This window comes from Esox lucius, chromosome 10 (assembly GCF_011004845.1).
Source record: "Esox lucius isolate fEsoLuc1 chromosome 10, fEsoLuc1.pri, whole genome shotgun sequence".
In the NCBI taxonomy this organism is placed as follows: domain Eukaryota; kingdom Metazoa; phylum Chordata; class Actinopteri; order Esociformes; family Esocidae; genus Esox; species Esox lucius.
The window spans coordinates 11,907,948-12,052,126 of record NC_047578.1 but is presented as its reverse complement, the minus strand read 5'-3'; the positions used below and the strand labels follow the sequence as shown (position 1 = coordinate 12,052,126).

General features: G+C 40.0%; 11 protein-coding genes across 13 annotated transcripts; 10 read left to right on the top strand and 1 right to left on the bottom strand.

Annotated features, from left to right (window-relative positions):
- Positions 1–13,387: 13,387 nt before the first annotated feature.
- evx1 (even-skipped homeobox 1) lies at positions 13,388–17,822 on the bottom strand. The gene is made up of 3 exons (XM_010893026.3): positions 16,934–17,822; positions 15,629–15,864; positions 13,388–15,222 (listed from the first exon to the last, which is right to left on the bottom strand). Exons 1-3 carry the CDS (start codon positions 17,301–17,303, stop codon positions 14,698–14,700), a joined length of 1,131 nt encoding a protein of 376 aa, XP_010891328.1. The 5' UTR covers positions 17,304–17,822; the 3' UTR covers positions 13,388–14,697.
- Positions 17,823–33,646: 15,824 nt separating this feature from the next.
- On the top strand, positions 33,647–35,807 carry hoxa13a (homeobox A13a). Its single transcript, XM_010893027.4, has 2 exons — positions 33,647–34,343; positions 34,529–35,807. Exons 1-2 carry the CDS (start codon positions 33,671–33,673, stop codon positions 34,774–34,776), a joined length of 921 nt encoding a protein of 306 aa, XP_010891329.1. The 5' UTR covers positions 33,647–33,670; the 3' UTR covers positions 34,777–35,807.
- Positions 35,808–46,255: 10,448 nt separating this feature from the next.
- On the top strand, positions 46,256–49,107 carry hoxa11a (homeobox A11a). The gene is made up of 2 exons (XM_010893028.3): positions 46,256–47,009; positions 47,775–49,107. Exons 1-2 carry the CDS (start codon positions 46,370–46,372, stop codon positions 48,005–48,007), a joined length of 873 nt encoding a protein of 290 aa, XP_010891330.1. The 5' UTR covers positions 46,256–46,369; the 3' UTR covers positions 48,008–49,107.
- An 854-nt stretch (positions 49,108–49,961) lies between these two features.
- Positions 49,962–56,064, top strand: LOC105023653 (homeobox protein Hox-A10). The gene is made up of 3 exons (XM_010893029.2): positions 49,962–50,286; positions 53,388–54,421; positions 55,135–56,064. Exons 2-3 carry the CDS (start codon positions 53,533–53,535, stop codon positions 55,407–55,409), a joined length of 1,164 nt encoding a protein of 387 aa, XP_010891331.1. The 5' UTR covers positions 49,962–50,286; positions 53,388–53,532; the 3' UTR covers positions 55,410–56,064.
- A 2,935-nt stretch (positions 56,065–58,999) lies between these two features.
- Positions 59,000–77,554, top strand: hoxa9a (homeobox A9a). 3 transcript variants are annotated; one of them, XM_010893046.3, is made up of 3 exons: positions 59,000–60,356; positions 60,717–60,961; positions 77,524–77,554. In XM_010893046.3, the coding sequence occupies exons 1-2, from the start codon at positions 59,798–59,800 to the stop codon at positions 60,959–60,961; spliced, it is 804 nt and encodes a 267-aa protein (XP_010891348.1). In that variant the 5' UTR covers positions 59,000–59,797; the 3' UTR covers positions 77,524–77,554. The 3 variants fall into 3 exon arrangements, with proteins under 3 accessions (XP_010891348.1, XP_019905789.1, XP_019905790.1); XM_020050230.2 differs by lacking the exon at positions 77,524–77,554 and adding an exon at positions 69,853–69,919; XM_020050231.2 differs by lacking the exon at positions 77,524–77,554 and adding an exon at positions 66,191–66,209.
- LOC105023660 (homeobox protein Hox-A7) lies at positions 66,005–69,239 on the top strand. Its single transcript, XM_010893044.3, has 2 exons — positions 66,005–66,487; positions 67,453–69,239. Exons 1-2 carry the CDS (start codon positions 66,121–66,123, stop codon positions 67,842–67,844), a joined length of 759 nt encoding a protein of 252 aa, XP_010891346.1. The 5' UTR covers positions 66,005–66,120; the 3' UTR covers positions 67,845–69,239.
- hoxa5a (homeobox A5a) lies at positions 73,725–76,873 on the top strand. The gene is made up of 2 exons (XM_010893043.5): positions 73,725–75,114; positions 75,773–76,873. The coding sequence occupies exons 1-2, from the start codon at positions 74,517–74,519 to the stop codon at positions 76,027–76,029; spliced, it is 855 nt and encodes a 284-aa protein (XP_010891345.2). The 5' UTR covers positions 73,725–74,516; the 3' UTR covers positions 76,030–76,873.
- A 5,658-nt stretch (positions 77,555–83,212) lies between the features above and the next one.
- Positions 83,213–86,815, top strand: hoxa4a (homeobox A4a). Its single transcript, XM_010893042.4, has 2 exons — positions 83,213–85,092; positions 85,635–86,815. Exons 1-2 carry the CDS (start codon positions 84,675–84,677, stop codon positions 85,970–85,972), a joined length of 756 nt encoding a protein of 251 aa, XP_010891344.1. The 5' UTR covers positions 83,213–84,674; the 3' UTR covers positions 85,973–86,815.
- An 11,103-nt stretch (positions 86,816–97,918) lies between these two features.
- Positions 97,919–102,074, top strand: hoxa3a (homeobox A3a). The gene is made up of 2 exons (XM_020050229.3): positions 97,919–98,401; positions 100,387–102,074. Exons 1-2 carry the CDS (start codon positions 97,936–97,938, stop codon positions 101,181–101,183), a joined length of 1,263 nt encoding a protein of 420 aa, XP_019905788.1. The 5' UTR covers positions 97,919–97,935; the 3' UTR covers positions 101,184–102,074.
- Positions 102,075–104,747: 2,673 nt separating this feature from the next.
- On the top strand, positions 104,748–107,964 carry LOC105023655 (homeobox protein Hox-A2a). The gene is made up of 2 exons (XM_010893032.5): positions 104,748–106,277; positions 106,889–107,964. The coding sequence occupies exons 1-2, from the start codon at positions 105,914–105,916 to the stop codon at positions 107,653–107,655; spliced, it is 1,131 nt and encodes a 376-aa protein (XP_010891334.1). The 5' UTR covers positions 104,748–105,913; the 3' UTR covers positions 107,656–107,964.
- Positions 107,965–115,459: 7,495 nt separating this feature from the next.
- hoxa1a (homeobox A1a) lies at positions 115,460–118,441 on the top strand. Its single transcript, XM_010893030.3, has 2 exons — positions 115,460–116,151; positions 116,919–118,441. Exons 1-2 carry the CDS (start codon positions 115,539–115,541, stop codon positions 117,293–117,295), a joined length of 990 nt encoding a protein of 329 aa, XP_010891332.1. The 5' UTR covers positions 115,460–115,538; the 3' UTR covers positions 117,296–118,441.
- The last annotated feature ends 25,738 nt before the right edge of the window (positions 118,442–144,179 follow it).

The window sequence follows — 144,179 nt, the reverse complement described above, 5'->3', positions numbered from 1 at the left end:
TTCTCTCCTAGTCATCCTTCCTCGTCTTTGACCCCCCCCCCCCCCACCGTCACCACCACCCTGGTCTGATGTCTCTCCCTGGTTCAGAGTTCCTGGTCTGTGAGTCAGGCACTGGAGACGCCAGAGGTCTGCTTGTCTGCGTCAGAATGTCTGCCCTGTGAAGGCTAGGACTTTTCATAGGCTGAGTCCCAACAGGACCCCTTATTACCCACAAGGCTCTGATCAGAAGTAGGGCACTCTGTAGGCAAAAGGGTGCAGTTATTTGGTCCACTTCATGTCATGGTCAGCTTTTCTGTTGAAGTATTTATACAGTACACTTACTCAGTACACTTCTATTCAAACACACTGCAAGACATAAAGGACTAATATGCACACTTTGTCAGGCCAGTAAATTCAGGTAAACACATACACTCAGTTGAACAACTAACCTGTCATCATACCAACATAAACACACCCATTAGCGCTTTCCTAGCACACACACACTCTTCCGTATTTCCTTCCCTCCCTCTCCCTCTATAAGTTTATAGTTTTGGGGAGGTCTGTAAAGACAAACAGTGTGAGTGGCTTTTCAAAGCCTCCATTAAAATTACTAAGCACTGGCTCTTAGTTGTACACTGATGTATCTGCCGCAGCTATCTCTTCTGGGCCTCTTCCCACGGTCTAACCTTACCTCGCCCACTCAACACACACGCAACCACCAGTCTGCAGAAGCAAAGGCCATTGGCACAAACAGAACGCACCATTCCAAGCACACACACGCAACGCACTAGAATGCACATGTAAGCATACGCATAAACGGTGCGCACACAAAGGTGAAAGGGCGACGGTCAACCCTTTTTCATACTTGATTTGGGACAAATACCTTTTTGCTCTCGCCGTTTGGTCAGTAAGGACCGTTAGTGTCACAAAACTCTACATGTGGTCAGCATTCAGCGGTCAGAGCGACTCAGCGTTTTGGGCTGTGGGGGCGAGTGGAATAAGGGGCAATGAGATAGACGGGGAGACCCGGACATCCCTTTCCCCCTAGAGGGGTGCTGCAGGCGGGGTGTGACGGTCACAGGACGAGGAAATAATGAGAACACATCACTATGGCACTGAGGTCCTCTATCACACACACCAACAAACATACACATACAATTGTGTACACACAAACAAACATATAGGATACAAACACACAGAAACAGATACACAACCCAAAGTTTACGCACAAATGAACTTATAGTATAAAAAAATACAAGCAGACGTAGACATACTTTGTGAGATTGTGTGGGTATACACACACACACACAATCAAACAAAGTTCTACAGTGGATATAGAAATGTGTCACTCTCTTTTTTTATAATATAAATATGAAAGAATGAAATGTATTACATTTGAAAATGTAAAATACCCTACCCTTCCATCACGTGATTGACACATTTACATTCTTTTTAATCACTTAGGTACATTTTTAGGTACAGTAATTAGCAGTATTTCACAACTGTAAGAACAGAAAAATCAACCAATCATCAAAAAACACATTGAATGAGTTCAACACAAAACATGGAATAGTCAGTGTTTCATCTAAGAAGAAATGTTCCATATTGAAATACATGATGTTTATATAAAATATTTGCATACATTTTGATAGGATTGTCTTCTCTGTTACATTTTACTATCACTAATATGATGTTCTGAATTGATCATCAATTAACCAATTGGTTAATATAATGTATATTGCTTTGCCTAATATATTCAGATTGAAAAGTTCAGAATCACCCCCTAGGTTACATTTGTATGTAACCTAAGTGTGATTCCATCCCACATCCTTGGTGTTGGTAGAGTAGTGCTCTAACACACTGAGCCACAAAAGATACAATACAAGATTGGAAAATACAGTATATGATATCCATCCATTTCTCATTTATTCCAGATGGTAGTAACCACAATTGGGAACCAAATAGGAGGGGTGTGAACACTGGTCATTTTTGTCAATATGGAACAGGACAGACAGTAAAGCAGAGGAGGATATCAGAGAGCCTCTGGACATGGTCTGGGTCAAAATTTCACATTGATCTGCTCTGAACCATCACAAGTACATCTTTGTTGATGAAGATGTCACAATATCATCCCTGTACAAGTAACTGTCAAAGTACTTGGAAAATGGGTGGAAGCAAATCAGTGTGTGTGGCAATTCCAGAAAGATGGGGTGGAAGGTTGCTGCATTATGTCATGCCGGCCTCCCGGGGTGTGGCAGTGCCAACCTCTTTGACTGTGCTCCTCACCAGTGTACTAACCACGGTGTACTAACCACGGTGTACTAACCACGTTGTACTAACCACGGTGTACTAACCACGGTGTACTAACCACCGGCAAGGGAATGATGGCAGCAACATCACCGCACCAGTGTCTTGTTGTGGGTTATTGAGCTGTGTGCTTTTTGTTTTGGCCACATATTTTGCTTATCCTGTACATATAAGATAAACGGTCTTGTTTGGTTACCTCATTCTGCGCCTGGTGCTTTTACCTCCTGTGTTACGCGCACATTACACATTCATTGTATTTAATTACATTTCTTCATTTGTTTCTTGCAGTATTTGTTATTTTTGATTAGACAGAAAATGTAATACATTTTGAAATACAGTACATTTTAATTGTTGTAGAAGATGTCTTCACTGATCTCAATTTTGATTATTTTCAAATTTTGTGTTGGGCTGTGGACATTGTGGACATTTTTATGTGCAACTATGCTGTAGCAGATTACCTTCAGGACTCAAAAGTGCAATTTTAAATGCGTGTCTTACATTTGCTGCTCTTGGATTAACTGGTTGTTACAATGTCAAAATGGTCAGGATTACATAAAGTTTTGTTTTAATTACTTGTTTAGTGATCCTTTAAAGAAAGGTGTTTACAAAATAAATAAAGCTCAGTAATTTGGTTTGAATGTAAAACTAGCTGTGTTACAAGTGTGATCAGTTTGGAGTCCTAAAAGAGTTTTGAAAACCTCAACATGTGATACTAGTACCAAAGTGATAAAAAAAACGAATTATTGATATTCACTATCATAACACAATGACCCTTTCTCACTGAGGTTATCAAGGCTGGTCAGGCTTACAGAAACAAATGTGTCAAAGACATGGGACTAACCACTGTCCACAACCACATTTCTATGCCATGTGGCTTTGCACAATATAACTGTGGGAATATAACTGTTTACATTTTCTCTTTGTTTGTGCGTCTGTGTGTGTGTTTGTCTACTTTCTCCGTTATGGATTTAGTTTGACGATTCTCTGGGAACGAGGACTAAAATTTCTGTTGCCATCGGCAAAGCCACTGCCGAGCAGAAAAACAGCCAACGTGCCGTAAAAATAAAATGAGGTGTTGAGAAAGCGGGACTGATCTGCAAAGCCATTGGCCGCCCAGAAAGCCATAAAACAATAACTCTCCGCCATAAAACAAAGTGCTTATTAAATTATTTTAAACAATATTGCATGATCTGGGTGAGTTCCATATGCTGTGTTCCATTCCACAAACTGGATGTGTGATGGCACAAACTGGAGATGGATGAGGTCAGGCTTACTATTACATCTTTAACACACGCCATTGTAAGCATGCTGACTACGCCACTTTCAGGCCCAGATGCAGTCAGTTAAGTTGTCTGCATATGGCAACTACTAGATACACCCAGCCTAGTTACACCAAGGTGGTCATCTAGGTGGTCGTTCTGCTCTCTCTTCAACACGTACACACACACACACACACCGGCCAGCCTGTGAAAGAAAAATGTCCCCCTATCGATTAGCAGTCATCTGATTTCTAAAGCTATCAGTGGATGGCCGATAAAAGACTGGGTCTTATGAGCATTATCAGTCAGCGTGGAGAGATCACAAATTGATTTCTGCCTCAGCTAGGCTTGTGGGAAGGAGGGAGGGGACGGAGGAAGTAGTTGAAAGGAGAGGATAGAGGGACAGGAGATGGGGAAATATAATGTGTGACTAGGTTAGTGTAGAGCTGTCTATAGACCATGTACACGCAGTGCCTTCGTATTCAGACCCCACTCCTTTCTCTGCATTTATTTGTGGACTTACAACCCTGTCTCCAAAAAAGTTGGGACGTTGCATAAAATGCAAATAAAGACAGAATGTGTCAACAAAATTGGGACAAGAGCATCTTTACCACAGTGTTGCATCACCTCTTCTTTTAACAACATTCTAAGTGTTCGGGAACTGAGGAGACCAAGTGGAATGTTGTCCCATTCTTGTTTGATATAGGATTGCAGCGGCTTAAGAGTTCGGGGTCTCCTTAGCTGTATTTGTTGCTCCAAACCTGTTTATATTGTTCAGCATTTATGGTGCCTCCACAGAAGTGCAAGTCACCCATGCCATATGCACTAATGCAGCCCCATACCATCATGGATGCTGGCTTTTGCACTGTGCGCTGATAACAAGCCGGAGGCCCCTCTCCTCTTTAGCCCCAGCATCCATGATTCTCAAAAATTATCTCAAATTTTGATTTGTCAGACCCCAGTACAGTTTTCCACTTCGCCTTAGTGCATTTAAAATTAGCTCTGGCCCGGCGAAGTTGCTGGCATTTCTGGATGTTGTTTATGTATGGTTTCTTATTGCTTTATCTTCTTGCTATATTTTTGCTGTGTATAAATTTTTCTTCTTAAATTCTCATGAAGTAGTTGTTGTGTGCTATGCCACCATTCATAAGCTTATTACACTCATATGTATCTATAATATTCAATAATTATTCCAATTGATGCTGATCAGCCATAACATTATAACCACTGACAGGTGAAGTTAATAACACTGATTATCTCGTTATCATGGCACCTGTCAATGGGTGGGATATATTAGGCAGCAAGTGAACATTCTGTCCTCAAAGTTGATGTGTTAGAAGCAGGAGAAATGGGCAAGCGTATGGATCTGAGCAACATTGACATGGGCCAAATTATGATGGCTAGACAACTTGGTCAGAGTATTGGTATTGGGTCTCCAATACTGCAGCTCTTGTGGGGTGTTCCCTGTCTGCAGTGATCAGTACCTATCAAAAGTGGTCCAAGGAAGGAAAAGAACCAACGACAGGGTCAAGGGCGGCCAAGGCTCTGTGATGCACGTGGGGAGCGAAGGCTGGCCCGTGTGGTCAAATCCAACAGACGAGCTACTGTAGCTCAAATTGCTGAAAAGGTTAATGCTGGTACTGATGGAAAAGTGTCAAAATAAACAGTGCATTGCAGTTTGTTGTATATGGGGCTGCGTAGCTGCAGATCGGTCAGGGTGCCCATGCTGACCCCTGTCCACTGCTGAAAGTGCCTACAATGGGCACGTGAGCATCAGAACTGGACCATGGAGCAATGGAAGACGGTGGCCTTGTCTGATGAATCACGTTTCCTTTTACATCACGTGGATTCTTGAATTGTGGCACAATTGGCCAGTGCAGTCTTTCACAGAGTGGTGAACCCCTCCCCATCCTCACTTCTGACAGACCCATCCTCTTTGGAAAGATCTTTTAATACCCAATCATGTTACTGACCTGTTGCCAATTGACCTAATTAGCTGTGTGACCAATGTAATCCGTATAGTCTCACAGATATTGAGAGGATCATCTATGAAGAATGGGAGAAATGCCCACATTTAGGTGTGCAACGCTGTTAGAGACATACCCAAGAACACTCACTTTGCTCTGAAAAGCCCTGGGAAGAATGGGATATTATATAGATGTCTGTGCCTTTGTATATCATGTCCAATAGTATTGGTTTTGTTTGACATAGGATAATGTCTGTTTACTGATGGCAATCTAAATAAACTTTATATCAATAATACCTTTAGTTTATAACAAACAAATGTGGAGAAAGTGAAGGGGTCTAAAAACCTTCCAAAGCCGCTGCATGTATTTGCTTTTTTTAAATTAATGACAAATTGATAGGTTAAATTCTATTTCTTCGTTTACAACTCCATAATGAACATTATATACATTTTTTTTAATTTATTTTAACAGGGAAGTAAATTGAGAACAAATCCTTATTTGCAAAGTTTGTTATATGTTAGATAAGAATATAAATGTTATATACAATGAGGTGAACAAGTATTTGATACACTGCTGATTTTGCAGGTTTTCCTACTTACAAAGCATGTAGAGGTCTATTTTTATCATAGGTAGACTTCAACTGTGAGAAATGGAATCTAAAACAAAAATCCCAAAAATCACATTGTATGATTTTTTTAATAATTAATTAGCATTTTATTGCATGACATTTTTATATATTTTATCACCTACCAACCAGTAACACCTACCAACAGACCTGTTAGTTTTTCTTTAAGAAGCCCTCCTGTTCTCCACTCATTACCTGTATTAACTGCACCTGTTTGAACTCGTTACCTGTACAAAAGACACCTGTCCACACACTCAATCAAACAGACTCCAACTTCTCCACAATGGCCAAGACCAGAGACATGTGTAAGGACATCAGGGATACAATTGTAGACCTGCACAAGGCTGGGATGGGCTACAGGACAATAGGCAAGCAGCTTGGTGAGAAGGTAACAACTGTTGGCGCAATTATTTGAAAATGGAAGAAGTTCAAAATGACGGTCAATCTTCCTCGGTCTGGGGTTCCATGCAAGATCTCACCTCGTGGGGCATCAATGATCATAAGGAAGGTGAGAGATCAGCCCAGAACTAGTCAATGACCTGAAGAGAGCTGGGACCACAGTTTCAAAGAAAACTATTAGTAACACACTACGCCATCATGGATTAAAATGAGAAATGGGAGAAGGTCATGTGGTCTGATGAGACAAAAATAGAGCTTTTTGGTCTAAACTCCATTCTCCGTGTTTGGAGGAAGAAGAAGGATGAGTACAACCCCAAGAACACCATCCCAACCGTGAAGCATGGAGGTGGAAACGTCATTCTTTGGGGATGCTTTTCTGCAAAGGAGACAGGACGACTGGCACCGTATTGAGGGGAGGATGGATGGGGCCATGTATCGCGAGATCTTGGCCAACAACCTCCTTCCCTCAGTAAGAGCATTGAAGATGGGTTGTGGCTGGGTCTTCCAGCATGACAATGACCCGAAACACACAGCCAGGGCAACTAAGGAGTGGCTCCGTAAGAAGCATCTCAAGGTCCTGGAGTGGCCTAGCCAGTCTACAAACCTGAACCCAATAGAAAATCTTTGGAGGGATCTGAAAATCCGTATTGCCCAGCGACAGCCCCGAAACCTGAAGGATCTGGAGAAGGTCTGTATGGAGGAGTGGGCCAAAATCCCTGCTGCAGTGTATGCAAAACTGTTCAAGAACTACAGGAAATGTATGATCTCTGTAATTGCGAACAAAGGTTTCTGTACCAAATATTAAGTTCTGCTTTTCTGGTGTATCAAATACTTATGTCATGCAATAAAATGCAAATTCATTACTTAAAAATCATTCAATGTGATTTTCTGGATTTTTGTTTTAGATTCCATCACTCACAGTTGAAGAGTACCTATGATAAAAATGACAGACTTCTACATGCTTTGTAAGTGGGAAAACCTGCAAAGTCGGCAGTGTATCAAATACTTGTTCTCCTCACTGTATGTCTGAAAGGAATTCTGAATGGATAGACAATTAGTATAATGTTAAATTGCATCCTACATACTTATTACTGAACATCACACAACATCTATTTTGGTGTGTAAACTTGTTAAAATATTATCTTTGTTACAAGTTCTTAAATGTTATCTGCAATATAATGTATCTTAATGATCGGGTTTAAATTGGATTAGGCCAGGGTAAGACATATAATGTATCTTAATGATCGGGTTTAAGTTGGATTAGGCCAGGGTAAGACATATAATGTATCTTAATGATCGGGTTTAAGTTGGATTAGGCCAGGGTAAGACATATAATGTATCTTAATGATCGGGTTTAAGTTGGATTAGGCCAGGGTAAGACATATAATGTATCTTAATGATTGGGTTTAAGTTGGATTAGGCCAGGGTAAGACATATAATGTATTTTAATGATCGGGTTTAAGTTGGATTAGGCCAAGGTAAGACATATAATGTATCTTAATGATCGGGTTTAAATTGGATTAGGCCAGGGTAAGACATATAATATATCTTAATGATCGGGTTTAAATTGGATTAGGCCAGGGTAAGACATATAATGTATCTTAATGATCGGGTTTAAGTTGGATTAGGCCAGGGTAAGACATATAATGTATCTTAATGATCGGGTTTAAGTTGGATTAGGCCAGGGTAAGACATATAATGTATCTTAATGATCGGGTTTAAGTTGGATTAGGCCAGGGTAAGACATATAATGTATTTTAATGATCGGGTTTAAGTTGGATTAGGCCAAGGTAAGACATATAATGTATCTTAATGATCGGGTTTAAATTGGATTAGGCCAGGGTAAGACATATAATGTATCTTAATGATCGGGTTTAAATTGGATTAGGCCAGGGTAAGACATATAATGTATCTTAATGATCGGGTTTAAGTTGGATTAGGCCAGGGTAGGACATATAATGTATCTTAATGATCGGGTTTAAGTTGGATTAGGCCAGGGTAAGACATATAATGTATCTTAATGATCGGGTTTAAATTGGATTAGGCCAGGGTAAGACATATAATGTATCTTAATGATCGGGTTTAAATTGGATTAGGCCAGGGTAAGACATATAATGTATCTTAATGATCGGGTTTAAGTTGGATTAGGCCAGGGTAGGACATATAATGTATCTTAATGATCGGGTTTAAGTTGGATTAGGCCAGGGTAGGACATATAATGTATCTTAATGATCGGGTTTAAGTTGGATTAGGCCAGGGTAGGACATATAATGTATCTTAATGATCGGGTTTAAATTGGATTAGGCCAGGGTAGGACATATAATGTATCTTAATGATTGGGTTTAAATTGGATTAGGCCAGGGTAGGGTACATTTTTTGGCTTGGGGGTCAATTAAGGATTTGGAAATTGAATGGAGGGACATATTTGTTTTGTAATTTGTTAATCATGAATGAATGAGTGCCAGAATGATTTGTGTGCATGTAATTAAAACATGTATTCAGTAGGTCCATTTTAATATCTAAATAATTTTAATCCAGATTCAGGAGTAAAATAGTAGGCTGGTAAGTCATTTCTACTTACCCTCAAAACTATTTTATTACCTATTGCGGGCCGGGTGGAATTGCCTATGCCCCGGGCCTTAGTCTGCCCCCCCCCCCTGGGCTAAGCTATAGCTACATAGATACACAATTCATCATTAGACAAATGATTTACTTCCTTGTATCAATCTTCATACTTGGTCGTCTGTGTAGGAAACAACATAGCCTGCTCACTGATAACTGAAAAAATTGAAAGATTTATTCATTTATGATGCCGGCTACATTTGGGTAAAAAGCCCTAACTATAATATTTTATATAAAATGGGGGTTAAATGTTTGCTCCTTCTATGGCAAAACCCAAGTCTGTGCCATAAATGACAGCACAGTTTAAGACTTTGAATGGATGTATATTTATGTTTTCGAAATTAAATGGATTAATATTTACTTAGCCTCCTTTGAACCTGGCTGAGCAGCCATTACATGCAGGACCACTTTTGACTGTGCTGCCTCAATTGAATTTGGCCTCTTTCCCACCTAGGCTTCATTGAAAATGAATGGGCTGCTGCTCTCTGTGGGCGGCTTGAATCCGTTCTATTTCTCTCTGGGGTTGTCCAATCACAGTAGAAATGTAGCCTGATTAGTTATTTGGCATTATGTTGTCCACAACAACACGACCAGGTTGCTAGGAAATTCATTTTTCTGCTTGGATTATTCTACAGCAAATTGTGAACGATAAATTCCACCCCCATTCATTTTCATGAGAGTGGTTGAAAAAGTTCAGCTGCTTTATGCAAATTTGAAGCAGTAATCGCTAGGCGACTCCGTGATCCAATGCAGAAGGGAGTACTTTAATTTAACAAAGATATTTAACTGTTAGGGAACTCCGAAATTCTTAACTGTCTGTCTGAAAATTCCTAGGCAAAAGGACAGAAATGATCGATGTAATCTATGTAGGTCTGCCAACCCGAAAATATTTTTCATTTCACTCACCTCATGGCATCTAGACCTAAGCATTATTGTGATGACCATTGTGACAAGGATCCTGGTTTCTCAGCAACAACCACGTCAGGTTTCGTAACAATAGTTTTGACAGCATGACATTAGGTTGGTGTTTACGGCTTGCACAACAAATGTTCGTTTAATTTCACACAGCAAACGTATGATAATCTTAAGGTAAGATTTTTTTTAAGTTAATTTTGATTGACCTATTTGTTGGCGAACTTCGTTATCATATTCGAGTAGCCCTAGGTCATTGATTAGGCCTAGTCCATGACAAGTTCGCGGTCTTTCCCCGAAGTGCTCGTGGAGAAGCTAGGTGAATGTATTTTTTAAAGAACCCTTCGGAATAAACAATCACTCCGTTATCACGCCATTCACCTCGACGTTGTGTTTAAACATTGACCACATGGAACGGGGCCGTCAGGACGTGAAAAGTCCGTTTTAATACCCATACAGCTTTATCAAGTGAGGCAAGGTGCTCTGTGACTGCCTGAATTGACTCGCAAACTAACACTATAGCTGCAACCTGTGAAGTATCACTTGAATAAAATAACTGGTGGCAATTGAAGGGGACCCCCACAACACTACCTCATGTCACCAGTTCTGAGCAGCCGGGGCCTTATCCCCCTCCCGAACCCGGTCGGGTATAAAAGCCGCCTCCCGTGCGCCGTAAATAATGTTGATAAAGACGCCATCGAAAACGACTTTCACGCGTCGCCCGATTGATTTAACGTGACCTCCGTTTCCAAATGATATTGGAATCCTATTTAAACAGATGAAGGCTTAAATTGTCTTGCTTGTATGTGCATTAATTCCCCATTTATCATCATTACTCAGTGATTGGTCCATCCACGCCTCCTCGCCAGACCCGCACGATACGACAAGAGCCTGTAAATTAGAATGTAATACAATTTAACAGCGGCAGCAGCCTGGGATAGGATGGCTGTTTGTTCTCTCTCCAGTAGACAGCTGCACTGCACCTCCCCTATCTAGACGCTTTGTGCTAGTAAGGGATCTGACGAGACCTGAGCCAATTTTCACTAATAACATCATAGAAGGCCGAGATAATTGCTGCTATGTGCGCAATATTATTAGCAGCCACTCATGTCTTAGCTTCAGTTTGATGGTGTTCTATTCTCCTCCAGCGAATGCCATTGAAAATTCAAATATATATAATCCATAGTGTTGGGTAAATGTGGTTGTATTTTCACTCACTTTTAAAAATATGATAATTTAGCGGGTTATTTTTTTTCGTGACTCCCCCAGGCCTGCTTTGCCTGTGTGCTTTGAGAAGAGGATTTTTTTGACGGATTGTCCTCTGTGGCTCAGGATACTCCTATTGAAGTTCTTATTAGCTAGCTCGGCAAACTTTGTCAAAAATATTTCTAACTCAACAAAATACGTCATTACTAGCCTACTTCCAAAATAGCCCCCCCCCCCCCCAAAATACCATAACCTTAAGAGATACTGTGGGAAGTGCTCCTGGATCCACCGAACTGTGCTGGCAGTAATGAGCGATTACATTGGAGGTGCCAAAAGTGGCACATGCGCACTGGGTCAAAAACAAGAAAACATTTATATAGATTTTTTAATTCTTATTGTGGAAACCAGCAGTAATGACAGTGGCTCACATAAAATACAATGGGAACTTTGCAAATTGGAGGATGCTGAGCGTCGGTAGAGAATCCCTAACAAAAATCCTCCCCTCTGAGCTCGGGTAGGCAGGCCAACTGTGTAGGATAATCAGCTACAACCCCAGCTGTTATCCACAACATACTGGTCATTTTGAAATGCCTATGCATTTGAATATTTAGGCCTATTTCTTATACATTTTATTTGATGTTATTATTTTATTATGCACAAGCCAAAACGATTTTCCATTCCGTCTTGCAACCTCCGTATCAGGCTAAAATATGACGTGATAGCTTACATAAATCTGCGTTGTGGTTTCGCCCCGACGGACGGCTTAAACGCTGTATTATTCCAAACATATGCATTTTAATCAGCTCGGTCACACTTACAAGAACTCGAGTTAATAAGGCGATCAATCACACTGGGGCGCGGGGTGGAGGGTATCTTTTTTAGGAGTGTGTGTGTGAGGGGGGGCGTGGGGGGGGCTGATTAGGAACAACCTTTACCAAATGCACCCGGAATGAGAGCATGTAACGAATATTAAGCCATGGTCAACTGTTAGAAAAATGGGACATTTAAGTTTTTCAATGAAAATCTTGGCATGTGTCCCATTTTCCCATAATATTTTAGAACTCTCCCATTTACCGACTACTCAACCTAGCTCTAGGCTAATGTAGGCACATTATTAAAAGTTTTTTGGAATGGGAACGCTAACCAAATTTTCTCGGTCAAGTAAAACAGCGGTTGTCTAGTAATGTCTCATTTATTCGTTAGATATTGATTCGAAATTAAAATTAATGAAATGCATTGCGACCATCATTTGCCGTTAAACCTTATTCATAGTTTTCGATAAAATAGCTGCGTTTTACACGGGAACAAAGACAATTTGGATGCTTTTATCCGCCTTCTATTAAAATGTCACACTTTTTCACCTCACATTTGCTAAAATTACTTATAATCCAACCTCTCGACTATGTGAACACATTAGAAGTATAAAATTCTGGTGCTGCGGCTTGTGTCCCATTATACACAGAAAGCTGTCATTTACCTAGTGCGCGCCTCAATTACGCGTCGAATGTAACCAATTATGTAACCAATTTAATGCCCTGATTGGTCCGAACGGTTGGATTATCGATCTTTTTGCATTCCCATATCTCCTTGAGACAAGTAATTTTACGTTGTCTATTAACCGGTGGAAGAGAAAATATGACTGCGTTAACAGAGCCCGGGGACCACTAGCTGTCAGACACAATCTCGCGCACCCATCACAAGATGAGCTCCAGCAACTCTGTGTTGACAAGGACCACTTCAGCTAAATTAGTGCTCGTGTTAGGCGCTATAATAATAACAACAATGTCCTGCACTATACTGTTGTAGTTGTTATTTTGTTATGGTATTTGTGAAATACTTTCTGAAAATAATAGATTAGAAATTATATTGACATTATTTCAGGCCTAACGTGCAGCTAAATAGAATATTGGAAGGAATTTTGTTCTTTGATTTTAAGAGTAAGATTCTTAGAGTAAGATGTAGATCTTCCATTGATGCCCAATCTACAATTAAAACGACTGTCTATTCAATGTCATACAATAAAACATTCAATGGATTTTGTTGTTTGAAATGTTGTTTATTGCAAAATTTGAGGTCCAGAACAATCCAACAATATTCAGCAAAAAAATAGCATAGTTATTTTATTTAATGAATTTGCACTCTTCAGCATTTTTTTGTAGTAATAGGGCCTATCCCTAAAAAAATGACAGGTTATTTCGATGAAATAGTATTTCAGTAACAGCGTAAAGAGAAAAATAAAGAAAGATGTAATAATCAAGTTTCCCCAAACTATTTTAAAAATAAATATAAGGGTTATCGTATCAGATTCAGTCGTTATAAATGCATTTATTCAAGCATTATTTCTGAGGATGAACGTTGGCGGAGGGTTACGAGGATGGGGAAGAGTTGACTGGAAGTAGGGGAGGAGAGGTGGTGGCAAGTGTTCAGTCAAGGGTATATGAGATGGGCAGCTCGAGCGAACTCGGCCTAATTTGCTTGTCCAATGGCTTCTCTCTCTTCCCACGTTCCATCTCTATCCCCCTCTCTCTTCGTCCTCTTAGACTCCCGTCGCCTCTACTCCTCTTCCCCCGTCAAGACAGCGCGAGCTAATCCGTTCCCCTGGCGCCTTGTTACCGTTTGGCAGCAACAATCCCTTCCCGGCCTCTCCGCTCCGCCGGTATTAGGCCTATCATTAATTCAACACTCAAAATTCATCCACCAAGTACATATACATAACTTACTAATTTTACCAGCATCTGCACATTTCGGCCTCAGCCCGTCAAAAAGGGAGAGTCAAGCAGGAACTAAGACATAATGAGACGACGCAGTCTGTTAACAAATTCCCTTGTTAAAAGGTAGATGGAAAACATCATTCTTGTGTAACTAACAATACATGTCGCCTAGGTCAATTTGGACATGTGAAGAGCCTACAAATAATGATAAACCGTTATCGCCATCCATCATGGGGATAAACGTTTGTCTGTAAATCCCAGTCCGAACGGGCTCTCGCTTTCCTTGTACCAAATTAATCTTCGATGAATCAGATGGGGGTTTTGTCCACTCTTCTAAAATGTTATAGTCCGCATGGGGTTTTGCAACCGAAATGTATTTGTCAGTGGATAGACTATATTTGTGTGTGCGATCATCGCGTTGGTTCTTGAAAACATAGCTTACAAACTGGTTGTAGCCTAATTTGTGCAACCCGAGCTTGCTCATCTCCTTTTCAGAAATGTTGCAGGTGCGTAAAAGCGCGAGCTGCAGTACCTGCATTTATGCCGCTGCTTGTATGGAGGAGTCTGCTCCACGTGATCATTGTATTCATGCTGTTTGTGTCCTGTTCTTGTTTCTTATTTTTTATTTTAGTTTGATAAGCTCATGGCAAAAGCTTATGGCGCGTGTCTGACCTGCAGTTCAATTAACACATGGATGTGCGCTCTTCGTTTTATCTGGTTAGTGGCACCTCTTCTCTCTGGTCCAAAGTCACCTGCGAAGACTTACTCAGCACCGACGGTGTAAACGTGAGAAACGCGTCAGTTCTGCTCGTTGGGGAGCACGGGAAGTCTGATCCAGTGGGCCTCTGGGAAAGGCCGTTTGATTGAGCCGAGTGACAGGCGAGGCAGGAGCAGGGGCTCCCACTGGGACCAAGGCCGTGGGCCGGGCTTGGGTACAGGGATGGGTGCCGGAACGCACATAGAAGCTCCGGCCTCTGGTAGGGGTGAGACAACACACGGAAACTGTCGAGGGGCCTGAGTGGGTTAGAAAACGGGGTCGCGGCGGCCGAGCTGGCTCCGACTCCAAGGTGGGAGTAATACGGTAACGGCAGGTGAGAAGGAAAGGGGTAACCGAGGTTTCCGGTTGCAGCTGCGTGGCTCATCATATAGGTGTAGAAGGCGGGGTCCGCGGGGTGAGGCCAAGTCATTGCCAGACGCTGCCGCTTGTCCTTCATCCGACGGTTCTGGAACCACACCTATGAAATACAGACAGGCGTGGTGAAATATTAACCTTTATCTACTTGTGCCAGACAGAATAGATTTACTGTTGTTTTTGTTCTTTTACGCTTGGTTCCAAATGGCTTATGGAACAAACAGTTGGCGAGCAGTCTTAGGTCCTATAAGCATATGCAAAATAAACTCGCCTTTAAATGTACGTTTAATAGTTAACGAAATTAATCCTCGTTTTAATGTTTGGTAAAGGTTACCTGTGTTATTGCATGTCAACCTCAATATAGTCTGAATAGGCCTCAATCTGACACATTATTTCAGCCCCTTTCATTTTGCAAATTCTTTCTGCCAAGTATTACCCATAGGTTTGATTGGCAATAATAAAATAAAATTGGGTATTGCTCTTGTTGTTATTATTTCCCTTAACCTCACCTTGATAGTGGTTTCTGGTAAATTTAGTGAGGCCGCCAGCTCGCATCTCCTGGGTCTGGACACGTAATTCTCCCGGTAGAACTCCTTTTCCAGCCGGCCGATTTGCTCTCGTGTAAATGCTGTCCTGTACCGCCTCATCTGATCCGCTCCATAGGAAAGAGAGCCCTGGCCCGAACCCATCTTTCCGGGATCCATGCCGCTGTCACTCGGGTGGTTGGGGGAGTCACCGTTTCGGCCTGGAATGGGTTAAAACATGAATTCGCTTGTTTCTTAACGAATAGCCAAATTATACTGTATTCTACAATTGTGTGTAATGCAGTGGTTTGTTTAATTAACATTACAGACTCTATTTCCTTTGATTGATGGTGACAATATTTGAAACCACAGTATCCTAACTAGCCAAAATGCATCTCATCCTAAATTACATCTACAGTAGGCCTAACTGTATAGGCCTACTTTAAATTAAACAATATGTCATTGGAATTTATGCCTCCAAAAGAGACAATATATAATATAATATAAATTAATTCTGTGTGATAATTACTTTATAGAATATATATATATATATATATTTCTGTTGAAACCCATTTTACTTGAAATAGACAATACTCATTTATTCGTTTAAGGCCTTAATATAGGTTACAATTTCGGAACATCTGTCCTCAAAATGTATATGATAATTAGCAAAAAATATATAATGTGAGGCTTATTTTATATAATATGACACGTTTGATCCCAGTTCTCATGGACTTTCATACCCACATTATTTTAACTAGTCAACCATCGAATTAATGAGGTATAGTAAAATATTTTTTTTATTAACGGTTTGTTTACTTTAAATCTTGACAAATGGTATGTGCAGATGTGTTAATTTGCTAATTAGTCTGGCGCCGGGATGACTCCTTTTGGAAGTGACACTGTGGTTAAAACCCTAGTGAAGGGGGTGTAACACTACCACAAGCCGAAATCTCTGTTAACAGTCCCTAAAGCAAGTGGCATTAATTAATTAATTCATCCCATTATTAACTTTTTTATAAAACGCAATTATGTTATATAAGTTGTCAGTACATTTTTCATAATACAAGCATACGAAATATGCCTAAAGGCCTGTGTTTACTCCATAATTGACGTGTTTATCCTGGACGGGGCATGCACAGAAATACTAGCAATCGATTGAATACCATGTTTACAGAATTACATCGATTGCAATCATTTGTTTACATTTTTCACACTTTAAAATCACTTCCATGTAATGTGTTTAATAAAACGAAATGAAGTGTATCATGCCGTCATGCTTTAACCTACCTTTCCCGTTGGAGTAGTCCATGCTTTCTGGAGTGCAGCTTACATCAATTTCCTCATAGAAATCTGACTCAGTGTCTGAGCTGCTTGCTTCTTTGTTGGTGTGATCTTTCCCGTGTTTCTCCGTAGAAGAGGACATAACCGGCCTTATATCCAAGCGCAAGCTTCCCGGTGCGCCCTCCACTTCCTCTTCTGTTCTGTCTCGCGAGTAGGATGCGGAACCCGGACTCAGACAATTCCGGAGGACGGTCTTTCCTTGCGGTTCTCGCGCAGGACTTCCAACTGCGTCGGAGAAATTAGAACCGGTCTTGCCAACCGACGTGCCAAGTTGACCTCCCTCCACGAGCATCACTATCTTCTTTCTGTTGTCCATTACCGACGAACAAACGAACGCGCGTGGAAGGAACGAACGCCAAATCGATACTATGGAGAGAGAGCACGTTGTGTGTGACACTGCAGGCTACAAGTGATTATAGGATTCTGTCGTAGAATGAAGAAAACCGAGGAGGAATGGATTGAAATGCGAGGAAAGAAGAGATGGGATTGTACGTTCTGATCCTGCGAGGCAGCGCTCCGGAGTGCGGCACAAGCTCTGGGAGGGATCACCATTGCCCTCTCTTTCTCTCGAGCTGTCATTCTTAATAGGGCAGTCGTCATAATGGCACCCCTGATGACGCCACACATCGATTGGATGTGGATAAACTGAAAACGAGCAATCACTACGGCGGAATGAGGAACTTCTAGGGCGGGAGTAGCTCCAAGAACATTATCACATGGCATGAGCTAACGAGCAAATTATTATGTGTCAGTATCAAGGCTATAGGAATCTCACGGAACCTCAGTGTTTTCACTGCATATGTGAGATCGTAGTGTTAACACCCACAGTGACCCACCGAAGAAGTGCTAAATAGGGAATCAGCAGATGAGACTTCTTCTCGCCCTTGTCACAATAAAAAGCTTACGGGCTGTGGCTGGAGAAATGATATCACTTAGATTCAGCGCTATGGGCACTTGGACCAAAGATCCAAAATATCAACTTCTTAGTTTAAACCATATTTCAGGCTGCAGTGTTTGTTCACATATGATTACTTTTATTTCAGTTGGATTTAAAGAAGTTGCTATTTTGGGTTCTACTTAGTATAAGTTTGTGTGGGACCACTGGAACCCACCTAGGGAGGGCACATGCCCAGAAGAAAGCCTCTACTCTCATCATGACAAGAAAATTGAACTCGGTTCTAATCAAAGTTCCAAAGACTTTTAGCAAACTTCAGGTGCTGATGTCCATGTCTTGATGAGAGTAGAGGCTTTCTTCTGGCAAAGCCTCCAGTTTGATGATATCTAATTGTTGTTTTTAACACAAAGATTTACAGTAACTAAGTTCTGGAATTTCCCAATTAAAAAATATTACTTCTCAAACCATCTATTCAACTCTAAATGGGGTCAAAATGCATGTGTCCTCTTCCTGCCAAGTTATAATCACAGCAAAAAGTATTTATTGATCACTCTTTCTTGTTTGTGCAAGTACATTTGAAAGCATACTGGTATGTACAGTACCAGTCACGAGTAGTCATTGTGTTGAGAAAATCAGCTTGTTAATTAGCTAGCATGACGTTCTGATTTGATGTAATCCAACTAAAATAGCTTGTCTTACGTAATTTCAATAAGCTCCAATAAGGTTCATTTAAAGTGGAAACAAAAGTCATATTGTCATTCATCTGAAATCTCTTTTCATCTGAAATGTCTTAATTTTGCAAACAAATCTTTGCTGGCAACAGAAAAGGAGAGTGACAACTATTTCTATTCTATTGAAACCAAGAGACAGCGAATTCCCCTTCCTAACAATCTACTACACAACTGAATCATATTGACTAGAACTGTGATTAGTGATTGCTGATGTGTCTAAGACAGAGTAAGGTACCTTTCAATCAAAGTGAGATCACTTTTTAGGTATTTGGAGGAGCTTGGTCATTTGATTGGAATGATCGTGTGACCGTTGTTCCCCTTTATCCTTCATAGAAGGCACAAATATGTGACAGAAAGGAAAACATAACCTAGTTAATATTAAGCATACATAACCTTTGAATGTTGTTGACTAAAGACGTATTTGAGACATGGATTTTGCAGTTAAAAGAGTCTTTGCGGAAACAGGCTTGCTTTAAAGAATTAATGTGGTGAAACACTGGACATTAAAAGTGTTTTAAAGCATGCAAAAAAACAACTGCACCTCTCAGAAATTATGTTCATTAACAACTAATATATAAACCGCGATTACGTTCAGTATGAACAGAAATAGCCCACGTGGAATTTGCCCACCATACCCAGCCACAATACCCTAGCAAACAGTCGCTTTGTAAGTTATTATTTGATGGTTGTATAACTTCTTAATCTTCTATAAAAAAAAATATGTATGCAATCCAGGGATCGATTTTAATGGTTTTTAATACATGTTGTTAGGCTGAGGCCTGTTTGTACGTGCGATTCTATGAAGAAAGACATCCAATCAGTATCACAACACAGTGAAATGGCTAAATAGGCTGATATATACTATAAATGTCACATAACAAAGGATGTTGTGCATCTACATGAAAACACTGGAGCCACGAGGCAAAGGCATGCCAACTAGCATTCTGTAGCATGTAAAATGTAAAACTTAATGAAGACATGTCCTTGCAGTTGCACGCAAACACATAATGTTACAACTAATTAACAAAAATACACACACATACACACAAACAGCAATTTTTTATGGAATATCAAGATAGGCGTACAGAGGCCCATCATCAGCAACCATCATTCCTGTGTTTTCCGTTGGCACGTTGTGTTTGCTAATGCTAGTTTATAATTTTAAAAGGCTAATTGATCTTTAGAAAACTCTTGTTTAATTATGTTAGCACAGCTGAAAACTGTTGTTGATTATGGAAGCAATAAAACTGGCATTCTTTAGACTAGTATCTAGAGCATCAGCAATTATGGGTTCGATAACAGGCTCCAAATTTCCTGAAATAAATTATTTTCTTCTAGTTCTGAGAAATGAAGGCTATTCCATATGAGATGCCAAGAAACTGAAGATCTCATACAACGTTGTGTACCACAGAAACAGTGCAAACAGGCTCTAACCAGAATAAAATGAGTTTGAGGCCCTGGTGCACAACTAAGCAAAAGGACGACTGCACTAGTGTCTAGGCAGGCAGCTAACAGGCAGACAGCTTCATTAAATAGTACCCACAAAACACCAGTCTCAATATCAACATTGAAGAGGCGACTCCGGAATGCTGGCCTTTTTTTCCAGTCTTCCTCTGTCCAGTATCTGTGCTCTTTTGTCCATCTTAATCTTTTATTTATTTATTTTTCAACTCTACCTAGAAGGCCACTGTTGACGTTGAGACTGGTGTTTTGCAGCTATTATTTAATGAAGTTTCCAGGGGAGGACCTGTGAGGACCATTTTAACTGTAATAACTAACATACAGTAAGACAGGGGGCTTGTGTTCACACTCTGTTTAACTATTTATATGTTTATATAACTGCCCCTGGTGGCCAATTTCAGATGGTAGAAAAATGGCATTTCTCATATGTTGACACTGGACATAATCATGAGTCACTACGGACCAATAGCACAGGGATAAGTTAATAGTGAAGATGATTCAACAAATTTTTGCTCAAACTTAATGTAATCACAGTTTACAAATTAGTTGTGTATGAGTTTAATTCCTGTGATGCTGGGTTGAAAAAAACATATAACCATGTAATTTGTTAAGGTGGTTTTAATGTTTTAAAGGGGCACTATGTCGAATTTTAGCATTTTGCTGTAAAAAAAATTCCATAATAAATTTATAGTAATAAAATAATGATAGTGTTTCACAACTTTTATTCCCCATAAATGACTTTGTATGCATACAAAAGCACATTGTGTAAGCAGGTTGGCCAAAAGTGGAAATACAAATTGCACGAGTAGATGGGATATTGGTTAAATTGACTGTTGCCATAATTTAACTAACTTCGACAAAGTGCGTGTAAATTAGGGATATGCTATGTAACTTCGACAGTGACAGTGTAAAGCCTTATGTACGTATTCCCCAGCACGCCTTCAGATTTAATGTAAGAAATACTCATGCAGTATTTGCTGGCTCGTGCACAGGTATGGCTCAACCTGTGCAGAGCAAATGCCCCTTTGCTATATAGTACCCGTTCCAGTTCACAGGTGCCCGTCTGTCTCCATGATGTGTGTTGTCTGTCTTTGGTATCATGCACTTCGACATAGCGTTTGTCTGTGCCGACCACTCCACCCATTTGTTCAGTTTCAGCTCAAGACTGGAAAGTTCTTTGCACGGCCTTGTATTTGTGAGTGACAGAAACATTGTTGTTGCTTTCAATAACTTCTTGTCCTGAAGCCTTTGTCTAAAGCACGTTTAAACATTCATCACTACATGTTCATATGGCCTTTATTTATGGCTCTGCTGTATTCATCAATTTGTTAGGATAATTCTGGACCATCAGTCAAGTCAGACCTGCAAGTCAGAATATGGTGGTTTGGGAAATGAATTAGCTACAAAATCCATTCAACGAAAGGATACACTGTACAACGGTTTTCCTTCTTCATACACAACCTACATTCAGAATGACCGTTTAATTAGTTTTATGTTATTTATTTTTACTGTGTATAGTATGAGATATAAATAAATGTGTGCATGCAGGAAAATAGAAATGAAAGCCAATTTCTAAAATAAAAATACCTACTGGGAAATATGAGTCAGCTCGAGTCAGTGTTAAGGTCAGACTAAGTTTTAGTTATAAAGCAGCTGCTTCAGTTTGTTTTAAAATTATTGTTATGAAGCCATGACATAAATTCCTGAAATGTGTTCTCAGTGAGGTTATCTTTGAAATGTTGACCTTGTGACAACAGCTCCCTGTGAACCGTATCTTGCTCCAGGCAAGCTTTGGACACTTCTTTAATAACCCTAGCTACCTATCACAAAACGAGTTAGTGGCAAAACTACCCAGCTAGCTAACCCCGTTTCTCATACATATGCGGTGAAATCGCATGCTGTTCGCTGGTGACAACCCAAGGCAGCTGTAATCGTCCCGCCTTTGCTGTTTCGACCAATCAGTTACTTTATACTGAGGAGTGTAACCTACTCCATTCGAGGAAAAAAGGCAGGCCCAACATCAACAAAACAAGAGTAAACTCCGTTCACTAAACTGAAACTCAATAAAAGACAACGCATGGGATTTTAGGGGATTTATCTGCTATAGCCTACTGGCAGTTCAAGAGAAACGTGGCAGCCCCCACAGAAATGTTTCATTAACGAAAATAGGTGCATGCCATTTAAAATACAGCTAGCAAGTAGTTCTTAAAATGTACTGTTTGTCCGACGTGTTGGTAGAGCATGGACAATTCAGTACAAGCTTTCCTATTGGTTTTTCCCGCGATGTCCAGGAATAAAAATAGAACCTTTGTTTTCCTATCTTCACTGCAAGGCACGGGGCTAGCAATAGCTAGCAATGGAGCTCTTCTGCTTTCAACAATGGCATGCCGCTTATGTGTGAACGGGTTAACTACATATTCTGACATAAACAGCTTTTTTTACTTGTTTTATTTAGCCTAACATTTTAGGCAATACCTGTATGTGATCTGCATACTTTCAATTAATAGTTCAAGTTATTTCTTCAGGTAATCAGTTAAGAAAATGAATATGTATTTAGACGCACCTGTAACGTGATGCCATCTAAATATGAATGTTATGAAACCAACTTGACCATTACGTGGGTTAGACCCTGTGTTCAGGTTCATGTTGAGACACAAGCAGTATGTGCTCACATGGTGGAGTTAAAGGCAGAAAGAATTTACAATGTGCAATGTAAACATTTTTAGTAAAGGCTAAAATTGTCTGGAAATGTATAGGGACCCATCATACAGGATTTTGTCTGTAAATAACAGGGGGACCCAGAATGCGGGACCCTATCTGCTTTTCCCAAACTTCTCACAAGTCCTAATTTAACCACTCAGAAACAATGCCTAAAACATTTGATCCACTCCCAATTTCTTTATGTTCAGTTAACAATTATGACCTTGCATTTGCAAAAAAGTCATAACAGGTGCAGGAGACAGGAAAACTGAGACGTCCTTTGATGTTCATCAACCAAAGTTGTTCTGCTTCATATCAAGATATACACATACATATATATATATATATATATATATATATATATATATATATAAATATACATATACATACATACACATATATACATATATATATATATATATATATATACACATATATATATATATATATATGTATATATAAATACATACACACATATATATGTTTGCGTTGTGTTTTATGTGTACTTCTGTGTCTGTAACTTCATGTCTTGGCCAGGTCTCATTTGATTCTCAATCTGAATGTGATTTAAGCTGGGGAAAAAAATAATAATGAATATGCTGAAGGTGAAAGTTCTGGTAGAAAGCTTGCAGGCAGGGCCGGTTCCAGGCATAAGCAACATAAGCGGTTGTTCAGAGCCTCCAACCGCTAGGGGGGCCTCAGACTGCTAGGGAGCCCTTGACCAATAAGGGAGAGGGGGTCCCAAATCAAATTTTGCTTAGGGCCCCTAAAAAGCTAGAGCCGGCACTGTTTGCAGGTACTGACTTTATCAATTATGATAAAGGACAACGTTTTGTTTGGAGGTTTTTACAATAAAGTAATAAAGTGAGTGTTACCCAATGTCAATACTAAGAGGGAAGTGAAGGAAGACCCATTCTCATTAGTGCATATTGTGGGAGCATGCCAGTCAAATGATCACCCCAAAAAATAGGCAAGCTTGTTTAAAAACACATTGTTCCTAAAAAGGGATTTCACCTAGCCCTGTCCACATGTCCATACTATGATGAGGATTTCTAACATGCAATCTGAACACAGAACGCTCAATCTTTGTAACACTTGAGTGCTCCTCCCCCATTACCCAGTCACACTCTGTCCCTCTTTCTCTCCCTCTTCTAAAATGGCATCAGGTGTTTACAGGTCAAGTCCAGGTGGCCAGAGTTGGACATGTGATTACATTATACATTGACAATGTGGACGACCAAAAGTCAGGCTACCAGAAAGTTCTGCAAGGTTTTAGTGTTTATTTGAGGCCTATCATTTAGAAATCATGGTATTTTATTACTTTATAGGCATATTGTTTATTGGTGTATATTAGATTATGCCCCCTTAGAAAGCTTATACATCTCACAAATGGTTCTGCATCTTTGTTTTTATAATATCGTTTTGATCTGTTGGATTATTTTTCACAAAACAATGTCAGACTTTCCCTGCACACACGCTCGTGTTCAATGGGTGATTGCGCACGCGCAGACAAAGGCGACGCCTTTCATGTGTTAAGGGTTGGGGCTGTCTTCTAACTTCTTTGATCTAGCCCCGTAAAAGTCACTAAACACAGCGCTAAAGGACAATGCTTTTAAGGCTTTAGCCTTTGGGGGAGGTTGAACTTGATATCACCACTTTAAAGACTAAGCGTTTTTTAAGTTGATCCCTGGAATCGTTATGTGGCCCGTTACGACTCTGGCAGTTTTCTGCAAAGGCCCTTTTTTACGTGTTACGCATATAGCTATCATTTGTTATTTACCATTGAATGACACAGTATGCATTAACATCAAGCCGTTATTAGCTAATTTACCTAAAGGAAGTATGCGAGGATGCGCCCCTATTCTCTTACCTTAGCCGTGTGGTCTTGCACCCATTACTGACTTAAATATGACTTTTCAAAGTCCCCCACTTTGACAATCCCGTTCTTGGGTCATCTGATTATGGATAGGGCAGAATATGGTACAGGAGACTTGGATGACGTCGTTTTTGGGGGTGGGGGGGCTTGGATGAGATCGGGGTTCATCCGGAGGTGTGACGCAGAGATGCCACCAAGCTGTCTCACGCAGCCATCGCTGTCCTCGTGCGCCCTCATCTGTTGAAAATGAGGAAGACACTGGAGCTCTATCCCAAATTATCTGGGCGAGACGGCGACTAAGTAAAATTCCTGAGCACACCCTGTCTTGCAGCACACACAAGCCCACCTTCCCCTCCTCCTTAGTTTTTCTTCTCGGTCTCCCTTTCCCTCTATATTCTACGTACAATGGCAGTAGACAGTAAAGGGGTTGTGTTCAGTAACGATAACACGCTAGTTTAAAGGTGTACTGAAAAAACTGCAAATTTCGGATGAATTATACATTCTAAGAAATCTAATTATCCCCTACTACGCCATAGGCCCGATCAAATAATACTTTTAGTATTTGTCTCCCCATCTGTTAATACTCTTTGTAGTTACTATTACTAAATAGTTTCAACTATCTGGTGTCAGAGTGCACGCAACAGAAATATATTTTATTATATTTTCTTCTCCCTGTCCATTCACTTCGTTAAAAAGGTAGGCTATACGTGACTTTAAAGTCCTAACGGACTACTACACAATTCTTCCACTTGTGTTCATTTGAAGTCTCTGTTGAATTAAAAGTGAGAAAGTTGGGAAAAGTTGGTATTCGTAATAAGGTTAATACAAGCGCAAGATATGTCAAGGTTTACTATATGCATTAACCAGCAAATCGCAATCGGATCCATAATAGAATTTATCATTGCATCTGAATTAACATTTTACTTCAGCAGATAGGCTAAGCATGTCTAGAACTTATAGGTAGGTTTCTACGGTGCATTAATGCGGCAAATATTTGCCGGGAACTTTTTATAGTTTCACCTAGAAATAATACGTAGCCTACTTTGTTTGAAAAAAAAATGCGTAATTTTGTAATTTGGTATCACTTTAGCATACCATGCCATACCTTATACATTTCTGCATCACATAATAATAGTTTCAACATGATTATATAACAATTTAGACCATTGAAACTAATTTAGACTGTTGAAATGTAGCCCATTACCAGGTCAGCTCCATATGTCATAGGCCTGACGGTGTAGGCCCCACGAAATTGAGAACTGATTTAGGATATTCGGCCCTAGGATATGTAACCCTTTTCTATGTATAATAAATATATTTATAATTTGAAACTAATTTCATAGTGTAGGCTACACTAAAAATCCCCATGTTCATCCAACATCAAGTGGCAAGACAACATGCATCTGAATTCATGGAATATTCTGACTCGTTTTAACACAGATTATTGTGTTTTCATAGGACAACGCGATGTATTTATACAATTGAAACCCATCTAACACAGTCAGATATCGTCTCCCGGTTTTGGCAGAAAATGATAGGATCCGTCGGCCTGTATGTCTTAGTTGGTCGTGCATGTTTGTACCCTGTATCTTTGATCTGATGATGATGTGTGGCATAAAATTAAAGTGTCACACTAATAGCTATGTCTTTACCAACACGATTTGAAAACCACAATTATATCACTGGATATCTCTGAATGTTGCAAAATAGTTTGGCGTTTTGGAATGACATCACCGTACAAATGTTTGTTTAATTGTACCTTTAGTTTTGAATGAAGTAATAAATCCGATTACTGAAGTAGTAACTCCGATTTACAGAAATTGTTGTTGCACATACATACATTTCTTAATATTCATGTTTTTATAATGTGTAATACTTCGTCTACACTACATCACGTTTCCATTTTGTGTACATTTCGCTGCTGCAAGACGTATTGCTATGCATTTGTGGTTGGTCGAATTGGCATACAGAAAAATAAACGGTCGGAAATACATATGCTTAAATTGATTCCTTGTGTACTTAATGAAAATGCCTATATTTGAATGTAAGTGTTTCGCTAGGCTGTTATGGTTTAAGCCTACATATAACGATGCACGATAGAAACCCCTGTGTTATGCAACGACACAGTGAAGACACGTTTATCACATGATCTGTCCGCAGATAAGCTTACGACGCTATTTTGCGCAATTCAAAGATGACCTTGTTCGTTTACAGTAGGCCAAGTGGCACTTTATTGTGTGTGTTTTAGATATGGGACTGGACAGAAACACCGGCGGGGTTAGGATGGTTTGGTCATTATGGATATAGTCCTTTTTACTAATACTCAGAGTATATTTTCTAGTTTTGTTTGTTACGGGTTGACGCACAAATGTATGTTCACCATTTTTTGTGGGTATAAATAAATTGGAAGAATCGAGAAGAAAACGTGTTGTGGTTTTTCCCTAGTCTTGGCTCGTCTATAATACACCAGGCATCGAAAAGGGAAACGGCCCCCTCAGCAGACGTTACAGAATGCGCCCTCTGGGTTTTACTAGCCGGCCCAACTTGAACTTGACCATGGAGTCTGCGCAGTCCAATGCAACCGCCCCCGAACACCTCCCACCTCCTGTCTGTCGGCTTGGCTGATGTCTTACTATTTTCGATTTGAACGAGACTGGACGATTCCATTATTAACTACCCCTGGCATCAACAACAACCAAAAACATTTTGCTGAGTCAATAAAATAATTATTTCTCTGCTATCCTCGCCATTCCCCTCTGATTCAACTTGGCCTTGAAACTGGATGACGCAGCCGCCTGATTTTTAACTGCATTGACCTTGGAACGCTCAAGGGAATTTCTAGAAAATGCTAGGTGTTCAAGCTGCAGGTCTTTTCTCAGGTTAAGCCTTATTTAATATTTCCTTAGTTACTAGTAGCGAATCCCCTAACGAAGAGTTGATCAAGCCACTGACAATTAAAATTCACCACCCCATTTACAGGAAAACACAGGTCGTTAGCCCAGGGTATAGCTTATCACAATGTGAATGCTGTATTTGACAACTACAGACGCTCAACACTCACCGAGCCTACAACGCTTCATATCTGCTTACGTTTGAAAATATCTTAGCTCACCTTTTCATTTTGAAGGGACAGTATCTCTCGTTGAAGGTGAAACGTTCATTTTGTTTTTGGTATTTCCGTAGAGGGGGGTTTAAACACGCTCATTTTATGTATTCATATCTATTTCATTACACCCCTACGTTTGAAATATTCGTTCTGAGAATATTGTGAATTTAAGTAAAGGCATTATTTTGGAATAGACTGGACGAAGCTTGCGGATGTGAAAGGTAACGTTCCTTCCAACATCTTATAGTCCAGAATGTGCACATTTTGGATTTGGGTATCTAAAAGGGAAAATACGCATACCATGCCTTTTAATTCTTATGGATGTCAGTATGTGGAAAATATAATCTAATTTGAGTGCAATCAGTGGCTGGACTGAGTGCAATCAAAATATGATCTTGAAAGAATGGTATATCTGTTTGATATTTGTATATTGTATACTGAGGAAGACGAGAAGGTTGTGCGCTAGTTAGCTTATAGGCCTATGACTGCAACTGCAATGTAGCTTAATTGAAGATCAAATGGATGGTGTCCCTTTATGACACTGTTCATGAGATGAAATAGGTATCTATATTACGCTTTTAAATTAATTGAATGTAACATTTTTTAAAGTTTTTGTGTTGTTTTAGGCAATTATATATGGTAATTTCACATAAAATATCACTATAATGTGGAAGGCCTTGTATTTGATTTCACAGATTTTTCAATGAAATATTATATAATGTCAGAAAATGAAACCTGCTGCTGTTTTAAATCATCTATTATTTTGCTCATGAAGTGAAGTATAAAGTAATTAGCATAAGTCAAATCTGTATGTAGTATATTAATGTATACTGTACGTAGTACTAGCATTTTACTTTAAAACCAAAGTTGTGATCCGTGATATAATATGCATTTTAATTGTAATTGCAATTGATTTCTTTTGTAATTTTTATATTTTTATAGCACTGACTTTGCTGATAGCTACTTTATTCAGCAAGGGATACTTAATCTAAGGTGAGTGTTATGGAAATGGCACTCTAGAAAACAGTGCTAGTGAGGAATAAGTGATAGTAAACAGTGGTTCAGTTGTCAGGGGCGTTGGACTGGGGGGAAAAGGGGTACTAAGTATATAGGGCCCTAATGTGTAGAGGGGCCCTCAAAAATGTTTGAATCTTGAATAAAGTGGGGAGTGGCCCCTTGGAGACCGCCTATGTACAGGGCCCAGAATTTTGTGCTACATCCATGTCAGTTGTTATGGTGTCATCATTGTGAATGTGTAAACCATGTGTAAATTACAAGGACACAGCATTTGGAGTACATTTGTTATGATCATTATATATAAAACTAAGAATGAAACTTAGTGGTTTCAAAACAACATATTTTGCAATGGTTTGTAACTGTGAATTAAAATGAGTGTATATTTTTTGTTCCATCATCAATCACGTGATTACTTACCAGGTAAAAACTACAAAACTGAAATGTTAGGCCCTGCAGGACCTGAGTATAAGAGCCCTGTCCTATTGTCAAACTGCTCACAGAATAGTTAAATAAATTGTTGAGAGGTGAGAGGTCTTTAGTTCCATTCTGCGAAATGTCCACTAGAGTGAAGTGTTGAGAATGCTGAGCTGATATTCACACTGTAATAATTATAATAAAGTATGGTGAAGTTTCAAATTAAAATGACCTAAATACGTATTTTTATCAATAATGAAAAGTGTCCAATTTTGCCAACCAAGATGTCATATTTGTACAGTATACACCGAGAATACGTTTCCCCAGAACAATTTTATTTGAAAAGTTATCCATTCTGTCTTTAAAAAATGTTTATTTGTGAAGTAGATTATAGTTTTTAAAATGTTCAGAGTTGCATAATTTTGCGAGTTAAGATTAGGGTATATTTATTTAAAATGTTACATAAAGCACATTTTCTGTCCCAATTCTCATCATATATTTAGGCTAGTGAGTATAATTGTTGATCAGGCTGTTTTATTGGACCAGCCTATAATTTGGAAAGACGTAGGAAATTGTGTAAGGTAGGCATACACCTTTGTAATCATATTAATTTATTATTTGCTGTCAAGTTGTTTATTCTTAATGCTGAAGCTTTTTCTTTTAGCAAAAAAAAAACTAAAACAAAAAACAGAAGGCTATAATTAAAGGTCTAATAACATAGGGGGAAGTATTGGTTAAAGAAAACGTTAACCTAATTCCATTCTTATTCGATTTGAAATGTATAATAGTTTGAGTGACTTGATATAGCCTACTACCACAGTTTTGATTGATAGAAACATTTTCTTAGTGTTAACTGGAAAGGTCCTGGAAAGGATCCATGCCACCAGAGAAATCGCTCTGCGAGAAATACCTGGCGCAAGCTTGCCTATTCCGTCCATTTAATAAGACTGGTAACATTAGAAAATAGGCTACAACAGATGTGGAAATGGCTAGCGGCTGAGGTTTCACTGAAATGAACTAGTAGGCCTATATATTTACTGGGATTCCATTGTGCCAATAAATGATTTAACATGTAGCTTACATAGTCTATAGTTTTAGCAGCCCGTTAACAAAATATTTAAGACTTCTACTTTGTGACACTGTGAGTCCGAGGCAATGTATTACAGAACTGTCAGTCAAAAGAGCGATTCAGAACCACCCCTGTTGACTCTTATTTTCCAATTTCCTTTTTATTTCATCCTTTAGTGCCACATCACGTTACGGTCCGGAGAACACAGAAACGTTTCGTGAGTGCCAGGCCGCCCTGTGGTTCATAGGTTTGACCGCAAAACCATTTTTGTTTCACATCACACCATAACCACTGGATAAAGCACATATTTCAGGTTAGAGATTGAAAAAAGGAGAAGGTTTGGAAATATTTTCAACATATTCTGCATTACACCCGTTGTTATTTGGAAATGGTATGGTGATCGTTTATAGATAAGATATATATAGATATATAATATAGATAATATGCATTCGTTTTAAACTTAATTTTGCAGACGCTGTTAAGTCACATGATGAAAACATGGCCAAGCCATGACCAGATGAAGCTAAGCATTTCCTTAATGACTTCACAGACAGTAGAATGGCTGGACATTGTTACGCATGGCGGTGGTCTTGCTGCTGGCTAGGCTGTCTGGTCTGGTCAGACCGCTGGCTCAACACAGACCGCATCTGCGCGCGCCACGGTGTTGCTGACAGCTCCCCATTGGTTTTGATTTCAGGCCCCGCGCCGAGAACCCGGGGTTTTAACAGAACTTCGCTTATATTGACATATATTTAGCTAGTCCGTGTAAATATTGTATTTACCGCATTATAATGATTACGTAAACTATATAAAAGTATTTGGTAACACTGAGTCGTGTCATTTCACGATATGAATCCAGTAGTTTTCTCAAATCTGTGTATGACAAAGCTTAAAGATAAACACTGGATGTGAGAATTTTTTCACAAGATAAAATAAGAATGTATTTGCCCAAAATTATCTGAATATTAATTTGACTTAACATATAGGCTACGCTAGACGAATAAACCATGTCCTCTGCTAACGGAAATTGTCCCAGAACCTTTTATTTTTCTTACTTTGCTGACAACTACTTCATTGAGTAAAATGTACTTACTATTGGATTAGGTGATTGTCCCACCAGCTATCTTAACATTAAAGCATTTCAAGCTTTGCTGAATGACAACATTTTAATAAATGCATGTTAAAAAAAAAAGTACTATTTGCTTGTGGATTTTGTAACAAATATGGCCTTAGTTGTACCCTATAAAGAAAGAAAATGACCTGTAATTACAACATAAACAAAATCAGATTGGGCCATCTGTCAATATAGTATTTTGACTTTAACATTCAGTAAATGTTGTATTGCACATTTTGTTGAATAATAATCTTCAACGTGTGTCAGTTGCCTAAAATATCAATTGTAACTCGTTTTAGACAACTTCTGACATGTCTTAGAAATCACGTCCCTCATTATAAATATTTTAAAAAATAGGCCTTTAAATAACTGTTCTGACATAAGAATTATTATGCCTACGTTTGTTAATATCGAGTAATGGATCATCTGGAATCTGCACATCGATTTACTTTTATTATCATATAAGGTACAGAATAGTTAGGTTCAACTTGGCTCATGAATGGCTTTCGAACTTAGAATTATAGGATTTAAGCTGTGGTCAGTGCACTGTGCATTTGGCATTTATATTTATATTATTATGATGTAATAGCAGGGAATAATGACTACTTAAAACTACTTTCTGGGGTCTATAAATGTATTAATATAATACTATTATGATGGGTATGGTAAAAATGCCGATGGATAAGATTTCTGCAATATGTTACAGCGTTATGAGATAAGTTTAAAATAATTTTTGCGTACTTTTATTTTGATGCATTTGTATCTTAACACTTACATGTGACGGCTTTCATTTTTTTAGGCCTATTTGGCATAATTCACTATAATTTGTATCGCATTATAACCTACTGTAGCCGAGAAAAATGTCTATAGGCTGTTTTTCATGAATTATTCTTGTGTATTCCCCCGAAATAATTGGTTTATAATTGGAAGAAGAGCACCTTACTGTAAATAAGATGAAACAGACAAGACACAACAATTCGTATATTCTTCTGTTGAGATATCACATCATTTTCACACGTCTACGCTAAAGTCTGGCTACTGGTTACTTCTCCAGTGAGACACAGAGGTGTGCACCACACGTGAAGCCTCGTACTGATTCCTTTAGGACACATCTAGAATAAAACGCTAGTTAAAACAAAATTATAGTAAAGGTTAATGCCCACCAAAGCTTCCATTCGGACAGGAATTGACACCCCTCTTCCGCCCTTTTCAAGATTTCAGACGGGTTCTTCAAAGACTGAATAGCCCAATAGGCTCGTCGGCTAGACAGCAACTTTCAACTTGACCTTGGCCTCTAGCAGCGTCTACCACATATGTAAAAACTAAACGCGTTACCAAACCTTAAATCGGTTTTTGACTTAACATAATGTAAACATGTCGAATCCAGGGGTCTGGTGTTTGTTGTTTACACTGACGTTTTATCAGATTTCTTCAATATTCGACCATTAAAGAACCAGTATTATTTGAGTGATACGGACCTTTTCGCCCAAGGATTCGAGCTTTTGATGATAGACGATACGACCAATTCCAAGTCTGTATTTTTGTTTTGACATTAAAAGTCTTGTCATTCTTAACTGACTATTTTAGCTCTGCTATGAGTCATGCGTGTTCATGCATATTGGTTCGGCCTATTCAAACACTGTTATGGTTTGTAGTTCATCTCCATAGTCGTTTATGGAATACTGAGAAATGTGTCCATGGCAAACCATTCCTTTAAATTAGGCCTATAGTCGATTTATATGAAATATGTTGGGGTCTGTGACTTCGAATGGATTATAGTTTCTGAAATTAATATTTGCCCAGCAATGACAGAATATTGGCCCAGCAATCATGATTACATGGACTGCCTTTATGTGCGTAAAAGCCATGTATTGATGGAATTAAGTGGGTGAATAACAGAAGTCCTAGGAAACCGATTTACTATATGCTTTCAAATGGAAATAAAATAACATTTTCAAACAAATGTGTCCATTTTAAGTTGTGAAACCTTTTATAACAGTGATTATGATTTTTTTAAATGTATTATTGAAACACTTCTTTTGAGCGCAAAAGACCAGTCAAATACCAGGATATGTACAGTCATCTTCCAAAGCCGCATTTTTCTACATTTAATTATCTGCACTGGGAGATGTTTATGTCCTCTTTGCATATCACGTGGCCCCTACTTGGCCAATGGAGACGCGACCTTGGTGCACCCGGGTGCGTCAGAGTCGTTTACTCTCTCCGAATCAGTATCTCCTTTTTTCAGTCTCCGTGCTTTTTAAAAAAGAGCCAGAAGCCTCAATGTTGGATGTCGTGCTATGACAACGTCACTGCTCCTCCGTCCTCGCTGGGTCGACCCGTCGGTGATGTTCCTCTATGACAACGGCGGCGTTTCCGATGAAGTAAGCAAGAATATGGACGCTGGCGGTGGTGGTTTTGCGGGTGGCAACTTTGCTGCGAACCAATGTAGGAACCTGATGGCGCACCCCGCGTCCCTCGCACCAAGCACGGTATATTCGTCGAGCGAGGTGTCTACCTCGGGTATGGGAGAGCCAACCAAGCAGTGTAGCCCTTGCTCTGCTGCGCAAAGCTCATCTAGCGCGTCCCTGCCTTATGGATACTTCGGTAGCGGTTATTACCCGTGTAGAATGTCGCACCACGGCAGCGTGAAGTCGTGCGGCACCCAGCCCCCCTCTGCTTACGGGGACAAGTACATGGATACGTCCGCCACGGGGGATGACTTCACCTCCCGGGCCAAAGAGTTCGCATTCTATCCAAGCTATGCCACAGGGCCATACCAGCCTGTTCCCAGTTACCTGGACGTGCCCGTCGTACAATCTATGAGCGGGCCAGCTGAACCCAGACACGAGTCTCTGCTACCCATGGAAAGCTATCAGCCATGGGCTCTGTCTACTAACGGCTGGAGCGGACAGGTCTATTGCACCAAGGAGCAACCTCAGGCCGGACACATATGGAAATCCTCCATACCAGGTACAACACATTGCCAAAAGGTTTATACAGAAATCTGAACTGCCTTTTCATTGTTTTTTTGTTTTGTTTTGTGGTTTTGTGTGAAATGTAACAAACGCAACTTAACCGTACGGTTTTTAATACATGTTCAGACTATTATGAACTGCAAATACCACATGTATTTTATTTTTCGTTTTGTCCTCCAGATGCAGTGTCTCATGTAGGAGGGGACGGGAGCTCCTTTCGACGTGGAAGAAAGAAGCGCGTGCCATACACCAAGGTGCAACTGAAGGAACTTGAGCGCGAGTATGCGGCCAATAAATTCATAACGAAGGATAAACGAAGGAGGATATCGGCCCAGACAAACCTCTCGGAGCGACAGGTCACAATCTGGTTTCAGAACAGACGCGTGAAAGAGAAAAAGGTTGTCACTAAAGTGAAGAGCATTAGCTAGTTCTGACTGACCTAAAACGATGGAAAATTACCCCCCCCCCCCTACCCCCAGCACACACACAAACACACTTACACACACAATGCTCTTCACGCTTTTTGGTTGGAACAATAGACTCATTATTTACCTAACAAAATGCATTTTCGTTCCGGGACCTTTTTGGAGCCAAAGTGTATTAAAACTCTGGACCTTTCATCTTTCTTCCGTGGTGTAAAACACTGTTCGATGTGTAGCCAAAAGCAAGGAGGAAGGGGCGTATAATTTCTGCGACTGGCAAGCAGTAACTTCAGGAAAATGGACACCCTTGAGAGGTGTGTGTATTTCAGCTTTTTATTTTATCTGCAAACTTCTCCGTGTGGAGGAAAACACTTGGAAATCCACAGCAAGTAATGACATTTAGGATTATATCTCCCACAGTTAATTATTAATCCGTTTAATTTCTCCTTCAACACTCCACTCATCAAAAGCATCTTTATTTAAAATGTATGTTTTTCGGTTACCATGCTTTCATTCATACCGAATCCATGATGCAGTTCTGCTTGTAAAGCATTAATAATGGTTTGGGAAATGTGTGCCCATGTGAACCATAGCTTTTATATTGTGTGCATTCATATGGTTGTATATAAAAGTAAACTATACAGACAAATATAATATTTCAAGGCTACCCGTGTGTCTGTAAAATATGTCATTTTTTATAGGTTGACATGAAACTACGTCCCAATAAATTATGGACATTGTTGAATCATATGACCTCTGCTTTTAACATCAGTTCAACACATTACAGATACATTGTTTAATTTTTGGTGTGACATTTTTAATGTCATTTGGGCACTTCCAGATTATTAGAACAAGCAAAGATCAGTCATAATCTAGTTCTCAGATCCAGAAACAGTGTAACATGCTTAAATATTAATGTATGCTTGTTTACAGAAAAATGATGTGAGAAACTTGTATTTATATTTTTATTTAATGATTAAGATCTTCGCTGTACATACTATGTAAACTGGTCTGTTTCCATTTTTACGTTTTTACATTTTATGTCAGATGTTGCGTGGGAGTGATTACGAAGTGTCTGAATCTTTCTATTGAGTGAATCGAAAATGTCTCACGCGTGAAAGATCAAATAATAGAATTGTTGAGTGTGTGATGTATTATAAAGCCAATATCGCCATCTAGTGACTAGGTTTTCTCAAACACTACAGTGGTAGTGGACTTTAGTTAGCTGGCAGTTGAATGACTATACCCTAATACTTCAGCAATGCTTAATCACATGGTGATTGTTCTACTACCTTTTTTACTACTACTAATACTACTATTACTACTAATACTACTACCCCTTTTACTACTGTACTACTTCTTGAGCAGAAGACTGTAGACTAAATAACAAAATGTAAAACTCTCATTACTACCACTACTACTTCAGCTACTACTTATACATATGTATAAGGTATACATTTGTAAACAATTAGCAAATTTTTGCTCAAACATTTCTCTATTTCTTTGGCATAATGTTTACTGTTAAGAAACGCTCTGTTCAGTTAACTCCGATAATTCTGATTATTTGACATGCTGTTAATATATATTAAAATCTTTCTATAGGCAATCCATAGGCATAGTATAATGATTGTGTTGGAATCCTTTGGAATATAGGACGTTGTTTTTTGCCCCATAAGGATTCTATGTAATTATCACGTCATTATATTCTTAATAAGCGTACATTAGAGGAACTCAAAGGAATAGTAAGTTAGGAGAACGTTTAGAATGTTGAAAGTTCAAAGCATTCAGTTTTTTTGTTTACATTTGCTGCCCTGTGAGTCGGGAGCGAATATAACTGATAAGAATGTGAAGTGCTATCGCAGAATATTTGAGTTATTGCACGTTGTTTTAGTGTTTAATATTTCCTTTATTTTATATCATTTTGTCATCAAAACAACATTTCTTAATCCCATTTATGAAATATTTTGTTACACGAGATGAATAAGATATTATTATTGCAGGATTCAATCAGGATTGAGAATCAACGCCCTTATAAATATGTATAGTCTATGTTTTAAAACGTACATGGGTATCCTGCACTCCCATCATACAACATTTATCAGAGATAACACATCACACTGATAACAAGTGTATGTGTTTGTGTGTGTTTGTGTTTGTGTGTGTAGGGAATACAGTCCTAGATACAACACTGAAATGCATGCAATTAGTTAGTTTAAAAGGTAGCCCACACATCAATATTGTCCGATATTTCCAATAATATGTGTCTGCTACCTGTTACAGCATAATTACACGTACATCTGTATTGTTATATCGAGGACGATAGCCCGTGAATTTAGTTTTAAGAGAACATTGACCAGAGCCTTTTGATTCGATAAAGTCAGCCCATTAGCTTTAGTACAGCTATTGGCCCTTAACATCGGCATTCGGAAGTGGTTGAAACAGATCATTTATAATACATACATTTCTTAAATTAATTCACATTCCTTTATTCTGTTCTGTCTTTTCATAATTTTCTTTTATCAGATAGGGCAGTGAGGAAACGTAGGAGGTAATGGTAAAGATAAGTACATGTATGTGATGCGAAGACCGCACTTTAGAACACATCATTAGGCCTATATTCTGATTTCCACCGGCGTAGACTATTTAGATAACCAGAAAAGATCATATCTGTGTTTTTCCTTAATACTTATGGGTTTTTTTTAATCTAGCGCCGCATTAGTGACATCATTTCCGTTTAGTCTCAGTGAACTAGGCTTTGGACTATCATAAAGATTTACTGGGGCAGTGAACACTACGAATATAAGAAACGAAGCAAAACTAGCAAAGCACAGGAGTAAAAAGGTTTAGCAATTACGGAACCTGTAGCAAGGACTTGCAAAGTTGTATAACCTCTATATTATTATCTCCGTGAATGTTTGGCTATTTTATAATACAATAATATTATGCAAGTAGAAACGTATTATAATTGAAATTATTGCTAAAAGGAACCCTGCGGTCACTGAATTGTGCCAGAGAATATAAACACATACTTGACAGAAACAAGTAAAATAAATGCATTTTTTACGAGCTAAAAAATGTCTCCCACGAATCATTGGATATGATTGGCATAGTGTATGTTATCTTGTATTGCAAATGCAGTTTGTTTTATTGTCAAGTAGCAAAGTAAACTGATAACACATACAGTGAAAAATACCTAAATAATCTAAATGTGTTCTGTCCATATTTCACGAGAGAGTAGCTTTAATGTAATAGTAGGCTTTTGTATACAACATTATACGCGCCATTCCTCTTGATTTGGGGCACAGAAAAAAATTAAATCTATAGGCAACCTGACTTTATACTATTATGCTATTTATTCTGTATCAGTGAGCCCACACCTGCAGTAGTGAATGGCAGACCTATTGTCTACAATCACATCCGAAATCACACATTAATACATTTAGAACATTTATTATTATTCTATTTTTTTATGGTCTTAAAATTTTATTTTACGATACCAAAGAATAAACATCATATATTTTATTGTTATACTCTGTAAAGCTACAACATATATATTTAAATATAGTAAAGATAATACAAACGTGCTTTCAATTTCAAAACAAGTTATCCTAAGCTATTGCACTCTCAGATAAATGCTTCCAAGTGCTATATTTTGCTGTCCCTATAGAGAAAAACCTAATTACCACTTTTTGTGTTCTAACTATAACCCACTTAGTTATTGGTGAAAACCCTTTTGGTTCCAGTAGAACCTAATTGTTTCGAGGTGAAACTATTTTAGGTGTCCACAGACGGTTCTACATAGAATGCTGAAGAAGTTCTAAAATAATTTACAGATATAGTTTAGAAATTATGATAAATAATGATTTACAATGTTAATATACTTTTTATACAACTTAATATACTTTTTTCGTAACTGTGTATAGACGTGATAGGCTGTTCAAGCCGTTTAATGGGCCGACTGTCCTAAATTCATACATAAAAATATCCAAAGTACTTACGGATATTTAACTTTTTTAACATTACTTACTACATTACAATTTGTCTTTCAGAGAATTTGAAGTAATTTTACTAGTGTTCCTCAATTGAGAGTACTGCATCCTTGCTGCCTACATGGTTCTGACGCAAACATACGCGAACGCGCACGCAACCAGGGAAAGAGAGTTTTAAACCGTGGCTGGCAGAAAAACAGAGCAGGACAGAAATGAACTGGATTCCCAATTTGGCATAGTTCAGAAGGCTCACTGCAACATTGTTGGTGTTTTGCTGCCACCCAAAGGCAAAGCCATATATGACAGTTTTCAAATGATCAATTCCAGAGAACGTAATGCTAATTTAAATAAACATCCGCAAAGGGTCCTATCATCTCGTATTTTGCGTTGGAGAATACATATAGCATTTAACGGCAGTTGGATTAGATTCACAGCTGCTTCATCCCTTGGTAGACTTCTGAATGAAGGATATGAAACATACCCGTTTATTGTTGAAGAACATACTTGTCAAGCTTAGTTCAGTGCTGTACCCCATCAGAACCTCAAGTATAAATGTGATTCAATACAATGTGTGTAAACAATATTTGAGTTTCAAAATAACATACATAATAATAAAAAACACTAGTACCAAAACACGGTAGCACTATGAATGTTATATAATGGGTTGTCAGTCCTTGCAATCGTTTGTTTTTCACATTTCTTCAGCCCTATCCTTCAGCTTTTTACCATAACGAGAGTAAGGAAACACTATTCATTGCTAATTATTTGTTTCATATGAGGTCTATTGTACTAACCATTGTCCGGTGAGGTCTATTGTACTAACCATTGGCCACCTTCTGTATACTAAGACTGCGCCCCTCTTTCTGTCGGGCGGGGAACGGATGAGTAAAGGCCGGGGCAAATTCTGTGCTCTTTACTTTGACCTTCACTGTCTGCCAGGTAATGGACACTATGGCGAGAGCTGTAAACTTCAGCTGGCTAGTAGAGATAAACCAACTGTGTTTTCCATAGGCATATAACCCGAACAACACAATTGTGTTTTGTCATTTGTAATTTGTTTAAAGACCATACCCGGGCCAAAGTGGGGTAAGAGCGTTTTAACAGCGATCTAGCAAAGGGCCTTGACCCAGAGTAGTATATGCGTCTGTATAACACGCCTCCGTAAGCTCCACTTTCGTGCCTGGTCTGTCCGTGTTGTATCCGTATTTTCTCTGCCCTTAGAAATCTTAAGGTCTATTCTGAATTTCCAAGAATAATCTTTTGACACAAAATCTAACCGTTTCCAAAATTAACAATTGTGTATATATTGTAAGCTATTTGTTTTCAGTGATCAAATCCAGTTTTAGCTAGCTACACCTTTATTTGTTAATTATATGCTACTGTTTCAATTTGCGTCTAGGCCATTTTGCTTAATGGCCGAATGTCTTTAGATAGTAGCTTATATCATGAGCGGCGTAAAACAACATTATATACGAAAGAATTATCAGATTTTAATCTGAAATGTAATGCATGAAACTTGAAATACTAAACAAATGAACATAGTTTTAATCGATTTAATTATAACTTTTAAAATATTTTAACGCTATTTATAGGCTCATCATTTGGTAACAAAATGAATATAGGGCTGTATGGTTTGGTGTATCATGGTTTCACCCTTTACCATAAAACTCTGTATAGGGCGAAAACATGATAGACCATGATGGAGTCCATACCGGTTCCCTGTAGAATTTATTCCGGTATTTGTGTTTTTCGAACTTCAAAATATTACAGTAAAATTATAACTTTTACATTTTATATAACGATTTTCTTTTCATGTGTTTCATGTTTAGTGTCTTATTTACTTTTATCTACATGTTCCGTTAATATTTTCGAAATCCCGCAGAACTAACAAACATTTTTCTTCAACATTTTTGGTGATATTGTGAGCACAGAAAATACAACAGCTTTTGAAGGATGGTGGAATTAGGTTTCAACGTATTTATTAGGAACAGTGTTAAGACGTGGTCTTATTATTGTAAATAAATAAGTAATTTTCTTTACTATAGTGTGCTCCTCAATTAATGCACCAAATGTAGGAAAGAAGGTAACTCTCAAATACCAAGAACCGGAGAAAAAAAACTGTCCAATAAGCCGAATCAATCAAATACTATAAACATGTTATTGAGTTTGAGTGAATATCGGTAGTTTGAGAAAGATCTCCCAGCACATTGAACAATAATATTAGTATATATCGTTGTCTCATTTCAGTTGGCAAACATGGTAAATTCATCAGAGCAATAGACTCAATGTGAGTGACCGTACCAGAAAAATCAAGTTCAAACGCATGAGATGCTTGCGTCAACAAAACGTAAGCCTATGTTCATTGCTGTTTGTGTTGTTCTATGAGGCAGTACAGTTTGGCGCTTATATATTATCCAGTTGGGCATAAACGTTTGACACCTAAGGCTAATCAACGGGGGGAAATTCGCAATATTTGTTTACAGTTTAATATGCTATAGGACTATATCCACTGCAATATTATTTACATAAACCATGGTCAGTGGCGACAATTTGAAGAAGGTGTCTTTCCCTTTTGCTCGCCACCTTTGAGCGACGTGGACAACACGAGGCCTGTTTCTTTCTTTTGGTTGTCCACTCTCCATCGCCGAAGTCTTTTTACTCGTTTTGTGTCGCTAATGTCCTTCAGCCGAGACGCATATCAGTGGCAGCCGTCGAATGGATCCTAGATACGGTATATAGGTAAGGCTAAAGTCACGTCCACCCATTGACCGTGGGCTTGTATAGTGTTCCCACTAAAGGCACTGATTTTTCGTTGTGTGGTCCCTTCTCCGTCCTTCTGTAGTTGCCATCGCCCTCTCGCCACATTTCTGTCACCTGTGGATAAATCAACAGTTCTTTACAGATAAAAAAAATAGTTTTCGCCCGGCTGGTATGTCCGTGTTTGTTGAATCCTATGATATAGGCCATGGCGTTTTGCTCATATTTCATGTTACTATCTGTGTAGCAGTAATCGCCCCCATTGGCGCCCTCTTCGCTTTCAGTCACAGACTTGTTAACGGCTTACTACTCAACAGCCAATATTGGATATCTTTCAAATTCAAAACAATATTTTTTTGAAAACTGTGCATGAGATAGTCGTGAGATCCAGGCCTATTTTGGATTAATTAATTAACCAAATGCTTTGTATGGAAATGCATAGCAGTCTCAATATGACACTGTTTTAATGGTTGAGGCTGTGCGTATTTTAAGTCCTGTATGTATTTTTCTAGCAAAATACGCTTAAGTAAGATTAGAATAATGTAAAATATATATATATATATATTATCCCCCAAAATACTATATTTCATATTTAACTTTTTACTGCAGGCTTAATTATTTCTTATGGTCTGAGGTCTCAATGTATGTTATTTTAACGTGAAAAAGTGTTGATAAGGTATGTTATGTATAAGCATATTGATAGCATGTTAAACCGGAGTAGCGTGTTCAGGTTTACTTTGAACATGTACTCATTATAACGTTTTTCCCCTTTGGAAACAGTGACGATTTTATGTGCAAGGTCAGATTAAATAGAATGTCTTACGCCATTTTGTTTTTACTCTAGGCTCAACAAATAAACGCTACACAAAAGAAAATGGTACGCAGTGAGGGTCAACAGCTAACTTAGTATTATTGTGTACCAATATAATTTAGTCTACGGGTATTTTTTAAGAAAAAAATAGAAAAAGGTAGGGCAATTTAGTCACATATTCCAAGTACAGCAAACATTAGTTGCATCAGCATCTAAAAATAATTTTGCCATGTGTAACATACATTAGGCATATCGTGAATGACACCCAATTCTCCAAAATAGAATACCCATTGAGTTGGGTATTCTCATGAGTTTGTGTTTTCTCCTAAATTAACCTTATCTTTAGTGTCCTCACAGGGACTATATGTACTGTTTATCTCTTTATAGAGAACGGGACTAGTGAAGTGAACAGTTTACCGTACATAAAGGGCATGGTTTTATGTAACAAATGAAACATCTACAACCCATGGATTGTTGAGAATTACACTTCTCATTGTAAACTTACCTATAGGACTCAACTGAAAACTACACCAAAATACTGCTATTTCAAAGCCCTGGAAGCAGTCCATGAAGGTTACGTTTATTTTTAGACCTCACACATGCAGACATCGATCTGTCTTGTAACCTTAAGCCGCCTTCTCTTTTTTCCTAACCCACAGCGTTGCTGCCAGGAGCTGAAAATGAATTTGTAATCAGGGAAACTTCATCCGGGGCATACTGTGCCTTTAAATGGCGTCTGTGGTCCCTACTAGGGCCTACTAGGGCAGTGACCCTCTTCCTCCCCCGAACTTGAAGTCTACCGCACAGACAAAGCGTGGGGGGCTTTTACGCGGAGTCCGCCTTGGTTTTGGCCACAAGAAGAAAAACCCACACGAACTAAACAGAGATGTCGCTGGGTCAACATGAATCAAGTGTGTTATGAAGCGTCTTCCTCGAACATCAAAACAGTTTACATGATATCTTGGAATTGAAACGTTACGCTTGCTTGTTTCTAACTTCAGCTAATGATTTTGGGTTATTATAGACCCATTGTTTACGTGTAAAAGATGGGGTAGCAGCTCCTGCTTTTTTGATAAGAGTAAGCTAGAATCGTAGCCTACCTGTCTGTGTTTAGGTATAGAATTTCTAGGTTTTCTATGTCGCTGGACAGCTTTGCTCCTGATTCGGTGTAGGTGGTGACTTCCTATCACGCCTGGTCGGTATGATGGTGTCTGGCGGAGAAGGAAAAAAGACGCAGTAGACTAGTCTACTATGAGAGCTATAAAAACTCATTTCTGTGCAGAACTGCCTTTGGTTTTCCTGAGGACACTGTGCTCAATTACGGCTTAAAAGCTCCCACACAAATCGTAGAGTTTGTCTGGCTTGACGAAGAGGCGCTCCGCCTCCTGGTGTGGTCGCAAAGACACATGGTTTGTTTGTGTCCCCACAATTATTTAAATAGGACTATCAACGTGACCACGCACGAACGGATGACCCGGGATATTCTACACGTTTACCGCATACATTGTAGGATTTAGCTTATTCGTAGCCTATCGTTTCTTAGTATGTAATTTTTTCAAAGTCGTGTTGGGCGACATGTGTCATTTGGCGATTCATGAAGCTCTTTGTGAGTGGGTAGTAGGACGGGTGGGTTTAGGTAAAGCGTGGTAGGACCATGGGGGAGTCCCCACGGTCCTAATCCGTCCTCGGTTCGGTTGTTCACAGAACATTAGTCAGGTTCCACGGGCTGACAACGCACACAACACACCCGCTGTGGTCCGTTACATGGAGGTGCTTTAAAAAAATAAACGTAGGAGACCTTATTTCTGTTATAGCCAAGAGGGCAATATTATAATAGCCATATTATGATTGTAACGACAATCTCTCATCAAATGTAGTCCGTTGAAAATGTAAGCAGATTATGCATAAGCATTGCTTATTTCCATACAACAATTGCATGGTACAAAGAAAGGTTAATCAGTTGTTTATAACACATTGCTATACTTGGTTGTAATGCTATAGAGGGGAAATGGGTAGAGCATTTTGCGTAATTCAAGACATTGCTGTGGCCTTTTTCATGTTAAAACATTAACCCTTTTAATAGTGTTTTGCCTTTGGTTAGATTGTCTACACGTCACATGTGCTAATAAGGAAGTAGGTATTTACCCAACATAATCTTTAGAATGAATAACGGTTTTGAAATAAATATTGCCACCTATGAAACCCATACACGTTGTTTCAGCGTTTCTAGGGAAATTGTGTTAAAAGGACAACATATGGTGAAATCAAACAAACATCTAAAATGGTTTAACATCAATGTGTTTTTCCCCCCAAAATGTGTCAAGCTAGTAGTACTGGGTTGACGCTCAAATCAATGTGTCAATAATGTATGGCCTATTCTCTGGACTGCTTTCTGTAAAACAGATTATTATTTCAAAATGTATTGTAGATTAACATCTATATTTCCACTTTGCATCAGGAGATATATGTGCTGAAAATGTGACTTTTGTGCTTGCTTCGGAATCTAGGAATCTTACGTTTTTCACTTGCGAGCTATATTAGTATAGGCCTAGCTGTCATTCATAAGTAAGTTAATTCAAGTTTAAATCAGACTAATTGTGTAGAAGAGGTCTCTAATTGTGTGAAACTTTAATAGCAGCAAATTATACAATTTGTATATGATCTAAATGTCAATTTCCAATTATTGTTGCTGTAGCTCTGCGTGTTTCAAATATCCAGCCTCCTACCCATTATCAATGTATGCGCCTTTCTGACAATCTTTTTACGTACTTCCTGCGCTTCAGTATGCAGTATATTTAGTATTGATCCGTGGCTCCTCGGTTATTGTTGTCGTAAACAAAATTGTGCAATGTTGACACAAAGCGCGGTCTCTATTTACTTGGCAGTAGTTATTTGATCGATTAAGTATTCTAACAGTCAGGCCTGCACTTGGGTTAGGTATGTTAGTGTTGTCTGCATGTTTCTTTGCCTAAAATACATAGTTGCTTACAACTGACTGGAGATATGTCAACTGCGGTTTTGCGGACACTGATTAAACCTCATCCTTGAAAAAAAGGTATCAAACTCAGTGTAGTATCTCTGTTGAGCTGGATTTTTAGTCCAGAACTTGGCTTAGTCTGTCCGCAAAACCGGACCCAAAGGTTACTTGAACATGACCCTGATGGACAAATGTTACCGTGAAGCCAAACGGTCTTAATATAATATAATGTGTAAGCACACTCCTCACTGGGAAACGTCAAATATACCATGGAATAATATGCTTTTCGTTCCATTTGCAACTATTAAAAACATATTGACTAGTCTGTTGATTGAAATGCTGATTATTTGGTCAAGTGTTTGCACAAATCTGACTCGTAATGTTTCCCCGAACATAATCAACCCTTAGGAAAATCATAACGGTTATTCAAGCAGGGTTTAAACGAGTAGGCTATGTCTACCCCCAGATTAAATGTCAAAATGCGCATAGCATCTATGAAATTGATATTGAGTCAGATTAATCCTGATAGCAATATGTCACTTTCCTACATTTTAACAACCAACGCAATTATAGTTTTTCCTCTGACTTGCGGCATGTAAGGGAATTCATTTTAGACCGACATGGCGATAAACCACCAATGTCAAGCTTCAGGACAACTAGCAGTATGTCTCTCATTCATTCATTGAATAACTCCTCATGGTCGCGCACGCACACCAGCATATACATTCACATACACCCTGTCTCATAACACACACACACACACACACACACACACACACACATATATACATATATATATATATATATAAATAAATAATAAAAAAAAAAATATATATATATATATATACACACACGCACACACACATGGGAAATCTGTCAATTTCTGCCGCTGGTCACGTGACCCACGCCTCCATGGAATGGATGGAGATGGCTCTCCACGTCAGCCTACGTCTAAAAATTTCTGCCTCGCGGACCTGCTTCAAAGAAGCACGAGCTACGGCGCTCCAGAGCCATGTTAAGGGCGGCTATAGAAGCAAGACACAAATAGAGTGGTGGAGTGAAGGAATGATGGATTTTGACGAGCGGGTCCCCGTCGGTTCGAACATGTATTTGCCCAGTTGCACCTACTACGTCTCGGCGGGGGCAGACTTTTCTGGTCTACCCTCGTTTTTGTCCCAGACCCCGTCTACTCGCCCCATGACTTACTCGTACTCCTCTAACCTGCCGCAAGTCCAGCCCGTGAGAGAGGTGACGTTCAGGGACTATGCAATTGACGCGTCCGGTAAATGGTCACACCGAGGGAACCTGCCCCAGTGCTACCCAACCACGGAGGATATGGTGCATCGGGACTGTCTGTCCTCGCAGCCCACCATGGGGGAAATGTTTGCCAAGAACAACCCAGCCGCCGCTGCCGCATACCATCACCACTCCGGCGCGGCTTCTGCTGCGTCCAATTTATACGGAAATGTTAGCAGAAATGGGGTTCTGCCACAAGCGTTTGACCAGTTTTTCGAGACAGCTTACGGTAACGCCTTGGAAATTCCGTCGTCTAACGACTACTCAGGGGAAAAAGCGACAACCAAGCAGACCATCTCCGTGGCAGAGCACACGCCGCCGTGCGGGGACACAGAGGCTAAGGAGCCGCGCGAGGAGACCAGCAGTCCAGAGTCCTCTTCCGGCAACAATGAGGAAAAATCGAGCAGCAGTACGTATTAAGTCAGCACCCTGGTTATGAAAGAAAGTTTGCAATCTAGCGCGCTGCTGTTAACATTTTTATATGCTGTTTTATAAGCGTATAAGGTTTATAGAGGGCCTGTAGATTTCCCCAACAAAAACTTTCTTATAAACTCCAGGATCACGTGCTTGAAATTGAAATTGGCCGTGAAAAACATAACTACTGATTTTTCTTAACACCTATTTTTTTAACCATGTAGTTATGAAGCTAAAATGTAACATATGCCTAATATTCTATAGTCGTACATTCATATGTATAATCATAAATGTAGCCTCGTTTCACGGTTTCTTAGCGTTAAAAGAGCACTTGCGTGTAATGAGGGTAGTGCCTTTAGTTTAGGAGTTAGCACGTTGGAACTGGAGCGCTGAAGCCATCAAGCTGTTTTACACTGGTAGTATTTTCGTCATGTTCATGCTCTGAGAAATCATGAAGCTGATCAACTATTATCTATTTATGTGTTATTGTTGATATTATTGTATTGTGATTAATTGCCTTTGAGTGAAAACATTACTTTTAACATTGCATAAAGCTATTTAATTGTTTTCTGTGGTTATTTACATTTTAGCGTCATTTATGTAAATGAAAGAAAGCAATTAGAATATTTTTGTTTAGAATGATTTAAAAAGCATATTTACCTAAAACATGATTTTTTTTTACTAAAATGCTACAACATAGTAATTGATAATATTAGCACTTTCTGATTTTCTGTGACCTATATTCTCTTATCTCTTTCAGGTGGACAGAGGACTCGTAAAAAAAGATGTCCTTATACAAAATATCAAATCCGAGAACTAGAGAGGGAGTTCTTTTTCAGTGTTTATATCAACAAAGAGAAAAGGTTGCAGCTCTCTCGCATGCTGAACCTCACCGACCGCCAAGTAAAAATATGGTTTCAGAATCGACGAATGAAGGAAAAGAAATTAAACAGAGACAGATTACAGTATTACACCACGAACCCGCTGCTTTAGAAGTGACCTTTCATAATGCAGTTAACAGACTTATTGACTCTGTGTCATCTTTTCCCTCTGACGTTTGTGGCAGAAGCAACAAAACAACAACAACAACAACAACAATGGCTGCAGCTACAAAACAATGCTCAATGAAACGATGTTCATTTTAAGCTCAAGGACATGAAACAGAATATCGCTTGATTTTAAATGGTTGGAGAATGAGCATGACTTAACTGACAAACTGACAGCATCTTGGCCATCAGAATTTGTTTGAAAGATTAACGGTATTTCTGTGGATATTGTCCTCCTCTAGACTTTGTTCTCTTGTGCATTATAATATTGTTGTCACACAGTCGCCTTCATTTCTTCTCACAGCGACCAGCCTTATCAGTCTAACAATGACTGAAACGGGTGCATTTTGTAATCATAAAGCCTCTTGTACATTATTTTCTTTTTTCTTTTTTTTATCGCACGAGTGGTAACCTGGTATAGGTTTCGTGTTGCCAGGAATCTGTGATGTTGTGCATTTAATAAATGAGGCTAGAACTTTGATGTGACCAAATAATGAGACTGTTTGTAAGGTTATTTATTTAGCCACAGATTTTCTATTATACCTATCACAGCAAAATAATAGGGATTTCTAGTTTTGACACCAAACAGAGACTAGGCAATTACTGCCTTTGTAACTGCTTCAAAGCAAGCCTTGTATTTATGTAGCTGTTCATATTTTATCTCCTTGATTTCCACACTTAATTTGAACGTGATTTTAACGCTCGGACGAACAACAAATTAGGGAAATATTAACCCACAAGCAGACTAAACCGAAAATAAGACCTGTTCAACCTCATTGTAGACTAGTGGAATTGTTGCTATACCATACGCCTGGAGTTATACAGGTAATGTATTCAACAAGGCCGCAGTGTTTTGATACACAGATTCAGCTAATGGGTCTATATCATCCAGGTTTTAGTAAAATAGAATACATATTATTACATTTTTCACTGGTGTTCTTGTTTTGTATTTCTTTAAGTTAAACGTGAAATGCGTTTCGAAATGTAGGCCTAATTTCAGGGACATCATCTTGGATCAAATGCTTGGTATGCCCAAAATATTCTGTATTATCCTATATTTCGAAATTAAAAGTGTTATTTTTTTTGCAAGACTGCAAGTGTGTCTCGTTATTCGACTCAAACCCGTTATCCGCAAGCTTAGTCTTAAGTCTTACACGACTTAAAACGCAGGGAGATGAAAGACAAGATAACAACATTAATATAGTTACAACTTGTTTTATTAATTCATTCAAGTTGTAGACACGTTTACGTTTATTCCAAAAAATGCGGAACCTGTCGCATAAGCAATATTCATGAGATTGATTACAACGAAAATGTCACCAGCGCATGATGAACTATGCATGTGTGAGGTTGTAGGGTATATTATGTGACCTTTGCTCACTGCAATCATAGGTAAAGGGTGAGATGCACACGGAAGCACAACTTATGTTTTAAACTCTGAAGTGACGCGGGCTACCACGTTCTTACCATTTAATAGAGTGCATTCACTGACTTTGAACTTTGAGTATTCTTGCCAAAAATACCCTTAACGCTAGCCGCCTTGTTAATCTCATTTTCATTCACTTACTTGTGACCTGTCTCTTACGGATTGGATTAAATCCACCCCATTTTACACAACATAGACCTACTCCTAAGCATAGTCATATTTGCTGTTATTATCACTTTCTTTATGAGCGCCAGTCGCAGCGCAATGGCGTTCATATATGACAGTCAAATGGGCCATAAACGCGTGTAGAGAGAGGCTGAAGTTTATGGTTGCTTTTCTCCACCATAGTCCGGCCTTGCCTTGCCTGGCGCATCCTTTACGTCGCGCTGGAATTCCGTCCCTAATTACTGGACATCCTCCCGGTTGCCGCAGCAACGCCGCCATAAAACCTGTCTGAGAGTCTGGAGCATTTGTACAATTGGAGTGCAGCGCAATAAACTGTCTGAGAACCAAGGTTATTAACTCTGTTACCAAGGAGGCGAGAGCGACGACAGGGTAGAGGACGGATTGGAAAAGCCTCTGCACACTGGCCGCTCGGACTTCATTTGAGAGTGCATTTCCCCGGTCGCAGTTTGTCTGCCTTGAATTGGAGTGGTTACCACGCATAGGCTCAAACCGAGACGCTTCTTGTCGCCACCAGGCGGCGCTATTGAGATCAATGTCAATGCCGTGGATCTTATTGTCTGCAGGAAACCATCACAAGAAACCTTCAAGAATTTCGAGGCAAACTTGAAGTGCAGGTAAATTCTCCAACAAAGCGTTAACATGATATGTGAGAGAACGTGGTGTTTTTGATCATAGAAGTAGATATTTAAACCTCTATAATATTAGAAATACTGCGGTATTTCACAGTCTTTAACGGTGTAAATCTTTAGGTTGCACATTTCAATATGGAGGTGGTCAGTGCAGTATGATTGGCAGTATAAATATAGTGGGCCTAGCTGAAATGGGAAGTAGCCTAGTATAGTAACACCTCTATAAGATGCTTCCTTATTTTATGCTCGATTTATTTATTTTATATGTATGAAAAAGGCACAATATATCTCGTAAATAACTCCTCACAATTTCCAGTAGCATACAGGCCCATTTTATTTTTAAATTAATACTCCCGATAGGATGTTTTCATAATCATAGATACAGCCGAGTTAACCTTATCTAAAGTTAAACAATTGCATAATCACATATTCAGCCAGTAATGTTATGTATATATGTGTATATATATATATATATATATATATATATATATATATATATATATATAAAGTAATTAATTAATTATTCAATTCAATCTGAAGCTAATGTGAGCACTCCTAAATCACAACAAACACTTATGAAATCACTACTCTCACTCATAGCTTTGATTATTTTTGGAATCAATCGTAACTGCATTTGGTGACCTTCCAGAACGCATTACTTTCTTTGAACCGTGCCAAAAGTATAAATGATGCTATTGAAAAAGTGTTCCTTTACTTCCTGTTATAGAAAGCTGAAAGAGGGGGAGATATTTGGTGTCAGTTTATTGCGCGAGATGGGTTCTCCATGGCCTTTACATGCGCGTGGACTCAACTTTCCTAGTCCTTTGTCTCTCGTGAAAAATAAATGCTTCCGCTGGATGTAATAAAACGCCGCGTTATTGTTCATAACTGCACTCGCGACGAACATGATCCGTTCGAAACGGCCTTCCCGGCCGTCATTATATGAGATTGATCAAAGACACTGGTCAGAGTAAACTGTTTGGGGGGAATTATAGCTGGACAGCTGTGAAAATTAAGATTTAATAGCGTCAATTAATAACTGTAACACGGAGATATAACTGATAGGTCCAGGAGATATAACTGTTAGGTCTACAAGTCAATACAGGAGTGTGTGTGTGGGGGGAGGGGTGGGGGTGCTGTGCTGACCACAACTCTTTCGAAGCTGCATGTGCACAGCATTAATTAACGTCAACATCGAGTGTTGAATTTCCAATGGCTGATATTTATTAAGGTCACAGCATTTTTTTGCTTAAGATGTTTTTGCTGGTTTGTCTCGTACTTCCGTTGGCAAAGTTCACAATTCAGAACAAGCAAATCGTCGGCGTGCGGCCTAGTTTCCTGTTCAGTCAACTCAGAACCCTCCATATAAAAAATAATCTGTTTATACTTCGAACAATACTCGATTCTCTTATATATTTCTGCCTCTGTCATTAAATGTGACTGTGTTTTTTTCTAACAACGGAATTTAAAAGCAATGTTTTAACATTGAACTATTGTAAAAACAACGACATCTATACGCTATGTAGAAACGGCATCCTACAGCCATGCTGTTATAGTGTGTTCATTTAAAAATGTTGCCATGAGAAGGACACCACAGGGTGAAAACAAACAGAGCCGGAGGGCCAAAGCCACCTGGCCCTGGTTTATTGGTCCAAGCGGACCGAGATTAACTTCAACCTGGGTGGAGAGGGAGAGACGGCACATGGCCATGGATGTAACAAAATGGAGGGAGACTTGTTGTTGCCCTATAATACCTTCAAAGGGATAAAAATAGCTAGTACGATAAGTATGATTGAAAGCATAGGTGTTTTATTTTATGTAGAACTTCATTTGTGCACATTAATAATAATTGTAAGCTATTGATTCAGGCAGGACATGACACACATATATTTATATATCTATGTTTGTGTATTGTAATACGTTTATAACCCGCAATTGCACAACGGCAACCGCAATTCACAATCACGGAACTTTACTGAGTCCTGCATTGATGCAAAATGTAAAATGATTTAGAATTAATCTCGCAAAATAATTAAATTCTGATATTTGAGTCCAACATGCAGACTATTTTCAAAACCTCAAATTCAAACATTATTTCGATATCAAATTGATTTGGATGCAACGAATCCTTTTAATACCGTGATTCAATTTACCGTGTCTAATGCTTATAGTTTATTTGATGTTTATTATAATGCATTCATCAGTCTTTTATTTATCTACAATAAAATTAATTTGACCAGTGATCTATTTTATTAAAGCTCTACTACGACGGTTTTTATACAGCTGTAGGAACCAAGGAACCTTTATGATTACTTGTGATAATTATCATTTATACTTTGAGCAGTGTTGGTGCAGGCTATAGGGACGAATAACTTAACTTATTTGGATTGATATGAGCAAACGTAGCCTACTGGTATTGCTTTGCCATAGGATACACCAATAACTGAATGATGTTAAATGATATTTATCACTTGTAAATGTGTATTTTGTGTCACATTGATTACACTGCATCTGAGGGGCTGTTAAACATTGTAAACCACTCGTTTTAGTACAGGAAGTACCATCATCCTTATCTACAATTGTAGGATGTAGTAATTGAAGTCTATACTTTTGCAATGTCATCCACAAAGGTCACCAATCTACAGATGAAACCTGGAATTATTTTTTTAATTAATGATGATAACTAAGATATAAATAAGCCACAAACCGATGAGTTATATAGGTCTGCCTTATTTGTTCAAGTGGTTGCGTCTTTGTTATTGAAACGAAAAGGGTTTTTATTTTGTCTTTTTCTGTAAGAAGTATGCATATACGTATTGTATCAACTATAGAGCCACATCGAGACATGGGGCTGATAACCCTATAGTGATTTTATAGAAGAAAATAATGCTGCAAACCAAATTGATTATCGATAGGAATGCTGCAGAACAGTCCTTTTTCGCCTGCGCGGGTGCGCATATACTTTTTCATTTTCGAATGTATGCATTCTGTACATAGGGCCTCGCCCCTTCGGCGTTATGGTGGTGCATTAAAGCGAGGTGAGAGGAACTCACTGATTGCTGTGCTGTCTCCTTTCTCTGCCTCAGACCCATGATGGATTTGGCCCCGGCTGCTACGTAGCCATGGCTGGAAGGGGAGGCGCCCTGCGTATCTTAGCGTTCCTATTGGTTTAGAGACTGCATGGTGGAGAGGGGGTACCTCTAATCATGTCCAGCATGTTTTGCACAAGAAATGTCAGCCAGAAAGGGCTATCTTCTCCCCTCGCCAAAATATACTACAATAATGTCATGCTCGGACAGCCCCGCAGGAAACACATTTTTAGTGGATTCTCTGATCAGTGGTCGGACCGATGGTGGAGGGGGACACTACTACCCGGGCAGCGGCGTGTGTTTGCCCCATAATGCTTCCCCAGAGATGCCTTATGGACTACAGAACTGTGGATACTTCCAAGGTAGGCCTATAGTCAAGCGGGGCGAAGCAAGTCCCCAAAACATGATGACTGCTGCATCAAACGCTTATATGTCCGGCATGGAGATGTGGATGGACGCTCAGAGGTCGTGCCGAATGGACCAGCAGCAAACGGTGGGTCCTCAGGTCGCGCCCTGCTCATTCCCGCAGAGCATAAAGGAGGAGAGCGCGTACTGTCTATACGAGCCGCAAAAGTGCCCCAAACCCTCGACCGTGGACGAATTAACATACTCCAGGCTAACCACAACAGGCTCCGGTTCAGGCTCGTGCACAATCACCGACCGTGGTGGTGGTGGGGGTGCTGTACCCGTGCCTGGCTACTTCCGCTTGTCTCAGACACACGCTCACTCTCAAAAAGTTTACCACGGTGCACAATCGAACCCCTCTCATTCTCACTTTGGCCTGCACACTCCTGCACCGAATCGCTTCCACACCCAGACACCCCTGCTGTCCTCCGTATTAGCCTGCTCAGCCACGGCGGCGCACGAGAAGAGAGACACAGAGGAGGCTCTGTCCTCTGATAACGCACCACTGCAGACGCGCGTCCCACTAGGGGACGAGGAGGTGCGAGCGTCCTCCGACGCGGAACCTTCGTCTCCGGAGGAAACCCGGGACGATCTCGACAAGGAGAAGCCGGAAAAAACGTCTAAAGGTAAGCTCATTAAAAGGTGTGGTTCCCTAACTCTGCCACGGTTGGTTTTATTGAATGTTGAATGGACCTAACGAAACCGGTATAGCGATGCATAAAAATATTAGGCCTATAACACCTGCATTCTGAGGTAGGCTAACTTAGGCGTTTATCTTTATTCAAGGATTTTTTAACGCCTATGGTCTGTCTGTTGTCTTCTCACAACCCAAAATGGCTAAATGTGTTGTCATTAGCAATAGCTGAGACGCCATGCTTTGGTTGAATGGATTTCCGAGTATATGCGTAGAAATCAAGCCGCTGTGAATGATTTACAGAAATGTATAGAAATAAATTCAGTATAAATTCTACAGGGATAAAAAACGATTGTATTGTTTAAACAAGGGGTAATGCAATTATTGTATATGGTTAGGTTAATGTCATTTTAAATTGTAATTTATAACCCGATATTTTCCTTGCATTCGTATATAGGCCTTCGAATAATTTTTTCTCTATCCTTAAACAAGTAAGCTTGTTTTACTTCTGGGTGGTAAAATATGATTATTTGTTTAGTAGGTTAAGTTTGATGAAACATTTGATACATTATATATTTATTAATTTGGGTAATATTCAGTTAACCCCCAACACACACGCACACACACCCACACACACAGAAACACACACATATTTTTGCATACATAGCTGTCAGTCTAAAAGCATGTATCTACCATTTCCTTTAGGAGACACAAAAAGCGAAAGCTCGGCCAACTGGCTAACAGCAAAAAGCGGCAGGAAGAAACGTTGTCCATACACCAAGCACCAGACACTGGAGCTCGAGAAGGAGTTCCTCTTCAACATGTACCTGACTCGCGAGCGTCGCCTAGAGATCAGTAGGAGCGTGCACCTGACGGACAGGCAGGTCAAAATATGGTTCCAGAATCGCAGAATGAAGCTGAAGAAAATGACCCGGGAAAACAGGATTCGGGAGCTCACGTCAAACTTCGGATTTTCGTGATAGTAATGAATATTTTTATTAATAAGCTTTGTATTTCACGAGCTAAAATAGTAATGCAATTTGAAAAGGTCACATCTTTAATGGACCTACTAACAAACTTAATATTTGCATCGTCATATATAAGCTACTGTTAAAAGTGAATGTAATGAGTTGTTTCTTTTTCGTTACTTCGCTGTCATTTTTGGAATAGGTCTCGAGAAATTGCTGGAATTTTAGAATCGATCTCTGCTTTGGGTAGTAGGATTTTAATCTAGCAATACGTTTAAAAATTCAAGATGCAAATAATAATAATAATTGAGTATACAAATGTATTGCATATATTTCTAGATGCATATAATAATTTGGGGAGTTTGTTTTAATTATAGACTGCATGATAAAACATGATTTAGATCCACATGTGGCTGCATTATCAATGTGGATCACATCACTGAAACATAAAGCCTTTTAATCAATACTAAGGGAATAAGTCGCGGTACAAAAAAATATTATTCCGTTATAATGTAGCTATGTAGATATTATGATGAGCCACATCTGTATTGTAAGTGTACATAGAGCCAAATCTTCTATTCAGATTGAGGATAATATTGTTGTGTAGACTCTAACAAAGGTAAATGTAGTCTACATTGTAAAGTTGTTTTTATTGTGTAAATCATGATGTACATATGAATTTGTGATTGTGTAATAAATTATCATTTCACATATAGGCCTACCTGAGTAGTATGCTTTTTTAAGTCCGTATTTATAACCCGATATTTATTTATCTTTCTTTGTCTTTAAAATACTGAAGTCATTTTGGACACGTTGTTGACCTTCGTTGAGTTTCTAGGTGCTCCTTGTGTTGTGCATTGGCTTTTGTCTATCCCTTCTGAAACGCTCGGAAACGTTTTAGATATTACACCAGGCATAAAACGTATAGGCCGTGCAGGCATATAACGCTGCAAGCCTATACCGGCTTTTGTAGAGTTTTATGACTTGCTCGTATATGACGATTCTCTCTCTCTCTCTCTCCAAAGACTGGCTTCAGTCGACAGAGAGTCGTTAAGCCGGAGAGAAGGCTGGAGACACTAGTAGAATTTACACTGCATTTAGACATTTGTGGACTAAGGTATCTCCTTTTTTAATTGGAATAACTTCGATGAAGGGGTGAGTCAATTTGTTGTATTGTGTTTTCGGGACGCAAAAAAAGGTTCACATTGGAAGTATTTGATACTGAACATGAACAAATATTGTACTTTCATGCAGGTCGGATATAAACGGCATTGGTGTTTGAAATCGATATGAAACCATAAGAAGACGTCACTATACGCATTGGTTTGCTGTGTGTCTTGAGGCCTGGACCGAACTGTGGAGCGGTTTAGGTAGTTTCATGTTGTTGGGATCCATTTTATACCTCTACAACACGAAACTGTCTGAACTGCCTCAGTTTCATACATCGAAACGTCATTCAACGTTTTGTTAAACAGTTTTGGTAGGGGTAGTCCAGAAATATGAATAAAACATGCATCATTGTTTATTACCTTTGCCTGTTGAAAACAGCCGTGTTGTGTATTTCTCCTAACGTATCGTCAGTAATATTTATACACATTCTGTTATTTTTCGTCGTTAAATTAAGAATGCTTCATATATTTATATTGTTAAACGCTCAATTATAAGTGAATTGGATCTGAAATTAGCTTAAAGCTAAGCATGTTTTCTGTCAGTCGTGACAAGACGACGCCAGACAAGGCCTCGGTTACGACCACTGCATTGGAGTGGAAGGGGAAGTTGAGTGTGCAACAGCGACCTCAGCGGCGCGCCGGTGGGTAATAGAACCGGATGCTTCCGCTGCGAAATACAGCCCGAATACAAAAGAAGGGAAAAGCTTTATGGCGATATTTAGATCCTCAAGACAAGCTGTTATCTGCGGGTAAAATAAGTGAATAGCCCCTGCGGTAAACTGGGTCCGTGTTAAAATCACCCTGATTTAGTTTACTGCCTTAAAGTGCTATTGCATTCCCTTCTCCTTTTTTTCTTTTGAAGGTGCTTGTCTGTGCTTGTGTTTTAGTGTGCATAGCCCTTCCTTATCGACTTGCCCATTTATTTATTTTCTGCTATTGTCGTGAACACATTTTCCTTCAGCGTAGGCTATATTCTATATAGTGTATGTTATACATAAACTATTCCTATCTGTCAGGTTTGTGCGTCATTTAGATTTTTTTTTATTCGGTGAATATATATGCGGGGTGGATTTTTATCAGTACTGAATTGCCCGTGGGCATTTAGGGTGTTGGCCTAGTTTTCAGTTTTATTTGATGGTTATGAATTGAATACGTATTCTGTGTTGTTCTCTAAAGCTATGGCCAAGGTTTGACAGAATGTAAACTGTTACAATCGGTTACTCAGCCATTTTTCTCGCATGATTACAGACCAGACGATATCCTATTTCGTGTACTTGGTGACTCGGGATGCATGTTCATTAAGCTTATTCTCGGCTATTGTTAAATGACATGTATTAGTTTGTATGATATTGCTTGTCCGTGGTAAAGATGCATTTGAAATTTGACAACTATTTCCAGCGTTGTTGTTTTGGGTTATGAAAATGTATAATTTTTTTTGCTTTCAGAATTTATTTAAAAATGGTCTGTGTGTTTGAATAATGAAATAAAGATTCCAGTAAGTAAACGATTAAATATATCACTTTTTATTGCATGTTTTTCATAAGATGGACCTTATCTAAAGAACGGAACCTCCAAAAACATGCTTTTATAATTTATAACATTTTATAATGATTTTTTATCTTTAGCAATAGCCGATAGTGTTACTATTTTTAATAGGGATAATGTTTATTAAGATAGTGTCATTTTAGAAGGCAAAAGGATTACTACTAATAATAGGATAGTACTTATAATTAATTGTGGGATGGTATATAAAATTGCTAGTTCTAATGGGAAAATATGTGAAATTGAAAATGTACTTGAAAAAATAATCCTGGTAAACTTGCATGTAAATAATGACTAGGACTAAGTATACACTATTATATGACGCTTATTTTGGTAAAGGTAGATTTTTTAAATGCTTTAAGAAAATTGCGTACGCTATTAAACTGTTATATTTTCTGAAAATAAATGTTGTTTTATTCCGCATTTCTGTTTAATAACCGTATCCTGAAAGCACATTGTTTTCCATATAGGTTGTGCTAATGTAATATTATCCTATAAAGGTTTTTATTTAGGATAGGCCTATCAATAAATTAAGTAATAACATGGTAATACAGGCTATAATTAGATATTCTATTTTCTATATTAGTCTGTGTGACTCCATAATATGCTTTTTCAATATTTGTTGCTTTTACTGAGTAATATTATTTCTTTTTTCCCACCCATTTACCGGTATATTAACATAGAACTTAACAACAAATTAAACTAGTCAGACCTTAATCTTAGAAGGCTTTGAGATTTTAGACTTTAATCTCATACTACGTTATATTGTTATTGAATAATACCGAACTAAAATGATCTAAGGTTACAATTAATAACATGATATAGCCCTAAAACAACAGTATAAGCTTATCTTTAATGAGGTGTGTGCGTAAAAGCTTTTTACTTTTGGAATGTTCTAGGTTCTGCCGTAACTTAGTCTGTTTTGAAGAGAAAATTTCTGACAATGAAAATATGAAATATGTTTGAACTTTTTGACACAATATGAAAGATATTACATACTAGAATGGAAAGCTACCTAGAGCATTGGTTTTAAGGAGGAATATCTGAATAATTTACGTTCCTTGGCGCCATAGAAAGAATGCAGCTTATGACATTTGTTTTCGTTTATACGCCCCCTATCCGGAGAAGTAATTTTGGTTAAATTCAGCCCCTGTATGTTCTGTGGTGAGTATTATTGGTGGTGCTTATGACCCTATAACATAAGAGTACATATACTCATTAAATTCGTATTTTACCTCATTTGGGAGGATTGTTTTAGGAAATTTACTGAAGTAAGCTGTACTGCTAAGGACATAATTCCAAAGGTATTTTTTTCAACTATTATTTTTTATAACCGTGCATTTATATCACCAGTAGTCGTATGAAATAATAATAATTTGGTTTTAAAACTAGAAGATGTTAAGTTTTAAGACGAAGACCTGCGAGCACATTATAGCCAAAACGATTGATTTATCCTTTATTGTTCAGCCTTCCTGATCACGTGCGCGAATCACCCAATCGAATGGCAGCCTTGCATCCTAACTATTAGTCGAGTGTAGTTCTTTGTGGTGCCAAGTTGCTACTTGATTTCTTGAGATAATTTTGGGAGAGTGGGTTTTAGTGCGTGTGTATGTGTGTGTGGTGTGTGTGGCGCGACTGTTTCTGTATGTATCTGTGTATGTGTGCGTACACGTGAAAGTCTATTTTGCCATGTCTGCATCTGGAACGTTGGCTAGTTACTACGTCGACTCTCTCATCTTGCCGGAGAGTGAGGAACTCTCCGCGCCCAGATATCCATCTGGTCCGGGGGGGCTGCAGCACGCGAGGCAGCCCACCTCGATCAATGAACACACCGAGCTTGGCCCCTGTACCTTCCCGACAAAAGCTCCCGTATTTAGTCCGTCTTGGGGCCATGTACCGACCCAGTTTCCTGGCGCAGTTTCGTCGGTGTACCACCACCCGTATGGGCATCACCAAGGCTCGGGTCCAGGTGACGTGGAGGGTCGCTACATGCAGTCTTGGCTGCTGGAGCCCATGTCCGGTTCCTTGCCTTTGACGGGATTACCTACGAGTCATCACTACGGGATCAAACCGGAAAGCCTGGCTGCGCGAGGGGACAGTGCGCTGCCCGGATCCCACACTGCCCTTCTCCTGTCTGATTTCCCCAATGGGACGGTGACAACGGCGTCCCCGGTTGACAAAGACACACTACCCGGCCAGACCAGGGACATGAAAGGGGAGATCGAGGAAAAAATATGCCTTGATCCAAGTAAGTGCTATCTACGTTATATTCTATAAAACCTCTGGGATGCAGGTACATGTGTGAGTAGAGGAGGTAGAGCGTAATGGAAACGATGCTTTCTGAGCGTGCCATTCATTTAACGGTACTTGGTAATGTATCTCTAATTCGATACCAAGTTCTGATGCTATAGGTTTCAAAATTTAAATAAGAGAGGTAGCCAGGTATGGGAGTGCACTACGTTTTTGGAACGCATTTAGATTTGTAATATACATAATTCACAGACAGAGCTTTTGGTATCGGCCTCGACCCTTAGTCATGGGTCATATGTTTTTATCTGGGCCATGCACTGGGCTTACACCAGTCTTGTCTCGCACTCCCTCTCTCCAGATAACCCGGTATCCAACTGGCTCCACGCGAGTGCCACGAGAAAAAAGCGCTGTCCGTACACCAAGCACCAGATCCTCGAGTTGGAGAAAGAGTTCCTCTTTAACACATACCTCACGCGGGACCGTAGGTACGAAGTGGCGAGGCAGCTCAACCTTACGGAGAGACAGGTCAAAATCTGGTTTCAGAACCGCAGAATGAAGATGAAGAAATTTAACAAAGATGGTGGACCAAAAGATATTTCATAGGTATGGTTGATATCGGAAATAAGAGGCACATAGGCTGTGAAAAGGCTTTTTTTCTGATGGACTTTATTTGTAAAAGCCGTTGTCTTATTGTTTTATCCCGAACAAAGCTGTTATGTGTCTTGCAAAAAGCATGTCCGGCTCTATTCGTCGGTTTGATGCAACTACCTTTATATTGCACAATTTAACAGTGTATAATTCTTTGATATGTTATTTGGATGTTAATTAATGAAAACCTCGGCTGCGAGTGCCGCTGTGTGAGACTTGTATTAGTAGGCCTGTTTTCTGTGCTTGTTTGTGTATGTATGTTTGTAGTTACGTGTGCGTTCTCTGGTTTGTAGATATTTGTGCATTTCAGGTTCAACGGAATTTCATTATAAATACGATGTCGCCCCCTAACATTGGTGAGCTAACGTAATGATAGCATTTTGAAGTGAGTCATGAGCGTCGAAAGCCTCTGTTTATGGGCCTATTGATAATATTACCAGAAGGTTCATAATTATATTGTTTTGACTACCTTGACGTCTCTCAACTACCTATAATTGCAAGAACCTTATTTCATTTTTACATTACTTTTCTTTGTGTACATAGGGTAACTATGTCTGAATTTCAGGGAGTAACATTTGAGAGGGCATATTTGCTAGAAGGAACCAGAGAAAATAAATAACACTGTAGGCTACATAATGAATACCTCATGGTCTGGAGACCGTTCAGAGTTTTGGTTCTCAAATGTAATTTGTACTTTATTTACTGAATAAAGCAAATTATATCTGCGAATGCAGCCACACTGGATTTTCATAATTTGTTTTGCATTCGCATTTCACAGTAGTCTATTTTAACTTATAGAAAGCTCTAAAATGACACAAATCATACACGATTAATGATTTTGTAGGCCACCAAGTACCCAATTGTGTACCAAAAGCGGTTTTGTGATTTCCTCCATAGACCCCTGCTTTAGCGTCCATGTAAAACCCTGTTTTTGGAAAGGTTGTGCAATACAACAGAAGTGCTATACCTGGAATCCCAAAGGGGTTGTTCAAGGGATTCTCCAGCAGATTAAGAAGCATTTCGAAACTGTTTTCTAGGTGTATTTATTTTCCTTCGAAAAAGTAATTTTTTTCACGTCTTATCAGATAATTCGCACTTCTCCTATTTTCTTCAACAAAAACACGTACACACACACGCAAACGTTTGTCCCTGTCAGATCTTTCTGGATTCAGGGCAAACAAGTAATCCCGGTACGTCGCTGAGCACTTGCTTGCGCGCTTTGGCAGAGGATGTTGTTAGCTGTATACAGCCATAAAATACAATTACCGCTATAACCGTTTATGGGGTGCAAAGCGCTGCAAGGCGAGAGGACACAACACAAGATTTTTTTTTTGAAAGCTTCGACAGCTGAGGCCTGAAATAATGTATCATGTATATATAACGATGTAGCATATGTATTTTTTAGTTATACCAGGAAGCTTAGTTAATATTGTTTATTGTTTTATGTTAGAGGTACTTAATTTGATATGCACGTATTCTTTTACGATCACGATAACGTCTGCGATCTGAATGCGCGTCTAATAACATTTTGTAACTTGATAAAATATATATATTTGATTGTATCAAGACATTACATGTGGTTCTGCTTCCACTAGATATTGAAGTAGGTCGGCTTCTACTAGCGTTTGGCAATACTAAATAAATAGACAAAATGTTGCTAGTATAGATTTTAACTATAATTACAGATATTTTGGAATAGGCTGCAAGTGGACCATGGAACTGTAACGATACATAATCACAGAACAACCCTTGTTTCATCAACCAACACCATTTAGGGCCTACTTCAGGACCACATTCATATTTTATACACTAATAGATTTGCTTCAGCAAAAAAAGGAAAATAGCTGTTGTATTGAGCCATTTAATGGTGTTGTGACGCGCTAGGTCTCGAGGACGCAGATGGACTCCAAACTTCAAAGGCTCGGCCAGAGACAGAGCAATAAAACGCCTGGTCTGCTATACTGTCTGGCATTCCACTTTTAATGGCTTTATGGCAGTCCAGACACAATTAGGCCGTTTCCAGAACTCGGCACCCATTTGTTTTTTCTCTTTCTGTGGGACTGCAGTGTGGACAAAAGGCCTTGCGGAAATGATCAGCTTTATTGGCGTCTCCCGTGACTGTTGCTCGCAGGACTCATGGTCATCTCGAGCGTCCCTTTGTTTGTACCTGGCCTGGGAAACGTTCTCTCTCAGCTTCTCTGGTGGTTGCTAGTGTTCTGTTCATGAGTTGGAGGAAGAGAAAGGGCAATAAAGCAAAAGCTTTATGAGGCAAGACCAGGTCTATGTATATGAGACCAACATCAAGAATTTCAGATAGCCTCTACTCTCGATTATCACCACTGGCCCTCCAAATGTGCGTTCCTCCGTGTTAAAATACTAACCTATCACAGCCATTTAGGGCTACAAACCTTCATCGCATCCCTATGTGACATCCCGCCTCTCACTTGGTCATAAAGGGGAGTGGATGGCATTGCAGTTTTAAGCACAAATGTCTGCGCATTGCACCTAGTCCACCCTGCCAGTACGTAAAGTGACCAGATGATGGCGTTAATGTTCCATAACACGAATCAGAAGGGCCTCGCTTGAACACTTTCCTTTTGTAATAACTATCGGAGGTACATACCATTTCTAAGGGAGCAGTGATTTTACACACGTATCACCAATCCAATTCTAGTACCACAAATACCAATATGCTGAGCTCTCAATTGAATGAAACTATTTAGGCCTGTGGAGGCATATTGACGCATCATTCTGCATTTTTTTTTTCCGTTCTGTAACACTGGAATTCTATATGTTGAATGCTCTTATGAACTTAAAATCTTCATAATATTATTACCTATTGTAGTCATTGGCACATTCACGGAAGTATTTAATAATATGATTTATAAAAATAGACTAGCCTAATGGGCCTTTTGAACACGTTTATCTTTCTGTTTTCTATAGAAACCCAATACTGACCTAATACCTGCAACCCAGCATTTAGGTCAACCAAACAACCCAGGGTGGTTTTGGGTATACACTACATATTAGAACAATATTGTTAATTAACAATACAAACCATTACCAAGGGTAACATTTTACTAGGCAATATATTTTTAGGGATTAGTTTTGTCTTTAAAGAAAACAGGCCTTTAATGAGCTTAATTATTACTGTTAGAATGTGTTCAATTTAATATTTAGGTCAGGCCTATATTAATACTAAGCACAAGTAGTAGTGTTAAGTAAGGATACTTAATAAAAAAAATATGAACGTATACTTTGTTTTTGGGCTAGCAATTATTATTTTTTGAAGTATCTATCATATTAGCATCCAATATATTATTGTTACATTTGCTTTTGTTTATTTAATTTTTGAATAATTGGATATCCTGTTTTGCAATATCCAATAGGTATAGAAATGTACAAGATCCTTTGTGATTTTTAGAATTACTGAGCCTACAAGCTCAGTAATTCCACACACAGAATTATGTTCCATTAACACTGTGGAATGTGACTACATTAGCGTCTCCAAATGTTGCATTAGAATTACATTTTTTCACATTATTAGAAAAATAACACAAATGAACTACAAATCCAAATGGACAAGGACAGTTATTAATTTCCATATATTATGTTTCATTCCAAACCTAAACCTAGAAATGCATTTTTCATCCATAATGAATACTCATTGGTGCCTTTCTATTTGTACATATTATTAGCTGTCAGCAAACTCTTAAATATTTTAAATATTCTACTGAAATATGTATATGTCTATTTCTTTATAAAACACGTCATTTAATTTAACTAGTAGTAGGCTGTTTGAAACATACTAAATGTTTCAAACATGTTCTTTTCTCTATTTTCATGTGCCCGATAAAATGTAAAAAGATGGTTTATTCATTCTGAAATATTTACTGTATGTTTAATAAATACCTATGTCTGTTAATTAGAGGAAAATCTCATATATATGTTTTGAATTATTTATTTACCCAAGCCTTCTTTTGCCCTTGAAAAGGCTTCATTTGATGGTATGGGCTTTGGGAATCAAAGATATTTAAATGATCTGCAGTCCTGATTGGATGATAGGATGGTCCAGAGCCCACCCCCTTTAACCAGATGAATAGTAACTAATCTTATTGCAATCACATTAACTTTTTAAGATCACCAAGTCTGAGAAATCTTCCATCCAACTTGGACAGGCTTACGTTCCAGCCGTTGTCTTCAAACAACGCTTACAAAGTATAAAGGCATTATTACCATCTTCTGAGTTATTTTAACCTCATAGTGTGGACACATTATCAATAAACCAGTGATATCAGGTTTGGAATGCACTGGGCCTTTAACCAGTTTCCCAACATTTCAGAAAAATACGTATTTGAACTAATCCTTTCAAATGTTCTTTGGTTACTTTATTTGCATCCCCAATGTATTTTTTTCCATAATTTGCTTAATCTAGCTATAGGTTATTGATGTCATTCAAAATGATAGTAGCAAAAATAGTATATCAAAACATGGTTACAAAAGTAAATTGTAATACAAAACCAAAAACTATAGTTATGAAGCTATTATTCATGGCAAGAAATCTCAAATGTACTGATATACCGATTCTATCAATTTATATAAAATACGATAACTATACATTTTACTTTATTTTGCATATGATACGATGATCGGATTTCTCGCAAGAATTAATTTGTTTAAATTAATTTACTGAAACCATTTGGAGGTACCGGTAATTGACAGACATTATAATTGGGTTAAAACGATGAAAGCCCAAGGTGTTTTTTGGAATTCAGCGACTGCTAGGCATAGTGCTCTGTCCTTTACTTTTGTATTGTATGTTGTGCGATTTTGTATGATAGGCTTTTCACAGCGTTTATGAGGGCGTGTCCCCAAAGAGTTGGACTTTGTGTGTGTTTGTGTTGATCTTACTCTGCGGTCTGTGCTCCATAATGACATTTCTGGCTTCACTGGTGATTGGCTACATCGGTCACAGGACTAGATCACGTGGTGAGTTCTTTGGTCCTGGGGAAAATGGGGTTTGGGTGTAAATCTAGGGTGTATTGCTGTCATATATCACGCTACCTCGTAAAAACGACACTGAAGATTCTTGCTCAACAAATCACTGTGAAAAAATGAGTTCTTATTATGTGGATGGTCTTTTTAGCAAATATACGGCAAGCGGTTCTTTCTTTCCAAACGCAGACCGTGGTTCGTCCTCTCTTGGACCTGGTGGAGAAGGACCCACATCGGCTCACGGAGCCGCACTCTCTGCTTTTCCACCATCCCTGCCCGGAGTTTACAACGTAAATAATGCTATCTACCAGAGCCACCCGATGTTTTCCCCTGGTTATGGCCAGGCGCAGGACGTACACGGTATGCACTGCACCTCTTTCGACCAAAGCCGTCTGTTCGGGGACAGCTGCGTCCAGCCGGGGCCTGGGCCCCTCAACTCGCAGGCGGACAAACACTACCGGATGTACCCCTGGATGAGAACATCAGGTATGATCGAACATGTGTCCTTACTTCATAAAGTAGCCTACTCCTGCAGAGCTCTGTTATAATTTCAACACACTTTCAGAACCATGGGATACTTAGCATGGTCTTAATGGCGCAATTCATTCAGTGAAGCCATTGGTATTGCACTGAAAGAATCGTAAAACTTTTATTGCGCAAGTAATGAGTTCTGTGACCATATACATTCATTATCCATCTACTTCTGTAGCCTAATGTTCTTGGTGCAGAGACCTTGCCGCTGGGTTTTTTTTGTGACAGCTTTCTTATTGCTTATTCTCCCCTTTGTGGCAGTAAAATACCAGATTATATGTTGTAGTGTAAATCAGTGTTCGTGGGCTCGGCAGTTCGCAATTTTGAATCTGCTCAGAACGGCAGCTGTGATTATCATCATCAGTGTCAGAAACCTATATGTACACCGGGTTATAACCTACAATGGTGGTTGTAAATACTATCACTAGTTCTAGGCGCGGTATTAATAGTAAGGGTTGGTATGAAGGTTTTTGTAGGCAAACCAATTAATCTAGCAGTTGTAATTGCTTATGCTTAGGTATGACCCAACGTGGTGGACCATTAAGTGTTTCAAAATGTTGAAGAATGCAGCACAAGAACTGCAGCTGGAATATTTCAAATGCAAGAACATTCTTTAAAATAATGTGGTTAACGTGTCCAATCTACGTAAGCTACTCTTTCACTTCCTATATTTACAGGAATACATTTAGAAATGTCGTAGAGAGACACAGACGGTGGCAATTAACACGTTTTTTAATCTCTGTAGGAAAATATACATACTCATTTATCATTCAGGTGTGCCATTATCAAAATCATCATGTTATTAGACATCGGAGTATGCATCTTGTAGCCAATTACATGGTTTTGCTCAGAAAACATCGTTGTTTTACAACCTATTGGGCAAATTAAATATACATGATTGAAACCTTTGTCCCTTTCAGATCCGAACCGAAAGCGTGGACGTCAGACCTACTCCCGGTACCAGACGTTGGAGCTAGAGAAAGAGTTTCACTTCAACCGGTACCTAACCCGCCGGAGGCGCGTGGAGATAGCACACGCGCTGTGCTTGACTGAACGCCAGATCAAAATCTGGTTCCAGAACCGGAGGATGAAGTGGAAGAAAGATCACAAGGACGAGTCCTCGAGCTCGACTCCCGGTGCCACGGTGGGGGAATTAAACGAGGACGGTGATGGTGATCTGCTATCCGACGAAAAGTCTAAGGCCGAAGGAGCAGAGCAAGGAGACTCCGCTCCAGCCGATGTGGTTTCAGAAACCCCTGCAAGAGAAGGAGATGGAGACGTAAAGGCTATTAATAAAAGGAACAATTCCTAAATGTTTGTATCTACCATTAAGGAAGTGTTTATATCCTGTTTCCGAATGGATACACTCTATTCGATCATGCTATTTAAAAAATGCAGGGCAGAAATTGAGAAACACCTTGTGTAGCATTAAAACATGGCTACCTGAAGAAAAACAAACATGGCTACACACATGATACTACCTACCTATACAGTATTATTGATTACATTTTGCTATTTTAATGGGATAAAGGCTTAAACCTACTGTACTTGTTTTATGCGTGTAATAATTAATGTTATTCGTCGAAAAATATCTAATATTGTACTACTGAAATTACATTCCTGAACAGAGAACTACCTAGCGCGACAGATGCATCTAAGCAACTTCCGAATTTACCTCCATTTCCAAATCATTTCTATAAATTTTTTTCGCACTCTGTCTCTATTATAAAGGGAAAATAAATGAAAATATTGCGAAAAATTGCCTTAGTTGATAAAGTATCACGGGCAAATACGGCTTTAATGTTTTCCTGTCCCTTACTGTATGTATATTGCGCTGATGTCTGTGACTGCTCGCCGTATTATATGTTCGATATTGTTGGAGCTTGTCTTTTTGGGCCATCTAGAGATTGTAAAAAATATTGGCATGATTTCAAAAGTGCAGTGTAATAAATAAAATGCAAATAATTGTCGAATTTGTATATCCTACCTTAGATGTTAAGTAACAGACTGGACATACGCTTTCTCACTAACATTCAGCACTGTATACGTTATGGCATGTGTGAAATGTGAAACTCCGTGTTTTTGTCGATTACTCTACTTATAGGTTAATATTGGTTGATGGACGTTAATGTCTGCTTTAGCGTTTGTGTTTGATCTGAAGGAAGGGAAGTAATCTGTTATCTAGAGAATCGCTCCAACATGAAAAATTGGTGGAATTAGACCCTAATAGCTTTGCCTTTTGCGGTTTTCCAGTATTAATAATTGTAGAACCATTACGTTTTGAAAATAGATTATTATCCAATTTCCTGTAAGTCAAAAAATATGTAGTCATAAACCATATAACCAAAATGTTGGGAAAGCACATATCCAGCGTGGGTAAAACTCTTTTTTTCCAGTTATATTTAGTAAATGTTGAACATTTAAGGCATTTGTTTTCATATGACAAGGAATATTGACAACTCAGGCTATGAATAGCTCGACTATTACGTAGGAACAGTGACCCATCTATATCTGACCTATTCAGTAAGAACAGTAGAAAGACATGAAGAAATCAAAGACGTGTGTTTAATAAATAGGCTGAAGTATGCCAACTATAAAGCACGAGACGGTGCTTAGATTTTTTTTAGTTCTCTTAATGGGACAGTCCAATAACGTTTTCTGTACATGGTGCCTTTTTTCAAAAAATGTGTACTGTGTGTATGTATCTGTCTGTCTGTCTGTCTGTCTATCAGCCTGTCTGTCTGTCTGTCTGTCTGTCTGTCTATGTGTATCTCTCTCTCTCTCTCTCTCTCTCTCTCTTTCTCTCTCTCTCTCTCTCTCTCTCTCTATATATATATATATATATATATATATATATATGTGTGTGTGTGTGTGTGTGTGTGTGTGTGTGTGTGTGTGTGTGTAAATATGTGTGTGCTACTGTTGGATAAAAGAAAATAACGTTTCCCCTCCTTTTGTTAAGATGTCGCCTGGCTTGCCCCCTTCATTCTATCTTCGTTCATCCCCCTATCTCCTCCTTTCGCCCTCTTGCTCTCCCTCTCCCTCTCAAACTGGGTCATAAATCCGTTGTTGTTTATGAAAATTTACAACATTGCAATACAACTTTACGAGGTTCCTTGGCTTCCCATTGGTCGCCGCTGGTCACATGGCATGGAGCCGTGAACATGAACTTTTTATATATAATTTCCTTTTCCAGAATAGAACGACACTCATTTAACAGTCTGTGTCGGCCACACAACCTTGTCTGTACTGTAAAAGCTTGTGCTCATCCATTCATTGTTTTTAAATTTCGTCTTGGGTAACGCAGTTTTGCTCTTCAGTTTTCTTTTATTACACAACAGCGAGGAGCATTCCCCCTCTTTTGGAACCGGACGTTTGGATTCATTAAAGTGCTGTTGGCAAAATGGACGGATTGAGCGCGAACGCGTCGTTGCCTGACCCCGGGAACTCGTGGATTCGTCCAGGGACCCAGCTGGCACTACAGGAGATCTTGTCCGGTCGCCTTACGCCAGACGCACCTGTCCGTCCTCTCCCGTCGACATCGCTAAACACCACAAGACCTAAACACCTAAAAGACGGTGTGAGTACGTACTAATCATGTTTTTACATATTTCCGGAATAATTCATTAAATAAACCGAATAACAAAAATAATATTAAAATACTAAATATTTTTTATGCCATCTAGATTAGGTTAAAACAGCGATGACTTTCAGAAGCTGTGCGACTGTTGTAGGCACTTATACTTTGTTTAAACTGGGTTTTATATGGATATGTATTTTGTTAATAATAATTTTCACGATTATGATCTTTGCTGGTTAGGCTAATTTGATCTCTTGGCTTGATATCTAGTTATGCTTATAAATGTATTATTAATGTAGGCATATGCGTTTTCATCATAAATCATGCATCTGGATTTGAATAATTTATCACCGATATGTGCTATTTGTGTTTGATTATTTGTCGGTATTTAAATGGTGTGGTGTGTCAGCAGCTGAGTATTTGGACTGTGGCCAATAAGCTACTCAAAGTCGCCCTCTTGTGGAGAATGCGTGGTCCTGTTTTGGTCACAACGTTGTATCCGTTAGGGTAGTTCCTACATAGACATGCCCTTTGTTTTTTTAATTCATGCTGTTTGTTAAAACGTGAACGAGTGAGCATTGCGTTTCACATAATTATTAACGTGTAAAAGATGTACTAGTCGGATTCATCTGTATAACATCTTATATTAACTTAATCTCGATGGTTTTTTTTATCCTGTCTTCTACCTCCAAGATCAGCATTAGGCCTATACAACAACGTTATACCCTCCCTACCAATGATAATAATCTTGATTTGGTGCTTGTTAATAATAATGATAAACAATATAGCACCAAATTTAAGATGATGCTGTTTGTGAAATTGAGCTCTTCGGTTATAGCATTAGCAAAGACCTTAACTGATAATTTGTGTTGTGAATAGAGACGCATGGCCTATACATTGAACGTTGAAATACATTTACGCAAATATTGACTTTTTTGGTCAAACAGAATGTTAAGCCAGCACACCAGGAAATACATGCAATAATTGTGACAAGTGAGCAGAAAAAAATACACTTTCCCTTAAAATTTGGTTTTGATTACGATATCAGATGCTTAGTGTACTTTAAGCTCACTGTACATCACAGACAGACCAAATGTCTCACCACACATTTCCAACTATACTATTACGTCAACATTCACATTCCAACATTCATGTTACAATATATTATTATTATTATTATTAGGCTACTACCTTAAATACATTTCCTACGAACCTTTGATGGAAAACATCACAGCTGATGTGGCAATAAAGTATTACATCATAATATGACAAAATTAAAACCTAAGATCAAAATGTCAGAATAGGCACTAAAACCAAGGAAGAGGAACCCCACGATTAACTGTATCACTGCGTGCATGTCAGAGTGGATAGGCCACGGGCCTCGTTCATTTCGCATGTGCTTCTTTCGATCATTTTGCGTCTATAACATCTGAACGTGTAACGTAGGCCTATGTGTTTTCAAATTTACGGGTGAACTATTGTTCTGTTGGTCATAGAAGATCCACTTCAGTCTCTTATTTACAGTGGTCATGAAATCAGTCATTGAAACATCGGAAAATTCCTTTGCCTTTCTGTCTGACATTAGACAACATCTAAGGTGTATTCTAGCACGTTATAGCTAGAACACATAGTTTGCAGTTTCAACTGTTTAGGCTATTAGTTACGTAATACAGCGGTCAAAATAATTCATGAGCAAAAAAGACGGAAGCATCGGGAAATTTACTCACTCATCGAGGTTTGGAGCTGTGTTTCCCATTCTTATTTAACCTTCCAGAGATTCACATACTATCTGGTCGCCACAAGCACACAGAGCGCCGAATCCTGATATTTCTACCAGCTGCAGACATCTGCGTTGACTCTTTTTTTCTTCACAATTTTTTTGTTTCTCTCACAATACCCCGAATGGCCCCTATTCTCGGGATGGGATAATGTATTAGGATCAGTGTTCCAATTGGGTAGTTACATATCAAATGTCTCACACTCTCCAAAACAACCTCTTTAAAACATAATCACTGACACGATATTCTAAAACCCAAGACGTTCGTTTGCGTTCTCTTTTGAAATGTCCTTACAATCTAAGACCCGGGCTCGGATACAGAGCGCCTTCAGACACATCTGGATACGCGACCCATTCAGACACCGCTGCGTTGTACACATCTGGTCCTGAGTTCCTCGACTCCTGTGGTGCCAGAAGGGGCCTGGCCCTATTACCGCTGTGAGTCTGCATCTTTTGGACAGACATAACAGAGACGTAGACATCCATCACCAAGCTGTGGTGCCAACAGACGTCTTTAGCCAGTAAGTCAGGAGGATTGTGGCAATATGGTTTATCGTCTTTTTGGGGATTGTATGTCTAAGATGTCCAATGGATTTTGGATAACCACAGCCTTTATTGTCAAGAAGATCCTTTAACACCTATGCAACTAGCTTTGGCGCTGTCCAGTTTGCAGTAAGGATTCTGTCTAGAAGGAATGCGATGTATGTTCTGCTTATTGGACCAAACGAATAGTCTTATTTTGTTTGCTGTCGGTCAATCACTCATCAGCGGCATAAGCGTTGCAATTAGTTGTTAATAATCATCGCCACTGCTGTTATATTGGCTCATATATATCCTTGAACTTTAAGTTATAACATCAAACCAGCAAGTCCTCAGCGATTAACATTAATTTGATACCAAATAAATCTTAAGTAATGTAGGATGTCTTATCATGCTATTGTTATTTGAGCAAATAACAGAATTATAACTATTGCTATTTCACCGTACTTCTCTCTCCTCTTCCTTCATTTCAGTGCGTGCTGCCTTATCTTTCTATTTTCAAGACTTGACAACAGTTGGCTATATTATGGCCCACTACTTTCGCTCCCTTTGGTGTGATGACATTATTTATGGCAGGAAAGGGGAAATATTTCGAGAGAGGCCAAGGGAAATTCTTTCATTGTCCCATTGGCAGGCATTATGTCCATGTGAAAATAATAACATTCCCAAACAAAAAACATCCTGTTCATTCACTTTTGTTGTCAGACATTCTTAAAATAAATATATTACATTTTTTCTATTGCATTTTACTTTATTAAGAAGTTAATTAGGTTGATTTATTCTTTGAAAAGTTTCAAATGAGCCTATTGTTTTAAACGAGCCAAAAACAAATATTGATGATAATATTTGTTGCTGCAATATCTGCTAAAGATTATTCATCGTGGACAGTCGGTCGATTTAAAAATATATTTTAAAAAAAACAGGCAATAATTTTTATATAGTACCTCTTTTTAAATAATTGTTAAAAAGAAACATTTTGTAATGTCTTTCAAATATTACATTATACATTCAGGTTGACCACTCTGTACATCAATATATTTCGAAAGTCTTAATGGTTGATTCAAACTATTCAAACTGTTCAAGAATATATTGTATAATATAATATATATTGAATATATTGTACATTATTACAATATATTTAATATATTGTGACCTTTTTGACGAATCCTTTAACTTATGAGGTGATAAACAATATTCATTTTGTTGTTGTTATTTCTGCAGTATGCTTGTTTTTTGGTATACTGTATGCTATATTTGATTCCCAACGATAATTTACTCCTGAATTTATTTTATTCTCTGTGCTCAATATTAGACGTTACATACATCCTTCACAAAAAAAAATATTCCAAAGGGGTTCTTTGGCTGTCTGTTAAGGAGAACCCTTTGAATTACACCTTTTGGGTTCCATTACTATTTTAATATCAGGTAGGATCATTATGGTTCTGTAGGTAACCCATTGGGATGCCATGTTAAACCAGTTTCAGAGAGGGTACCGTAAATTGTTATCCTATGGGGCCAGCCGAAGAACACTTCTGCAACAATCTTTTTCGAAGAGTGTATTCACTATTCAGTGCGTTTCTTGTTGTATTGTCTGGGAAGCCGATGCTTTTGCCGCAATGGTCGTTAACCTCTGAACGACCCCGGTCTGAGCCCACGCCTCTAAAACCTTGGCAGGCAGTGCCAGACCTCAGCCAGAGGATGGCGCGAGACGACAATCCAAAACTTACAACCCGGACCCACTAGCGCCCTGCCTAGGCGCACTCCCATGCGCGCGCCTCTAACATCCCACCCAGATTTCCTACTTGTGCACGAGTTTACCTCTGGAGGTCATCAAACAGGATTTACGACTGGCCAACAAAAGCACGTGATTCTCAGCCGTAGGCCTACCCCATATTTGGGTGCCTACGTAAGAGAGAATCAAGTACATGTTCTACTCATTTCCATAATTCATCATAAATTGCATGTGCAAGGGTGCTATAGAACACGCAAAACCATCAAGATCCACAAATCAAGCACACACGTTATTATTTTCTCCAAAATAAAAACAACAAATACCCGCTAAACAACAATACTGGAATTGTCAACCAATGAGCTCCTATTTTGTAAACTCATTCTGCGGTCGCTATCCCAATGGCGCGGACTTCCAGTTACATAATTATGGAGACCACAGCTCCGCAAACGAGCAATACAGGGACTCAACAACCATGCATTCCAGCAGGTACGGTTATGGCTACAACGGGATGGACCTCACTGTTGGTCGCGGTAACGGACACTTTGTGGCCAGCGAGCGCGCACAGGGCTACTCCCCGAACCAGTCGGTGACTGCAACAACATCCTCTGTGGAGCCGTCCAGGTACACCCAACCCGCGAACGCCACTGGGACGGCGTCCCTTTCGCCTCCACCTGACCCGCTCCCGTGCTCCTCGTCTGTTGCAAGCTCGTCTCCGATCAGCGAGCCTCAACCTCAACACCGAAACATAAAGAACTCCATAACAAGCCCCTGCACAACCCCAAGCTCGAGTTCGAACGGAGGCACGCTGTTAAACCGGGAGTATGTATCAAAAGCCTCCCCCCTCCTCGAGGAAGAGAAGCCCGCGGGAAGCGGTCAGACAACTTCCCAAAATGTCACGGACGGTGCCCAGCCTCATATCTACCCCTGGATGAGAAAACTGCACATAAGTCATGGTAAAATAGCTTTATATTTTGATAAGATTGTCGTGTATGTTTGTGTTTGTACTTCATGCTACTTGTATTAATGTCAATGTGTGAGTATAGCCATTTTTAAAATATGCTTATTTACATTTTTCGGAACTACGGCTTTTTTCCACCAATAGCGTATTTGGTAAATAATAGTAATATGTATTCAATAGTATTAATATTTGATTAATAAAGTGGAGTAATTACGAAATGTACGCCACCTGTTCACCTGCAATTGAAAATAACTAAACGTGGCACGAATACACACTGATATGCAGGAAGTGCCGCAAGTTTATTTTGCCATAATTTTCGAATTACTAGATTTGGATGGTAGTTTTTATACAGCGGCAAATTAATTCACTGCTTTTAAAGATGTGTGTGTGTGTTTGTGGGTGAAAAGAACGCATAACGCGTTGGTAAACATTCTTCTTCATAAAAAGTAAAGGTTATTGTCAAATGTCTTATTGTTATTGTCGTATTATTGCGATGTAACCCTGCATAAAGCGTTTGAAAATGTTCGTCCCTACAACAAAAATAAATATTCTAACATTGTTGCCATTTCAATGCATCAAGCGTAGGAAACGTGATTTTGTATGTCGCAATTTTGATTGTGGGCTCATGGTTGCATCCTGTGTATTAACACCAGACAGTCTGACCGGACCAGAGGGGAAGAGGGCGAGGACAGCCTACACGCGCTACCAGACCCTGGAGCTGGAGAAAGAGTTCCACTTCAACCGATACCTGACCCGAAGACGGAGGATCGAGATAGCGCACGCGCTCTGCCTATCAGAACGCCAGATCAAAATCTGGTTCCAGAACCGCAGGATGAAGTGGAAAAAGGACAATAAGCTGAAAAGCATGAGTATGGCAGCGGCCGGGGGTATAGGGTACCACCACCCCTGATGTATTGGGTTCCCGATGAGCACTAATAAAAGAATACAAAGTTTGGGAGAACTTCCCGTCAAGTCAAAAGCGCGAAAAACTTTCCTAGGATGTCTTGGGACTCAACATCCAGGTGTCCAAGCTCTGGCCTTGTCAAAAGAACATTTTCTCTTTGTTTTTATTTGGACGTGATAATGCTTGTGTCAGTAAAAAAAAAATAAACTTACGTTCTGTACAGTTTTGTCTTAGAGAAAAAACAATGGGAAATTCATGTTTGTTTAACTTAAGGCTATTTCTTTTTCAAAATAGAATAAGATGGGCGTTATAGCAAATAAGTTAATTAACTACCTAATAAAAGTTGTGTAGCCTATTGCACTCATAAAACATTAGCCTATAGAAACTCGACTAATGAATGAGTTGATAAGAAATTGTGTTGCTTTTGTGTATAACTATTGTTTTAATATGTAATGTATGTATTTATTTATTTGTTTAATGTATTGTATCAAATGCAGATTACATGTTCGTTATTGTAGAGAGACTTAAGTGATTGTTGTGCGTAAACACGTGACGGAACCGCTGTTCTGACCCAGTGTATGTAGCTGCGCCTTTATAACCTTTTGCACGAGCTGCTGTAAAGTTGACCTGGTGCAGCTTACAATGTGTTTCTGTCTTCTAAAATTACCTCCCCCCCCACACACACTTTCTATTTTGGATGTAAAGGGGTTCCATATGGATCCCATCTTAAGTGTATAGCTCCATCGTGATAGGCTTTTTGTAAATGTTTTTAAAGAATGACTGGAAGTTGAAAATAATATTATAGGCTAAGGGTGATGCTGATTAAATTAAACTTTCTACTGGAACGACACAGATTATGGCATCTATTATTTGTTTTATGAGTATTTATAAAATGTCCCAACTTGACTTGTCGTTAAACGTTGCTGGCTAGGCCTCAGAATTGCCCAACGTTTTTTTGTTGAAAACTGACATTAAAGGAATGTTTTAGCTCCGTTTCCCCCTAAATATAAGTCAGTACTATGCTTAAGGATTATACAGGCCTGGAAAAAAGAACAGCTAAACCCTTTCACCCTGCTGTTTGCTATACAAAGTTGAAAAGTTACACTATTCTAGAAAATCAACAGGTAGATAAATGGATACATTTATATTCGCTCTCTTTACTCACCTCTGCGCTCCGGGCTAAAGCGGCTCTTGAAGTGACCAGCTCCAGAGGCTCATGCCTCCCCTATGCTCGAGCTCGGGGAATCATTTCGACTTCGAGTCGTAAACTTTATTAGGCCGGTTCCGGCTCCCTGACATTTGGGTGCCAAATGAATGGGGGTTTTGTCTATGAATTACATCGTAAAAATCATCCAGAGCGCGGCCAGATAGGCTCACTGGCCATAAATGATCACGTGGTGGCCATTAAAGTAAGTTTTATGGTTTTGGGGAGTTGACAGTATATTGCACATAACATATATTCGGACTGACGTGAGTCTTCGTCTGACTCTCTTCTTGTAGGCTGTTAGTGTTCCTTGACCGTTACAGCAGCTCCTCGCTTACCAGAACGCTTAGCAATGGACCCTACGCCCCGGACGCACACAAGGAGACAGCCTCTGTCTGGAGGTGAGTTTTTGCTTCTGTTGCCACGAATTACCAGTAGCCTTCTATTCCATTGGCTCTGAACAGGCACCCTGTTTCAAACAGCATTATAATTGTATTCGGACCCTCTGTCTAGATTAGCCTATTACGCTAATTCGTCAGTTGGTGCTGAGTTGAATACTGGTCTCTCTTGGCAGATGTTGGCCAGGGTTGGGTCCAGCTCATGGATATTTAATTGCTTCCTTCCCAGTGTAACTTGTTTCCCTCCATCTGTGGTATAACTCATAATCCATTTTTGCATGTGGGATAATTACGCTTCTGTCCACTTCCACCCCCACAAACGTCGCTTTTTGAATTCGTGTTGTTTGACTTCCTGTATTACAAAATGAGGGTTATTTGGCCTCTTAATATGTATTTATTTACTATTTGAGTCTTGCATTGTCATTGTTAAACGGAAATATGCTTGTGTACACTATTCAACTAATTCATACAACCCCTTTTGGGTCAATTTATATTTTTAAACTGTGGGAGTGCAAAGTTTCGAATCTCAGGACAACTTCTAAACTTTGTTTGGTTCTGCAGCTGTCGCTTTGGCCAGGTTTTCTTTTGTGTTCCACTTGTTCTGTGATAGACGAAAAGCAGCCGGGACACATTTGAAAAGCAATTTGATTTCGTCTTAACCACGTCATGTGGGGTTTTGGGGTTGCAACGTTCAGTTGACCTCTTGGATTGTCACTCTCACTTCTTGTTGACCTTTTGGCTGAGATTGCGCACTCGCGTACAGACGAAGTCCGTCTATTTCTGTCTAAGTATTGATTAATCAAAACAGAATGAATTGTGTCACATTAGCTTGTGAGACTTTTGTCTGCACTGACACATTTTCCTATTAACAATAGTTTATTTTAGATTGTGAAACGTGTTTTGCATTATAAATTCGTGTGTTAAGATTCATTTGTGTGGTTTTGTTTAGAATGTGTCTTTTGGTGAGATCTATGTGCAGCAAGATTATGGGTTTTATTTTACTTCGCCTACAGTGTCGTGCTTTATGGGTCTACTTCTTCATCATGCTCACAATGTCCGTTGTTGTATGCTGCTCATATGTATTTATACACATTTAAATTTTGCTTAATTGCAAAGGTTATGGTCTATTAGGTACTGTCAGGCTACACAATTTAATAATAAGCAATTGCTTGGTTTGGTTGGCATGCTACGTATGTGTGGACCTACCGTATGTAGAAAACGAAAACATGTATTGAAATATCCGAAATGATCATCCAGACTATTTTCTATCTGTTATTTTAATTTGGTTTCCATCAAATGTTTAGTGGCTCGAAACTGGTGTTTAGAATTATTTATTTTATCAGTGGTGAATAACATTTCTATACATTTACCTCAGAATAATACATCAAGAATCAGAATTAAATGTCTTTATTAGAAATGTATTAAGCTATATTGCAAGTTTTACTTTTTACCTTAATAGATCAATTGAATACAAACTCAGAATCATCTACAGATCTAACATGGATTGACCCTAACCCTAATTCCCGTACCCAGTTCTCCCACTGTAAACTTAAAACGGTATAAACGAATAACCAACGCAACGACATTTAACCTTGTATTCGTTTTTTTGTGGAGTAGAACGTGAAGGTATAACCATTGTTCTATTCCAAAATCGTTGTCACGTATGGGGAGAAAATATCACCATTGTGACACAATGAAAAAAGAAATGGTGGTCATTTATGAGTTGCACAGCATGGCAGACAATGGTAGGCAGGAGAAAATATAACCATCGCCCTCTTTGCACGGTTCATTGCGGGGTCAGCCATAGCAGCAAGATGAATCTGCATCCTCGTGGAGCCACCAGCAGAGCTCGCTTCAGGCCAAGTTCAGTGTCACCCGCAGCCAGCTCCTGAGATTGGGGGTGAAACACACACACATATTCGACTGGGTTGGTCACCCGAAGCCAACCTCTTGAGAGTAGAAGACACAAGTACAAGCAGCACAACACACAAACACAGACACACACATACTCTTGGCTGGTTTGCTTGCGTTAATAAACATCGCGGTAAAGTTAATATAATTAGCATATATTATTAAGTATTTGTTTGGGGTTTGGGGACTGGCGCATTTTAACAAACCGCTTATGTAAGGCATAGAGTGAAAACGCTAGCCAAAAGGTATGAAGGACATGTGCATTCCTTGGGCGGCTTGCTTGCCTCCATCCAAACGAAAGGATAATATAATTTGCATATTGTATTAGAGATGTTCTATACTCCAGAGGGCGGTGAATTGTAACCAAGGTCCATGTTGGGTGTACAGTATTATATTACAGGCCTTACCTATAATGTAACTAAATCGTTAAGTATGATTTCTATTCGAATACTTACATTGAAACAAAAATGAGATGATGCAAATCAATTTTGCTGCTTCCCGAGCATCCTTAAATCTCGACCCGGGAAGCACAGTCTCACAGGGGTGGGACTGGTGTGCTTGAGTTAGCGTGGAAAGAAGAGGAAAAATCGGGGTCAAAAGTTTACCGGCTGAACAAGTCTCTGTCATCTGTTCAGTTGAGGCCTGATGCCAGCGTTATAATAGCGATCTTGACTCTCCACACAAAAGATAGAATAGCTTTGAATTACATATGTTTGACGGTGCACTCCAGGTGAACCCTGAAAGCTGGGTGACCCCGTGTTAGGCGAATGGGCCCCCACCCGTCCTCAGCCCCAAGATTGAGTGGTCGGCATTTTATTAGGGTGGTTGATTGGTGAATTTCCTTTGAATAAATTGCATTTGATATGTTTAGGGACGAGGGCAAAATTAGCATTTTGAGGATTGATTCTCATACCCGGGTCACAGGGTAATGAGTATGGGTTTATGCCCACATCCCCCCAAATGGCCTCCTTAAAAACATTTAGGAGTTCTCTCCCTGTGCTGAGAACAGAAGTCCTATTTTTTTTATTTAAAAAGTGTGTCCTTTTTGTAATGAAAACAATCAATTCCTATAACTTTTTTTTCCCCAAAACAAAAACAACGATGTTCAAATTTTATTGGGTTTTGAAACCGCATTTAGTCATAAAGTGGATGGATCTGCATAACAGATCGAACATAAGCGTTATCTTTTCCTTCAAAAATGCTAGGATTTGAGATCAATTCTTATTTTATTCCACTTAAAAGAGGATGCTTTTTCTTTATTTTCCTCCTATAATGTAATAGATATAATTGTTTTTTAAAGACTGGCTAAATCGCTTTTCCCTAAAAACGTGTCTGCTTTCAAACTGGACACGAAATAGTGATTCCACCCGAACTATTTATTTCCAAATGGGTCATTCTTATTTTTTCATCAAATATACAAGAGCCAAGCCTATTAGCAATTCTGTTTCAATTCCTTTTTACAGAGTTAAGAGATACAACAATAATACGATGACTTGATGTGCATTTATCATAAATAAGTTACTTTTATCTTATAAAACAGTATGCCCTGGGTTACGTCGGGTTATAACAACTGCCTATTTAAGAAAATAGAGTTGTGTTTAATCTTAACCACTTTTATTAAAGCTGATTGTGCAAAGGGTATAATGCAGACCTAACGAAGGCCATGTGGTTTAAAATATGAGAATAACTTAAACCTACTCCCTACAACACTCGCTGGATGTAGCGGCATTTGCCCGTCGAGATAAATTCTAATCCGGGCAATTATTCATATTATTTTACCCATACATTTTCTTCACACCACTCATCTCTTCTTTATTTCGATATATAGCATATCCATTCCATGTAGTTGCAACAACAGTGATCACCTTTAACTTTTACAAGCTGTGAATGCTGATGGGATCGTACACGCTGCAGCCAGGTCATCATAATAAACTTACAGCAAGTCATATTTGATCAGTTTGTTATAGCACTTTTCTTATCTACAGTATTATGATACAGTGTGCATGGCAATGAAAAATAATTGAAAATACACTTATTACTCACACAGTAGCCTTTACCTGTACTGTATTATATACGCAAAAATGTTTCTGAAACATAATATCACATATTGCTCTTCTGCTAATGAACTACAAGCCTGGGACAAATTTAACTACGGAATACTTATCAGAAAAACTTTGAATAGGCTTATGCAACTTTCAATTTAAGATTGGTAGGCCTATTTCTTAGATATTTAAAAATATATATTGTACAACAGTTGATAATATTTCCGTACTTCCACCGTAATATGTAAACCACTGAATTTGAGGGTTTGAATGTTAATTTCTGTATGTATTGTTTTAGGCCTAACGTATTATCACGTTTGTGACGCACACACGCTGTTTCAGAACGCCTAAATAGACAGAAAAAACATGTACTTTGTCTATAGCAAAAGGCCTGCAGACGCTTACTAAATTGAACTTTTCCAGAGTAAAACAAGAGACACCATAATAGTCTACAGCAACAAGTCAATAGTAGGCTGAAAGACTATAAATCATTGGGGACTCCTTAGTCTGTCGCTCATTCGGAATTAGCCCACTACGGAGCTAGAGAGTGGATTAGAGGCAAACCTGCACATATTTATATAATACATATATAACACTGTTTAGAATGTAAATGTATATATCAAGTTAGGTATTCTTACCCTGCACATTATGTTGATATATAGGCTCCCAGGTGGTCTTGGATACATGCGTTGGAGGCCAGATCATCTGAATAAAAGATTCTCCCTTGTCATTGTGAATTGCAGAATACACTAGATTGTCATTTAACACCTGCCAACCAAGTTTAGATGAATACAATTAGTAGGACATAGGCCTGGGACTAAAATAAAAATCCCACTGTTGTTGTTGTCGTTTATGTCTTACACAAATCTAGCACCAGGATCTTTTCTGAACAGAAAAAACAGGAGCCTAGGTGAGCCGCAATATATATTATGATCAAAAGATATCAAAAATGTACATATTTATGGATTTTTAAATCTAACCCTGACTAGGAGTCAATGACATTTCAGTTCGGTAGGCTAATCACACACAGAAGTCCCTCAGTGGCTACATGGCTTTTTACGCTAAATCCTGGGATTTCAACGTATTTTATTATTATTATTGGGGTGCTATTGGGTGCTGATCCGTGTTAAGTGCTTCGTTATCTCCGCAGAGTCGGGTAGACCATGGAAACCCGAAGTCCAAGTCCGGGGTGAACTTCAGGTCATTGCGTCTAACAAATATGAAAATGTCGCCTCTTTGGAGAAGGGCACGCCTTGTTGTTTAACAAAGACTGTCAATGGGCAAGATTAATCAGAAACAAAATGGAAACGGTGTCACTTTAGGGTCAGAGAGAAGTTATCGCTGTTTAGGGGAGCGAATAGAAAGGGGGAACGAAAAAAAAAGAAAAAAATAATGCTTTCAATATTTCCGAAGTTTGGCCTCCCATTGGCACCACGCACTGGGCCTTCTTTACATGTACGGTAGTGGACACCTTCCGTAGTGTTGCTAGTTTGGTTGAGGAGGCTTCTTCGATATTTTCACCTCCGGCATGGATTAACGAGATGGAGGACAAACAGGTCGTGAAGACGGCAGTTTACGAGACGCTGGTGGCGCAGAGACACGGTCAGGGAGGCTTCTACCATGACAGTAAAGTTGCACTTTTTTCGTAGTGGGATTAATCAGTACTAGTTATTGTTTAATTGTTCATGGTTGTTACCTTTTCAAGGATAGCTTAAATCTGGGTGGATGGCGTTGAGTCTATTTGATTCCATTGTTTGGTTTTGTAGTTGTTTAAGTTGATTATTTTGATTTCCACTACCAGTATTACTATGGCGATGATGATGATGATAATGGCGATTAGTTTTAGTATTATTGTAATGCAATAGCTGCTTTGCTGTTGTAATCATGATCTGACGTCCACCTCAGTAGCATGCGCAATTTTTTTTTCTTCTTTAGGTTGAATATTAAATACTGCAATGTGCAGTAGTAAAAGCCACAGGTTAGTTACAGTCATTCATAGACAATTAAAAAAAAATAAACGCCTTTAGGCCTATCTCTGTTTATTAAAAAGTACAAGGTTTGTAGAAAGTCAGTCGTCAATAAGTTTAGAAATATGTATTTTGAATCATTTCCTTTTGTTTTGAGTTGCTTTTACTGTCAATAAAATGTATTGTTTCTCGTTTACTAACATTATTATAAACTGAAGAAGAAACGTCTGTTTCTTCTGACCTTAACGTTGGCCTTGTCCAAATCACTAGATTCACTTTGGCCTGCAATTCAACAGCAATATTGTAACATCATAGTATGAGCCATATGTAAACTACATTAAGTTAGCATTTTTGCAACCTGATTGGAAGTAAAGTGCCGACTGTAATGCGTTTAAAAAACATAAAGTGTATCTTCTACTCCCAAAACAGGACACCAGAAATATTTTAAACTGTACCTGGCTTTTTTGGTAATTCAAATCAAGTGAGGCATCTGACTCCTTGATTTTGAATGCTTATTACCTAGTTTTCTCTGTATCAGTTACCTATGTAAACAGTTTCCATGTCATTTAGAATCCGCAAATTGTTACGGCACAGATGCACATTTTACGCACGACAATACCAACTCAGAATTGACAAGAAAGGGAAGTATTTAGGAAAGGAGAGGACTAGAAAAGCACTCCAATGTAATATTTCCCAAAAATACTAAATAAAAATAATAATTCAGTTGTTATAATTTGTTTATCCCAACAACAAAAAACATCATTTTAATCAGTTAGAGAAGCCCAATGTAATATTTCTCTGAAGACAAACCTGCGGGTTAAAATTCTAGATTAAATGTTTATTTACTCTAGTTGATGTGTTAATAACGGACTTGATTATTTTTTTATTTTTTTATTTTGATTTCATAAAGAAAACACTAACATAGCCTATTCCGAGCAATGTTCATTTTCCCAATGCCAAGCTTTTCATTGGTTCCTGTTTACATGATGCCCACAGGAGACCTGGTGATTGGTGGCGCTTTACACGTGACCAGACAACTTTGTACATTTGATAGAGAGTAGGAGGGTTTTGTGGAGATCAGAAAAACGACAGCGCGATAAAAATTAGTATTGTTGCACTTCACAAATTAATGATCATGAGTTCGTACTTGATAAACTCGAACTATATCGAACCTTCCTTTCCTCCATGCGACGAATATCAACAAAACGGATACATCCCCGCCCCTACTGAGTACTACGAACGGCCAAAAGATACGGGCTTTCCCCACCACGACGAGGCGTCGTATCCGAGGTCAAACTACACAGAACCGAGCTACGACTACGGTAATGTCCCCAGCAATGGGCTTGATGATTTTACCGACAGACATCACGCACAACCTCAGCCCGTTGGCCAGAACCATGGCCCTCGCCTCAACCCAGTCCCAGACACTGGTGCGGTGGCGGACGTCAGCAAAGATTGCAGCCTCGCGGCTGAGTCGTATCCCAGCGCACAGAAGGGCAAGGAACCGGTGGTCTATCCTTGGATGAAGAAGGTCCACGTTAACACCGGTGAGTTATCGCCACGTTTAAATACCGGAACAATTGAGCAAGCCACCACTGGAACGTATGCACGCCCATTGAGGCAGCACTAGTAGCACCCCTTACAACGGAAATTTACGACCATCGAGCAGCGGGGTCGGTAATTAAGAACCCTCGTAAATTTTATTGCCTGTGTTTGTCTGCCAGGGCCATGTGTCTTTGTTGCTTTTTAACCCAAACTATGCTACCTCCACGGCTGGACCACAGCCAAACTGTAATATCCAACCCCGCTGATTTTGTAAATCATTTTCTAAGGCATGATTTGTCCCTGGATACGAGTGTTTGCACACATGGCGTCTCCAAATTATGGTCATTCAACGCAACAGAAATGGAGGAGGCTAAGCCCCCACAAAACATCGTAAGCTTTATTCTCCCATTAGCCTACCAACATGCTTTTATGGAGAACAACATTTGTAATGTGCCCAGTGGAGAGTGTCAGTGTTTGGACTATCGTGCTTAATGTGGCAGTAACACCTGCTTGCTTATATGTGTGTGTGCTTGCTTTTCTCCAGTCAATGCTAGTTACAATGGAGGAGTGCCCAAGAGGTCCCGCACTGCCTACACCCGCCAACAGGCTCTTGAGCTAGAGAAAGAATTCCACTTCAACCGCTACCTGACCAGACGCAGGCGCGTGGAGATTGCACACACGATGTGCCTGTCCGAACGTCAAGTGAAGATTTGGTTCCAGAACAGAAGGATGAAGTGGAAGAAAGATCACAAGCTGCCGAACACCAAGATTCGCTCCGCAAGCTCATCTTCATCTTCCGGAGCCCAGCAGCAACAACAGCAGCATATCAAAACAGGCACGCACCAGCAGCTCGTTCCCACGCCGTGCGCATCGAACCTATAGTGATGGAACCCTCGCGCCAAAAAACAACAGACTGAGAAAGGCAAACAGAACACAGCAACGGAATTTTGTGGACCGATTCTCGAGTATGTCCTTCACAGTATTAACCCCTTCCCTAGGCCGTTGGGCCTGACGCGTCCTTCTTGTCCGCTCTCATCCTCCTCTCTTCGTGTGTTCGCTCTCTTCTCATTTTTTTAGCTCGAAATCCGTCACTTGCTGCCCACGAAGGCACCTCAAATGTATGTATTTGTTTATTGAGACAGAAGAATTACGCACATTCAAATGCACCGCAGGACTTTGGACTATAAGTATACTTCTCATTGCATAGAATAAAAAGAAAGCGAATGAGAACAGAGACACAAGAGCTCATTTTTCTTTTTCCTCTATGCAATGTTTTTGTTGTTTCTCATGGAAAGTTCTAATATACTTGAAAGAAAGACTATGTTTTAGGAAAGCCCACCGGCGAGCTATCAGATGTTTTAGGATGGGTTTGGGTCGGAGTTAGGATTAAGCTCGTGTGTGTGAGTTGGTTTACTGTTGAATGTGTTATTAAGTCGTGTAATGTCCAGGTGTCTTTCAACCCTAATGTCAATGGAAAAATCATAGGAAGGCACAATATTGAATCAATTTTGTCTTTTAAAAAAGGCATCCCTTTTTGTTTGTTTGTTCGTGTTGAAGTGTTAACTAGTTTTATCTGTGATAGTGTCTCACAATTTTGTGTTGTGATCTAAACTGTGAATATTTGTATATGTTGTCTGATTAACTGACGTTGTAACATTGTAATGTAGTTTAGGCCCATGCAAGAAACTCCCCGTGAAATAAATATGTACTTCAATATATGACTGATATTGGTTTGGGTATTAGATTGTAATACATTTCTAAGTAATATGCATTGAGTTCCATGACAGATTCGCATGGTAACAATATCTCTTACCTGTTGCATGTGGATGGTTACAATGCTCGCGATCTCAATAGTATGGTGCTTGTTCCTTTAAAGTTATAAAATAACAAAGCTATTTATTATTAAAAAAAAAAAACTTTACACAATTCTCAAATAGGAACAATTCCTTTGAATTAGCTATCCTATCAGCTAGCAGTGTTTCGTATGTCCATGCATGATGTGGACAATTCACTTGATCTTCTTACAGAGTATATTTCTTACGTAATTTTGACAGAATGCGTTTCAAGTTGTGTGGTTGGTTATCTGGTTTCTCAGAAAAAAACACTTGGTCTTGAATATTGGATTGTTGATCCACTATTAGTATATTTCGATATTCCTACAAGCTCAAAGTGCTTCTTTTGAGGCCTCTTTTGAGCTTGTTTCTACGTAAAACCAAAAAGTACAAACCAGGAAACAATAAATTCCAAAAAACATACCTTGAACCCAAAAATGATAACAGATTGGTACACTTTTTTGTTTGTGAGAACTCCAAAAAGGTGGTGGAAACTGCTAATCAGCTATGCTGTTTTAGTAACTGGTGTCTCTGTTACATTATTTGGCCTAAATTCATAGTTAAACCAGCAAAAAAATTAATAGCATGGGCATGTGTGTTCATAATCTGTTAATTAGCAAGGTGATTGTTAAAACACTCTAAAGAAATTCCCAAAATTTATATTTGAATGTCCACCATATATGGGCAGCAATTTTTTTCTTTTCTGGCTGAATCATTTTAGGTGAGGTTTCTAAGTACAATTAAATGGTTCTTTTTTTTTGAGTGAACATGAATCCCGACTATACCTATAGCCATAGAGGTGTATTCTACCTATTTCAAATGATAACCACAGTGTGCATTTCACTTCAAATCCCAGTGCACCAGCATGTGTGTTGTTCACTACCTGCTACATCCAAACAATCGAAAGGTTCAACTAGAGGACACACTAGTATCTGGCCAATCATCGACTTAGAGCACTCCGTGTGACCCCTGACCTTACGATACACACAATGTCCAGACCTCCGTGGCTTTTTTTAAAATTTTATTTGCCCACGAGACAATGAGGAAGAAAATGGCGTATAGGTGTGCAATGGTAATGTTGATTCAAAGTCGTCTCGGGTGCTATTCGTCAAACTAACACCTTTGTCAGATCATGGCAAAGGGAAGGATTGTGATGGACCACGCTTATATCTGTTAAAAAGACATTTAAGGTTTATGTAACAGGGATCTAGTTAGCCTATGTAAAGGTCCGGCGTTATTATAGTGAATTGAAGGGAGTCGGCTATGAATTCTCTTATTTGTTCCATAAATTAAATCAAAGGACATTGTTATTGTTCTCCATCAGAACCATGTTTAATCTAAGGTATTGTACTTTACAATCATCAGTGACTCATCCTATGTTTCATTATATAATGTAGGCCTAAGTGGAATGTTCTAGCAAGTGCATAACAGTCGGAATATTTTATCAAATGTCATTGTGCACAGCTGGAATGGAATGCGTAATAGGCCTACAACTTTGCAAAGTCCATCTGAGCTTGAAGTGGATACAAGTGCAATTAAATAAAAACATATATAATTACACAAATGATCTTGCCAACTAGGGTGTAGGCCTTTTCTGTGCCAGCATTTGGCGCAGATTTGGAATATAGAAATTGGCATTTTGGATGATTGGCACAGGTTTTACACAGTCTCTCATGATGTCGAGATAGTTAAATTAGACATTTGAGCTCATTTAATACCCGACTAGAGGTCACTCCCAATGTACTACATTTTTTATATGCTCTCTCACGTGACTTATTCAATAATGAATGCCCGCGGGTCGAAAATAGATATGAAAATCGGCAGAATTTTCATTTGAAGTGATCCTCCGCGGAGCACGAATCAAATATTCTCAACTCTGCTAAGCCCACGCTTCTTTCCGTCAGTTTCCTGGTTTCGTATCTGATTGTGAGTAGACTATTTTTATTTCCTAAGTATGTTGTGTTTCTCCTTTGCGTTAAATAATTGCGTAACCGTTAGCGAAAAAGCTATTTGAAAATGTATAAACAACACATTTCTAAATGTTAGCTAGAATTTGAATATTTGTCATATAAAGATGGAGGTCGAAAATTATTCTGTGCTGGTTCAGTTATATGGTACGACATTACATTCAACTCGAGTTCAAGGCGCGCAGCCAGGCAGTATTTAATTTGAAACAAAGCGCATCATGTGAACATTTTTAAACTTCTACATGACATCTGTACTTTTCCATAATATTAAATTTATTGGCAAATATACCTGAAAAAAATTGAAAAACAATTTATGAAATTGCAACGTGGCATAAACGTTGAGAAGCTCATACAACTGGAAAATAAGTTCATTATATAAACGCTGTGCTATCCCGTTGATATAAAGCTGCTGAGTTCGAAAAATACATCCACAAATAATTATTGTGCGCTCATTACACAGCTTACATTCAAGGATCTAGAGCCCAGAAATGCCACTTGGTTAAACTGACCATAAATAAGTTAATTGAAAAGAAACGGTATAATTAATTCGACCCAAGTGTATATTGGCATTGCACATAAGTGATAACAAGATTGAGCGAGGAAAATAACATGTTTATTCACACACAAAATAATCTGTCACAGTTTTATTTTCTTGACAAAAAACACATTTCTTTTGGGTTTAATGAATAGAAATTTTCATAAAAACAATACATTCATTCTAAATCTGTCATTCACCAACGTTTTGTAAAAGAAAAGTTTATGACAATTTTTATGCGCATGTGTTCTAAGTCTCGTCCTGTAAGCCACATGCAAAATATAAGTAGGCTATTGTGCATGATTGAGTTGTCCACATTGCTGAAAGAGCGCCTCAATGAGAGAAGACACAAAGAACAATCAAGAACTAAGTTAAACATTAACAGATAATCATTCTCACCCCCAAAGACTGACTTCAGGCTATAGCCTGGTATTGAAGTTTAATGTAAAAAAGTTTTATATAAAAAGTTATAATAAGCACAGGTCAATAAATAAGTAAAAAATGAACCGTGTACCTAATTTACAATTAAATTAAATGTTTCATTAATAATAATAATAATAAGTATTATGTAGTAGTATTTTGATTACTATTATAATTTTTTTCTCTGTTGTTATTGTTTGGTGTCAGATTAATACGTTTTGTTTTCTGCGTTTATAGCCTACTTTGAACTGATTTAACGTTAACCTGCAAAAACCTCGAAATACATTAAAAAAGAGACTATATTCTACATTCCTTTTTTACAACATATACTGACACAAACTACCAGATCTGAGTCTTTCCCGTCTAAGCATGGACGCCAAGCTAACTTAGGGCGTCGAATTTCGAATTAGCCTTGATGTTGGCCGATGTAAACCCCTGAGAAAGAGTTATCTTCCACTGAGTGTATCCGTAACCCAAGCCTTGCTGTTAAGAGCTCCAAATGTCAACATTGCTGGGAGATATGTACCGCCGTCTGGCGTACATCCAAACGCGAAGCTCTGTATCAGTCTACGGCTAATATATACGACCAGCTTGGAAATAAAGTGTTAACAAAGACATTAACAAAATCAAGGATAATAAACTGCTGAAAATAACAAATACCCATCCCAAAAGTATCCTAAATCTTCCCAACTGAGAAAGGAGGTATACCTCTTAATTGGTTATGTAGTCTCTATCCTCTCCCTGTTTTTGACCGCAAATATCTTCACACTAGATTTTCGGTGCATCGGTTTGGGTCAGGGAAAAGTTCAGGTGCGGTGGCGAAAGGCGTGGGAGAGGGGGTCTGTTTTCCGTCCACGGTCCGCTCAAGCCACAGATGCTCTCCGTCGTTGCCCGGCGCTCGTGGAGTGGTAGACCTATGCAAATCTGGACAAACTAGAAACCCAGATAAAGATATCAATCACATAAATATATCACCAACATTTGCCCCAAAATAAAGACTTAACTCTTGAATAATTCAAAGTAATTAAAGTGTCGTCACCTCTTCAAAAATAAAACAAGAACATAACGTATACATTAAAATCACCAATAGACTAATTCTAACTCAAACACAAATCCAGAGCCTGTTCACTCATAAACCTCTTCACACTGGTCTGAAAGGTAAGCTGATAAGAGATTGTCTCCTCCTGCTCTGGTTTTTAAAAGTTTAAACGGCTCAAGTTGTAGTTTTAGAAGACAAAGGGTGGTGTGGGAGTGGGATGCGGTCCATGTCCGCTTGGGGTGATTAATAGTTATGGTGGAACATTTCCACGCCCGCTGCTTAGTGTTGACAGAAAACAAGCGCCAAACGGTGCCGAGAGAAGGGCGGCTCTTCCGGCCAAGGTTTAGGCTGTACCCAATACCCTGGAAGTCTAAACGATATCATGTAGCTTACCGGGCCACGCTAAATACGTTGTGTGCTTTGTAATAGAAAATGAATTCAAAGTAAATTAGCCTACTGTCCTAGCCCTCTTGTCCTACGTTTTCACGAAAAGTAGACTAGTTGTCATGTTAGTACCTGTTTCTTGCCTCTCTCGGTACTAGGATTCGGGTATGCACTCAGCGTAAACCTATTATTCCCAGCATCACTCAACTGTCTGTATGAAATACGTAAGAGCTGCAGGTTGAATGGAGGGTCCCTCCATTGACTGGAGGGGGTAAAGAACCTGCTCCTTGATCTCACTCATGCACTTCTCTACTCAGATCAGCACTGAGTGACACACACTCTTGGCTATCGGGATGCTCACCTTTACGCAGTGTTCGGACAGGTAACTATGAGACATGTAATTTCCAACAGTAGACTATTGACTGACTCATGAGTGGGTGAGTAAGTAGTTGTGGCTCGTGGACGCGGGGTGATCTATAATGGAGTGGGTGCGATATTAAGTGCCTCTGCTGCCCACTCTGCATACAATAGCCACAGCCATATCGCTTTATGAAACGAAGGGGAGACTATATGTAGTGAGTGATCAATCCACCACTCGCAAAGGTCTTCCTAGAGGGGGAAAAGCCTTCTCTATTTCGCATAGTGCGATTTGTCGCACCACAGCGTCAAACACTTCCCTTGCTCTGCCAGAAACCATATTGAGTAGTTGTAGACTACTAGCCTACATCGGGATTAGCGCTTGCTGTTCACGCTAATTTGCATTGAAGATGCAAGTCTTTGAAACTGAACACACGAGAGAACCCACACTCTTAGGAATCAGAGGCGAGGAGAACGGCGCTGTGAGAGACCTGTCCCATCGACAGATACATTGCAGTGTCATGTAAACCTCTTTTCTCCTTCGAAAGTGATCCGTTTCTTCTCAGGGGCATTGACTGCCTCCATTAATGATTCACCGGCTCAAATAAAAAGGGTTTAAGTTGACGTTGTGTCACGTGTGCTGGGCGCATAATACGGCGCGGCGTTATGGCACGGGGGAGAGAACCGGAGTCCGGGTCTGGCCATACGATGCTGATTACGCGCGTCCCCCCATTTTCTGTGAGTGGAGTCGGGGCTTTGTAGACTTTTGCGGAGGAGAGAAAGAGGGAAAGATAGAACGGGGTTCTGTCTTGGATGGTATTAAACGGCTGTCACGGACGGATATGTTTTTCCACGCGGACAGAGTTAAAGCTTGTGCTTGGGGAGGATGGATTATATTTTGAGGTATTTCCGCCGATTGTTCATTACTGTCGTGAGTTATTGCCACGCGAGGCAGAGGTCAGTAAAAAAAGACTCAGTTGTTTTGCCTGGATGGAAAATTAGGAATGGAATATCTTTAAAAAGTGTGATGACAGTTTGTCACGTTTCTTTTTTAAATGTTCATCAGGCTACATACATGAATGACATGAAACATAACTTCAGCACTAAGATATGTACTTTACTTTGAGAACATATTAGCTTGCCTTCAACTCCACACAATTCCCCATAGTATGGAGTAGCCTAAAAACATTGATGTCTATAGATATCACAACAAAGTAGTATTTTTATTTTCAGTTTTATTTCCACAAAATCAGCATGCTACCATTCCTTTTTTTCTTCAACAAAGCTATTAGCAAATTAGGCAGCCATTGACACAGATGCATCAAATTTGTAGTTGGCCTACATAGCCGTTTGTAAATGAAACCAACCAGTTTATTGTCTATTGGTAAGAAGAAAACAAATAAACTTAGTCAAAATCTGCTATGACGTCCTGCTCATGGTGTAATTTCGTTCCCTATAAATGTGTGGTGTTATACGCAAGGTTTCTATAAAGGATAAATCAAATTGAGGTACATCAAAAGTAAAGAAAAGCTGTGGGGTTGTGCTGCTCCGCCAGGGAAACGAGGATATAATGGAAGACTGAGTGCCATCCAGGACCGCGCGGCCGCGCTGAGGTCATGGCGCTTGCGTGTGATTTATGGGCGCAGGGACTTGGGGCAGCCGTTGCGCGAGAGCTAATGACTATTTGATCCAAGTGGGAAAAAATAGACACAAAAACAGTAAAGCTACAACAGTAGTCTAAGATTCTTCTTGTTTTACTTGTTCGTTTTTTAATTGTATGAGAGGAAATCTGATTGTTGATTTTGAGATGGGTTCTTTCTTCTACAAGCAAAATGTTGGATATTTAAGTGTTTAAGTGTTATTAAACTATAAATATGCCTATGTGTGTGAATGTGGGTAGATATTACGCCTTTCTATAATTATGTTTATATTCCTTGCAACACACATTGGATAACAATATTATATAATATTAACATTTAGCCACAGCAACAACACGTGCACGATATTTTCAAATGATTTAAAATGCAACGTCTCTATTATCCAAATGTTGTCAATTTGCTGGATTTATTTGGAATGTTAATGAGGTGTATTTTTACATATTAATTAGTCTAACCCTAACACAGTGGATTGCATGAATTGATGGGTTGTAACTTAACGTTGTCATAACTCGCTTCTACTCATATGGTAGCAGGCTAATGTAGCACAAAAAATTTTCATATCTATATGTATATGAACTCCCCATTTCAGCGTTTGATAGAATTTTGGATCTTCAGGATTTATTTAGGAAACAGTTTGGCGTAACGTAACGTTCATTAACATTTTTTTTTCAGAAATCTACCAAAATAAATCCCTACCATACTACTGTGTTCAGGAGACTCGGTAAGTCCACATTATTTATATACGTCCTTATTAAATTCTTATAAGTAGCACACACGCATGTTGGCTACTCCAACATACTCACGCACCGGCGTTTACACACACACATCCATAGTTTCTACACTTCACAGTTTGTAGTGGTGATATGAAATGCCCGAGAGGAATAATTCGTTATCTTCGGTATATGTATTGTGCTGTAATTTGTCACTATAAAAACGAAACGGAGAATCGCTGTTTTGGGGACGGGACCTTGCTCCATTCAAAACTAAATAATGATGTTAAAAACCATCTGCCTCGGCGTAGGCTTTAAACTACACTTGCTATAAAGTTATCAAAATTGTAGGCCTACTCACAGCATTGTTTATTATTTGTGTTCGTTCTTCTGGTATTAACATCAACCAGCTACGTTCCCTCTGTCCATGACATCTAACCCTATACCTAGAGACGGAATTAAAGCAAAATCACGACTCAGCATTTCCTAAAAACACAAAGGAGTAAATAATTATACCAAGTCACTAATCTGCTTTGAAAAAAAGGCAACGTTTGCACAAAAAAATCCTCACGCGTGAATTTTTGTCCCACTCACCCTCCCACGACTTCCATGTTCTACCTTTTTATTGTGTTGCTGAATCAGTCCTTATATCCAACCATCCTGCGGCCTCAGACGGCAAGAGAAGCAGTGCTCTGGACGCCTTTACTGCATAGAGATGCGAGAGGACATACATTTTTGCTTTGGCTGCAAACGACACACTTCGCTTAGGGATTCCCCCTTGGTCTCGGTATCTCTCTCCCCCTGCTCATCTACTCTCCTTCCTCTGTTTTCCCTTTTGTAGGTGTACCTTCTGTCAATGTTTCTCACGATGTGGGTCTTTCCCTTGGTTCATCCCAGTCAAGGCTTTAATCCGCGGCATCTCCAGTTCATAAAAGCACATTTTATTTATTTTCAAACCATTCGTATTATATTTTATATTTTTTGAATTTTGTTAACACCCAAAATTCCCAGCTCCGTTTCACAATGATAGTATTGATGTGCTAAACACAATGCAAAAATGTTGGTTAATGATTAAGTTGGAGATGGACGCCCTTTATGGCTCTTATAGTAATGGTAATGTGCGGTTATCATCTACTCTGCTTTACCCGGGTAATATCTCAACTTATCATGTGGTCATTATTCGAGTCTCTGTTTATTAAATAACACCTAATGTCATAAAACAAAAACCGGATACGGGGTGTTTATGTTTTTTGTAAAAACATAGACTACTTCTTTATCAAGTGGGGGAGGAGAGACAAGATTTGAAGTGGCTTTCTGTGTCCAAGGCGCTAGTTCATTTGCATAATTGTTCTTGTCTATGGTGACGCTATGTTTCGGGGGAGTTCACTGGTCTGGTGATGTCTGCACGAACACATAGTCCAGCATAGCCCTAGCTAGGTTTAATTTTGGTATGAGGCATGGGCACTGCTCTTGCATGTGATAAGTTCAACCGTGAGGGCAGATAGCGCTTATCTGGGCGACCCGAGTGCTCACGCCTGCTTTCGTAATCTCGGTATACCTATCCACGTCCAACAGAAAAAGGATTTCGTTTCTTCTGTACACAGAACACTTCGCCTCTTCGCTTTTTCAGTTTGGCTGATGAGTCTTGTAAGTGCTAGGCGTAGTCGGTTGTTGCTGCTTCTACCCTTGCTCGCTTTGCCTAAACTTTTTCTCTGGACTACTGTTTTGATCGATTTCGTCGCTGAATGAGAAAATATTGCGTTGTGGTCTGCATTCGTCGTCAGAGGATACGGTAAGCAGGCCAGAAATAGTCTCTCTCTCAGTTGTAAATGAAGGAGTTTGTGTCGCGCGGTGATTTATCACCATATGACTTACATCTCGGTTCAGGAAGAGTTCACACAGGCAGCCAGATTTCTCTCTCGCCCGGAGCAGGGACTGAGCATTCGAAGGCTCGAGTCTGTCTTCTCTCTGTTTTCTCTTTACTGCCGTGTCTTCCTTTTTTCTTTTTTTCAACCAGACTATTTACTTTGGAAATGCATCAAAAGCTTTCTGATATGTTTTCCAGAGTAATGCTTTAAGAGCTGATGTGGTGATAGGATGTTGTATTAATTTTTAGTCTGGGGTGTGTTGGAGGCTAAATTTGTTTTTGTTTTTTAAAATGTTTTGCTTATCGTGGTGCATGATGGTTCAACGTGCCGTAGGCCTAGTTAAAGTTAGCTAAAATCTTCTATTTATTATAAACGCAAATTAAGATTTTTGTATTATTGTTGACGTAATTGGTTTATTAGTATCACTGTTATTAATATTATTCATTGTTGTATGTTGTAGTAATAGAATATAAGGCCTTGTATATTTTCTTTGAGTCACAAAGTTCTTCGAAACCCAACTTCAGAAATTTATTTAGATTAACAATATTTTGGACTGTCATAACCAGGCAATAAAATGCTTGTTTTCATACACAACAGACTACATGTCTCATATTCCTTTAGGGGGCTACCGTTAGATTAACTTGTTTGTTTTTCTTAATACTGCTGTATCGAATTACATTTTTTATCTGTGCTTTTTTGGATTACACACAAAATGTGTTTTGTGTGACAGGGTGAACTTTGAGAGGCTGTGATAACAACCTTAACGTTTTCTTCCGTATCCAATGCTTCACAAATGTGGACCACTCTAACGAAATACTATTACATTTTTTGTACCCGTTTGCCCAGAATATATCTCGAATAATTTACCAAGCCAATCAACAGAATCGTTTTTAATAGCTTCTAATTTTATCTGTATAAACGACTAACATAAGTTTGATATCCCTTCTCATTGGATCCACAATGGCTACCTTACTTTGAGTAGGTTAGTAGTACGCCTATAGTTAAAGGCTACATCCCAGATCTCTTTTGCCCTGAATATCAAACAAAACACCGGTATTTCACCGGGCCGATGTCTGCAGTGCGCCGTCTCGGCCTAGTGACCCCCATACATCACTGGGATGGGCGCCCAGGCCGACAGCACCGACATGAACCATTATTATGGGCCTGCGAGGGAAGTTCACGTCTTGGTCGTGGAGATGCGCGGATGCCCACCCGCACCCTGTTTTTCAGGTTTTTTCCTGGCCCTTTCATCCATCTCAGTTCCTCAAACACATGCAGCAAAAAACTGGGGAATGTGATTGTTTATGCTTTTAGCCAGGTGTCTTGGCTGGGTTAGGCTAAAGCACAACGCGTTGAGAAGGAGCCTGCTCCGCGAAGAGAAATTTACTTTTAAGACATTAACAACCTGGAAAAATATAGGCATATTCCGTACCGAAGCTATTGTAGATTTGAGGAGCAATTTTCCCCTTAATGATAATAATAATAATGATAATAATGATAATAATCATAATAATGATAATAATGATAATAATGATAATAATGATAATAATGATAATAATAATAATAATAATGATAATAATAATAATACATGTACTATAATGAAGCTTAATTAAAACCTAAGAACACATAGGCCTATCTTTAGGCCAAGTTCACAAAAAGGCCTGTTATTCAGTGTTGGTTTTTTATTTTGTTTTGGCATAAATATTACTATGACACAGTTAATAATTATGTTTTTATACTCGTTGGCTTATTTATGTTGATGCAGTTGGCATAAGTGCAGATGGTGATATGAGGTTTGTGCATGACTTTGTGCGGTGTGTTGTTAACCATAAGGTAAACGGTAATAGCCAAAGAACTGTTGCCCCTATTTTGCCTCCATAGTCTCCGGTGTCAGCCCTGTATTGAAAAGTAAGATGGATCGCCACCATTTCTTCTCCTCACCGTGCTTCTTGTAACCCTAGGTTCACCCAAGGAGGCCATTGGCGAAGAGGCGTCACGTGACCAAGGGCCAATGTTATTCTACAAGGGTGTCAAGACCCTGTCAGTTTTTGAAATAAATATTGGGAAACGGCGAGATGCAAAAGGCAACCTACTACGACAGCTCTGCAATTTACAGTGGCTACCCGTATCAAAGCGCAAATGGCTTCAGTTATGATGCCAATCAGGTCCAATATCCCCGAGCCTCTCATGTGGAAAGTGAGTACCATCGACCCGCCTGCTCCTTGCAGTCCCCAGACGGCTCGGTCTCCATGCAGAAGCCGGGGGAGATGGCGGAGAGCTGCGATAGGAGCACTGCCATCCAGGCGGCGCAGCCACCCGTCCTCACCGAAAACAATCAACCGCAGGTGTCGGTGTCTGTCCCGCAACCCCCTTCCCAGTCCCCTGGCTCTCTCAACCAGAACACGAGCAACGGCCCCAGTCAACCCAACTCAAAGAGTTCTGTGCATGGCTCGCCGACCTCCACCACCCGCAAGAACATATTCCCATGGATGAAGGAGTCCCGTCAGAACCAGAAGCCTAAAAACAGTAGCTCCAGCTCAGGTATATGACCTACCTATAGACCTCCACTTGAAAAACCTGATAAAATAAACATAAATATTCGTACTTAAATACGTAGTTATGTAATCCATTACTGATACATAACACTAAACAGTTAACTACATGCCCCCGAGTTTACCGATATATTTTCCTTAGAGGAAACGACCGACGTTAAAGTTAGGCCCACAGAAAATGCACATATATGTACATTCTGAAATATTTCCTTAAACAAAGTATAATTTAACCATTATGATGCATGCCTGATGATCTTTTATGCATACTTATTCCATTTGGATAATCTTTAGTATCTATCCTGTTTTAGCAGGTCTATTATTCACACCGTCTTTTTTTATCAGTAGGCTTCTCCCCACAATTATGCATTCCATTTGCAGATGAGTTATTTTCCATCGTTACCTCGTTGTGTTTTTAGTATTATGAAACGAACCTTATTATCTTTTATAAAGTAGCCCTGTTTTCCTCTTGGCTTTGCTCCGCCATTTGTTGTCCGTATGCTCTAGCGTTGACATGTTGCTTGAATAAACATCACATATTGACCCTGATCACACAACCGCTTCGTGTAGGACAAGAAACAAACACGCTAAACAGTTGTTCCAATTTACTTGTTTTGATTAGAGGCGAGATCCAAGAGCTCGGAGTTGTTTACCAAAGATGTAACCCAAAGTTCAAAGATTATTACATTCCCATAGCCTTACCAAATCATATTGTCTCCTTAGGCCAGTAGGCCTATTTATGTCCAACTTTTGGGAATATATTTGGTGAGAAAAGAAAGAATGGGATCCAAAAGGCATCCAGAAGTCATCCAGAAGGTCTACTGAATAACATTTATCACGATTATGTCCATACCAAGGCCAAAGGGACTGTTTCATACATTAGCCTAAATATTACGATAAAAATCGTTTATTACTGCCGTTTGACGAATTTTATGCACATACAATGTTAAGCCTTTTTATTTTGAAAATTAAGATTGCATGGAGAATAGCATGGGTATAGCATTTTTCGTGTAGCTGTAAGAATGAATATAGCATAGTTTCTGAAACTGAGATGGTGAAAATAGTTCTTCCCCCATTTATTAAAAAAGGTAACTTGTAACATTATGTCATGCTGCATTCCTCTCGCCCAGCGTCTGGCTGACTCTACAGTAGCTAGTAGTGAAACTTATTAGGTGTTGGCAGTCTGCCACAAACGGTAACTAGACCAACACCTTCCTGTGCAGCGGCTGAGCCCTTGCCATTTAGCAAGGTGAGACTCGTAAAAGGCATGGCGAACAGAGTATCCACCCTATACTGAACACATACCACTCTTTCCCCGAATGAGAACCATTTATGGTTCCCGGGAGAACCATTTTGGTTCCAAATATAACCATTTTGGGTTCCACGTGGAATCCTCTGTGAAAAGGGTTAAATGTGGAACCAAAAATGTTTCTCGGATGGGGACATCTCATCGCATTTCATTCTATTGCTTGTATGCTCAAATGTGTTATTACCTGTCGAGATTCTTAAAAAAACATGAAATATTAGAATAATCTATGTAGACTATATCCATTTGAATGAGCCTTAGCATTCAACCCTACCTAATCTTTCGTTATCATAGACCTTCATACACTTTTATTTACGCCACCCAGCCTACAATTCACCTTCATCTTTAGTTTCTTTAAGTCTAGACCGATACACCGATAAATGTCACAGCAAAAACACAAAACGATCCAAATCTGTTGGGCTTTTGGATACTTGCTTGTCAGCCTCACCCTAACTGATATGTCTAATGACATTAGTCTCGTCCCAGTCTCGTTGGAGTCCTATCTGATTTATCTGCATTTGTAAACTTCTGAATTATATGTGCATTTTTACGTTAATGTGGAGAAACTTGTGAAATCAGCTATATCTATCTTGTCACTGTAGGTCTTGTTCTTGTGTTTGCTGCTGTGGTTGGTTACTGATTGACGGTCTTCCTTTTCCTCTTCCGCGCAGTTGAGAGTTGCCCTGGAGACAAGAGTCCTCCGGGAGGGTCAGCAGCGTCGAAGAGAGCCCGGACGGCTTATACAAGCGCACAACTGGTGGAACTAGAGAAAGAGTTCCACTTTAACCGCTATCTCTGCAGACCCCGCAGGGTCGAGATGGCTAACCTGCTCAACCTCACAGAGAGGCAGATTAAGATCTGGTTCCAGAACCGCAGGATGAAGTATAAAAAGGATCAGAAAGGGTGTGGCATGATGCCGTCTCCCGGGGGACAGTCCCCTCGGAGCCCTCTCGGTCCATCCCCCGGTGGTGGTGGTGGAGGATACCTCAACTCTATGCATTCTCTGGTTAATAGTGTCTCTTATGAGTCCCAATCGCCAACGTCTTACAATAAGCCCCCTCATAATGCATATGGTATGCCCACGTCATATCCCACTTCCTTGAACAGCTCCCTAAACAACTGCCCGCCCTCTCAAAAGAGGTATCCCGGGACTGGCGGTTCGGCCACGCCCGAGTATGACGCGCATCCTCTCCATAGCAATGGCAGCTATGGGACTCACTTACAGCAGGGCAGCCCTGTGTATGTAGGTGGAAATTATATAGATTCAATGCCCAACAATGGGGCCTCCATTTTCGGCCTGACTCACCTCTCGCACCCGCCGTCCGCAAACATGGACTACAATGGAGCAATCACTATGGGCAGTAGTCGCCATCACGGAGTGTGTGATCCGAATCCGACGTATACAGACCTTACGCCGCATTACTCTCAGGGAAGAATTCAGGAAGCGCCCAAACTGACGCATCTGTAGCCGGGATGCAGCCCGGATCACTCCGCCCTATTGTCTTACCTACAGAACCACCACCGCTTTGTTTCTTCTTTTCTTCAGTAGCCTTTTCACCTTCTCTTATTTTACGTTTGTTATTTGATATGGTTTAATGTGTGAAGTAGCATAGGAAAGTAGACTAATTCCTCTTGCTTGAAATGTCTCTATTCTCTATAGTGTTATTGTTCCACACAGTCATATTATCCGAGACGACACGCGCGGGGGCACATCCACAGACCTATTTTATCTTCAACTTGTTTCTTACAAAAATCAAACAGGGTTTATGAACAAATTTAATAGTATTCTTTTAATGTGAATTTGTTCGTTTTTTATTTATCTGCATTTGAATAATGTTTTGCATTTTGTTGCACTTGTGGAAGGATCCTTATAGGAACTGTGAGCAGGGTTTTTTGAGATACAAGCTTTAAACAAGTAGGGTCTGGATATCCAGCCAAAGACCTAACCAGCTTGTGTTGTGTTGGACTTTCAAAATGTTATTTATTTTGTTCTGACGTAATATGGAGTTATTTAGTATTATTTGACCCCGCCCCCTCATGTGCTCTTTGTATGTGGCAAGGAAGATTATTGGAACCACGCCATCTCTAGTTTTACTCCTTACCTGTAGACCGCAGACAGAAGACTTACAGGTCACTCTGCAACTCACACACTGATATGTTGCTGTTTTTTCTTCCTGGTTTTTATTTTTATTTCTTTACGAATGTCAACAAGCAATCATGCAATAATTTTGAAAGGAAGGATAGACATTATAGACGTTACTTTATTGAGAAGTCCAGATATCACCAAGTTTCTGTTTCAGTGTCATACATTCCATGCTGCTCCAGTTCGAACAAATAAATAAATGAGTTTAAATATAAATGTATCTTTCAAACGTCATTTGGAGGGTCTTTAAACATCGAACACAGTGGCACAAACTACAAACTGCATGAACACATGACAGATACGGTCGACATGTAAGTCAATAATAATAGTGACAATAATAATAATAAGCTCGTTTTATTACACACATTATTTGTGAGAACTGGTACACAACATTTTTGTAAAATCCCGTTTTCTCCAAAACAGTTAATACATGTAATAATATGTGAAGGACTGTGTTATTTAATAGTGACAATTAATCACGAAAACATTTTAAATGTGACTTGTATTGTCTGCTTCGTAACTCGTGGGCCCATCGGAACCTCTGGTGGTGGCCTTGTTCCGGTGCCTCATTCACGTTTGCATATCCATAATAATAAAAATGTCAGGATGAGCTTCTGCAGAATCTGTTAAGATAAAACAGGTTAAATGAGAAATCGTTTGTGGGAAGAAAGTTTGCTGATGACTATATTCAGTTACTCAGTATTAAGCCCCATGTTTCAAAATGATTACGGCACTGTAGGATTAACACCATCGCCTATTTAGGTATCTATTACAGTTATTAACAAATGTAAATTTTGCTAAAAGTAATATGATGTAATGCAAAAAACATTTATTAATTATGTAAATATAATAAGCTATATCTAATGCAGCTAAATAAGTCTATGTGGAACGGGATTTGCTGCACACAATTTAAATTATAGCAGTAAATTTGAATTTAGTGTGCAATGGTATATAATACTTACAAAGATTATAGCGTGTGTATTTCTTAAACTATTTATTTGGGAAAGTTTATTTCAACTGTTTCCTTTGTTGTGGCATGCCAACATTCAATTGACTCGAAAAGAAACCCGTCTATCATACAACAGTTATTTTCTATTGAATTATGTTGATTACATTTAAGTTCTTATTTTCTAATAATTTCAAATTAGTATATTGATGAAATATAGGTCAACATAAGCCAAAACAATACAACATCTAATGCCATGGGCTACATATTGTGCAATCACTATAATTCCCAAATAATCAGAGACCAAATTAGTAAATTAATAGGAATCCCCTTAAAGCCATTTTAGAATAGTCTACTCGAATTTGTTTTATTTAAAAAAGGGAAGATATGTCAAGCACTCTATGATCCTGACATATGGCTCATATGGCTAGCAAGGGAACATAGAACAATTGAAATATGGTCTGTCAGCATACACTGAGCCCGTTTGGATCCAAAACACACACACACACACACACATTATCTGTCTCACGTAAACACACACACACTGAAACACACATACAGCATTGATTTGACCCATATGTAGGAGATTTTTACGCAGTGTAAATAGGTTTTCGAGTTAAAATAAGGAATTGCCATTCAATGTATTTCCCTTTATAGGAAAGGGGTCTTAAATCATTCTGCCCAGAATCCCCTTGTAAAAAGTGTGTGGGTCTGCGTATGGTTCACAGAAAGCCGCCACCCACTCCTTGCTTCGCACACAAAGCTTAGCCTATGCGTAATTCCAAAAAGCCTTCGGTCTCCTTTGCAGTCCTGTTCTTTTCCACATCCTTTCCCCACTAACGGCAAACCCACGCTATAATTCCAACAAAAAAAATCATTTTTGTAAATACGTAGACGTATTTTCTTTTTTATGCTGAAAAAATGCAATGGAGATTTTAGTTTAGCCTACTCACCGTTATGTGCATTATCGCAGGTCTACACATTTTTCCTTGTATTTTTTATGTCTTAAAACATCCCTTAACGAGAGAAAAAATGACTGTGAACAGAAACGCGTTCTAATCTGAGTGGCCAGTGTTTCAAGCCGCTTCCTGGCTGCATTTGATCCGGGGGAGAGTTAGAAGCCTTAAATGTGTTCTGAGGGCACGGAGCTGTCAGACCTTTTGGCGAGTAAGATTGATCGCGCGCAGGCTTCCAGGATTCTTTGTTTGGTATATAAGCAATAATCTAAGCGAGGCCTACCACTTCTTTTCTTTCTCTCTCCCACTCTAACATTTTCCTTTCCTGCAGAATACAACATACTATAGGTACAATTGGCTGAAAAACATCCAAAATGTGGCCTTCACAGATAATACTGGTACCTAACTTAACTGTGGGAGTTTACAGACGTTTTCTTCTAAATAATTTCTGTTCAATGTACTCAGTAAATGTATTGTAAATACTACTCCAATGGTTGGGATTTATTTTCGACTGTGCACCAATATGTTCCATAAATGAGTGAAAATAAGGTTTACATTTAAAGATAATAATTTTCTACATTCATTTCCATGTCCACCACCCCAACAGCTCTGCTGTGACACCCGTTATCCGCAGAAACTCAGAAGTATGCCTGAAGATCAGATTGGATTTTTTTTCCTAAACTTTTTTTGTTGGTTCATATCGACCAACCTTACTTAAGTATAACTGGGAATAATTTACAATGCTAAATACTACACAGAGGTGTATTCAAAAATCTGTCAAGATAAATGTTGTGCACATAATTGTATCAAATTAATTTAATAATTTACATTAATTGGATATGCTGTATGTATGTGTACACATGCCCAATCTGTATATGGGCATGTAATACGTGTATTGCATTGTGGGTGTAGCCCATGCCTCTATATGTTTGTATAAGACTTTATATCCCAAATGTGTCCATGGACAGACTTGCCCCATCTGTTCTTGCGCTGAACATTAAGGGCTCCACACAGTCAATCTCACATTGCAGTATTTATTGCAGTATATATAACTGGATCCCTTCATACTGAACACATAGTAATGTTTACGCCCTGTCGTAATTTATGTATTATTTATAGACAATGTGCATCCCCTGTCCAAACATGTTTCATATTTATGTGAAAACCTACCTGTCAGAACGTTTGCCCTACAGTACGTCTTTATATAGTCCCATGACCAGTCTGTGAGTTCATTTGACCAGTGAAAAAATAGCTAAACACTGTAATGGAATCTGATTGAATTCAGCCCTAGCTCATTTCTTCATGGTCAAATAAATGTACAGGTATAGTTTCATTTTTAGCAATTAGAAGTATGATGGCATTGGGTGAATAGATTATTGTAAATAAATTGTGTAGGCTAAATATTGCTATCGCGGGTTTGAAAGAATCCAAGCCCTTATGAACCACACAGTCTAAATTGTATGGTTAGCTCTACCGCGTTGAAACACATTACATTGTTGGGGTTAGTTGCTGTCAGGAGCTCTCAGTATCAGTTTTGGGGTATTTTTTTTTCATGACAGAACTCTATATGAATGGCTAACTTCGCTAATGACAGCAGGCATAGCGTGTAGCTACTGGTGAGAGTTGTGCAGCGCGGGGGCGTTCTCTCCTGACACACTCCAACAATACGAAAAAATAGGAGTGCGCGGGCCTGTGCAGTGTGTAGCTAGCTACTTCCCTTTCACACAGCGCGCAGGCGGCCATTCTAAAAATCACATTTATTGCGTAGTGGAGTTGACTGGAGACTATGGAACGTTAAACTGGAGCAAGAAAAAGGTGTAAATAAAAGCAGTCGTCGATAAAGAGACAAGGCGATCTTCACAAGAGTTTTGGATCAATCACGCAGACAGTGACTTCTTTTGTTAAAATCCCAAATTGTCATTGGGCAGAAAGTAATCATGTGACAGGCCGTTCGTTCCAATTTCAACCTTGTCTCCATGAATTCAATAGTTTAATAGTAGCTCGGTCCCCATACGACCGTAATCAGTGAATTACAAAAAAAAGCCACCACCAGAGGATTTTTAAAATAATTTTTCCTCTCTCTCTTTCTCATTGAGCCTCGACATTTATAAAAATACGCACAGCAAACTTCCCTCGGCTCTCAGCGAGCGGAGATGAATTACGAATTCGAGCGAGAGAGTGGTTTTATCAATAGTCAGCCGTCGCTTGCTGAGTGTCTGACATCTTTCCCCCCTGTCAGTGATTCATTTCAAAGTTCATCAATCAAGAGCTCGACGCTTTCACACTCGACACTGATTCCTCCTCCTTTTGAGCAGACCATTCCTAGCCTCAACCCGGGCAGCCACCCGAGGCAAAGCCGGCCCAGACACAGCCCGGATGGATGCAGCCCGCTGCCTACCGCCTCTCTACCCCCGGAATACCCCTGGATGAGGGAGAAGAAAGCCTCCAAGAAGAATCTCCTGCCGACTTCTGCCGCGACTTCCATAACGAGTGGAACCATATGCTTCTCCCCGAAAGGTGGGTGGGTTATGGGTTAATTTATAGTACAATATGTTTATGAAGAATGCACTTTCTAAGCACCTGCAGGAGTGTTGACTAACAAAGTTCCAGAGGTAATTCTAAATGTATATCTGCACGATAATGCATTGGATTCCCCTTGTTGTTAATACATTATTTTTAAAAGTTTGGGCAAAGTTAAATAATGTAAAATTATTTATTTCATTTCCACGCTGCCCTTCCTTACTGAGCAGTGCCAGAGTTTTGATGTGTGACAGTAATGAAGAGTGATGTAGTTGTGTTGCTGTGCCGGGCAGCTGGCACATTCATCAGCAGCCTACACAAGCCTGGACCACAATTCCTCTCACTCCTTCTCTGTTGTAGGCCTAGGGGAGATTAGTTACATATATGGTGCACTATAAACAAGACTCAGTCTAATACTATGCTTTTATTTATAAATATCCATACCGCAAGACTTTTTATGAGCGGCCATTTTGCTGCAGTAACCACTGTTGAATAGGTTATTGTCCGGTGGATTGTGCCTATGCTAGGGTAATATGTGAACCATCAAATAACAGTGGCTCATGTTTTAATGCTTGTTAACCTAGTTTGTTCATGTGCTATTATTCCAGGGTCGCCAGAGATTCTAGAGAGTGGAGGAGGTGGCTCCCGGCGGTTGAGGACGGCATACACCAACACGCAGCTCCTGGAGCTGGAGAAGGAGTTCCACTTCAACAAGTATCTGTGCCGACCGAGGAGGGTGGAGATAGCCGCCCTGCTGGATCTCACCGAGCGGCAGGTCAAAGTGTGGTTCCAGAACCGACGGATGAAGCACAAACGGCAGAACCAGTGCAAGGAAAATCATAATGGCGAGGGGAAAGGGCCTAGGGCTGAAGACGGGACGGTGAGTGACGAGGAGGAGGAGGAGGAGGAGGGATCGGTGTTCGAAGAGAGCCTCAATACAGTGACCGGGGCCCTTACGGAGAGAGAAACCTACTCCTTTCAGCAGAACTCACTGATTTCTTCCCAGCAACTCCAGAATGTTGGACCACACAATGGCGAGGCCCAAACCTATACTGTTTCGCCACTAAGCGGCAATGACAAAAATTTAAAACATTTCTCCAACCCGTCACCCACTGTTCCAGCCTGCGTGTCAACAATAGGCCCAGGCTCTGCATCTGGCCCGGACAATGGCGGTAGTCCCTCGGCCCTGGACGTTTCAATACACGATTTTCAAGTATTCTCCTCGGATTCTTGCTTTCACATCTCTGATGCTGTTTCGCCCAGTTTGTCAGAATCCCTGGACAGCCCCGTGGACAATCTGGACATATCTACGGACAGCTTTTACTTTTTCTCGGAGTCCCTAACTACAATTGACTTGCAGCATCTGAGCTACTGAGTCAATCAAAAAAGAACAAAACTTTCAATCCGGAACATTAAAAAGAAAAAAATGTATTTACTATGAAGTTAATTTTGATGGTGTTTCATAGGATCGGCTCATGTTCTTTTTATTGAATATTTGATTAGCCGATTAATTCAAGGTAAGAATATACAATTGTGGCCTGCAGTTACAAAAACACATGATTTCTTAAAATGCAATATTATGGGTAGGCTATGTGAGAATGTGCACAATGAATTCTGATCATTTTATTTTTGTATAGCTTACAGTACCATGGATATTTTTGTTAGAATAAATCTGACTTTCAATAAGGAACTTGGCAGATTGTGTTCAATTATTTTTATGCAAACCTTTTTATGTCGTGCATTTATTATCAAATATGTTTTGCACCCCCCCCCCCTCCACAAAGAAAATGGTGAGGAGAAATGACTAACTGTTTCATTGTTTATGAGCTAATTTTGAATTTTTGAAAGCATTCCAAATTAGCCTTATCTCTTAGGCTAGTGTGTGGATTATATTTTATTGTAAGTGTTTAATTATAATTTTTTGAAGCATTACGCAAAATCACATTAATGCATCAATTTAATTGCGATTTCATGCTGTTTATGTACATAAAAATGAGCATTTTCAATTATTTAAATAGTATTAATATTAGAAAATTTTGTAAATATTATTGAAACTCATTTTCTTAGTAAAATATATTGTTAACAATTTTTCATAAAAACTAATTGCATAGTGTTTATCGTCCAATTATATGCAGAGCTGAGGCGATTATATAGTAAATTCAATTGGGCTACAAGTATTTGGAAGGAATTACATTTTTACTAGTCAGTGCAATTGTAAACATGCTAGCCTAGCAATAGCATGGCTCCCTGTTGTGTTAGCTCGCAGCGCAGTGTGTGGAAGTAAAGGCGCCGGACATTTTTTCTTTTACGAGCACATAAATCAAACACGCTCATGAATGAGAATGGCATCAAAGAGACCAAATGTGACGCCTAATGCACGAACAAAATAATTTTAACGTTTTCTGATCGGATTCGAAATCGAGGCCAAAAACAAAAAAAGAGAAATAGTAGAAACTTTGTAGGCGTTTGGTAATATTTTTCTTTTATGGCTGTTCAAACAGCGCAAGGGCTCTCCAAGCGTGCAGAGCAGCAGGGAGAAGCATTGTTTTTCCCTCTTGTACTCTAAGTAGCCTAATTCAAAACAGGCTGCTGCCAATAGAATTCGCCTAGTAGTCAATGCAAGCGTTTTATTTTAATAAAAAGTATTTATAATTTCAATTTTTAAAGCATAATTATGGAATTGTGTAGCCTACATATGCCAACAAATGCATTTAATTGCATTTAAAAATTCATAGAAATAGGGCAAAATGGCATTCAGCTAGGCCTATTAAGCCTCTGTGTGAGTAGAAATATATACACATCCACAAAAGCAGTCAATAATAATTTTAGGTGCAAGATTAACTATATTTTCTGTCTGATCTTTAATTATGTCTTTGGAGGTATACCTTTAAGGTCGACTGGCCATCTGGCATTTGGGTGAATAGCAAATAAGTTTGTCCACTTTAAGCACATTCTATTGCTCAAAAATATCCTAATTTGTATGATAACGGGGCCGTCAGTGCCTTAAGGGAGTGTGTGTGTGTGTGGGGGGGGGGGGGGGGGGGCGTGGCGTGGTTTTAGAAATGCCAGGGCCGATTTCTGGTCCCAGTCTGCCCCAGTAACGCCGTTCACAAATGTCAAGAGAAAAGCTGCTACACAACTCAGGTCCAGCTTGGGGCTTCCTTTCCATACGCTGTTAACGAGATTAGTCCGAAACAATGCACCATTTCTATTTTCCCTCTTTTCCCACTTCTTGTTCGCACAATGCGCTTTCTGGAACGTCCACCGGCTGGCAAAGAGATTCAATACTGGGCCTACGCACTGCTGTAGAGAAAGAGACAAGGAAGAAAGAGAAAGGAAGTGTAAAGAGCATGATCCTTTCTTACATTTGTAAGCAGTTTTGCAGGGTCCACTTTTATCTTGAATTCAGGAGTAGGACCTTTTTTCATTTATATGACGGGTACTGATTTTGAAGTTTAACACGAACTAAGCGGCGTGGGGAGAATACGGTTAAGGAAAGCATGTGAAAGTTTCATAGAGGTTGTGGTTAGAATAACCGCCACATAAATGCTCTACCATCCAGTAGGGGCGCAAGCCGTTAACCCTTTGACCAGCAGCCCCCAGAATTTTTCCTTCAGGGTGGCCAGATGGGGCCACTGAAAATCTTGGGGTAGCACACCAAAACTAAAAGCCATAACTGAATCCCATAGTCATAGCTTTTTCTTTGGTTACTTATTTTACAATAAATGTTACTAATTATCTTAAGTGCATAGGCTAATATGGGACAGTTTGAGTTCCACAACAATCCTGTTTTAATGTGTTAGGCGATTTATAATCATAATGAATAATGTATATTTTTCATAATTGTTCATGTCAAAGTAAAATGAATGCGTCTCCAGGCTGGACAGATCACCGGAGAGAAGACCAGACAAGGTGTTATTTTCTTTCAAATTAAGTATTAATAAAAATATAGACTATTGATTTACAGCTGCACTAAGTAACATTCTGAAAATAATTCAAATGTGAGAAACAGGGCCCCCAATTCTTTCCTCTACTACCCCTCTCCCTGCAACCTGAGTTTGATTGACAGCTGGGTTTCTCTTTCCTAACACATGAAATGACCTGATGCACTTTTTAGACACAGCTAACCGAATATTAATAAAACCAGCTAAATGCAATGGCAACAACACAAGATAACAAGGTAAGAAATGTTAGCTATCTAGTTATATATGTTTCTTTAAACAAATGTATATTTTATGTAAATTGTGTTAAGTTAGACTAGCCAGTTACACAACAGACTGTAGCAGCTAACATTAGCTTAGTGGTTCTGGGTGCTACAGTTGGCTAGTGTAACACAATATCAAGCTAAACAACCTGTATGATAATGAACAAATCTTTTTGCTTATCCAGAAAGAAAGCGTTAACTCCATATCCAGCTTCTAATTTCTCAATGGGTAACGAGCAAAGCTAGTGTTAGCTTAGCAGCATTGGGAGCTACTTATAGTTACCTAATCAACTACGAAGCTAAACAATTTGTGTAATAATGTAAATAAATGAATTTGCCTGTCCGGAAGAAAAAGCATTAAATCAGAGTCGACCTCCATCCCTATTAATGCCATTAGTCCTTCCACCTTGGAAATGCTGCTGAACCAATGTTTATTCTTGTTTTCACCCTTGCTTTGTCCAGCTCTTTTATGAATAGCGCTACTCTCTGGAGTATTTCTTTGTTTGGCAGTTTTCAATATATATGCTGTTGTAGGCAACGGAGGAATCTGTATTTTGTTGTCATCTCTAGATGCTATTGTAGCTTCTATCTGTAAAATATTTTCTTAGCTCTTTACTGCAGACATGGCTACCTCCAGGCAGTATGCATGTTCACAAACAGAGCCAAGCCAAGCCCCACCTTGCCAAAGGCTAAAGATTGTCTGGAACAGGATTGGCTGCATTGTCACTACCTGAGTCATATTTATCAATAAAAAAATCCTACCTACTGCCCTTTAAAATGAATAGTACCTAATGTAAAATATCAGATAGAAGGGGGGGGGGTGGGTTGCAATTGTATCAGGGTGCCAACCCTAGGCAGCGCCAGTGCCTTTGACATGTAAGATCACACCGGTGTGATGCGGTTAGAGTGTTCCCTGAAACGTATGATCTCACCGGTGTGATCAGGTCCGACTGGTCCCTGAAATGTACAATCTCACCAGTGTGATCAGGTTAGAGTGGTCCCTGAAATGTACGATCTAGCTGGTGTGATCAGGTTAGAGTGGTCCCTGAAATGTACAATCTCACTGGTGTGATCAGGTTTGAGTGGTCCCTGAAATGTACGATCTCACTGGTGTGATCAGGTTAGAGTGGTCCCTGAAATGTACGATCTCACTGGTGTGATCAGGTTAGAGTGGTCCCTGAAATGTATGATCTAGCTGGTGTGGTCAGGTTAGAGTGGTCCCTGAAATGTACGATCTAGCTGGTGTGATCAGGTTAGAGTGGTCCCTGAAATGTACAATCTCACTGGTGTGATCAGGTTAGAGTGGTCCCTGAAATGTACGATCTCACTGGTGTGATCAGGTTAGAGTGGTCCCTGAAATGTACGATCTCACTGGTGTGATCAGGTTAGAGTGGTCCCTGAAATGTATGATCTAGCTGGTGTGATCAGGTTAGAGTGGTCCCTGAAATGTATGATCTAGCTGGTGTGATCAGGTTAGAGTGGCCCCTGAAATGTACAATCTAGCTGGTGTGATCAGGTTAGAGTGGCCCCTGAAATGTATGATCTCACTGGTGTGATCAGGTTAGAGTGGTCCCTGAAATGTACGATCTCACTGGTGTGATCAGGTTAGAGTGGTCCCTGAAATGTATGATCTAGCTGGTGTGATCAGGTTAGAGTGGTCCCTGAAATGTACGATCTAGCTGGTGTGATCAGGTTAGAGTGGTCCCTGAAATGTACAATCTCACTGGTGTGATCAGGTTAGAGTGGTCCCTGAAATGTACGATCTCACTGGTGTGATCAGGTTAGAGTGGTCCCTGAAATGTACGATCTCACTGGTGTGATCAGGTTAGAGTGGTCCCTGAAATGTATGATCTAGCTGGTGTGATCAGGTTAGAGTGGTCCCTGAAATGTATGATCTAGCTGGTGTGATCAGGTTAGAGTGGCCCCTGAAATGTACAATCTAGCTGGTGTGATCAGGTTAGAGTGGCCCCTGAAATGTATGATCTCACTGGGCTTAGAACATCTAGGTACAAGTGAGGCCACCAGCACTGAACAGACCACATGTTTCTTATACTCACATTTAGCTCAACATTGTAACTCTTTTTCCTCAATGTCAGATGTTAATTTCAAACCATTACAGAGGGAGCAAGTGTTCAAATCGGGACCTTAAGGTTTACTTACGTAGCTTACCAGCACTCAGGCAACATTAGCGGTCATATTTTGCTAACATAAACATAATTTGTCTGACACAAAAATGTATGATATTAGTGACTAGAACAACTTACCACATCCAGAGAGAGATGACGACTTTTCTAGACCCTATGTAACTGGAAGGTAGCAAATGCTGCCATGTTTGTTTGTCCAAATCAACCAAAGATTAATGTGATGTGTCACTCTGAGACCGAATGGTCATTTACATTTGCATTACATTTATAAATGAATCTCTTTTGGTCAAATCTCTTTGGTCAGATATACCTTATGACTGCCATAATCCAGTGCAATGTATATAAACATGGCTGCAGATATAGACAGTAACTAGCTAAAGTAGCTCAACTTAACCTTCAAAAACGTTTGTCCATTACTGAAAATGCAGGAATTGGAGATTCATAATTTGGCAATGTTTGTGAGCTTCTGAATATAAACGTAAACAAAGATTAAGCCTTTACTAGGGGTAATGTGCCCCCCCCCATGTAATTCACAAAAAGTCCCACAAGGTGTGACCACATTTTTTGCCCAACACTTTCTCTGGCTGCCACTGATCTTGCTTAACTAAAAATGTTAGTTAACGAAAAGCAGTGGCCTCTCTGTGTCATCACAACTTTTGGGCATATTTCCACAAAACGAGACGTAAGTTGATCACATTTTTTGAAAAGTTAAAAGATTTCCAAATATGTTTCAATTAAGTTAGATCTATTAAAGGATTAAAGCTTTCAGATAAATAATCTACTTGTCTAGAGAGAACATTTTGAATACTTTTTAAATAAAGTAGTAATATGTTGGATGAGTGTGTTGGGGTTACTGGCCCCCCTTCTACAAGGGGTAACTGCCCCCCAGGGGCTAATTACCCCTTTTATGGTTATGCATGTCATTTGTGCACGAGCTCAGTTCGTGCTTGCTAACTGTAATCAGTATTAATTACAAAAAATGTATGCATAAAACAGTTTTATTGGATTTACTACATGTTTAAAACCCTATTGGGGTAACTACTCCCCTGTTACCCTAGTACAAAAAAAACAACTTTCTAAAAACAAAGTGTCATCAAATATCTAAAAGAGTATCAATTGCATCCATTTGGTTCCCTTATATTTTATTCACCTAAGCCTTATCATGATCCATATACCATTTCTTCCCCAACATTTTCATTTTTGTGTCCACGGGTAGACATTGTTCCTGGGGGGAGGGCAGATACCCCATGGGGGGGCAGTTACCCCAGTACAAAATAAATCACCTAAAAACAACATTTCGTAAAATATCTAAAAAAAAGTATCAATTGTATCAATTTGGTTGCCTTAAAGTTTTTCGCATAAGCTTAATCATCATCCACATAGCTTTTTCCCCACAACATTTAAATGTTTGTGTCTGCAAGTAGACAATGTTCTTAGGAGCGAATGGTTACCCCGTCTTACCCTACAAGTGAAGCATGCCAGTACTCCAATAGCCTACAGGAAAAGCACACCATTTATTTGGTTGGTCAATGATTATTCAGTAGGATATACCTTTTACATTATTACTGCCGGTAGTAGTTTCCTAATATAATTTTAACCAGTCGAAATCAGAAATTAGAAACATAAATAGTAAGCAGTGTGGTGTTTTGGGGCAGCTGTGGATGAAGTGTATTGTGACGTTATATTCAAACTCTGGAACTCAGAGCGGGAGTACTGAAATCACGTGCAAAAAAACTCACGAGGTTAATGATATTTGAAACTTACGCGAGAAAACGGCTTACGTGTATGTGTGTGTGTGGTGGTGGTGGTGGTGGGGGGGGGGGTCGTCCATACATACCGTCTTCTACACAATTAATTTGTAAAACGGCTTCATAACAGGATAATCGAGATGCATTCTCCACAGGCTGCTGGAGCCTGAAGAGGAATATTGCCTAGATTTATTTAGTCAGTTGATCATTGTACATGTTTAATGAAAAGGAGCGGGCGTAAAATTCGAAAAGCCTATACACTGCAGACCGAATTTAGGGAGCAACACTATTACCGTTGTGTCATATTGAATAGTTTTGATGGGTGAATTTTGAATGTATTCTGGAGACTAGCTCGAAGACTGAAACCCTACATTGCCTCTGTTCCTCTATCATAGCAGTTAACAAGTCATTGAAAGTAAACTCACTGATAACGATGTGGGATTTACGCTACAGACTCCATCTACTGTATACATCAACTGTATAAATAACTTAATGCAGCCTACATCAAGTGTATTGAGATTTACAACTACATCGTACTCACGTCTCCATGGCAACCAGTCGACGATGTTGACTGACATCCACGCACGCACTCATGCACACGCACTCACTCTATCCCCCAATATCTCTAATTCTCTCTCTCACACTCCCTCACAGATTCAGTTCTATTTCCATATTTGAATTCATCATGAAATGTCACCTTACCTAGTGCGGTCTAACGGTAGGTCGTTTTTATGGAGGGGCGTCGGATAGAACCCCTCTGCTGACATTCATCTGGGCAGTGCAGGTTAGCGGTTGTCTTGTTTGCAGTTCCCGGCGCTCTACAGGCGACCTGAGAGCTGTCCACGGTCGTCTGCTTCTGGGATCATTGTTTGCTCGGCTAATACATTAGTGCCGAAGCACGTCACCTTGATCGACGAGCGCTTGGAATTTAAATATCCACTCAAACACCAATCTGTCACCGCTAAAGGGACACAGTCGAGCACCTCACTGGTTGACCTGTGCCACGTGACCACCCACCGTTTCATTGATATCGCCCCGTGTTGCCCCCCTCCCTTTTTCTGATAACAAGGGGAACCGGGGAACGGTCACCTAGGGTGAGACAGTCATCAGAAGACCGGGCCTGTTGTGGCCGGTCTCTCATTACCGCTGAGACGATGCTACAATGAGCAGCTTCTTAGATTACTCGGTAATGAGCGGCGACGGCGGGTCGTGCTCTGTTCGGGCGTTCCACTCCGACCACGGAATAACAACTTTCCAGTCGTGCGCGGTCACCGTGAACAATTGTGGGGCAGATGAGCGTTTCATACCTAGTAGGGCATCCCCGGATGGCATCCCTCACCAGACGGGGTCCTACCAGACGACTAGCGGCTCTCTGGGTCTAACCTACGGGGCACACCCGGCCTGCGGCTCGGGCTATGGACCCCAGGGCTTCTGTTCCACCTACAACCATTACACACTGAACCAGGAAGTGGAGTCGGCCGCGGGGTTTCCGCAGTGCTCACCATTAATGTACTCCGGGAACATTTCCTCGTCTATGGTACCACAGCATCGCCAAGGTTACGGGGGCGCGCCCCTGGGTCAGCTCCAGTACTCCCATGCCACGTATGGAGGCGGGCACGAGCACGCGAACCTGCCTCCTTTTTCTGGGTGCTCTAACCCACTGTCACCCCTGCATGCGACACACCTTGATGCCTGCTGCTCGCCGCTGTCGGAGAGCGCCTCCAGCGCACAGACTTTTGATTGGATGAAAGTGAAGAGGAACCCGCCCAAAACAGGTTGGTGTCATCCGAAGGTGAACGCAGGTGGATATCCCAAATCGTAGCGCATTTTATGGTTATGAATGCAGCCTAAATATTTTTAACCCAACTGTAACCCAACTGTTGTTGTTTTTTTTGTGTAGTCACAGATTTTGGAGAAAGTTATCCAAGTGCAAAGTGGAAGATAGGGTTACTTAAAAATTGATGATGATCTGACAACATCACAATGGCATTGTGACGTCACAAGAAAACATCACAATAGCATTTCCAATGCCATAAAAACCGTATCCCCTATAATTTAAATACCAGATCAGTACGAATTTGGCTATGGAAAGAGTTATTAACGGTTTGCCTTTGGGGAAAATAATGAATACAAAGTATAGAAACATTCCTCTGTAATCACTAGGACTTTAGGAATGCGTAAAAATCAACATACACTAAAGCATATTGGCTATGTTACCACTTTGTTGAGCATTTGAACATAGCTAGTTACCTAATATTAGTTGTGTTAACTTGCTGGTTCAGCGGTCCAGCCGTTTCCTCTAGTGCAAATATGACACTGCTAATTTTGCAAGCATTCTCTCCTCAAACTTTTCTGTTAAACAATAACCCTGAACGAATGTGAAACTTCAAAAAAAATTATAATAATTACACAACACCCAGACCTGTGTAGCCTACATGGGACACTTCTTACAATTACTGTGTCACATCAACTTCCTTAGTGTTTATTTCGTCTTGACCTCCAGGTATCCTTCATGTTCTCCCTTCATTCTTCTATCCTACAGGCAGATCAGGTGAGTATGGCTATGGGGGGCAGCCCAACACGGTCCGGACCAATTTCACCACTAAACAACTCACCGAGTTGGAGAAGGAATTCCACTTCAACAAGTATCTGACCCGCGCGAGGCGCGTGGAAATCGCGGCTGCACTTCAGCTGAACGAGACTCAGGTCAAAATCTGGTTCCAGAACCGCCGGATGAAGCAGAAGAAACGCGAAAAGGAGGGCCTACTACCGACCAAATCTTCTGTGTCGGACCCGAGGGATAGCTGTTTGGAGAAAGCAGATGATGCTGGGTCTGAGAAGTCCCTCTCGGCCCCTTCCACTCCATCTCCCCCCTCTTCAACAGCATCATCCGGGGTTGATCCCTATTCCTCCAGTTAAAGAACCCTTGCCCCCTGGCGATGGTCTACATATACCAAAGATGATATACAAGCCCTGACTTAGATAGGTTAAATGATTTTGAACAGGGCAAATATAAATGCACTACATGGGGTATACTGTGACAATGAAATGTCGTGGTTAATCTATGCTACGTGGTAAATCTGTGGTGTTGTTATCGGTGGTTGGAACAAGGTAAAATATCTGACCAGCATCCCATGGAGTTATGTTTATATTTTCTTGATTTCTATTCCAGTTGTTCGTTCATGTGTAGAGTAATTATCGTGCACATGGGATATCCTCCCACTTTAAATGCGGCAGTGTAGGCCTACCATTGTTACGTAACGAGTTGGACTGCACAACAAAACAAATACCTCATGTAAACCAGATTGACTCATTAAAAGTGCGGCGCTGAAAGTTGGCTGTACTAAAAGTGTTTTACATCACAATCAGCAAAAAAAACTTCGTATATGGAATCAGTGCTGGTAGGCTACATTCTTTAAATACCTCCAAAAATCATGTTCGAACCTGTGTTTCCAGCCTGTGTTTGTACTGTCTTAGGCTGCGTTTAGATTGGAGCCCAATTCTGATCTTTCTTTCAGTAATAAAATATCCGGTGTGAAAATATTTGATTTATCTGTCAAAATGTGAATTAGTACAAACGAACTTAATCAGAGCCGAACTGTCTAGGCTCCGTCCAATTTTGATATTTGTTTTACCATATTAGGTGTATTCATCAATCAAATTTGCTCAAAACAAGAAGTTAGAAGATCTGACGTGATGAGTCAAAAATGGCGGCAGCCTTGCTGTTGGCGAATTGGGTCAGTAACCAAAAGGTCGCTGCTTCCTATCCCCAACGTGGAAAAACACCTGTCGGCATGAGGATGAGCAATGCATTTGAAGCTAATTGCTCCTGAAAAAACATTTAGTGGGAAAAATATCAGAATTGGACTTTCGGTTTAAACGCAGCTTTAGTGTGGCGTGTGTCAATCTGAATGTAATGTGTGAGGTTTGCATGACGCGCGACGCATTCATGTATACTTAATTGAACGCTGAGTTTTATCAGTTTTGGAGACCTCTGATGATTGTTATGGACTTGTGTCAAATTATTCGAGCAGAGCACGTGTAAAGTGTTTCCAGTGCGATATTTACGGGTCGAAATGTGTATTAAAGTGCTTTTGCTTCTACGATATTTCTTGGATTACTTGTAATTTTTCTTGTGGCACAAATGATAAGGCCTATTATTTTTTCGACATCCAAGAATCAAGAATATCAATAATAAAACATCTTTCTTCAAAATGGAAAAACTTTTTTAAACAAAATAAGCTTTTTTAAATGTGCGTGGAAAGTGATATTGTACTTACAAGCTCATTGACGCAGTTACATTAGGGGTATTATTATGGCTTTGCATGTTTATAAGCTTTGGGAATACGAATTACTGTACCCCTACTTTACAATAGCTTCAGGTTTCTCTAGTCCTCAATGTAACGCCAATAACTCTACATCATAGACTTTACGCATTCCAGAATTAACGCTCTTAACGCGTGCAGGCGTGCGCGCCCCCGTCCCCTGGGGTAAAGCATTATTGGCGTAATAAAGGAATGTTTATCCACAGAGGGGAGGAGAGCGCGGACGTCACGTCATTCGAGATGACAACCTCATCGAGCTGCAGGTTTATTGAAGGGACAAAAAGAAACGCAATTGATTAAAACATCGAGAGGAAGATATTGACATGGTCCAGTCGATGTGCTGGTCAGGCTACCCGAGCCAATGTGCCAGAGAGGTGTGTCATCTCCACGGTACTGCACAGTGTACTTCTGGTTAAGGACGCGTTAGAAACGATGCTCCAGATCCAAGACTGAACATGTTCACTTTTGTTGCGTAACACGTAGGGCCTGGACAAAATGTATGCTAAGCGACAACAGTGGACAATTGGAGACATCTGGCCTCCGGATCTCTGCCGAAATGGAGCTGGAAAAATAGAAAACGAAATATGCCCATATGCTTCATTCTATTTGTTTGTGTAGTCATATTAAATAGTTTAGGATCGCTCTCGTGGCTTCCCGATCAATCGTCTTCTCGAATCCATGTGGTCAGCTCGGTGCTAAGAGCCCCTTATATCGCAATTTATATTAACAAATGGGGATTGGGTTTACTGAGTGCCATTTTAAGACATGTCGGCTGATATTAACTATTGTTCCTACTTTTAATAATTAGGAAAAATTAGGGAAAATAATTAGGCTTGACAATTGTATGTAAAAAATAAATAAAATAAACGTATTGTACATCTGAACCTATTTGCACCAAACACATATACAGTATCATTAACTGGACTACCTTAATTCGGATTTCAAACATGCGTTTGTCGGTTAACTAAATATTGGTATGAATTTCAGTGTCACAAAACAGCAAGTTCACACACTCGTCTAAAACCTATGCTACTTATTGCAAACACTTTACACTCTCATGTTCAACCAAAACATGTCAGCTAGCTGGCAGATCTTATTTATTATGTCTCAATTCCTCGTGTGCAGGGTGCGAGTCGATCCTTCCATAAAAGGAAGAGCTCGAGGTTGAAATCGAGTCATGATTAATGATCAACGTTCACCTTTACCTTGAATCCACCTGCTCAAGCTACTATTGTAAGCGAGCCCTCACCTCGCTATTGCTGACAAAAGATTGCAGAAGCTCAACTGAGGCCACTTGGAGCAGATGCGTAAGTGATTCTGTTGTTTTTATTCCGTTGAGAGTTCGAAAAATATGTAGGCTAGTTAATTCCAAAATTCTCCTCATTCGTTTGAAGATAGGGCAAACATTGGTTCGTTTCAAACTAAAATCAGAATTATTTGATTTGACATTGACTTTTTGTGGTCCCATTTAACCTTTCAGTGAGGGTGAAATCACCCTCATTCTATCACAGTAAGGGTGTTTCTGTATAAATAGTCATAAACGCTGTTGATCCTGGTATTTGTGTAAGTTGATAAAGCATGCCAGTCCAGTTTTGTATCTACTAGCATAGAATACAGGCCTACCAACATATTTAGGCTATACACTGCACTGAGTTTAAACGTATGATGTATTTTTATAGCACGCTTTACCTTATGTGCAATGTTACCCTAAGTTACCAATTTACTAACTTTTCATTTTCGTTTTCGTTGCTCAAACAATAGCCTACGTATACGTTTCAATGGTAATTTCTACAGAATGAATAGCCAAAGACATTCAATTTTAAATTAGGAAAGCATATATCGCAAATGTTGAGGCTGTAAAGTATAAGCCTGCAATATAAGATAATAACTCTCTCGCATGATTTTAAATTCAATTATTTAAATTCAAATATTTGATTTGCAGTAAAGCGAATTGATCATAACGTATCCACTTATTTAAAACAGCAGGGCATTGTCTACAACAGTGAATTCAACAAATCGATCCAAAATCCTTTCATAGAGTAGTCTACATTTCCAAGAAAACAAGATCCTTGTTTAGATTTCGAATGTTTCCAAACTGAATAAAATTAAAATTATAGGCCATGAGGTTAGAGAACCTCTGTTCGAACACTATGCCGATCCGTGCGTTCGAAATCATTAACGCGATTTCATATATGGACTTGTTCAAAACGCCGATAATGCATGAAGCTCATGGAATTAAATATCATGTGCCTATTGTAAAATACATGATTTAAATTGTATGAATTTGAATATTAACATGAATTGAATTAATTTTATTATGAAATAGTTTAATGCAAAATATATGTATAAAATAAATAATATAATTTCCAACTAATTATGACAAAAACGTTACTTGTAGAACTTTAACTAAACACAAAGCTCCAGAATGGGCCCACGTTAAATAAAATGAAAGTACACTTCCGTGCAAACTACCATACAAAAGAGTTTAGTGTTTTAATAGGCTATACTTTTGTAGCTACACCAATGATATACGCTGTAAGCCTTTGTGTAGCTGTTCTTTTATAGTCTTGCATGCAATAATATCAATGAAGTCAATTTAAACTAAACCTAACTAAATCAAAAGAGCAATATTTACCAAAATAACCCAGGCATAGATTATACCAAAACGCATTTTAGTCTCGAGTTGTCTTTCATTGTCCAGCCTGTATGAGGCCTATACTCTCTTTTCATTCTCTTCTTTCGTTCTTTGAGGTATTTGAGGCCTTTAGAACCCCTGAACGTTCCCTCGCAAGATTTCGTAATCCGGTCAAAACCATGCGTATCAGTTGACCCCCAGAATGAAACTTTGGGTCAATCCGCGGTCACCGACCTTGTTGTCACAGCAGCCCCGAACCCACCAAATGCAGTTTACAGACCACATTGGATAAACAAGAGTCACAGCATAGCTACAAAGCAACTCGTCTGGCTACTTATTCTTCCCACTGCAATCGCCATTGACACACCTTTTATTCCCATTACAGCACTGCATTTGGGAAAAATGAATTTTTTTTTTTAAAGGCGATTGATCTGGCAGTAGATTCTGCCCTCTTAGCATGCTCTTCTGTAGGTTATAGCACCCATTAGGCCCGGATAAACCTCGGACGTAAACCATTACGGGTTCTTGAGGTGTAAATAGATATTCAAACATTTGACTTAGAGGTGCTGTGTGTATAGAGTCCAGCCAAATCTTTTTGCCATACTGAATGCTGAATTTTAAACAATAACAACTTTACTCCTCGTATCCTTCCCTTAACTAAAATGACCAGCATAGTATCAGCTAGTCCACATAGAAAATTAGCAGGGTTAGGGTGGGTGGCGGTGATGGTGGTAAGGTGGTGTGGTGGGTTGTCTAATGAGTGTCTAAACCAGTTTGAGGAGACTACAAATCAAGGCAAACTAACTAACGCGAGGAAGTTTCAGTAGGGAATAAATCAGGTTGGCTACTTCGAAAAAGTTAATAGAACAAACATACTTGAAACAGCTTATAACATTCCCTGCAGATGTCTTTTGGTCTTTTATGATAGTAGTAGTAGTAGTACAGTAACAATCTTAAAAATGGCCCATTTAAGGACATTACTCATTTATGAAATTGAATACATAGTTTATTTCAGTTAATGACAATCGGAGCATGTTATGCAACAGTTAGGCTATTTTTCTAAAGTAAAACAGCTCAAAGAGAATAAAAAGCTTATATATATTATTCAGTGTTGAAAGGAACTGAAATCAAAATAGGCCTGTTTCTATTTGTCTTATGGCATGTTAGAGTAGGCGTAATACAAATTAATAATAATTTCCAAATCAATCACAAGCCATTTTATTTATTGCTTCATGGTTGTGTTATGAGTAAGCTTAATAAAAAATAGCTATATTTAATTACCTGGACCAAAAACAAACAAAAAAGTTACATAAAACCTTCCTTTACAGGATCAAAAATTACAACATGAAAATGTAATATTCAATTATGATATTTAATTTGAATGTGGCAATCGCCCCTTTTGAATTTTGCACAAATGCAAAACATTATAGAATTGAGCCAAAGAAATAACCTTTTCCGTGGAAACTAATTTATTCCTTATTTTTAATAATACACTTGGAAAAACACGATTTCATATACTATAACATTAAAAAAACACTACAAAATCTCAAGAGAGAACAAATACCGCTGTCAATTATATAATGTTATCTCCACACTTCTAGATTAATTAATGGGACTTCCAAACAAATTGTGAACAACAAAAAATATATATCTATTACTTCAAAGATTTACGTAGGTTTTCGACTATGTTTGACTCACATTTTGCAACAAGCTTTGGCTTCTGGACATATGTTGTTTAAATCTATTTTTTTATGGTCTGGGTGAGAGTGATTGAACCAGGTTATAACGACGAGGTCATTTAGGTTAGCGCGCACTCTTGTGCCTCCAATAAACGAAGCAACAATTTGTAAAACCACCTATAATGCGTTCTATTTAAAAACGATTGCGGTGTCTGGAGTTTGATCCTGTTTTTCATTCACCTGTCCACCTTTTTTTCTATTCACCAGAAGCATGCTCGTTTTATTAAAACTGTTTTGGGAAGGCTGCTTGCGGGAGTATACTGTACAGAGACGTTTTTTCGTCCCGACACGTTTCTGGAATCGATGTTGTGAAAGTGATTGCGTCTCCAAGGGCAACGCCGCAAACGACGTTTGAACATGCCAGATGTAGGCTACCTACAATTCTAAGACATCGAGCCCACTATTTTGCTGTTTTTCCACGATTACATTTTTCTCTCGGTCTCGACTAATACGTGTTTGAGGAACTACATAAAATGTCATAGGCCTACGTCCATAATAATGGCCTAACCTAACAGCACTTTTGTTATCTCTGATTAGATGTGACTGTCCTAGCCTCCCCTTTCTCCTTTGGGAGGACTAAAGATTTCTCATATATGACATCTAAAAGGAAAGTGTGACAAAGGGATGTTATAGGACGTCATCTGCAGCCCTCATCAAAGGTTTAGGACACTTAAAGTTAAACCGTTTTTTACACTCAAATACTGAATTGCACATACACACAGAACAAAACTGAACAGATGTCACCCCTGCAGTGTGTAATAGAAACCACTCCTCTCAAAATGAGACATGTATGTTTTTGGCTCAGAGGGACGCATGCCAGAGAAAGAGAGAGAGGATTTTAAAATAAAGAGAGCAAGAGGATAGACAAAGATAAAGGAGAGCGTGAGAAAGACGGAGAGAGTAAAATAGGGTGCAATGTTATTAATTGCCTCCATTCACGGCATCGGGAGTAAAGGTATGGATTTGAGAAGTGTTCCCTCTGACTGCAGCTACTGATAGGGCATCATTAAGCCCAAACCTGACATATTGAGTAGAGCTGCAAACATACCTGACTTAGGTAGGGTATGAACACCTGACATACAACAATTAAGTATGGTACGAACACACCTGACAGGTAGAGCTATGCACCAATCTAGGTAGGGCTATGAACACACCTGATATAGATAGGGGGCTATGAACACACATGACAAAAGTAGCACAATGAACACAACTCGTATAGATAGGACCCTGAACACATCTGACATAAGTAGGACTATGAACACACCTTATAAAGGTAGGTCTATGAACATACCTGACATAAGTAGGGCAATGAACACACCTTATATAGGTAGGGCTATGAATGCACCTGACATAAGTAGGGCTAATAACACAGGTCATATAGGTAGGGCTATGAACCCAGATAGAGAGACAGACAGATAGATGGACAGATAGACCTACAGAAAGATAGAGGCAGTAAGACATATAGGCAGACAGAGGCAGAAAGACAGATAGACGTACAGAGGCAGTAAGACATATAGGCAGACAGAGAGACAGACAGACTGACAGATGACAGATAGAAAGACAGAGGCAGTAAGACAGATAGGCAGACAGACAGATAGACGGACGGGGGCAGAACTCACTCATCAGGGTAGTCTAGTTATTGGCATGCACGTCGGCAGCAGTTGACCCCTCCCCTCTGAGCAGCAGCCAAAAGGAATTCCACCATCGACAGATGTGTGTCTCCTGGTGCCGATAAAAGGACTGAACCGATGGAGGGATTGACAGTGTGATCAAGAAAGAAGGAGAGTTTGAATGATAGGTCTCCCTACTGTAGCTTCTAGAATGTTTGCTGTAGCGTTAGACTAGGAATATAGACCTTTCAAACTGAGTCTAGCTACATTGCTTCAGGGGCCTCACAGCACATTCACTTTCATTGTTTCTCCAAAATGGCAGTTTATCATTTAAAAACCATCTAGCAGGGTCAATGGTGAGCGCGATAACAGTTAGGTTGACGGTAAGCTAGGCCAGTGGTTCCAAAACCTCTCCTGCCCCCCCCCCCCACAGCCATTCCATCTATTTGATGTATCCCAGAGCTAGCTCACCTAGTAAGAGCTTGTTAATTAGTTAATAAGTTGATTCAGGTGTGCTTGCTCAGGGATACATCTAATAGATGGAATGGCTGGGGGGGCCCCAGGAGAGGTTTGGGAACCACTGAGCTAGGCCGTGGGGTGAGTTGGGTGGATGGGCACGTCATGGTTAGCATGTTCAATCGTCAGGGCCAGACGCTTCAGTATTTTTACAAGCCTTACCCAAACCTTAAACCTTAACCAGTGATGATTTTTACCTAACCCTAATCTTATCCCTAAACCAGTCAGAAATTATGCATAAATCGAACCCTTAACGTATCCTGCCAAAATGAACATCTTAAATTAACTTTATCCAGACCATAACCCATAATTTAAACAGTAGACCAGTTTTGGTGTCACGGCACTGACCTGATCAACCATACATGTTAATCTTCTCTGTTTAAAAGTCTAATTCTGACGTGAATTGAAATGTCTGATTTGGATGTTAATTTGTATTTTCTTGACTGCATAGAACAACTTTGCGTTGTTAAATTCTGGCTTTCCTGAAATTGGATCCTTTACAGATTTCCTGGTTATTCCTTCCTGTTTTCTGAAATAAGTCAGGATTTCTGGAAAACCTGGGAATTTATGGAAAAGTTATCAAAATTCTTCAGTGTCTGTAATTTAACTGCATGAACGATCAGATTTAATACCACTGAAACCTGACCAATGATGAACCAAAAAAGGGACTGAATAGCATCAAATAATGACTGTCCATACATTGAGATTTCATTTGGTTAGAAGTCTTAATGAAAAGTTTAATAGTAGTGCCTTGTCTTTCAGTTTAAAGATCCTCTTCACAGTAATCGTCAGGCCCTTCGATGGAGGGTTGAAGGATGGAGGAACAGAGAGAGGAGGGATGGAGAGAACAGAGAGGCGAGGAATGGAAAGAACAGAGGGGGAAAGAGTAGGCCATAAAAAGGAATCTCTGGCTTTGGCCGGCATGCCTGATGGAAGACCAAAACATCTGTAAAAGGGAAGAATACAGAGGGGGGGGGGGGGGGACAGGAGGACAGAGGAGGAGATAAAGACAGATAGGGAGGTGAGGAGAGGAGGGGAGAGAGAGGGAGTGGTGAAGAGCTGAGAGAGTGGGAGAAAAGGCAAATACTTGGTGAGCAGTACAGTAATGAGAATGGCAGAGAGCAGAACTGGATAGGGAGGGAGAGGGAAGAGCAGCAAGGTAAATTCAATCAGGAGTGGAGCGAGAAAATGCATGAAACTAAAATGCATTTAGAGAGTCTGCAAGGAACATTTTCTGACAGGGAGTGAAAGTAACAGAGCGGGAGAGAAAGATTCTGGGAGAAATAAACAGAGAGAAAGAAAGAGAGCATGAGATTGAGGCCCCAATAGAGAAAACAATTTGGAATGAGAACGAAGAGACCCAGGGTAGCGACAGAGAGGTCAATCCATCACGTATGTCTCAACCTCACGGTGACCCCATCCTGGCAGCCAATGAGGCTGTCCCCTCCCCTGTACCCCCCACCACACACACATACAGAGGGGATCGGGTAACGTTTGCCACGGAGTGGAGTCTGGATGCTCCCTTTGTGTCGCCCATCAGCGCCTACCAGAATGCTTTGTTTTTATGTCTGATGTGAGTACCAACACCTGACAGACAGGTGGATCCTCCACACACACACACACACACACACACACACACACGCACGCACGCACACACATACACACACACACACACACACAGGTCATGCCCCCAGACAGGAATGGTCAGTGTAGAGAATCGGAAGCTCCAGATGGAACGTTAAGAATCCTTATCAGAATGCGTTGTAGGCTGCAATCCGATATATGACCCAGTTTGGATACTGATGTCATAAAACCCACTAGTTCAGCTTGTGACCGTTCCTCCAACATCAAGACACTGTTGTGGTGTGGAGAGTCCCTTATTAAACCAAACGGTTGGAATTAAACACAACCTTTTTATTGAATGTTTCATTGGAGGAACTTATCCATGCGTGCCTGACAGTGCTACATCTTATTTTGTTTTCAGACCAGAAAAGACAAATTCAGCACCGCTGTTCAAATGAATGTTTGAAACATTGTAGAAGATCTAAGAAATACTGGATTCTCTAGTAGTAGCTCTATACATAAAATCAGAACTTATCTGAGTGTCACTTGTCTCCGGTATGCTCCCACCCCTATGCAACTATTTTTCCACCATGGAAATCCTCAGGGTTCACATTTATGCAAACCTGAATTTCACTATGGCTATTTTATCTAAATTTGTGATCTCTGATCTCTGGCAATAATTTGAATTGGTTACAAATTCTGGCCCAGGGAACAATAGGATGTGTGGGCTTTTCAACAATCAAATCAACAACCGATTCAGAGATTAATTAAAATAGAGATGAATTAGTTAGCGAGAAAGTGTAATTACACAGGAGCCACACCTGAGTTTGTAATCTTTTTCTAGAGTAGTAGCCATTCTGACTGAAACCCAACGAGTGGAGGGGCCCTTAGGGAGATCATTGCTAACATATCACAGGGAGGAAAGAGCACCAAGACATCTCACTACCCCACACCTTTCCCCACCCCAGGGCAACCTAGATTTTCAACACCACAGATTAAATGTCTCAATGTCGGGAGAGATCTGGGTGTGTATGAGCTGGCCTGAGGGGCGTGGCGGTGATCGGCGGATCTTTTGAGCTCAACTGACATTTTTTCTTTTCCTCTGAAGTGCTCAGCGCTCAACCTGTCACTCCCCTTCATACAATAAGGAATGAAGCTCACATGTGTTTTGACAGAACGTAAGTCAATCTGCAAGGGATTAGAGACCAATTTGTGTGTTAACTGACACTAGGGCTCATCCGCTTTGATGGTTTACTGTTGCTGTCAGCGTTAGCATCAAAATATACTGATTAGGTAGTCAATTGGGATGGATCCGGATCAATCATGATCGGGTTTCTGGTATTGAGTGTTGTGGGAGTAACTATTACTAGTAGTAATAGTCATAGAACTAGTAGAAGTAGTGCTTGTATTATTATTAGTAGTAGTCACTGAAGTATCACTATTAGTAGAATTAGTAGTAGTAGAAGTACTCCCTACCGAGCAGCAAGGGAACCTCCCCCCACCTACCTACAGTCAATGATCAAATCTTACATCTCTACCAGTGATCTTTGTTCTGTCACCTCTGGTCTCTTGGTTGTCCAAACTCTGGGAAAGACACTCCCACTCAGACTGATCCAAATGTCCCTGACCTGGCACACCCAATGGTGGAACCAGCTTGAGGCAAAAAAAAATTTAGAGTTCCTGCCCATTTTCAGAACACTAAACTCTAAAACCCTATCTTTTTGCAAGAGCAGTCTTGTAGTACTTGAGTCCTGCACTCTGACTTGAGTCTCGATTTTCATGAGCTTTGACCAAACTCGATCTATTAGTGAACCGGAATTGATATCGGACTTGTGATCTCAGCCATCGGTGACTTCAACTCGAATTTGCTGTGACTTTGTTATGTTAAGGAGTGGACAGCCTAGTCAGCTGCTGGGGATTGTGGGTAGAGCGATATCTCCAATCATACAAGGAGTCTGGTGGGCAACTATCTTGCTTTCCTGTAGCCAACCATTCACCAGTCCTTGAGCCAGATACCATTTTCCTGATTAACCAACACAAGTTGCTATATTAAATGAAAACCAACAGCATTGAGTTCGTTAGCAGGCCACAACAGTAATTGTAGAGATGAGTCTTGTCATTGTTTAAGATTCAGTCTTATTAGAGATACAGTCAATATTAGAGATATTCTACACCATGCCTTTCAAGTGTAGATATTTGATTTGTGCCTGTACAAACGAATAAAGCAGTAGTGGAATGCAATGCGAAAGATAGCGTTAGTCCTATGCCCAGGAACTGCTTCTGTCAGGAAATAATAACATTTTTCGTGACAGATGTCAGGTTTAGTGTAACTTTAATCCTCTTCTTGTAACACCCTAAAGCGGTTCAATGTGCCCAACCCTGACAGACAGGCAGACTAATAGGCAGAAAGAGAATGAAAGACATACAGAGAGAGAAAGACAGACTCTGAGACACAGAGAGAAACTATGCATTACTTGCTGGCCGGTGTCCTTCAGGCCAAAAGTCATTTTATTGTCAGCTGTATGTTGTTTTCCTGTGAGAGAACAACAATATGTGTTTTAGTGTGAGGGCTGTATTCTCTGCGTTCCCATTGTCTTAACTGCAGACAAATGGACAGCCAAGTCCCTGCTCTTCCTCAGTCCCCCCCTCCGCTGTACCTCTTTCCCTCCACCACCACCCCCCTCCTCCCAGCACTCGTTATCATGTGAGTCGCGAGGGCTCGATCCGAAAGGCCCGGCGAGACCATTCTAATGACAGCACTTGTCTATAACATCGTTGTCAGACACTGCGTGTGTTTGTGTGTGTGTGTGTGTGTGCTCGCGTATGTGTCTACGAGTGTCAGTGTAGGCGCACGTACCTATGTGTGTGTTCTACTGACGGCGCTTGTCTATAAGTCCTCCATCACTCCACTGGGACCCAACCCCCACCCCCGCCCCCCTCCACCCTGGCAGGGATCGTCAGGTCCCCCCTCCGGTCGTCCGCTGTCCACCGTGTCACCTGTGTCCTGCCGGGTGTGATCTTTAGTCCCCTTTCCGATCTATAGACTGGCATTTGGCTCCTCGGTCGCTCCCGCCCCTGACGTGCATGCTAAGTTCTGCTGTAGCCAATATCCCGATTGGGAACTTAACGCCACGGCGCGCAATATTGCGACAGGCAGCCAGATTCTGTCCGATAGCGAAGTGGCAGTTAGCCACTGGAGTCAGCGTTCCGGTGGGAATAAGGAGACGGACTGCGTGTGTGTGTGTGTGTGTGAGTGTGTGTGAGTGTGTGTGTGTGTGTGCACATAAGTGCGCATGTGTGGTTTCACACCTGGTCGTGTTCTATTGTGCTGTACAAAGATAAGTGACAGGCAATGAGTGTGACATTCAGAGGTCAGGGGAGACCCAGGCGGCGCAGCAGTCCAAGGTGCTCTTTGTCGCACCAAGCTACCCACCGCAGTCTAGAGTCGAACCTTGACTGCTGTTAGCTGGATAGCTGCTGGGAAGCCCCATTGTCAATCGAAATGGTTCATCCTCGACCTTGGGTGGGAGGAGTCCCTGTCAGCCAGGATTTCCTGGTCTTGTCGGCATGGACACCTGCAAAGTTAACTGAGGTTGTCAGCTAAAAGAGCGCCCTGTTTGGAAGAACTGTGTGGAACAAAGTGGATTGTCCCAGATGACTAAGGGGAAGACGTGCTCCGATCTCAGACTCCATAATCAGCCAGGACATGTTGAGGTGACATAATCTGATACCACAAAATTCAGGAAGGGAGAAAATGGAGGGCTTACAATGGGGTCGAAAGATAATGAATGCAATAATTATTCATTAAAGACAGTGTCGTAAATTGAAAATGACCTTTACGTTTCTGTAATGCAATCTGTAATGGTCTTACGTTCCTGGGAACAAACCCGGAGCGCTCCCATTCGTAAACACTTTGCTGAAGGTTTACGTAGGTTAAGGACATGATGAGAGGGAGTCTAAATGTTGCCCTTTGGTTGACAGGTGAGCTTTTAGCCTCAGCACGCATCTGTGTGTGTGAGTGTGTGTTTCGTCTCAGGTCACATGGTCCTGCGGGAATGCTGGTGCCCACTCCTGTATTCTGTATTGACATGATTACACAGTCATCTGCATACATGACAGCATGCCCCCCCCCCCCCGTCACTCTCTCCCCCACTCTTTCTGCCTCTGTCTCCATCCTTTACTCTCCCTGTAAACCCCCCCTGCCCCCACCCCCCCACCCTCGCTCATGGGTCAATACCGTATGTGTTTGGGATTAAGGCACTGTGGTTGTAGATAAACACCTTGTTAGCAGAATTATCCCTGTTGTCCTAACGGTGTAATCCAGGTATTAGGCGTAGCTCTCCGGGGACACGCGTATTAGCAAGCCGGTGGATTTTTACACGGCTGCGTCTTTCCTAGAATACTGCAACGTCTGCCCCCTTGGCTCATCGCGGACATCCCTTCGATGGCATCTGAAATGCCGGCTTCAGTACAGCGAAGCGCGGGATTGACCGAGGCCCGGTGAGGAGAAAGAGAGGGGCACCCTGGGGACTGAGAGTAGAGGGGAGCGTGGGGTGTTCAGAGATGGTGATGAGTGGTCCCAGGGTCGAAGGTCAGCCCCCCCCTCATGGTTTCTTTGCATTTTGGGAGCCAGTCACGACCCGGTCAGTCCGGTCACCCCTGGTCAGGGGAGGGTCAGGTGTCACTGAGACACGGCTGAGTGATGAGACGGAGACCTCACCTCCTCTACCCCACTAGGAACCTTCATCCATCTCCCCCGTTGTTGTCCCCCCCATTCTGGTCTGGATGTCTCCAGCTATCCCTCGCCCCCCCCATGTGGAACGTTCATCCCTCCCCCTACTCCCTCAGTGTCTACCCTCTCCCCTTGCTCTTATCTTCCCCTCCTGGAACACTTCATTGGCTATTCTCTCCTTCCCTTAACCCCCCCCCCCCCACACACACACACACACACACATATACACCGTTGACTCTTCCTTGTCCGCTCACCCCCTGCCTTTCCACCGTCACTCTTCCCACTCTCCACCCCCCCCATCTTCCTCTCCCCATAGCCCTCCCCAACTAAACATGAACATAGCCTTTTCACTCAGCGGGCTGGTTGACTGGGGCAGCTCTCTGGGGCTGCATGTCTTCACGTTCACACACTGTGTGCCCGCTTCCGTCAATGCTCCAAAACACACCGGGATACATACTTCAACACACTCAGGCACACACACATACACACGTACACATTTACACGCTAAGTTCACCAGGTCATACAGCTAAATGTAGTCAAATAGGGTTTATGATGGCATAGTACTCGGTGAACATACTTGTCTGCATCAGTAAACATCAATTCATCATCATTTCAGATAAGAGAGGTGTAGACTAGGTTTGACATGCTGCGAGATGGCTAAACAAGCAAGCATCTTAGCTAAGGAAAAATGACTTGACAGGGGGATCTTTTTATATCCTAATCCTGTTAGAATTATCTGTTGGACTGTCTTTACCACTGTAGATATGATGGTTTTGAGGTCTCAGGTTTTGTTGGCTAAAGGAGAAAAGGGCATTAGTTACTATGTAGAGCCAACTGCACAAAGTTTCCAACTACCATTAACATTAGCTTGTAGAGTAACATGAGCAAAAACATTCAACGGCTAATAGAGCACACTGGACTAACATGTAGAGCCTATAGGAATGGGGCTTCTCTACCTGATCTGCTGTTTGTAGGTAGGGAAATGAACGCCACTGCTGTAGCTAGCCACACTCCAGAGTTCTCCTGATTTCCTTTTGGTTGACTTACGTTTTCATAGCCAGATTCTGTGTGTGTCCATCAGAGATAAACACACACCCACGCATATAATCATATAAGTGTGATTGGTACAGGCAAACACCCAATCGAAATGGATTTTACTTGATTACGTGCTAAATGTGATGTAATGATGCTCATTTTCATTTTTGGTCTTGATAACATTCACTTGCGCTTTCGATCCGGCTTGCAATGTTCATAAGCACTGCTTCCTCTCCATTTCCATTGGGTGTTCCTATGAACCAATCACATTTATGTCTGCCCTCAGAAGATGTTTAAGTAAGTAAAACTGGTATATGCCCTAAATTCCTCCATTACAATAATCAAACATTTTTAACACATTACTCCAATACTAGCCTCTCTACACTGCCTGTTAAAGATGCAGTCTGGGACTTTTTCAAGTAACAAATTATTTTTTAAACTTCCCATTATGGGCAAAGCTGTTTGAATGACATGGGGAACATCTACACATGTATGACACAGAACACAATTAAGGGGGTTTAATTTCGACAGCACCACTTATACAACCAGTGGCCATCCTGGAATGTACCTTGCTCCACAGAGAATTCTGTGGGGTATACGCAGCCCTGTCTCAGGGTGGTTCGTGGTCAGTAGGTGTCCCTTTGGTGGTCTGGTACTTGATACAGTGGGTGGAGCTTTATCCTGCATGGTTGTCCCTGTCAGAGTGAGCCCCTCCCTGGCTCACTCCTTGGTAGTTTTCACCCGTTATAGTTTTTATGCAGGGAAATTGGGGTCAGTTTCAATGATATGCTGAAGTATCCTTTTGGATCTAAGGAATGCTCCCTATAATCTTTATTTTATTAAAAAATTTAAGAATGACCAGTGCCATTAGACCACGCCCCAAGACTACTTGGCCTGATTACCCCAAACTCATCTCATTTCATCTTCATCTGCTTATCCGGTATTGGGTCGCGGCGACAGCAGCTCCAGCAGGGGACCCCAAACTTCCCTTTCCCGAGCCACATTTGCCAGCTCTGACTGCCCCAAATTGCCCCTGTCTAAAGTCCTCCTGGATATGTTTCAGGTCTAGTTGCTGTCTGATTATTCTTGCTGTCACTCTTCACAGCCCACCTGGCTGTCCCTGTCCTTGTCCACCTGGTTGTGCAGCTGAATCTTGCCTGAAGACTCTGGGTGCAGCCAGATTGCATTCATTGGCATGCTGATAATGTTAACTTGCAAAAAAAATAAATATTTGGTACAAACATTTTGTACTCTTATAATCTTCACTCTGCACATTCAGAAGAGAACTGGCCACTCAGATGGGCCTTCAGTTTGCGGACTGTTATGCTCGTTCTCGTACTTACTATTAGTATAGTATTTAAACATTATTTCGGTAAAAGTCTGATGATCTGCACTCTGTTGACAGACTGCCTGGGGAACCAAAACATTCCCCTACAGAACCAACACTCCCACAAGGACAGGACTGTCAGTAGTTGGTTGTGAATGATTGTGCTTTTGATTGAACAAGTCCTGCAGATTTAAAACCTGTCAGCCGGGGGCATAGACCTACAGAGAGTCGGAGAGAGAAAGACAGAGGGAAGGAGAGGAATATGTATAGAGAGAGGGAGAGAGAAAGTTCGGAAGAAAAAATAGAGCGAAGAGAAAGAGTTCCCAGCCTCTTCGCAGACATATCTTGGTTCCCGCACATGGATCTAAAATTATACTGCAGTTGGTGGTTCACTATATCTGATAACATTCTCTGTTTTGTGTGTGTGTTTGGGTTTGTTTGTGTGTGTGTGTATGTTTCTTGGTGTGTTAAAGCAGCTAAACTGCACAGCAGACTGGTTGGAAGACCTAGTGGAGCAGGACTGCTTAAGGCATTTTCCATTCATTATGAAAACCCAACACAAAGTCTGCACCTGCACATTAATAAAACAACCCACTGCTACAAAACCTTTCTATTTCATAACACACCTTCTTAGGAGTTAGAGGCTACCACGATTGAACTTAATAACGACAGAAAGTGTTGATGTCGTTGCATAAAACCATTTTGGTTCCCAAGGCATGTCAATCCCAGAAAGGTTAAAGGGAAGCTATTCTAATCAGAGCCTCTTTATACAACAGCAACTCAATAAGGTCAACTGGTGTCACAACATTCACAACAAGGACCGAGGGAGGTAGGGAGTGTGTGTGTGTCTGCGTGTGTGTATGCGTTTGTATGTATATGAATGTGTGTAGGGGGGTTGTGGCGGGGGGGGGGGGGGGTATCTTGCTCATATTTGCCTCCCTTCTGCCTCTCTCCGTCATCTCATTTTGTCACATGTTGGTCTGCCTGTTTTACACAAGCATACACTCTCTCTCTCTTTCTCTCTGTCGTACACACACACACACACACACACACACTCACAGCTGCACGGCGGTGTGTGACGGGGTGATCCTTGGGCCGATTGTCTGTATTGATTATTGGGCCTGAAGAGGCTCGTGGAGCGGCAGCAGTAATTAGGGCTTTTTGGTGTGGATTAGCTTAGAGAAAAGGTCACCCACTCAACATCACTGGCAGGACATGGAGGGGGGTGGAGTAGGGATGGGGAAGGGGGAAAGAGGGGAGATGGCTGGTCCCTAAACAGGATAACTAACATAGACCCCTGACAGTCAAGGCTTGTGTGCTTTCTGGACAGACGTGTTTTCTCAATGTACCAGTGCTCCAGCTCCAGTTTGTGGGGGTACAGCAATCTGTTTTGCATACAGGAACAACGTCACTGCCTTGTGTGGTACGTACATCCTCCACTGTTTTTTTTTTTTTTACTGGAGCAATCACACTTTTTGTTTTTCGAACTTATATAAAAATCCATTCAGAATGAGTTCTTTTTTGGTGTTTACCTAATTTAATCTAGGTAACAGTGTTTTAAATGTGCCCTTCACACTTAATCTGAAGAAATTTCGCCCCATGCTTCCTGAAGCACCTCCCACAAGTTGGATTGGTTTGATGGGCTCTTCTTACGTACCATACAGTCAAGCTGCTCTCCCAAAAGCTCAGTAGGGTTGAGATGTGGTGATCGTGCTGGTCAATCCATTATAGACAAAATACCAGCGGACTGCCTTTTCCCTAAATAGTTCTTGCATAGTTTGGAGCTGTGCTTTCGGTCATTGTCCTGTTGTTGGAAGAATTGGCTCCAATCAAGCACTGTCCGCAGGGTATGGCGTGGCATTGCAAAATGGAGTCATAGCCTTCCTTCATAAAGATCGCTTTTACCCTGTACAAATCTCCCACTCTACCACCACCAAAGCACCCCCAGACCATCACGTTGCCTCTACCATGCAAATCTGAAGATATTTACACACACAGGCCTGATTGATAAATAAGATGTTTCAGAGCCCACACCCACCTGGCTGAACAGTCATTGGTGTATAATAATCAGATGACATTGTGATGTCACAATGTAGGCCAAAATTACATCTCACCCAAAAATACTTAAATTCCAAGGATTTTTTTCAGCTGAGTTGCTGCGGTTCGGGTTTTTCTGGAACCCAAAATTACAGACATGGTGGGCCTTTTTCTAGTCACATTCCTGCACTCAATAGACAAACAATCATTGGCTTGACTTTTTTTTAAACTACATGATATGCGCAAAACTGTTCAAACTATTCCATTCTAAGCTTCGTTGGGTATTAGTCGTAAAAACTATTTCAGGTTGTTTTTCAGATGGGCTATCTCCTACATGCAGCTATATACATGTTTTCCACAAAATAAATGATAGACGTGATTGTACTAAACTTGTTCTCCTTGTTGCAAACAATAGCGTGACGCAAACAGGCAAAGATTTCGTGGCGCAGGGCGACACAAAGCTAATGTGCCAATTGTCTCTTTTCACTGGTCCTGATACCTACTCAGCAGTCTAGAACATTCTGTTAACAGAGGGGTGGGGTGTGGCGAGCAGTGGGTGAAGACTCAGTATCCATAGCCACAGCAAGGTATTATCTTGACATTTATGTGTCAGAGGGATATTTTGACCTCATATTATGGAAACATAGAAACATTTTAAAAGTTTTTGTCTCAAACGCCCCTTTAAGCTACAGAGCCCCTATAGTGTGTATTTTGTACATGACTCTCTCTCCCCTGTCTTTCCTTCGGATTTTTTATTTTTTCCTCTTTTCTGCGGGATGAGATGGGTTCATGGACTGAAGTACAGTGTTTCTGACCCCCAGAGTGTAACCTGGACAGAGACCTCTGAGACAGGGTGCAGGCTGCTGAAGGAAGTGGAATGTTCCTTTGTTTTTGTATTGTTTTGAAATGAAAATGTTCCATCTTACAGTTAGTAGCATGCAGAACAACAGTGGGTTAACCTCAGCTCACTGTTTAGATCAGGAACATAGAATGTCTTGTGTTAGTGCATTGTGTTGGTATATAGTGCAATGTGTTGGTGTATAGTGTATTGTATTGGGGCATAGTGTATTGTATTAGTGTGTAGTGTCTTTTGTTAGTTTACAGGGTCTTGGTGTTAGTCTATATTGTTTTGTGTTGATTTATTGTGTCTTGGTGTTAGTGTATAGTGTATTGTGTTGGTATATAGTCTATTGTGTTGGTATATAGTGTATTGTGTTGGTGTATATTGTATTGTATTGGTGTATAGTGTATTGTATTAGTGTGTAGTGTATTGTATTAGTCTGTAGTGTCTTGTGTTAGTTTACAGTGTCTTGGTGATAGTGTGTAGTGTATTGTGTTGGTATATAGTCTATTGTGTTGGTATATAGTGTATTGTGTTGGTATATAGTGTATTGTGTTGGTGTATATTGTATTGTATTGGTGTATAGTGTATTGTATTAGTGTGTAGTGTATTGTATTAGTGTGTAGTGTCTTGTGTTAGTTTACAGGATCTTGGTGTTTGTCTATATTGTTTTGTGTTGGTTTATTGTGTCTTGGTGTTAGTGTATAGTGTCTTGTGTTAGTGTACAGATTCTTGTATTTGTATTGTTATTTTTAATGTATTTCCGATATTGTTCTACAATAGCTTACCAGAGGTTTGAATGACCCTGCACTGATTCTTGCTGTGCGGCGATATGTACACTAATCTGATGAAATGTCCCTATGAAGAACTGAAGCGAAACATGTTGTGTCATGTTTCATGTTTTATCCTTTATATTCAGCCTCCTTTATCATGGCTGTATCTGGACTTAAACTAGAGGCCTTGCCTGTATGTGATCCACCTCCTTGAAGGAGACAGGGAGTGGGGGCTTAGCTCGGTGATTGGGCAATGCTGCAGCACCCCCAGTGGTGAGATCTTGCAACTTCCTCAGAATTCATCCTTGCAAAATGACAAGATCGGAAAACCAAATTTGTATGAACCAGGTTTATGTGTATTGTCATTCGTATGGATGTCAGTTTTCCTGTGTGTGTGTGTTTGTTTTGCATGCAGGCGTGTGTGTGTGTGTACTTATGTGTAGGTGAGTGCAGGAAACAAAACAGGTAAGGGCCAAACAAACAAAGGATCGGTTTACCAGCCTCAACCAGCCAGAACCAGCCATAATTATTAAGTTGTTCCTCAACACTCCTCTAAGGTCTGTTTGCTATTCTGTTTGTTTTTAATGGTTATGATTATGATTTAGTTAAGGAAATCTGAGCTGAAATCTGTGTCTAATGGCAACTTCTACTTGCTGGCACAAAAGCTCCTGTAGCATCTCTCCTCCCCTTACCTCTTCACACTGTAACAAGATAGCCACACATTCAAAGAAACAGAGCCCACTGCTTGGAACTGGAACAGAAAAGATACATTAAAATGGGTTGGGTTATTGTTTAGGTGCAACATATTTATATTTATAATGTGGTAAAGGTAACCTTAACGCCACCTGCAAAAGTTGAAAAGGCACTTTTGCCACTTAGTCACTATTACAAGAAAATGAATTCAAATATTCTTTATTTACAACGTTCTTTGAGGGATATCGTAATCTGTTATAAACTGCTTAATGTTTAGTCCTCTCTGTCCTACTTTATCAGGGCTATCTGGACTCAAATAAATTAGACTAAATGAAATACAAACTAGATTCTGTATTATTTGGAATGAGTCCTAAGGCTCTCTGTATCGAGTAATAGTTGGGACATTGATGTCTGGTCATCCTTTGCACCTTTCCTGTATGCTGTGTGTAAATGACCAAAATGTTAATGTGAAAATGAAAATAAAAAATGATATCCTATTGGCCCTTTTTCAGGGTGGAGGGCACCAGAACATGACCCCGCAGAATTGGAACTTGTGGAGTGGAAGAGGGCCACAGACCTCTGAGCTGCTATGAAAATCAATCCAAAAGTTTCATGGCATACGAGATACAAAATATACTTCTAAAAAGTATCTTGAAAAAATTATATATACACCTGTTTAATTCAGCCCAGCACAATTCAAATGATAACGTAATTAGAAGTAATTTAAATCAATATTTCAAATACACCCAAAAGAAATCTGCCATCTAATGATCGAACTGTGTGTGAAACTAGGAGAGGGAGCGCAGCTCTGAGCCATTGCAACCCTCCAGCACTCCTAGTGGTGAGATCACCCAGCTGCCTCAGACATGCTGGGTTCACAACTAGTACGTATGGCTATCAGGCTAACACTTGCTGTGTGTGTGTGTGTGTTTGTCTATGGGTGTAAGTGTGCTCCTGCCCGTATATGTGGTTTATATGCAGGTGGTTGACCTCATTAAGTGTGTACTGTTGTCTGGCTGTGGGCGTTGACTGTATTGTCTGTCAATATCAGTGAGGATGCTATGGAAAACAAAGATATGGAAGATGTGTGTTGTTGGTCTGCTGCCTGTCTTTGGATGTGACTGACAGGTTACAGAGCAGGACACCAAAACCAAAGTAACTGAAGTAAAGGCCAAACAAATAGTCCAGTTCCAACACCACCAGCTACAACCAGCCACAAGCAGCCACAACAAGCCACAACAAGCTACAACCAGTCATAACCAGCCACAACAAGCAACAACAAGCCAAACTCTAGGGAACCTTTCAAATGTCCCTGGATTTACAGTACAAGACAAACGTTTGGACACACCTACTCATTTAGTTGAGTCGGTAAGTCTGTCCCAACTTTGGACTGGTACTGTATATCTGAGATCGTTTTTTTTATTGTTATAATTAAGATTTTGTTCAGAGAGCTGATCTCAAATCTGTGTCAAAGGGTAACTTCTAGTTCTACTAGTACAACCATTTCTTGTAGCAATTCTCATGGCGTTCCCCTTTCACACTGAGAAGATACAGACACAAAGTAACAAAGCCCAGTGTTCAGAGCATAAATGGAAAGGACACAGAGAAGATACCTGAAAATATTACTGTTGTTTATTGTTTGGCAGTGAAACCCTTCCACTGACAGCAGGGTGGAGAAGGTCACCTTGATGTCACCTGCAACAGAGGGTTGAATGGCCGTATTGCCCCTGGGGACACTTTCACTAGGCAATTCATGTTTAATTGTAATTAGTTGTGAAATATTAGACTTTGATGAATAATTACAGCCCATCCTGCAGTTCTCTTTGCCAAATTGAATTGTAAGGGACAAACCTGTTGAAAAGGTGAGTTGATTGGAATGAAAATATAAGGTTTTTTAGCTACAAGGCAACACTACTTTTCTGTTGACGCATTTCTATCAGTATGCCTCCGTCGTTGTCTTACAGCTGTGACGCCGACAGATGTTGAACATTAAGGTCTAAAGAAGATTGTACTGCCCTACTAGCATTTTAGTGGGATAAAAAATGACGTGTTATGGTATAGTTACCACAACCGTTATGTTAAGGTTTAGTTGCCATGGTATCCAAGGGAGCGCGGCGTTGACGTAACCTCTTCATACAGAGCCAGGATAGGGCAAACCAGAATAGTCTATCCAGACTCTGAATGGAACCTGCTGCCTAAGAGTTCACCCGGGGGTCAGAAAAGGGGCCACATACATCACAGCTGTAGCAGAACCGCACACATAGTTGCCATGACGATCAGCCATTTCTGCTCCACTAAACCAAACAGTGGTGGGTAGAGAGAAAGGAAACTGACAGAAAGGATCGTGTGTGTATTTGTTTCCCTCTCTTACCAGACGGCCAGTGTGTGTCATGCCTGTTTGGTTTCTCCAGGTTATCCATGTCCCAGACTCCCTCCAACTGCTCCAGGAATAACAACACAGACTACACATTACCCACTGAACAGTCCCATGTCAGTTTTGGAGGATTGTCTCTACGGATGGGGATGAAGGATTTTTTAAAACCATTTTTCAGTGCGAAATATGAGCTAAATTGAGGATGGTGTACGATTGTCCCTGAAACCCATTTTGTTTTAGCATTATCGCTCCTTTGTTGCGTTTTCCACCATAACTCTTGTGATTAAATATCCCTGGTGAGAATCCTTCATTACTGCAGCAGACATCCCTTCCAACACATTCCCACATCACCATGGAAAATAGCTTGTTTCCCTGGTAACCAAACCTGCTCTCTTTGTTGTGGAATGGTGGTGGCGGTGGTAGTGGTGGTGGTGGGGGGGGGCATCACATTACAATGACCTCCATCCGACCTCTAGGTGAGGGCGCGGATTGGTTTCCTGTTTTTCTCAAGGAAGCTTCTCAGGCCAGCATGGGCTTTCCCCACGCATTAAGAAGGCCAGTTATATAACAGTAACAACCATCATTGAGGTACACTAATAATGTTTGTTTATGCTTGTTTATAGTAATGAACATCCAGAATAGGATCCTTATTTAGGTTGTTGTAGATGTGTTCATATACAGATTTGAGTGACTTAACAGAGAATGTTTCAGGAATGTGTTTAAGAGACCTGAATTCCCACTATGGCCTCACAGCCAAACGAAACATCTTTATGTGTTCAGGGTTTGTTTGCTTGAATTCCTGAAACCGTCAATGTGGTGGACATCACCTTTACTGTCCCTAGAGGTAGATAAAGAGAAAGAGCAGACACAAAAACAGAGACAGTGTGAGAGACAGAAAGTGAGAGGGAGTTAGTTACGATTAAGGTTAGAAATTGATGGAGCAAGCAGAGAAGCACAGAGAGATAGGCAATGGACCCATAGTGAGAGAGGAAGACAGACAGACAGCGTGATAGAGAGAGACAGACAGCGTGATAGAGAGAGAGAGACAGCGTAGAAGAGAGTGACAACTAAAAAATGGACAGGGAATGATGGAAGAAAGAGACAACACCAATGGTGTGCTGGGATTCCCACAGAACTTGCTGATAATAGCTGGAATACTATAATGCGATGCTAGGCTAATGGGTCCCTTAACATATGGCACATAGATTGGTAGGAAGAACAGGCCTAGTACGAGACCTCTACTGCCTCCCTTAGGTCAACATCTGTACTGCACTATCAGACAACAAATTGCCTTTGAAACCCAGGATAGGAACTTTGCATGGTGAAGGGAATGATGACAGTGATTCATGTCTTGATGTGGCCTGTTTTCTGAACATTGCTTCTGGATGATCTGGGTTGGAAGTAAGAACATGGACAATATGGAGTTTGATCTAGAGCCTTACGGTGGTTAATAGAACATGGACAATATGGAGTTTGATCTAGAGCCTTGCGGTGGTTAATAGAACATGGACAATATGGAGTTTGATCTAGAGCCTTGCGGTGGTTAATAGAACATGGACAATATGGAGTTTGATCTAGAGCCTTGCGGTGGTTAATAGAACATGGACAATATGGAGTTTGATCTAGAGCCTTACGGTGGTTAATAGAACATGGACAATATGGAGTTTGATCTAGAGCCTTGCGGTGGTTAATAGAACATGGACAATATGGAGTTTGATCTAGAGCCTTACGGTGGTTAATAGAACATGGACAATATGGAGTTTGATCTAGAGCCTTGCGGTGGTTAATAGAACATGGACAATATGGAGTTTGATCTAGAGCCTTATGGTGGTTAATAGAACATGGAGAATATGGAGTTTGATCTAGAGCCTTGTGGTGGTTAATAGAACATGGGCAATATGGAGTTTGATCTAGAGCCTTACGGTGGTTAATAGAACATGGAGAATATGGAGTTTGATCTAGAGCCTTGCGGTGGTTAATAGAACATGGACAATATGGAGTTTGATCTAGAGCCTTGTGGTGGTTAATAGTTGTGCGCAAATATTTTGTTTCAGTGAAGAACATTACATTTAGAAACATCTATGATCATTCTTTCTTTCTCTTTCTGTCCATCCATCTTTTCTCTCTCTCCTTCCTTTGGCGTACCCAGCATACCAAGTCAGGACAGCTCCCTAACCAGTGGTGTGAAGAACAAATCTAAGAATCATTGTTATTTTATTTCAATTTGCTTTTATCGCTGGTATCTCCATTTCCTGCCAGCTCTGTTGGTCGTCAGGCTGTCATCTCTCCTTCATTCTTATTGATTATATCGCCAGGCTCTGACTTGCCTTTATGGAATCAGAGTTACGCTGCAGTGGTTTTATCAGGTCGTGGTGAATAGACCCTGTCACTTGAACAGCGATACCATCTGATTTGATAAAGAGGACGATGGCAGAATAATATGCATTCTTTTAAAGAGGGGTGTGTGTGTTTAGGCCTTAGTATCAGTCTTATCTACATGTATGCTGCTGTAGATAAGAGTGATGCTTGGCAATATTCTGCATCTTTTTCGCTCACAAACCCTCACAGGTAACTTCTCTTCCTGTCCTGTGTCAAACTCGTGACTGCCCTCTTGAAAAACACCTTAACCAGCTGCGACACTAGTAGTTTAAAGGTTCTGTGTCTGGGTCAATATGTGCTATATACGGTACTCTCTTCATCTCTCTTCTTTGTATTCTGTTTGCTGACTTTCATTTCCATTTATATTTAACTAAAATCTGTGACTCAAATATTGATATTTAGTCAATAAAGTTATTTTTTTTTTAATGAAAATCACTCTCTCCCTCTCCCACTCTCAAGGGCTAAAACACAAGCTTCTTAATCAGTGTTGTCACCTTAAAGCAGGTGCTCTTGTGCTAGTATTGGTAATTCAACAAGGTTTTATGACCTTCCTTGGAAAGGTTACAATATCTGAGTGTAAACTGCCAAAGTGCCAAATTCAGTGCCGGTCAGCATATATAAGATCATGAAATACCCAGTCTTAGTGATAACCAAAAACAAATCCAGCTGTAATGCACAATTCCCTATGCATGGGGCACAAAACAGGAGGTCCCGTAAACCTTGTTTTTGTCCTGCTTGTTTGGACCTGCACAGGGTTATCTTCTGAGGGGACCACAGTGGACCCCCTCGTCTCAGCCCCTGGTTTTGCACTGCAGTTGTTTTGTGCTCGGGGACTAGGCACATGTATTCATTTGGAGCCAAAGACTGCTCTCTCTAATTTCTCTGGTGTCCTGTTGAATCTTAGGAGAACATGAGCCCTTGGACCACACCTCAGGACTACATGGCCTGACAACTTCTAGATGTCACCAAAGTCCTCTTGGTGGTGATTCAGATTAAGTTGATGCATGATGAGTCCTGATGTCACCTGGTTACTAAGGACTCTGGCCACAGCCCACCTGCATTTATTGGCATGCTGGACATCTGAATGTGGCCCAAAAATGCCATGTACTCTCATAATCAGTCAGAGTCCAGCTTCTCTGTTGGTATCTCCTTCCTAGGGTTCAACCCAACTAGAGATTTTTTGTAGCCACTGCGCATCAATTTCGTGTTGTTACTGGCTTGTTG

Coding starts and splice junctions, on each gene's coding strand:
- evx1 (XM_010893026.3), bottom strand. CDS start 17,303: ATGGACAACAGAAAGAAGATAGTGATGCTCGTGGAGGGAGGTCAACTT. Junction 15,865..16,933: donor GGACTACTCCAACGGGAAAG/GTAGGTTAAAGC, acceptor AACCCATTCCAG/GCCGAAACGGTGACTCCCCC. Junction 15,223..15,628: donor TACCAGAAACCACTATCAAG/GTGAGGTTAAGG, acceptor TGTATTTCATAG/GTGTGGTTCCAGAACCGTCG.
- hoxa13a (XM_010893027.4), top strand. CDS start 33,671: ATGACAACGTCACTGCTCCTCCGTCCTCGCTGGGTCGACCCGTCGGTG. Junction 34,344..34,528: donor ATGGAAATCCTCCATACCAG/GTACAACACATT, acceptor TTTGTCCTCCAG/ATGCAGTGTCTCATGTAGGA.
- hoxa11a (XM_010893028.3), top strand. CDS start 46,370: ATGATGGATTTTGACGAGCGGGTCCCCGTCGGTTCGAACATGTATTTG. Junction 47,010..47,774: donor TGAGGAAAAATCGAGCAGCA/GTACGTATTAAG, acceptor TATCTCTTTCAG/GTGGACAGAGGACTCGTAAA.
- LOC105023653 (XM_010893029.2), top strand. CDS start 53,533: ATGTCAGCCAGAAAGGGCTATCTTCTCCCCTCGCCAAAATATACTACA. Junction 54,422..55,134: donor GCCGGAAAAAACGTCTAAAG/GTAAGCTCATTA, acceptor CATTTCCTTTAG/GAGACACAAAAAGCGAAAGC.
- hoxa9a (XM_010893046.3), top strand. CDS start 59,798: ATGTCTGCATCTGGAACGTTGGCTAGTTACTACGTCGACTCTCTCATC. Junction 60,357..60,716: donor AAAAATATGCCTTGATCCAA/GTAAGTGCTATC, acceptor CCCTCTCTCCAG/ATAACCCGGTATCCAACTGG.
- LOC105023660 (XM_010893044.3), top strand. CDS start 66,121: ATGAGTTCTTATTATGTGGATGGTCTTTTTAGCAAATATACGGCAAGC. Junction 66,488..67,452: donor CCCCTGGATGAGAACATCAG/GTATGATCGAAC, acceptor TGTCCCTTTCAG/ATCCGAACCGAAAGCGTGGA.
- hoxa5a (XM_010893043.5), top strand. CDS start 74,517: ATGAGCTCCTATTTTGTAAACTCATTCTGCGGTCGCTATCCCAATGGC. Junction 75,115..75,772: donor AAAACTGCACATAAGTCATG/GTAAAATAGCTT, acceptor TATTAACACCAG/ACAGTCTGACCGGACCAGAG.
- hoxa4a (XM_010893042.4), top strand. CDS start 84,675: ATGATCATGAGTTCGTACTTGATAAACTCGAACTATATCGAACCTTCC. Junction 85,093..85,634: donor GAAGGTCCACGTTAACACCG/GTGAGTTATCGC, acceptor GCTTTTCTCCAG/TCAATGCTAGTTACAATGGA.
- hoxa3a (XM_020050229.3), top strand. CDS start 97,936: ATGCAAAAGGCAACCTACTACGACAGCTCTGCAATTTACAGTGGCTAC. Junction 98,402..100,386: donor AAACAGTAGCTCCAGCTCAG/GTATATGACCTA, acceptor TCTTCCGCGCAG/TTGAGAGTTGCCCTGGAGAC.
- LOC105023655 (XM_010893032.5), top strand. CDS start 105,914: ATGAATTACGAATTCGAGCGAGAGAGTGGTTTTATCAATAGTCAGCCG. Junction 106,278..106,888: donor CATATGCTTCTCCCCGAAAG/GTGGGTGGGTTA, acceptor CTATTATTCCAG/GGTCGCCAGAGATTCTAGAG.
- hoxa1a (XM_010893030.3), top strand. CDS start 115,539: ATGAGCAGCTTCTTAGATTACTCGGTAATGAGCGGCGACGGCGGGTCG. Junction 116,152..116,918: donor GAGGAACCCGCCCAAAACAG/GTTGGTGTCATC, acceptor TCTATCCTACAG/GCAGATCAGGTGAGTATGGC.